At 47.2% G+C, this 121,896-nt stretch overlaps 2 protein-coding genes across 2 annotated transcripts; both read right to left on the bottom strand.

Moving 5' to 3' along the window:
* Positions 1-334: 334 nt before the first annotated feature.
* Positions 335-74,946, bottom strand: LOC126540255 (endothelin-converting enzyme 1-like). Its single transcript, XM_055076279.1, has 10 exons — positions 74,911-74,946; positions 70,407-70,616; positions 69,122-69,334; positions 67,335-67,655; positions 48,107-48,285; positions 32,439-32,635; positions 28,074-28,384; positions 23,846-24,085; positions 8,980-9,270; positions 335-1,351 (listed from the first exon to the last, which is right to left on the bottom strand). The coding sequence occupies exons 1-10, from the start codon at positions 74,944-74,946 to the stop codon at positions 1,238-1,240; spliced, it is 2,112 nt and encodes a 703-aa protein (XP_054932254.1). The 3' UTR covers positions 335-1,237.
* A 24,676-nt stretch (positions 74,947-99,622) lies between these two features.
* On the bottom strand, positions 99,623-110,013 carry LOC129387374 (uncharacterized). Its single transcript, XM_055076299.2, has 2 exons — positions 108,401-110,013; positions 99,623-101,820 (listed from the first exon to the last, which is right to left on the bottom strand). Exons 1-2 carry the CDS (start codon positions 109,907-109,909, stop codon positions 101,431-101,433), a joined length of 1,899 nt encoding a protein of 632 aa, XP_054932274.1. The 5' UTR covers positions 109,910-110,013; the 3' UTR covers positions 99,623-101,430.
* Between the last annotated feature and the right edge of the window lie 11,883 nt (positions 110,014-121,896).

Here is a 121,896-nt window from a genome sequence, read left to right as displayed (position 1 = left end):
TTCACCTCTGGGCAGTCAAAACTAGTAAAAACATAACAATAGTTTCTCCTGCGTCCGCTCGGCTTTCTACAAGTGATGTGATCACCTAATGCACCGCAAGCGTTTATGCCCAGGATGAGAAAATACGGAGAGCAGGCTGACAAAGAAGATGATGGTAAAAAAAACATGACGTTTTGATCTTTCGGCGAACAGCCGCCATTTCTTACTTTTGCAATGTTTGTTTCCAGAAATGATGTGGTTCCCACTGGTGTATAGAAAATACATCGGTGCCGGCAATTATCTTGTTAGTCTTTATTATTCATATATAGTTTTTGGCTAGGCAACCATAATTTGTAAGAGTGGTTTTTATTATTCATCAATATCAACAACAAAATAAGTAATAGTAATTGTACCATAACTGTCATCTTGCTTTTCTTAGGCCCCTCTTTTTTGGATCCTAGTAGAACACGCTCATACAAGAGAGAATGTGCGATCATGTGGACATGTTTCAAAGCATCCGAATCGAATAACAAGAAACGCGTTTCTCTTCTTGCTAACTGGTTTAATTATGTAGAGAAAATAAGTTCCCGAAGGCGCCACAGAACACGGAGAGCTTACATATACAGTGCGACATTACTTTTTGGGACATTCCTAAGCCTTTAGAAAAACACAGTCTTATTCTAGCAGAAATACGTATCTGAAGGCTTCACTTATGTCTTGTACTCATCGAGAAAATACGAAGCACATAGAAAGCAACAAGTAGCGTTAACGACAGTCACAGGATGAAGAATCTTTGTAAACTTTCTTTTTCATTTCAATCATGATTCTGACTAATTCTACACCATGCCCAAATGGCCACACGAGTCACTTGCAAGCAAAAGCAATCTTCTGCTGCACAGCTTGAAACTGCAAGAGGTCCAGGTGGTTAAAGTAATTCCGTTTCTAATTTACCTGAGTAAAAAATGATTAAAAATTGCGATAATACATTTCGGTAAGAAGGAGCTACAGCGTCCTCGCAATTGCTGGTGTACTTGAGCAAATCCTATGCCGACGCGCATTGTCAATAAGCATAAGATAAGCTTATACAAATAACACAAAGATGACGCTATAATTAACCCATAAAAACAAACAAAGCAAGCACAATAGGTCCACAATAACCGCATGGAATATGTATCAAGACAAGTGTTCTTGCAGAGGAAATGAAGTGAGCCGAATTAAAGAAGAGACAAGGTGCTCTCCGAAAACCACAGACGCCTCTTCACCATATGTTGCACTTGTAACGTGGATTCATTGGCGCACCGAGCGGGCACTTGAAGACGAACGAGAAGTCGACCAGGTTGCGCAGAGGAACGTTGCACCGATCCCTGGCAGCCTGCGAGGGAACACTTCATCACTTATCCGTTCACCCAGTAGGAGCTGTATGTTGGTCTGTCGATGCCATTTTTTCCTACGAGAACCACCGACATAGCACCTGCCGTGGTTGCTTAGTGGCTATGGTGTTGGGTTGCTCAGCACGAGGTCGCGGGATCGAATCCTGGCTACGGCGGCCGCATATAAATGGGGTGAGGAGAATGCGAAAACACCCGTGTAATTAGATTTAGGTACATTTTCAAGAACCCCAGGTGGCCCTAACTATTCCGGAGACGCTCACTACGCCGTGCCTCAGAATCAGATCGTGGTTTCGGCACGTAAAACCGCGTAAATATTTTTTTTAATTAACCGAAATAGTAGGATAGTAATAGTAATATAGAAATCTGTCGCCACCGAGCGATTGTACCAAAAAATGACCGACGGCGGAAAGTTATAAAACGCATCGAAAACGCTATGATCACCGTCAAGTTTATGAAGGAATTCCCTGTACACACAGTAAATCAATAGCCTTGAAAATAATATTTTATAAATTTGTGTGGGTGGTAATCAAACCCAGGCCTCTGGGGCGCGAGACGAGCACACTTCCCCGACGCCATGAAGGCTCCACGGTACTGGCTGATTAAAGATGTTCTTAATGCGCGCGTCATTGCACAAGTCACGTCGCGTTCATACTCTTGGCGCGTTTTGACTCGGCCATACCGTGGCGCATTTAGGACGCAAGTGATGGCTTGCATGGACAAGGCACGCGTGGAAAAAAAGAAATATTTCTCTAAAGCGACTCGAATGCTTTCGCATTGCTTGTAACATTTCATCTAATCAAAGATTTGACCGTCATAATCGACTTCAACAGGAGATACGAGTCTGAAATAAACGAACATAACCGGTGCCCATATACAGGGCACCCTACGCTTGCCCAACCTCATCATTAGTCTTAGTGCTGCAGCATTTAAACATGATCTGTTACCCTCAGGCAGCCCTTCGTGAAAACACTGACTTCAAGGGTTGGCTCATTTATTTTTTTATATGGAAAAGGTGCATTATCCTGTGACGGATACGCACACAAAGAAAGAAGCTCACAATTTTTGATGAACGAGCGAATAACTCTAATGTTCCAATTAGAAAGGCACGTACATGAAAGCGGGAAATTCTTTTTTAAAGCTAGATATAGTTCATCCCCTGAAATCAATACGGTGGTTGCCTCATATCACTATCCTCTGGACGGTTGTGTTCTGGTACTCTATACTGTCGTAGTAAAAGGCGGCCTGCTTAATGGGAGGAAATAGCTGGTAGATATAATGACAATGCAGTCCTAGAAACTGAAAAAAAAAATGCCCCATTACTCGCATCTCTTCGGTATTACTTTTAAACGTAGAGGTCTTTCTGAATGACTTAATCGCGTGCGTTCGCGTATTTATGCACAATTTCTGGGGAATTTTCTACACAAAAAACCCAGTGCCTTCACAATTTCCTGACTGTTTTTCTTTCACTGAAGAGCGTATGTACTTCACGGTTTCACCAATATTAAGATGGCACTAAAGTGAAATAAAGAATTCGTTTAGGACGGCATTGCTTTAGCGCAACATTTCCATTTTCTTGGGGGAAAGAGTGAAGTCATGACCAGAATCGCTTGGTTTTCACCACCACAATAGTTTCTCTTCGACTATCATTAATCTACGACTCGATAAAACCTTCCTTCTTTCTCCCAAAATCGAATACGCTTTGTCCCTTTGGGACACTAACCACGACAGCCTTGTACTGTCATTCTTATGAACAAAAACCTCTCCGCGCGCTGCATGATGTTTATTTGCTGCCACCCAAGGCATTGTCATTCTCTTGAAAAAAAAAAAAACGGTAAACCTGTTAGATGGTTTCTTGCCACGTCGTATCAATATCCTGTGCCCCTTTCCTTGTCTCCGTTACAGCGACGTCAAGGCCCGTGTGTCCGAGCGCACAGGTAACTGTTTCATTGTTTATAGCACTGACTTTGTCTTGCTCGCTCGGGCTGCTGGACGTAACTTCTCCACATGAGCTCTCAACGGGGGCACCAGCTGCCACGCGAGACGGAACGCGAAGGAAGTCGCAGCACGCAGTATTTAGTCGCAAGCGCCGGCCAGAAAACCGCGGTCAAGAGAGTTGGTCCAGCTGATTGCAGCACAAGCGGAGGTCGTGTTCGGTGGATTGCTTGCACATTTCCGAGAGACGAGTGCACGTGACCACAGCATTAATGGGAAAAACAGCCACACTTAAAAACAAATTGCGTCGGCCTTGGCACAACCATCGTTTGAGTGACCATTACCATTTGCTTGGCCGTCCTGCCAACGCTCGTATACTGGCATGCAGTCAGCTGTGCACCAGACATGCTTGAATCTATCTAAAGTTCACTTTGTGGGGCGGAAGAGGTCATATCTGCTGTTTGCATCGGGCATGATCTTCTCCTACGCAATACTTAAGTAACAGAACTGAGTTCGCATCTGTCAATTGCTAATTCATATTTATCAATGGTTCTTCAACAAGGAGCGAGAAATTGCACGTCATACTGAATTACAAGAAATTACAAGAACCAGAGTCTAGATTTTTTTTTTAATGAGAAAGAAAATACGAAATTGTGGTTTAGGAAAACGCATGTCGGAACGTGTGTTGCACATAACAAATCAGATAGGCACATGCCGTTGCAGGAATATGCACGGGCGTCATTCGCACGGTCCGCGCGTAGCCCCGACATCTAAAGTGATCTACGTATGCGTAGGCGCCGATATTAGAAAAGAACTGTGCAGTAAACTTGAGTAGCTGCCCAACGAGGCCCTGAGAGTCATTACAGGACTACCGAAGCACGAAGAAGCAGATCTTCTCGAACGCTACGCCAACCTACCGGCCATGTAGAGGAGCGTATCGAGTCTAGCGGAGCCAATAAAGCGATTAGCCTACTACCTAACAAACCAGACCGCCACACCATTATTGCTATGCTGAACGTCACCCACAAATACATTATACTCTCTGTCTGTCTCTCTCTCTCTCTCTCTATATATATATATATATATATATATATATATATATATATATTTCAACTAATGGTTTTACGTGCCAAAACCACTTTCTGATTATGAGGCAGGCCGTAGTTGGGGGCTCCGGAAATTTCGACCACCTGGGATTCTTTAACGTGCACCTAAATCTAAGTACACGGGTGTTTTCGCATTTCGCCTCTATCGAAATGCGGCCGCCGGGGCAGGGATTTGATCCCGCGACCTTGTGCTCAGCAGCCTAACACCATAGCCACTGAGCAACTACGGCGGGTGCACCATCCTCAGTTGCATGATGCTCATCGAAGAGGCAGGACATGTGCCGATTGAGTTCCCGAGCAATACCTTACAATGTGTTGAATGCGGTTAAAATCATGGATACGGGAACTCAAAGGGCTGCAAAATAATGCTGACGTATGTCTCTTGCATATACAGCTAAATCGTCAATGAATTTTTATTCGAATGTTATCCTCTATCCAGGATCTCGAACCCTAAAACTAGTCACGCTGCCTTCCTATGGGCACATGCATTCTAAGATCATTATCTTTTCAGGGCTCCCTATCTGCTTCATTAACTGTAGAGCTGAAACTAATTCCATGATGTATTACATTGCGCTAGAGGACGCAGACACTAAAATTGGTCTCCGTCTTGTCCACTACATAGTTCAACATGCATACATATACAAGAAAGGTAATAATACTTCACAGCATGAATTTTATTATACATCATAGACCATCCCACCAATAAAAAGTTTAAGGGAGTCCTGGACACGAAGGCTACATCGGCAACGACACATGGTGGCAGTTGAGTTTACTCCGATAACGGTCAATCTTCTGTCTAGGCATATTGCACCCATATGGCAGGAACGTGTAGAGTATTTCAAGCTGGTGCTAAGAGAACAGAAGGCTAACAGTAGAAAAATAGGCACACACCTGTAAACGAGCCCCTCCACCCCCCCCCCCCCCAAACACTTTTTCCGAACGGCCTCAGCAGAGGCAGCGGAGTGCTGATTTGCAAGCGAGCCGGAGCCACACTCACCTAAGACATGGCAATCGAACAGGCGTTTATAAAACAAAGAAAGAGCCGATCAATGCGGATGACGCTCCGTCAAAGAGTCGTCTGCTCGAGATGAGTAGGTGGCACACAAGACGTGGGCACATTTCCTGGCTTTGCGCAACAGCATACACGATCAGGTGAAAGCCCAATTGCACATTTTTTGGTCCCATGAAAATTTGGACCGGAAATTTGGACCACATGGCGTTCTTCAACGTGCAGCTAAATCTAAGTACACGCGTGTTTTCGCATTTCACCCCCATCGAAATGCGGCCGCCGTGGCCGCAACTAGCAAAGTAAAGGTGTCTAGATAACAAGATGGCGGTAGAACAGGGCTGCGTCTTATTGGTTGTACCGTACATTAACGCACGGTCACGGCTACAGCGAGAAGACGTGACCAGTGTTCACCGTAGTTGTAGCAAATGGCGCCGCCGTTCCGTCGCAGTATACAGGGCCTCTAGTCGCAGTGGAACCGACATATCTTTAGCGAATGGACCGCAGATGAAACCCAGTTCACATTTTTATATTGGACGGAACTTGCAAGTAATGCATAAAACGTAGCAACACGCTAAATCTCACACAAAATAATTCCTCTGTACGAAATTTAAATGGAAATCTGCACACCGCTCTGCAGAAAGAATCATATACACTTCGACTCTCTATTTACAAATCTCTGCAGAATATGTTTATTGCCAGGCAAGATATGTGGTGATTCGTATGGTGGAGGAAGCTTCGTGAAAGGGAAAGAATTGCCGTCCGCATAAGGCGTTGCTGAAAGCTACTGAAAGAAAAAAGAAAATCCATTAGGTGTCACATTGTTCGGCTAATTTTGTACTCTTTCTTTTTCATTATATGTAGTGGCTGTGCCATTGGAGCATGTTCAAATGCGAACGTAACTGCAGGCAACCAAATGTAGGAAATGGCTGTGGCGCTTTAGCGGCTATGGCACTGCGCTGCCGAGCGCAAGGTTGCGGGATCGAATTCCGGATTTCTGTGAGGGAGAAATGCGAGAACGCCCGTCTACCGTGCAGTTGGCGTGTCTTAAGGAATCCAGGGAGGTAAAAATTAATCCGGAGCACCCTGCTACAGCGGGCCTCACAATCAGATCGCGGTTTTAGAACACAAAACACCAATATTTTTTTTTAGTTACGACTGGTTTTCAACTATTGCTCACAATAGTTACTTGACTGTAATCAAGTGACCACGAATCTTTTAACAAATTTCTGCTTCGCGTCTCCTCCTTTTATCCAGCTCTTATTATTTCGCTGTCGCGTGGGACGGCATTGCCAGCATTCAAGATATGCGTCCGGGGTATTTTTGACAATTTTACCTGGATAAACTTACTTTCTCTCCACATCAGCAGGCCGACTACAAATGAACACTGGTTGTCGTCCAGCACCATCGAACATTACCTTTGTCTTCTGCGTATTCTTAAACCTGCACCTTGCAGGTTCAAGTTCGTTATAATTGTTGCCGCTTATCTGCAACTTGGTAAAGGGTAATCTGCTAACAGCGGATTGCTAATGCATCGTCGGATCTGCTGTCACACCCTGGACCATATTTATTGTTTAGGTTCACGAAATCTACGCTCTTCGCGATTGTTCGTCCAATCACGGGGCAATTATTAGGTTGACGACGCCTATTGTAGTAGTGGATAACAGTGCTTCTTGCAGTCGCTATTTGATGGTCTAATGGTACCGAAGCCCCACAAAAATGAATTGCGCAAAGGGACAGTTCGTTTAATTGTGCTTTTTCTTGACTTATTCTGTTTGCCTTGCGCTATCGTTTATAGACTGTCCATAGACTTTTATGCTGCGGAGCTGCCGGTGAAATGTTTCGCAGTTGAGGTGCTCAGAATAATTAGCCAATAGAGACTTTTAGAGTGTCCGCTGTTCCGGTAAACGGGGATGGTATGGGCGCATTATCGGATGGCTGGGACGTAAAGGTGAGCGGCGCAGCCGCCTGGTGGCGTAGAGCTTAACCAGACAAACACAGAGCTAGAATTGGAGTAACCTACTGTATTCTACTTCGCTGCTGGTGCAAATTTTCGCAGCGGCGTAATTGTGAACACCATTACCTGCTGTCTAAAGTTTACACCAGCACCAAAGCAGAGTATAGTAATTGGCCCTGTGTTTATGTGGTTGAGCTTTGCACCACCAGCTGGCGCCACAAATCTTGCCGCTCACGTTTACGACCCCGCTCATCCGCCAAACCACCCGCGCTTGTCGGAATACCGGACGCACTAAAATTCTCTATTATCAGAGTTTAGCGCTGGGCCTGTCCATAGCGAGATATAGTTGGTACCCTTGTTTTATTTTGGGAGTCCCACCTAATCGAGTTTTGCTTAGAGAGATACTACTTTTCTCGTAAAAAGGAAACAGAAATTGCTCTAGATATCTTTTTATATTTTTATAACGCTTTATTAAATCTAATTTAACCAATTTCGTTACAGGCGATGAAATAGTGAGCCCGTCTTGGCTTTTGTGGATCACTTGACCCTCATTTGGAGTGCAGGCGAAACAATATTGCGTCGTTTTCTGACGTGCCATTTCCCCTAGGAATTCCAGGTGAAGTCGCGATTACACAAAGCTATTTCTGCACCTGTCCTTGATGCCATAAGTACAGAAATCATGTGGTTCTGATTATTGGCATTTCCGTAAATAAAGCGCCCTATTTAACATTAGTTACTGCAACGTCTGCTTGACAACCGTGGTACATGAATCTGTGTATGGGAAAAAACGGCCGTGGCTTAGCTTGGTTAAGCCTGGTGATTGCGAAGCAATAGTGTGTCGCCGAGCTGCATACTGGGCACGCCGCTTAGAAAGTCGTTCTTCTCTTCTTCTTCCGTCTCCGTAGCTCGCTGATGCTTCCTCTTTGCATTCTGCCGAGCTGCCTTGTTCGGGAGTTAGGCCGCCTTCATGAGTGGAACGCGATAGCGTTATCGCACCCCGTTTGCACCGCCTACTCAAACGCGCTACGCCAGCCAAACGTCGCGATCGGCAAAGATAGCCGGGCCCGGACGCGCCATGAAGGCGGACGCGATCATGGGGCGAGTGGTGCGCCACGTGTCGGGGCAGCTCCGTACATTGCGAGGAGGGTGTCTTCTGTGTTTGCCCCAAGATGGCTCTGCGTGTGCGCAGAGCGCACAAGAAATGTAGTGGAACGGTACTTCCCTACGCGTGAAACTGCGACTTCTGTAAATTACGTGATCATAATCACCGATATATACCGCAGTATAACTTTCTACGGCACGTTTGGCAACACCGCATTCACTAGAGGCGATTTTGTCCCGTTTTGAAGTAGCGAACTCGTGGCTGAGTGGTAGCGTCTCCGTTTCACACTCCGGAGACCCTGGTTCGATTCCCACCAGCCCAGCTTACAAGATGTTCTTTATTTATGAAACGACGTTGCTTATGTGACGTCACTCTAGGTCACGTGGTGTGACGTCACGCAGCGAGGTCACGCTAAACGTCAATGTTGCCTACCAGCGCCTCGCCACGGAACGGGCTGAAGTGCGACCTAAAGTAGTATTGCTTCGCAATAAAAGGTAATGCCGCACCTGGTCCTTGGGATCATTGACGCAGTGGGCGTGACAGAATGCGATGAAGAACGTTTGCTGCGGGTCGAATTCCCGCAGACTGTTCAGCTGCCGCTCCTTGGTCTGCGAGGGCCGGAACGCTCGGTACAGCGAGCGTATGGGCGCCGTGTCGCCGAACTGCCGTCTCCGCATAGGCGCCAACCAGCTAGTGCCATACGTCGAGTTCAGGCAGCTGTGCACATGCGCGTACAGCTTCCGAGACTGATTGGACCACTTTTCCAGTGCCCCTTCCGGCCCGTATGGGTCGAAGATCTGCGAATTGCAGTGATGACCATAATTAGATCACCTTTATTAGGAAAGTAAAGAAAAATCCGAGGACCCCAAAGCACTTCTAATGACTTGTGAATCCGAAATTGCTACTGTCCAATTGAACGCCGCTAAGTGGTCTTTCGAGTTGTGCGCTGCGTTATCCTTAATGCTCCTTCCGCCCGCCGTGTATTGGGAGAGTTGATGATGGCAGGATTTCGTTGCCTGCCGCTTCGCTCGTTATGCTGCGTTCTTCGGCCCCCTACCTATGGTGTACTGACATGGACGGCAACGTTTCACTACTTACGAAGTTGCGGCCGTCGACGATGTAGATGCTTCACACTCCCTAGCGGTAAGAGCGCTCGTACGAGAGCGCCATAGCGGTACGAACGGTAAGTAGCAGCACGGGCGCGCGTCGCGGGCTAGTGACGCTGGCGTCGTAGCCAATGGGAAGTTCTCGATCGTTCTTTCGCTGTTATAGACGCCGCTGGAATTATCGTTCGATTGGCAATTTGACGCTTTTCCATCATTAACAACAACAAAAAAAAAAACAAAAAAACACACACACCGGTGGACAACTGTGGATTCAAAGTATCGGGACAGGAACAGCTGCAGTTTCCACGTACAGTAATCTATTTTTCACTAGAACTTCTGGCGATCCTTGAACGACTATGTTATCATGCATGAACCTTGAAAATTCGTCGCAATTATGCACCTATTATTAGCATTAGGTGACTGGTTTTGAATGCGGATAGCGCTTCCTGCGCATTTCTAAGACTTGTGATGACACGCTAAGCGATCAATACAAAGAATGCACTACACGAGGAGCAGTTTGTAAGCTCTACAATGACAATCACCTAATGAAAATTCAAATGGAATATTTTTTCGACCATTTTGGAAGAAATATTTGTTTTACGGCTTGTTAAAAGAGGTTTCAAAATTATGGTGTGGGATTGTTGCTAAACAATAAGAATCAGTGATGGCTTCTCCAAAATGAATTCTGTAATGATTCAAAGAGTAGGAGTGAAAACTGTGCACGGTCTGAATTTAGAGCGAAGCTGTCTATGGCTATCCTCCGGGAAAATCATGGCAGAGAACAGAAAGCGCCTTTCGGCAAAGCCAACTTTCTCTCCGATGCTCTGTAGCTCTCAATGTAATGTAGCCATCTCGGAAAAAAAATCATGCTGAAATTAGCCACTAAAACGAATCTAGCATTATGCGGTTTAATTTACTTTTCGCAATTAGCTCACACCCAAGTTGTAAATGTTACAGAATTGCAGTCTGCTGCCAAATACATTGCCATCTACGAAGGAAGTATTGTTACAGAAAACGGCTCTTGTTTTATCGAGACTATCCCGAAAGAGAGAGAGAGAGAAACAACTTCATTTAGTCGCCTGCAGAACGACACCATAAATTAATGGCGCCGTGACGCGGGCCCTGACGTCTTCTCAGCGGGTGGTCTCTACTCAACTCCAGCGCGTGTTACTCCCGCGGTCGGTCGCCCTGAGGGGCAACGTTTCGTCGGTTTCGCTCGGCCTTGTTCTTTCGCGAGCCGCCGTGACCTGCTGGACGGCCCAGGTTTGGCTTTCCTGGTCGTAGCATTCCGCCGCAGCCGCGAGTCGCGGCGGAATCGCTGTACTTGTTGAAGCTTCGTCGTGGAACTTGGTGCAATTGCATAGGATGTGCGTGAGGGTGGCCCTCTCCCGCTGGCACACGCGGCACACATCACTCACGTATAATTTCGGGTATAGATGAGTCAATAACACTGGGGTAGGTAAAGAACCAGTTTGCAATTGTCTGAACAGCACCGCCTCCGCTCGGCTCAGCCCAGGGTGCGGGGGTGGGAAAGTCCTTCGAGCCAGGCGGTGGAACTGCGTAAGTTCGTTGAACGTCGTCATGCGGTCTTTGGCACTACACCACGTTGGACGGCCGGTTGCAGCGGCGCGGTTGGTTAGCGCTTGCGCCACTGCGTGTGCGGTCTGTTTGTGGTTATCGTGCTTTTCCGACGCATCCGAAAGAATTCTTGTAAATTAGCCGTGAAGACGACTCTAACACTACGCCGAGTTTCATTTACTTTTCATAATTACGTAGCTCAAGTGAACTTGTAAATATTTCGGAATTCCCGTCTGCTGTCAATAGATGGGCTTCTACGGGAGGGAAACTAAGAGCCGCATGTTTGTCCGCTTGTATAAAACGATAGTGCTTCCATGCTTCAGTTAGGTAATTAACTAGGACGTATGCTTATTGGCTAATCACAAACAAACGTGTTTTCCATCGTGCACTTCTTCGCAGTGCACCCTCGTTCAGCGCATATCGTCGCTAACGTCGAGGGTCGGTTAAATGGCCGCCTGGGTGTAAACGGCGCCCCGTCACAGCTGCGTCGACAACACCTGCGTCTTTAGGGCGTCGTCGTAAATGCCCTTCGGCGGTATGCCTGTGTATGTATGACGAAGTGTGTGAAGTAGTGCGCGCTTGATGTTTCTTTGTATTTCGCATAAATGATATATACATAACTGCATGTATAGTTACACACCAACAAAACTCTATACGAACATAATTTATACCACCATAGCAGCTTCGCTCGTCCACCTACTTCACAGGGTGGATGGCTCCTGAATTTTTTGTGATGTCTCAATTTAACAGCGGCTTGGTTAGATTTTGCCGTTAAATATTCAGTTAGGTCACCCAAGCTCCCCTTTGGCAAGTTAGTGGCCGAGTTAGTTTTGCGTATGGTTTTGTAGAGCTGTGGCTGCACTTAATTTTGCATATATAATAATCGGGTAAATATGTGTGATAATTACTACATCGACTTACGATAATCCACTTTCTTGCACCTGTATACGCAGTTTAAGAAATATTTCCTTGCTGAAGGAATTACTTCCTTGCATAATACTGCGGGCTGCAGTATTGTATAGTGCTTAAAGAGGTACTCAAACGTGATGAACCCAGTCGAAGCCCTTCTGTTTGGTCGTTTGTCCTTTCTATCAACCTTTTTTGAAAGCATTGATCCAGTGCGCTTTGTAAACGACATCGATTCTTTTTTCAAGGTGTGTTTCAATACTGGCATAAAAACTGACATATCAGAGTACATTCAGTCCCTCCACAGGATGAGAATCGACGCTACTGGAATGTGAGATGTGAGAGCCAATGCTATTCTTACTCAGGTTAGATGCAGAATCGAGGCCAAGATAATGTAACAACGCTCTTCTAATGCGGTTCCTTTTCGCGCTTGAGTATTTGTACGAGTAGCCTCCGCCCGCGTTATCACCGAGGCCGGTAGGCTCGCATTGGTTGATTAGCAAAAAAAAAAAAAAAAAACAATTGGAGGAAGCGAAAGGAATCGTTACGTTGTTTCACCGAGCAAGGGAAGAACTAAGAGGGGCTTCGCGGGATAAAATTGACGGCAGAACAAGCAGGCGCAACGCGTGACAATAGCCGTGCTGAGCGCAGGCTCTTGCGAAATCACAAGGGGTGCGACAGCGTCGTGCGGCTGCCGCATGACGCACGTTCTTGCGCAGGCGATAAATGTATCGAGAAGTTGCAGTGAACGACCGAATTTAAGCGAGCGTATCGGATGAAAATGTGCACACAGCGCTTGCCCCTATGAAAATGGTCATTGCCTTTATGTTTCCTTTATGTTTCCTTCTTGTGCCCTATGTGACCTTAATTATTACTTGTCCTTTGTGTTACCTCCGGGACGCCAACTTTGTGTGTACCACATGTTTACTCATCCTAACGTATACATCGAGGAAGTGACCTTTATTATGCCTCTAGGATGTGTCCTTTATGTTTACGGCAGGATGTTAACTGGGTGTGCTATGTGTTACCTGCGTGTACACTTGAGTGCACATGTAGGTGACATAGAGTGCACATAACAACTGTCTGTACATATAATACAGGCAGATATATCTGTACTGTGTGACAGCCATTGATACACTCTGCAGAGTCATTGTAAGTACTAAATCTTGACTTATCCTTTCCTTTGCCCCAAGAAAACAACCCTTATTATAATTATTGTAGGATGTGCCCTTTGTGGTTACGGTGGGATGTTACCTAGGTGTGCACTTCAGTGCACACGTAGGTAACATAGAGCATTAATCTATATATGGTGCATGCACTCTTTATATGTTACCTACCGTCTGGCACGACCTCATAGTCCAGAGCGCCAATACGTCGGATGACCTTGTAGGGTCCGAAATAGCGTCGGAGTAGTTTCTCACTGAGTCCTCGTCGGCGTATCGGGGTCCAGACCCAAACACGATCGCCAGGCTGGTACTCGACGAAGCGTCGTCGGAGGTTGTAGTGTTGGCTGTCGGTCCTCTGCTGGCTCTTGATTCGCAGGCGGGCGAGCTGTCGGGCTTCTTCGGCGCGCTGGAGATAGCTAGCGACGTCAACATTCCCTTCGTCAGCTACGTGCGGCAGCATGGCGTCAAGCGTCGTCGTCGGGTTTTTGCCGTAAACCAGCTTAAACGGCGTGATCTGTGTTGTTTCTTGCACCGCCGTGTTGTACGCAAAGGTTAAGTACGGCAGGACCGCGTCCCACGTCTTGTGTTCGATGTCGACGTACATTGCTAGCATGTCGGCGAGGGCTTGTTCAGGCGCTCCGTGAGACCATTCGTCTGCGGATGGTATGCAGTTGTCCTCCTGTGGCTTGTCTGGCTGTACTGCAGAATGGATTGGGTGAGCTCTGCTGTAAAAGCCGTTCCTCTGTCGGTGATGAGGACTTCTGGGGCACCATGTCGCAGCAGGATGTTCTCGACGAAAAATTTCGCCACTTCGGCTGCGCTGCCTTTTGGTAGAGCTTTAGTTTCAGCAAAACGGGTGAGATAGTCAGTCGCCACGACGATCCACTTATTCCCGGATGTTGACATCGGAAACGGCCCCAACAAATCCATCCCAACCTGCTGGAATGGTCGGCGAGGAGGTTCGATCGGCTGTAGTAATCCTGCTGGCCTTGTCGGTGGTGTCTTGCGTCGTTGACAGTCTCGGCATGTCTTGACGTAACGGGCGACGTCGGCGGTCAGACGCGGCCAATAATACCTTTCCTGTATTCTCGACAGCGTCCGGGAGAATCCGAGGTGCCCAGCGGTTGGATCATCGTGTAGGGCGTGCAGTATTTCTGGACGCAGCGCTGACGGTACAACAAGAAGGTAGCTGGCGCGGACTGGTGAGAAGTTCTTCTTCACGATCAGCTTGTTTTGTAGCGTGAACGAAGTCAACCCGCGCTTAAATGCCCTAGGGACAACGTCGGTGTTCCTTTCCAAATACTCGACGAGACCTTTTAGCTCCGGGTCGGCTCGTTGCTGTTTAGTGAAGTCTTCCGCGCTTATTATCCCAAGGAAGGCGGCGTTGTCCTCGTCGTCTTGCGGCGGGGGATCAATGGGGGCGCGCGATAAACAGTCGGCGTCGGAGTGTTTTCTTCCGGACTTGTACATTACCGTGACGTCATATTCTTGTAGTCTGCGGCTCCACCGCGCCAGCCGTCCTGAAGGGTCCTTTAAGTTAGCTAGCCAACACAATGCGTGATGGTCACTGACGACTTTGAATGGCCAGCCATAGAGGTAAGGACGGAATTTAGCTGTTGCCCAAATGACGGCGAGGCATTCCTTTTCAGTCGTAGAATAGTTGCTTTCCGCTTTTGACAGCGACCGGCTAGCATACGATATCATCCTTTCAAGTCCTTCTTTCCTCTGGACTAGGACGGCACCGAGGCCTAGGCTACTTGCGTCAGTGTGGATTTCGGTATCGGCGTCCTCGTCGAAGTGTGCAAGTACCGGCGGCGACTGCATGCGTCGTTTGAGTTCATGAAATGCCTTGGCCTGCGGCGTTTCCCACTTGAACGCGACATCACATTTGGTTAGATGTATTAGCGGCTCCGCGATGCGTGAAAAGTCCTTGACAAAGCGCCTATAGCAGGCACACATGCCAAGGAATCTGCGCACTGCCTTCTTGTCGGTTGGCTGCGGGAACTTTGCGATGGCAGCTGTCTTCTGTGGGTCGGGGCGTACTCCTGATTTGCTGATCACGTGGCCTAGGAACAAAAGCTCATCGTAAGCGAAACGGCACTTTTCCGGCTTCAGAGTGAGCCCTGATGACTTGATGGCTTCTAACACTGTCGCAAGCCGCCTAAGGTGATCGTCGAAATTTCCGGCGAAGACAACGACGTCATCCAGGTAAACAAGGCACGTCTACCACTTAAGTCCGGCTAACACCGTGTCCATGACGCGCTGAAACGTTGCAGGCGCCGAGCACAGTCCGAATGACATGACCTTGAACTCGTAGAGGCCGTCTGGCGTGATGAAGGCAGTCTTTTCGAAATCTCTCTCGTCGACTTCTATTTGCTAGTAGCCAGACTTGAGGTCCATCGACGAGAAGTATTTAGCGTTGCAGAGCCGATCCAATGCGTCGTATATCCGTGGAAGGGGGTACACACCCTTCTTCGTGATCTTGTTCAGTCGACGATAATCGACGCAGAAGCGTAGGGTTCCATCCTTTTTCTTTACCAGGACTACAGGAGAGGCCCACGGGCTTTTCGACGGCTGGATGATGTCGTCGCGCAGCATTTCGTCGACTTGTTGCCTAATAATTTCACGTTCTCGCGTCGAAACTCGGTAAGGGCTCTGGCGGAGTGGTCGAGCGCTCTCTTCGGTTATTATGCGATGCTTTGCAACTGGTGTTTGTCGAATCCTCGATGACGTTGAAAAGCAGTCTTTGTATCGTCGTAGAAGACTTCTGATCTGTTGCTGCTTACTCATAGGAAGACTTGGATTCACGTCGATGTCTGGTTCGGGGACAATGCTCATCGGGGTAGATGCGGCTGAATCCGAGAGGACAAAGGCATTGCTGGTTTCCACAATTTCCTCGATATATGCGATTGTCGTGCCCTTGTTGATGTGCTTGAATTCTTGGCTGAAGTTGGTTAGCATAACTTCCACTTGCCCTCCGTGTAGTCGAGCGATCCCTCTTGCGACGCAAATTTCACGGTCGAGCAGTAGATGTTGGTCGCCCTCGATGACGCCTTCTACGTCAGCGGGTGTTTCGGCGCTGACGGAAATAATAATGCTGGAGCGCGGCGGGATGCTCACTTGATCTTCGAGCACACTCAAGGCGTGGTGACTACGACAGCTCTCCGGCGGTATCGCTTGATCTTGCGACAGCGTTATCGATTTCGACTTCAGGTCGATGACTGCGCCATGTTGATTCAGGAAGTCCATGCCGAGAATGACGTCTCGTGAACATTGTTGGAGGATAACGAAGGTGGCAGGGTAAGTCCGGTCATGAACGGTAATTCTTGCCGTGCAGATCCCAATCGGCGTAATCAGGTGTCCTCCACCGAGTTTGAGGGCCTTCCCATGCAGTCCTAACTTTCCTCAACTGGGCGGCGATGGGTCCACTCATGACGGAGTAATCGGCTCCTGTGTCTACTAAGGCGGTGACTGCGTGGCCGTCGAGAAGCACGTCGAGGTCGGTGGTTCTCTTGCGTTACAGTTAGGTCTTGGCGTCGGATCACGGCTGCGTCGTGTTGAACTGAAGTTGGAACGTCGCGTCGTCAAGTCGTCTTTCATCGGTGTAGTCTTGGCTTCCTGATTTCGTCGGGACGGCGGCGTGTCGTTATGTCATCGAGGTAGTTTCGTCGGTGTCTTCGTCGGCGGCGGAGGATCTTCGTCAGTTCGACGAACAGCAACCGCACCTCCATCGGTTGCTGCTTTTAGTTTTCCGGATATGGGCTCGCTGACCGGCCCCGGGCTGGGCCAGTGTATGGTCGGCGCTGCGGCGACAGGTAGCGGCCTGGTGATGGCGAACGCGACGGTCGTCGAGAGCTCCACTGAGTAGCGGCTAGGTAGTCGGCGATATCGCGAGGTCTTTCGCCATTCTGTGGTCGCGGCGCGTTAACGGCGAACCCTCGGAGTCCCATCTCCCGGTATGGGCACCGGCGGTAGATGTGCCCCGCTTCTCCGCAGTGGTAGCAGAGCGGGCGGTGGTCAAGAGCGCGCCAAATGTCCGTCTTCCTCGCGTAGGTGCGCTGGGCGACGGCTGGTCGTGCTTGCGCTGGCGGCGGTGGCGGACGACGGAACTGCGGCGTGAGAGGGCCCTGGCGCGGTCGCGGAGGGGGACCATGACGGCGTGCGACGGCGGAGTAGGTCATCGCTTGCGGCTCAGGCTGGGGCGATACAGGGGCTACTCCAAGTTGTTGTTGGAGCTCCTCACGCACGGCGTCGGCAATCGAAGCCACTTGAGGCTGTGATGGTGGGAACAGCTTTTGTAGCTCCTCCCGCACGACCGCTCGGATAGTCTCGCGCAGGTCGTCGGTGGCCAGTGATTGAACTCCGGCGTAGTTTGTCGAGTTTGTGCGGCGATCGAATTGCCGGTTTCGCATCTCGAGTGTCTTCTCGATGCTGGTGGCCTCGCGAAGAAACTCGTCGACGGTGTTCGGGGGCTTCGTACCATTCCGGCAAAAAGTTCCTCCTTCACACCACGCATCAGCAGGCGGACTTTCTTCTCCTCGGGCATTTCAGGGTCGGCGTGGTGGAAGAGACGACTCATTTCTTCCGTGTAGATCGCGGTCGTCTCATTAGGTAGCTGCACCCGGGTTTCTAATAGCGCTTGGGCTCGTTCTCGGCGTACGACGCTTGCGAATGTCTGCAGGAAGCCGCTTCGGAAAAGTTCCCAGGTCGGTTCTCGAACCACGTCCTGGCCGCGTCTTCCAAAGCGAAGAAGACATATCGCAGTTTGTCGTCGCTGTTCCAGTTGTTAAAGGTAGCGACAATCTCGTACGTCTCAAGGCAGCTTTCCGGGTCCTCGAAAGTTGAACCGCGGAACGTCGGAGGCTCCCTGGGCTGCTGCAGCACGACGGGTGACGCTGGGGCTGCCATTGGGGTGGACTTGTTGGCCATCTTCCTAGTCGTCTCAGGCAAAAGTCCGTGCTCCGGGGGCAGTCCTTGCAGCCTGCGGCTACCTCGCTGGTTCTTGGCGACGTTGGTGTCTTCCGCGTGAGGGCTTGGGTCACGGCTTTGTGGGGGCGTCCGGTACATGAACGCAAAGGACCTCCACCAGATGTCACGTGGTCGTGACGTCAAAGAACACAGTAGCAAAACTGTGAAAGGCAAAAACTAGCTTTTATTGGGCGAACCTGTGCCCACAAAAGAGGCTACACTTAAAGCACAACGAGAGCGGCGAACGCAGTCAGCGATCGTCGTAAATCTGATCAGCGGGTCAAGCGTGTCGGCTTTTATAGAACAGTCGTCGAATGTTCCAGACTAATCGTTTGGACTCGCGTGCCTTCTACAAAGTTCCAAACCATTCGCGTTACGCGATGAAATCAGATAACACAAGGTTCGGCGATAACAGACAGCCGGGTAGAAGCATCGATAACTTTCCAGAAACGTCGGATACATGCAGGCGCGTCCCTCGCTGTGCGATTACAGTTGTTAAGCGGCGAAACGTGGTCGCCCGATAAAGATAAGTACATGTGTCAATATACTGGCAAACGGATTACTTGAAGATTCGGGGTGTCCCTGGATCACTCCGGTCATCCTTCTGAAGAAGAACTATGTCAGGTGGAGATTCTGTGTTGCTAATCACTCATTAAATTCTGTTATCAAAAATACTGCTATCCAATGCTGCGATTTGATGATGACTAGACTATCTTCATTCAGCTTCCTACTTCTGTTTACTTGAGATCCGGCTATTGACCAGTATCTGCGCATGCATTCTTTATACCTGATGACTACGAATTGAACGTGATGCCATTCTGATTATACACTGCGCCCTGAATATTCGAATCATTCGTTCGTACTATCTTGCGAGGTGTGAAATCGGAGATTTATATGTGCTCCTTAACGATGTCGTAATCCATTGACGTATATTTCATGAACACAGCACACGTCTGGATTTGTGCTCAATTGAATAAAGAACGCTGGTTTAGTGATACATTCCATAAAGTGTCCTTTTGGCGAGCACGGCACTTTGTTGGGCATCTTATCCGTAAGCCTGGCATTAGACCTTATCCACAGAAGATGGCGGCCGTTGAATAATTCGAACGGCGTCAGTCTTTAAAAAGAGCTTCGCCGCTTCTCGGGCTCTGCTCGTGATTTCGGTGGTTCATTCGCGGGCTTGCGGATGCTTACGTGCATATTACACAAAAATATCTCGTTACAGTTGATCCCCGAGTGTGTTGCCGCCATTCGTGAGGTGAATTTTCTCGTAATTACGCCGCTAATATTTGGGCACTTCGATACCTCGTCTCCGACGGAGATTCACTCAGGCGCTTGGAACGTCGGCGTCGATGCCTTTCTGCAACACTTCTAGAACAATGAACACGTCGTGGCTAACGCAAGATGTTCCTTACAAAGCCGCGATATATACATATATAGGGGCTTGACCATAGATTAGGGGCTTGACCTTGCTGTTATTTTGTGGCCCAGTTTAGGCGACTACAGCAAAGCGCAGGACGAGCTCACACCTGCTGTATCGACAAATAACCGGAAATGAGGCATGTGGGTTCCGCGAAGAGGGGACGCGGGCAACACTCAAGCGTGAAGATGAAAGTTGGGGGGTGCATGAGGTCACCGCCACCGCTAATGCCCATGCACTTCCCAAATGTCCCGTCGACCGTCTCGGTCACGGAAATTAGGCGACGTGACGCTGCCCAGCCGGCTTGATGTTTGACATCCACGTGCGCCTTCTAAGAATGCCCGTGCAGACGGTGGTAGCTTTAAACCACTTAGCCGGCTACGGCCGATGGATGCTTTTGTGTGCGATTGCCATCGGGCCCCAATTATGGTGTTTGGATTTCAAGCGAACCGGCACACAGCTGCACGGGAGACAGATTTCTCAGTACTGGCAGGGTAGCCCGCTGTCCGGCGGATATGCAGTCAATAATCCGTGATTTCACGGAAACATTCTCGGCAGCTTGCATGGCGGCCGCTTGCAGGTGAAAAGAGGGAAGACATCAGGGGCCGATACTCGCAGCCCAACGTATGGGAGAGGGAGAGAGACAGAGATTCTTGCTTGCGGAAGGAAAAAATTGAGGTTAAGTGCAGCGCAGTAACTGTCTCTGAGGTGGCACGTGTCTGAGAAATCCTATCCCCTGGCGTGTTCTAAAGAGTGCCACTGTTTGCACCAATGCCGTGTGCGGCACGAAGGTGGTTGTGCTATTGGTTACAATGATGTGAACTCGCATGTGTGATTGGCTGGTTTGCGAATCCTTTGTACGACTGAGGGCTTCAAATGTCATGTTTGGTTGTGTGAAGGGGGAGGGGAGCTTCGGACTTGGAGTCGGACAGACGCTTCGGCGTTTGAATAAAACGTCTCTTCGTCGGACAACGGATCTTCCTTCGCGCTGCCACCGTGCACTCGAATCATCGAGGGGCGCCGACTTCGGACCTTCAACACCTTCCCTCCTGGTCTAGCATTGAAGCTACAAGAGGACAAAGTTAAAGGAAATTAAGTTATATATATATATATATATATATATATATGCTCAGACCAAACAGGAATGCCGTGAAGTGGTTTCGCCAATGGTCGCCCGTTCACCATCGTCACAAATAACCGTTCTCTGGGCTGGTGGGTCGCCTTCGTGACCCATATGGTGACCTTCCGCGATGGGTCGTTCCTCTACTAGACTATACATTTACTGCTTCCTGCAAGAGTGGCTGCCAACACTTGCTGACATACGTAGATTGCCTTTCTAGAACACCGGCCACTACGCACGACGGGTTGTGAAGCTGCCAACTTTGACCTCATAGCTTCCCTGCTGCCCGACTTTACTGGTGGTTTGAGTTCTGCCACGGAGCACCGCAAATACCCAAGTTTGAAAGATCTTTTAAAGATAACGCAGCAGCCTACAGCTGAAGGTCATTTTTGGGTCCGAAATGGTTTCCTTTAAAAGAGAAACCTTCCCAAAACGAGCACCCACTTTCTTGTCTTGGTTCTCAAGCCTATTCAAACATCTATTCGGCGTAGTAGCATATTTATTGAAATACAGATTAATATTTTTTTTCAGGAAGGTTACGAAAAATGTGGTATTGACCTGTATTCGTAGTCAAGGAATGTCGACCTACGTTCGTGAAAAAAGAACAAGCAAGAGTACTAAACAAATAGGATTCCCACGTCGCGTCCACCATAAAGCCAGTCTGTACAATATCCAGACTGGCTTTAAAAAGTTATACTTATCCAACGCGCACGACGGTACCGAGGACGTCATAATTTGGGGTGCAAAGGACACCTGCGAAGTATCTTACGAGAACGACTTCTCTGGCCCGTTCGACAGAGACGCAGTTTGTGGCAGTGACGATCTAGATTTAGGCCGAACTTACGGTAAGTAAAGTGTACCAAGCTCAAAGGTTCTCGTGGCCTTATATATATATATATATATATATATATATATATATATACATATATATAGTTTGTCGGTGTGTTCGATATATAGGGGTCGACTTATAGACTTGTTCCACTTGAGTGCACGTGGTACGCACTACAACGCTGCTTCATTTTGCCTGATAACCACGCAAACACTTCATCACACCAAAGAACGATACTACTGGCTTCAAATACGCAAAGTGACTCATTTATGTGACCAATTGTATTCAGCGCCAGAGGCACGAGCGAGCCACCTGAGCTCCAGTCGGTCACCCACAGCGAGTGAAGCCTTCCATTACCCCTCTTGGAGAAGTTGGCGTAGACATCGTAGAGCAATTCTCACGTTCTTCAGAAGACAACCGATAGATAATCGTGCGCGCTGACTACCTGACCCGTTCGTGCGAGACGGCAGCACTGACGCCCACCGCCACCCCCCTGGTTTCTCACTTTATGCCCTAGACCGTGCTCGCCATTTCATAGCCAATGCTGCAGAAAAACTACTCAGTTTGTATGCCTCAAACTTGACGCGCTGAGCAGCTTATCACGCTGAAACCAAAGGTTTGACGAAAACTGATCAACATGCTGTTCATGCACATCGCTTCGTATCACACAAGCTTCGCTGAGGTATTGCCGTTCTTAACCTGTGCTTCCAACACCGCGAAACAAAGAACCACTGGCTACAGCTCTATCCGCCTCTCGTGCTCACCGGCCCCATTATACGCTGGACAATCAGATTTTTTTACCATTCATGACGACTGTTCTCTATCGCGGAAACAGTGTCGAGCAGAAGAGGCCCGCCGGCTTGTTTGCGTACGCTAGTCTCACGAGACGACTACAAAGCAAGCTATCACATTCAACACAGAGACGTTAGTCATGTGCCCGGTGACTCTGTGCTATTGTGGGCTCCAGTACGCAAACATGGTTTGTTGCAAAAGTTGCAAGAAACTATACCGGACCGTTTCTTGTCCTTGATGGTCCGAATGAGGTGAACTACAGAATTGTATCACTTCAAGTGGCCGATGCTCATCGAAGACGAAGTGTCGCATGTTGCTCGGTTGAAGCCCTTTACCAGAAGGCAACCAGAATGACTCGCTCGAGGTGCTTTGTCTGAGAGAGCAGAGATGTTAAAGCTCGTCGATCTCGATGAAAATAGAGGAAGCGCTTGGAAAGAAGGAAAACCATGTAGTTTTTGCGCTGGCCGTGGTATTGTTCTTTAATTTTAACTGCCTCACCAAAACGCCTGCAAAGCTCTTTAAAGCACGCAGCAGTGTCATTACACTACATACTATACTTTCCTAGAACAGAAATCTGGTTTTACCTTTACCTGCTATTGGGAATGGGTTTTCATGTGTTGTTCTTTACCGCAGCTTCTTCAGAATACAGTACCATGTCCTGAATACACAGTTACGCATTTTCCCTACCTTGAATATAGAACACTTACGATTACAAGACCAAGGCAAATGTTACGTGTTCTTGCAGTTTATTACAAATTACAGAAGTTACTGACTAACGCTGATTGCTTATGCCCACTTATGCTCACATTTACGGTTCGCTGCATCTGGTTACAAAAATCTCAGTGTGAAAGAAGGGCAGAGCAATTATTGTGTACAAACCGCAGAGCAACTGGGGTCCGCTGCACACCATCAGAAGGCTATGTAATGTGTTCTACACACATGCTTATTTGTTCCTTATTTGAAGGCACAAAGTAACCAAAGCTTCCACGTAGCTGAAGGTTTGTGTACGCTAATGGTACGTTCGGCATGTGCCTATGGTGCTCCCACTCGGATTGTGGACCCCACTCTAGATTGGTGCCTGACAGAGCGCGCCCGAGGTTAACTTTCAGCCGCGCTCAAGACCAGTCGCACTCCAGAAGCGAAGTCCGTCAGCTCCTCTTCTGTTTTATAGAAATGTGGCTCATAAACATAGTGTGCACCTGCCGCCTCGCCAAGCGCAGCCTGCCAGGTGGCCCCTTCATGGCCTTGTCAGGGTAGCGCTCCAACGCTGACGATGATGGCGCCTCAGAGCGCTTCCACCTGGAGCGCGGCGCTCTAAAGAAACGACAGACTCCTTTCGGAGCGCTGGATTTCTATGAAGCGATTGTAAAGAAGGCTGTCAGAATACTCTAGAGTGCTCGAAAGCTACTGTATGAACGTACCAGAAATGCATGCGCGCGTTAGGAAACTGCACTATAGGCATAAATATTGCTTGCGCCTTTTCGCACCTGCATTAATCCTCGGGCGATGAGTGCTCCCAGGCCGGCGTAGTTGACGGCCCTAGGCGCCGAGTGGTGGAAGTACGGCATAAACAGGTCATGCACGGATATGAGCAGCGTGTCCGTGTCGGCGCTGAAGCGTACACCGTGCCATAGCGGGTCCATGGAATATACGTCCGCGTAGCCATCGGGGAGAATCAGGTGCGGCCGCATGGCTTCCAGAGTTTTCCTCCACGAGGTGAGGAAGTCCTGCGTGCACGTAAATTTGCATTAACGCACTGCATTTGCATTTGCACTGCATTGCATTTGCACGTAACACCATTATAGTGATATCGAAAATGCGTAGCCAAAAAGACGAACCTCAACGATAGCTAGACGCAAAAGGAGAACAGCCCAATCAGTGTCACGCATTGGACGCCTGTGATACATGAAACATTCTTGCTCATTAGTAAGTTATAAAAAATGTTTTGTCATTTCTTATCAAACCTAACATTTTGAAACTTCCATGGCGTATTTGTTGTTTCGACATATATAAACATACTTAAGTTACGGGGTTTTACGTGCCAAGACAACGATGTCGTTATAAGTCACGCCGAAGTGGAGGACTCCTGAAATTTTGTCCACCTGGGGTTCTTTAAAGGGGCCCTGACCGCTTTTTGTCGAAGTGGGGAAATACATCTAAAGTGAAGTAAGCTATTTGAGAACACACTTTGCCGCAATAAAGTACTTCAATGAGTTCAGCAGAAACGGAGTTATGGGCAACCAAACACGGCCTCAGCTGTGCTCTCCTTCCTGCTCCAATGCCTTCCACTGCGAAGGCTACGGCGGAGACGTCACCGTGGCGCGCAGTTCAAATTTCTGATTTGGTGCCTATGTCGCGCTAAACGTAAGCCAAACGCGGCTCTCCTCAGAGAGCCGCAGTGCGCTTAGCCACTGGACTCGTGGCGGCACCTCCCGGCGGCCGCGGTGTAGCCGAGCGCAGCGACAAATAGTAGCCGCGTATTGGAGTGTGCTTTATGACGAAATAAAGCACACAGAAAAGAGCGAGGAGCATGGGGTTTTTGAAACGAGAGCGTTTGAGAAAAACGTGACTTCGCGTTCCGCTTGCGAGCTCCACGGGCTGCGTACGACAGCAGAATTTGGCTGAGATGTTCACAACAGCGCATGCTATCCGCGGACTGTGTTATTTCACCAAGCCTGAGGGGTCGTTCAGGGCCCCTTTAAGGTGCACCTAAATTTACGCAGACGGGTGTTCTCGTCCCCATCGAAATGCGACCGCCATGGCCAGCATTCGATTCCGCGACTTCTTGCTTAGCAGCCTAAAAGCATAGCCACTAAGCTACCACAGCGGGGCGCGATATGTAAGTGATTGGTTAGACCTCTGCTTTCCTAATTTATTTCAGTTGCTCTATTTTCTGAACGTGTTGCTGTTGTATTTGTTTTATTTTGCTTTTTTATATCTACTCGACAGGCCATGCCCGCACAAGGTTGTTCTTTTCTATGTAATTTTCCTACCAGTGAAACAAACAATAAATTAATTATACAACAGAGACATCACTGATTTTATTGTAGAAATTTTCTAGATACTGTTTACAACCGCAGGAGATGACAACAGACCACACTTCGAAAACATGCCTGCCGCCGAGGCTTTCTCTGTTGGTGTATATATATGGCGGAACGAAAGCGAAGCGGACCAACCATATTTTAGCAAAAGTAAATCCCAAAGCCCCAAAGCCACGATGTACATCCGCATTGTAATTGTTCTTTCGCCATTTCTTTCTAGTCGACATGCAAATTTTTAGAAGCGAGAACGCTTCTTTCGCAGTCCTGTCCCACTGTGGTCAATCTATCTGGCGTCGACACGATGACCACGTTAATGTACTAGCGAAATGAACCCCCCGCGCCTACTGCAATGTAGGCGTCTACCTATCCTCAGCCTCGCGCCAATAGTTGTGAAGGGACGCGGAGTACGTGCTATAAAAATGACGAAGTTTTTCCCGAATGCGAAGCATCGATCGTGATGGCAAATTAGTGAACAGCTATATGACCTAAGAACAGCAGTTTTACCGGCCATATAAACACGACAGACATAAGCGCACAAACTAAATTAGCAAGCATAGTGTCATGAGCGCGCAAGCAAACATGAACACATCTCCTTCCATGTCCGCGGCAACTTGCGGCCAAAACGCTGGGGTGAGGAAGCGGGAGAGCACCAGCGAGCCAGTTGACTTTCACGCTGCCCCTCGTATCAATGCGAACTAAGCCGCAAAAACACAGCACACGGCGGACTGTGTTTCCGTCGCCGGTGGCTTTCAAAATACAGAGGCCCGGGCGAGCGCGCGCGGCCAACCTGGCCTCTCGAAGTAGAACTCGAACCCCCTCTCTAAACCACCCCCCTGCCTCTCCTCCCCCCGGGGGAGTAGGGGCTGGCGCGGCGGAAGACGGCGCTGTTCCTCGCCGCTTTCCTCCCTGGCGTACGCGAGTTTGAGCCTCGATCGCCGCCTCACCCTTGCAGGCTTTCACTCACGCATACAACATACGGGGCACGGGGACGATTTTATTGCGTTTGGACTCTACATGGAAACTCACGGCGACGCCCAAAGAAGAAATGAGCCTGGAATGTCCATATAATTGCTATCGCAATAATAGAGCTCGACAGCACTGTCACCGTCGTGGTCTCACTCGATCGAAGCGCATGAACGCCTTCCACTTAGAAGGCTACAAGTTCTCCAACGACGCAGAATTCGTTTGGCTCCGAACGCGAAGCCAAATGGTGGCACCATCATGCTCCGGTCAACTGACTTTAACGTGAGTTGAATGAAATATTTTGAATTTAAAATTACGTTCTGGTGGCCTAAGTGCTGAGACCACACTGTCACTGTAAGGCACGCCATAGCGGAGGATTACGGAAAAACTTCTATCACTTCGGATTCTTAACGATCACCCACAGCATTGTACACACGTGTTCTCGCATCGAATTCCGGCCGCCGCGTCATAGATTTGATCCCGCGCCCTCGCGCTTAGCAGCGCAAGATTAAAGCATGTTTGTGAATGTTCTCCAATAACTTAGACATTTATTGCAGATGAGGGATTCTGTCGGAGTCTTATAGCCATCAGAACGCAACGGTCGCCTGCGGGTAGCCGAGCGGGATAGCACCTGACATTTTGTAAAAGGGATCAGCGATGCTTTGGTGTGGCTTAACAATCCAGCAGATCTACATTGTGGCTCATCTACGGCAGTGCAGCAAGGCCGTAGTGGAAATTGAGGAGAGAGTTATGCCATTCAATTATACGGGGAAACGGGAAGAGAGGTGCAGCTAATGTTTCAACTCATCCACGCGCATATTGGACTGCTCATGCGGTTTTTAAAAGTGAATAGCTTTCATTCGTTCTTCCGGCCATTTTTGTAGTTGGTTTGTCTGTGGTGGTCGATGATCGCACTCGGTAAAGAAAACGCTCGTTCCTTCGTTCGTCCGCTCTCTCGCTCGCTCGATCCCTATGTTGCTGGGTTTGTCTTTCTATCGTCCTTTCGTTTGTTCATTCGTTCGTTCGGGAGATGTATTCGCTTACATTAAGCATTGTCGTTGATGGCTTGCATGCATATTTCTTTTTTCTGGGAACGGCGTTAGTTCAATTCGATCGTCCGAAAACGTGACGAACCATGCAGTCCACTTTAGCCTTTGGTGTTAGCAAATTTTATTACACATATCTTAAGCCAGATTTCAACAGAGCTACTGGCACATCTGTACCTGTAGAACAAAGGACATGAGAAGGGGGCAGTCAACACCACAACTCATAGCCATAATAAAATTATTTTGCAGGGGAGCAAGTTGTCTTATAACTAAAAGTGCAAAGCAAGAAACATTGAGCAGTAAATGTGGCATATTGTGCCTATGGATATTAGAATGCTGCATAGATGATACGCAAATGGAAGTAAAACAGTAGCTGAGAAGAAATATGGGAAAGAGCGTAACTGAAAAAAAATGATGACTAAATGAGTGAGCGAAGTGGTGCTTTGCGCGAGCTGTGACACCGCTGTATATTGTGCATTGAAGCTGAGTGGTGAAGGCTGTCGATGCTCGACCAGTATATTTTATACCTAGGACGCATAAGTGCTGCAGCACGCATGCATGAACACTCGAACTCGAAGGATTGTCGCAATACTTTGCGAGGGATGTGTTACAACGAAATGGTAATTCAACACTCGCGGGAGCGATGCCTTACTGCGCACACGTACAGACGTAACGGCGGGGACGTCGGCGTAGAGCATTGTAAGAATCCTCTCGGTTTCCGCCTCCCGGGCCATTCCCATCACCACCTTGATCTTGGTTAGCTGGTTGAGGGCCACTTCTTTGCTCCCGGCGTCCATCCACTCGCTGTCGCTGATGCTATGCTGGATCGCCGTGGAAACGCTATACAACAGCGAGTCGGCCATGTCGCGTGTCTGCAGTGCGATCCGATTGTGGATCTCCGGCCAGAAGGGCACGACGCCCATCACATCTATAAGCACCTCCATGCAGCGCCCCGTTTGCAAAGTCAGCAGCGTGCCTGTGATAAATAAACACGAAACTGATTTTTTGAGTATCCAGAGGACAGGTTGTATACGGTCCCAACGGACCAGCATAGAAAGCATAGTCATTTTAGTAGTAACTTATTCCTTTAAGATAAAGTAAAATACGTAGTAACGTGCGCTCTTAGAGACAGAGTAATTACAAATCCAGAGAACGTATGTGTTAAAATACCGTGCGCAAAAATTGAATGGGCGCTTCGTAGCTTGTTGTCTGGGACACAGCGGGTGTGGAGCCCGCATCCGCATCAGAGACGCACGCGTGCTCAAGTCCGGCAGTGCCAGCGATAATGGCAATATATGTTCAGAAATTGTGAATAATGGTCATGCCTCTAACTTATCGCACTTGGAGTTTCAAAAAAATAAATAAAATGCTTAGTTGAATTCAGAGATGTAGCGCTCCGCAGTCAGAAAACTGATTTTCAACTGATACAGCAAGTATTCCTATAATCACAGGTTCTGCTACATGCCAACACACCTTAATATTAGCATATATTTTCGGAAAAACATTCGAGCAGTAACATGCTAGTGCTAACACTCTTAGATCTAATATTACACAAACTTATACACCTAACGCACCCATCCAAGAACTTGTGCGGCAGGATGGCTAGTGTAGTAGAGCCTAATTGACGTAAGCGGAAGATGCGGGTTATGTTCCATCGTGCGGCGTTAAGTTCTCGCTCACTTTAATTTCCCTTTGCGCAATATTTCCTTGTTTCCAATAAATATAGCACGTAACTTGCCCGACGCCATATCTGTCTTCACTCTCTTTTAGGTTATGTGCTCGTGCCTAACGAAAAATCGAGCCGCTCAGATTTCTTTATTCTTCCTGCAAAGGTCTTATGCTATTCGTAAGTGTTAATGCTTTGCATGAAATAGGGACCTTGAAGAACGCCACTTCTTTGCTTTCTAGACCTACGAAAAGTCTCGGCAGTGGGAAATATTAACTATACGCCATTACAATAGAAAATAGATGCGCTTTCCAATATTTACGCTCTCCGTCTCGGGTCGTGTCGTCTCCATGGTGATTCAAGCGCATTGAAAGGAGTGCCAAGGTACGGCACAACGTATAGCGACTCACTTATGTGCAGCATTGCGCATTTTAATTGCGGCTTATAATGCAAACTCATTTGAGAGATTTAGCTGGCTCCTAAACTTACACTTTAAATAAGGGAAAATGAGACATCCAACAAATCGCAGCAATTGCTACAAAGGAAACCCAACTTGCTCCTCGAAAGAAAAGCTTCCCTGTTGAAAAAATTCGCCCTGGTCCGGGACTCCAACCCGGGACCACCGCCTTTCCGGGGCAGCTGCTCTAACATCGGAGCTAACCAGGCGGCTAGCACATAGGAAGGCGAAGTCGAGGCATCTCGAAGCAATTCGAAAGGTATTTTATTACTACTCTCTACCTTGCGGGTTTCCACAGGAATATTAGGTCGAACGACAGCACCTTGTTGAATCGTGGTGCGTCAGAGACGCAGACACGCATCTTACTGACGCCATCTTTCGACGTCAAATAAAGCTCATCCAAAGACTGTTGTAAATAACCTGTTCTACATATCTCCTGCTGAAAGGTGTCAGTAAAAACTAGCATTAGCTTTCGCTGATCTTTTTTGCTTCTGGAAAAATAATCGCGTAATTTTTTTTCAGTTGTGGTCGAGCAAAGCGTCACAAGAACTTGATACCACCCGTCACTCTAACGTGCGGCACAAGAGGTGTTTGTAGCCACAATAACAACATCCGTCAATGAGCTCGCGTTTCGGCCTGTCCTGGAAACACCACAATTCTACGACAGCTTCGCATATGTGAGCGTAAGTCATGCTCTGACTGGAACCCGCTTAAGAGGAAGCTTTAGCTCGGGTGCTCCTATCTAAATACATGTAAAAGGAGAATTCGTTTTTCTCAGCAACCACTGCACCAAATTTGACGAGGTTTGTTGCTTTTAAAAGAAAACCTTAAAATCTAGTGACTGTTGGTTTCTAATTTTCGATTTACGTCTTTAATTTTTTATAAAAAATTGGCGAAAATCGCGAATTTTCAAAAAAAGGAACTATCAAGTTTACAACTCTGCAACTCAGAAACGAAAAATGATAATACAATTCCGTTAATTGCATATAATAGTACATCTAAAGCGGACAAAATTGATATGCTATACATGAATCTAAAAAAATTTAGTAATGCGGATATACAGCTTTTGCAGAACCTTTGTAAACAACGTAACAAATTCACGTAAGATATAATATGACATATCAAATTTGTCCGCTTTTAATGGTCTAATGGGTGCCGTTTACAGAACTGCGATATGTGTTTTTGAAGCAGAGTTATGAATTTGTAAACTTCGTTCTTCTATTTTTTTTTTTTTTTTTTGAAGTTCCGAATATTTGAAAATTCTTTGAACAAAATCCAACACCTAAATCGAAATTCCGCTTCCAACAGTCACTAGAAGTTAACTTTCTCTCTCAAGTGCAACAAATTTCATTAAGGGGTTGTCTCAGAAAAACGTTTTTGCGTTTTACATGTATTTGAATAGGCCGCGTCGGAGTTGGGCCCGAGAGGAAGCTTTAGCTCTGGCCCAACTCCGACGCGGCCTATTCAAATACATGTAAAAACGCAAAAACGTTTTTCTGAGATAACCCCTGGACCGATTTTAATGAAATTTGTTGCATTTGAGAGAGAAAGTTCAATTCTAGTGACTGTTGGAAGCGGAATTTTGATTTAGGGCTTGAATTTTGTCAAAAGGATTTTCAAAAATTCAGACGTTTGAAAAAATAGAAGCACGAAGTTTACAAGCTAATAGCTCTGCATCAAGAACAGATATCGCGATTCTGTAAACGGCATCCATTAGACCATTCAAAGCGGACGAATTTGATATGTCAGTTTACATCTTACGTGAATTTGTTACGTGGTTTACGAAGGTTCTGCAAAAGTTCTGGTTACACATTACTCCATTTTTTGAGGTTCATGTGTAACATATCAATTTTGTCCGCTTTAGATGTGCTATCAGGTACAATTCACAGAATTGCGATATCTTGTTTTCTTGCTGAGTTACGGAGTTGTAAACTTGATAGTTTCGTTTTCTGAAAATTTGCAATTTTGCCAAATTTTTATAAAAATTGGACAACCTAAATCGAAAATTCGAAACCAACAGTCACTAGATTTTAAGCTTTTCTTTTAAATGCAGCAAACCCCGTCAAATTGGGTGCAGTGGTTGCCGAGAAAAACGAATTCCCTTTTTACATGTATTTAGATAGGAGCACCCGAGCTAAAGCTTCCTCTTAAGTCCTGAAGGGGTGATGAGTTATGTGATTTGCCTCATGTATCCAAGTCTCGTGTTTCATAGTGAACTTTTTGTTATTTTTTTTTTTTCATTCTCGTCTGGACCCTACAATGGACCCCGTGTGGTCAAAATCACGTCGCGGCGCCATTTTAGGGAAGACATAGGGCTGTAGGCCTGATTTCGAAAATTGCTGCCAACGAGGTAAATAAAAGATGGAGCCGATGTGCGTCCTATGTGATGCATGCAGAGACTGAGTAGCTGTCCAGCGGCCTCAGGCCCTCTGCCGCACCCGTGGAACAACTTAGCGGCTGATGAGATGCATCTGGTCTATCAACCACCGATGCGTGGAGAGAATGCGTCTATGGATGGCTTACTAATGTATGTGCATTGTTCGCATGCTATATGTTATGCTTCTATAATGGAGCCAGTACGGTCGGCCCTGCACTCACGATTACACAATATGAACTGCAAGGTGACCAAGTCCACCGATTCATTCACTGCGACCATTGGCTCTGCAACCCCACGTGGTAACTCGTGAAATATTTTAAATTCCTAAGCGCACTCATTTCGAGGAATTACTATTTCTCTTCCTGCTAGCCAACACGGTCGCATGTAGGGAACATTATACGCATTCTCTTTTATGCCGGCACGCGTCTGAGCTGTGTTCTTTGCTGGTGAGGGCTAATTAGCCCCACCAGTTCGAGTACCTGTGTTAGTATGGTCAGTGTTAGTATGGCCCCATGACGCAAATCGCTCACCGGTATCGTTCTCAAATGCAGGCACCAGAAGCTCCCGGAAGGAGGGGCTGACGGAGGGCGCAAGCTTCTGTAGGACGTACCAGCCAATCAGCAGGTTGGACTCGACCCACGTGAAGTTAGACAGTAACAAGGCGGTGCTTTCCAGTGCGACCGGATCCATGACGTACACTATTGTTTCTGGTGTGACTTTGAAGGACCTGCACGACATATGCGTGACGATATATCATAGACATCGGGTTGCCATTATTTGAAGGACGCCTAACATTGAAAAGAGAAATATGCAATAACATTGGAAATAATCAGCTCTTCTATTATTTTATCGGCTTTCCAGTCAGCCGTTGAAGGGTTGCCGATTATATTGTCACGTGGTAGTGACGTTGAAGAACACAGTAGCAATACTGTGAAAGACAAAACTAACTTTTATTGAGTGAGCATGCGCCCACAAAATAGGCTACACTTATAGCACAATGATAGCGGCGAACACGGTAGACGATCGTCGAAAATCTGATCAGCGGGTCAAGCGCGTCGGCTTTTATACAGCAGTCGTCGAATGTTCCAGACTAATCGTTGGGACCCGCGTGCCTTCCACAGAGTTCTACACCATTCGCGTCACGCGATGAAATCAGATAACACAAGGTTCGGCGACAACAGACAGCGGATAGAAGCATCGATAACTTTCCAGAAACTTCGGATACATGCAGGCGTGTCCCGTGCTGTGTGATAACATTTGTTAGGCGGCGAAACGTGGTCGCCCGATAAAGATAAGTACACGTGTCAATACCGTTGGCATATCTGATAATCTGAAATATGCGCTGTTTTCGCGACATACCGACAATAACGTCAGAAATTCTGGATGTGTTACAGAAGATTGTCTGACGGGCTTGTTGGCTCGTGATCCGGCAAAGAACTCGTGGGGCCGCAAAATTCATATGAGGATGGATTGCTAGCGAAGTTGTTTAGGCTACATAAATGGGCTGAATACATAGGTTGCATACATTAGGTAATCGTAAATTTTTATTTTTATATAGCAGCACACTACGCCCACACAAGCGTCGGCGTGGTCACTGCGCATACATGTTTTCCGTACGGCAACACATGGATGGATGGATGGATGGATGGATGGATGGATGGATGGATGGATGGATGGATGGATGGATGGATGGATGGATGGATGGATGGATGGATGGATGGATGGACGGATGGATGGACGGACGGACGGATGGATGGATGGATGGACGGACGGACGGATGGACGGACGGACGGACGGATGGATGGATGGATGCTATGAGCATCCCCTTTTGAACGGGACAGTGGGTTGCGCCACCATGCTATTATTATGCTGCCTGATATCCTATCTATCTAGAAAAAAAGAGAATAATTCCTACCACCATGCTTTCTGAACCCCTATTGGGAACTTTGTTTTTTATGTCTCCATTGTATGTCGTTTCCCTACTTCCGCCAATCTTCCAATCCTCTCCTATCAATCTCTATTGCGAACGTGTTTGCTTTCCCTCTGTTCTCGCTGAACCCAAGAGCTTCAAAGAGGCCAGCGGTGCCTAAGTCGACCGCTGGGCAGATATGTTCATATTCAAATAAAACATGCTCCATCGTTTCCCTAGCTTTACCGCAGCAAGCACATGCTTCTTCTTCCTTGTTGTATCTCGTTTTATAAGTATGTTCTAAGGCGACCTGATCTTGCTACTAAAAGTATGGAGCGTTCTTTCGTGATCTCGTTTTTTCCTCTTAAGTAGTTACGCATAGCAGGTTTCTTTTCAAGTGCCTCCACACATCAGATTGTCTCAGCCTCCGACTTCTTGCTTGACGTTCTTTGTTTTCATGTTTTCCTCGCCTGTGAATCAACCTTCTTCCTCTACAAATACCTGAACCTTTCCATCCCATTTACTTACTTCGTTATAATGTGAATTGTTCTTCATAATCAATTTTACTCTCACCTCCCTCACTTGAAAACTTCTCCAATCCATATCACCCTGCACAGCTTAATTATTTGTCTTCCCGTGAGCGTCCAATGTGAGGCGTCCCATTCACCTGTGGTTGTCATCGAGTCCCGACGGTACCCCTGATTTCAAGCAAGCAATTACATTTGCAAATGCAAGTCCTGGGACTATTGCAGCTTTCCACATATTCCGAAGCACCTCGTACCTATTGTATCCCCATAGCGCCCGCTGTTTCATTTCGGCCGCATTTCTCTTCCCTTTTGCTGTAATTGTTTTTACCTGTGTTTCCATGTATCTCTTTCCATGTATCTGTCTTCCGCCCGTGTCGTTCTTGTGTTCTCTTCCCCTGACCCCGTCTTTATTTGCGGTCAATATGATATGCAGCAAACACTAACTAGGCCAAACTGAAGTTCTTATATTGCCTTCGTTCATCTATATACCGACGTATCTATCTATATTGTTTTACCCGAGGTATTTCCTCGCCCTGTAGTGAGACTCTCTGTTCACTGTTTTCAAGACAATGTGTGCATTGTCTTAAATCAATCAATCAATCAATCAATAAAGAAAGAAAGAACGAAAGAAAGAATACCATAACACTTCATTCTTTAACGCTAAATTTCACACCTAACTTATCGCCGGCCTTTCCACAGATATTAGCCAAGCATTGCATATCACTTTGCTTCTTAGCTAGCAACCCAATGTCGTCCGCATAAGACAAAGCTGGAAGCTGCTGCTTTACTACTGTACCCGCCTATTTGTATCAAAGATTAAACACGATATTTCTTCTTTCTAGCGCCCTTGCCATCCTCACCATGCACATCATAAACAGCAGTGGGGATAAAGGGCACCCCTGTTTCAGTCTCGTGTTGATATCAACTAGCTCCTGATTCCTTATCTCTTCCCATTCAACGCAAACTGTATTTTCTAGGTAAATCTCTTTCAAAATTTGTATACAGTTCTTGCCTATGGCTTCCCCTTCCAGAATATTGTTACGTAGGAAGACACCGACGAAAAGCTATATACAACTATATCTACAAGGCAATACGCCTCACCTGGCCAAGAGGCAACCGCCCGCGCTAGCCTCTAATTGTCGTCGTCGTCTTCACCCTGATCACCTCTTTTTCATCGCAAATACTGTTCCATAACGCTATTCCCGGCGGCAAAAGCGCCGTCCTGGAGCGACTAAACGCCGGACTCGGAAGCAGTGCAGTAGGCCTTGAGCCTACTGACATGCACAACATCACTAGATGCCAGAGTAGAGGACGAGGTTGAACGCACAGGAGGAATTTCGTATGTCACAGGCGTCACCTGGCGCAGCATGCGGTAGGGCCCTGTATATCACGAAAGGCGCTTCTCTGAAAGTCCGACGTGACGAGAGCGCGACCGGCGTCGCCCTCTCGCGAGAGCGCGGGACGAGGGCGATGGCGTCGCGCGCATAGTCGCTTTTTGAGATCGCAGCAGGAGGAAGTGCCTTGTCAAGGGGCAAGGTCGGTTCGCGACCGTACACTTGATAAAAAGGAAAAAATCCGGCGGTGTCGTGCCGGAAAGAATTATACGCCAGTGTGACATAAGGAAGGGCAATGTCCCAGTCGTGGTGGTCCTTCGAAACGTACTTGGACAGCATATCGTTAAGAGTACGGTTTAACCGCTCTGTCAGGCCATTGGTTTGAGGATGGTATGAGGTAGTCAGATTTTGTTGAATGGAGAAGAAACGCACAATGTCGGCGATAACTTTCGAGAGGAAGTTACGACCACGGTCAGTAAGCAGCTGCCGCGGGGCGCCATGAAGTAAGATAATGTCACGCAAGAGAATGTCCGCGACATCAGTGGCGCAACTGGTAGGGAGAGCCCGCGTGATAACGTATCGGGTGGCGTAATCAGTTGCGACGGCTGCCCATTTGCACCCAGAGGATGACGTGGGAAAGGGATTGAGGAGGTCTAATCCAACATGAAAGAACTGTTCCACAGGGACGGTGATCGGCTGGAGATGACCGGCAGGTAGCACCTGAGGTGTTTTCTGACGCTGGCAAGAATTACAGGCAGCAACATAGCGTCGGACGGAGCGGGCGAGACCGGGCCAATAGAAGCGGTGGTGGACGCGGTCGTACGTGCGGGTTACCCAAGATGTCCTGCAGTGGGTGTGTCATGCATCTCAAAGAGCACAGTCTGTCGCAGATGTTTTGGCACGACAAGAAGATCAGAGCCGTCAGGGAGGAAGTGCCTTCGGTACAGAATGCCACCCTGGAGGACATATCGGCGAACGGATGCGTCGGTGAGGTGTAGAGCGCAGGCGCTCGATGAGTACTCGCAGCTATAGGTCTCGGTACTGCTCATCGGCGATGTTAGCGAAGGCAGACACAGAGAAAATGCGTTGGCGGTACTGCTGTCGGCGTCGTCAGGCTCGTCTACCGGGTAGCGAGACAGGCAGTCAGCGTCCTTATTTAGTCGGCCAGATTTGTAGGTGACAGTATATGAATATTTTTGGAGGCGTAAGGCCCAGCGACCAAGTCTTCCTGTACGATCTTTCAGTGAGCATGACCAGCGAAGCGCGTGATGGTCTGTGACAACGGAAAAGGGTCGGCCATATAAGTATGGGCGGAACTTCACAACCGCCCACTCACGCTCAGTGATGGAATAGCTGCGCTCCGCGGGCGAGACGAGCCTGATGGCGTAAGCGATGACACGGTCGTGGCCACGCTGGCGTAGTGCCAGTACTGCGCCAATTCCGTGACCGCTGGCATCAGTACGGACTTCGGCAGTCGCAGAAGGATCGAAATGGACCAGAACGGGAGGCGTTGTGAGAACGTCTATTAGAAGCGAGAATGCAGACGCCTCGTTATCGCCCCACTGGAAAGGGGCGTATTTTTTTAAAAGCTCTGTTAGTGATCGTGCTATGGCCGCGAAATTTTTCACGGAACGGTGGAAGTACGAGCAAAGGCCAACGAAGCAGCGCACATCCTTGACACACTTTAGAACAGGGAAGTGCGTAACAGCATGGACCTTGCCTGGGTCCGGTTGCACTCCGTTCGCGTCAACGAGGTGTCCCAGGATGGTAATCTGGCGACGGCCGAATTGGCACTTCGATGCGTTGAGTTGCAGATCGGCTCGCCGAAAGACGTCCAGGACTGCTGAGAGGCGCTCGAGGTGCGTAGCGAACGCTGGGGAGAATACTATAACGTCGTCCAAGTAGCACAGGCGCGTGGCCCCTTTGACACCGTGAAGAAGGCAGTCCATCACGCGTTCAAAAGTGGCAGGAGCGTTACATAGACCGAACGACATAACCTTGAATTGATAAAGACCGTCAGGTGTTACAGAGGCTGCATTCTCGCGGTCGAGATCGTCCACGGCAATCTGCCAGTAGCCAGAGCGAAGGTCAGTAGAGGAGAAATAGCGAGCGCCGTGGAGGCAGTCAAGGGCGTCATCAATCCGAGGTAGGGGATACACGTCCCTTTTTGTAACCCTGATAAGCTGCCGATAATCCACGCAAAAGCGCCATGATCCATCCTTCTTTTTACCAGTACAACAGGTGATGCCCATGGACTGCATGACGGTTCAATAATGTTCTTGGCAAGCATTTTGCGAACTTCGGCGTGAATAAATGACGCTCAGCCGGTGGTACTCGATAGGCGCGGCGATGAATAGGAGGGGCATAATAGGTATAAATGCGATGTTTAATAGCTGTAGTTTGGGCCAAAGGACGATCGTTAAAGTAAAAAATATCGTGGTAGGAAAACAACACGGTAGAGCTCACGAGCGTGCTCTGACGGCATGTCGGGCGCAATCATTTTCTGTAAGTCGGCGATGGAACAAGTTGCCGACTCCGATGGTAGAGGAGGACCGGCTGATTTGTCGTCTACTGCAATAGATGCTACAGAGTTATCTCGAATGAGCAAAGCTAGGCCAGAGACATCCCGCGTGGCAGCACTTGTGTCAAGCCAAAATTGACCACTGGCAGGCAGACGCAATTCGCCGTAATAGATAAAACTGTATGAGGCACTGTGATCCCGAGTGAAAGGAGGACATCTTGCATAAGAGCCGCGATGTAGTGACCGTCGGGGACTGGTGGGGATGACACGAAGTCAACGTAAGTCAGCGCCGAAGGTAGCAACCGAACAAAGTCGACGGAACTGAGGCGACTGGGGTGTGGTTCAGCGTGATCCAGAACAGAAAGGTCAAGGCGGAGAGTACTGGCGGAACAATCGATGAGAGCAGAATGTGCGGACAGGAAGTCTAAGCCGAGGATGATGTCGTGGGGACAGTGGGCGATGATTGTGAATAGCACGATAATGGAGCGATCGGCGAAGGAGGCACGGGCGGCACACATACCAATTACAGGGGCTGTTCCACCATCGGCGACACGTACAGCAGGCGTCGTGGCGGGCGTGATTATTTTCCTCATCCCGTTACGAAGGTCAGCGCTAATTACCGACAAATGCGGCCCAGTGTCTACAGATAGAGAAACACCGTCGAGTTGCACGTCAAGAAGGTTCAGATGAGTGGGCAACGTCAGTAGAGGATTTGGCGGCGTACGGAGCAATGCAGTGTCACCTCGAGGCGCTGCATCGTCTAGTTTTCCGGCTGGGAGCGGCGTCCGAAAGGAGTCGGCAAATAGGAGCGACGGGGCTGGGGGGAGCGAGATTGTAATAATAATTATGGGGTTTTACGTGCCAAAACCACTTTCTGATTGTGAGGCACGCCGTAAAGGGAGACTCCGGAAATTTCGACAACCTGGGGTTCTTTAACGTGCACCTTAATCGAAGTACACGGGTGTTTTCGCATTTCGCCCCTATCGAAATGCGGCCGCCGTGGCCGGGATTCGGTCCCGCGACCTCGTGCTCAGTAGCCCAACACCATAGCCACTGAGCAACCACGGCGGGTGGCAAGATTGTCGTCGTTGGGGCGAAGGCGAACGAGAATAGGGGCGGTTCGGCGCAGGGGAATCTGTGGCGGCATAATCGAGCGGGCACGATAGGGACGAGAAGGGTCACGGGGGGGGCGAGAGTAGGCAGCATAAGTAGACCAGTTCGGGGAACTCCAGCGACTGCGACAGTGCCGAGAAATGTGCCCAATTCGATGGCAGTGAAAGCAAATGGGCTCGTCGTCTGCAGTGCGCCATTCAGGCGGGTTGCGGAAATGTGGTGGATAAGAAGATGCAGGGCGGGGCGGAATCGAGGAAGCCGGGTGGGTATCAGGGCGATGGGCCAAGCAGATGGTGTGAAGACCCTTTTTGCGAACTCCTGGGGGACAACTGCCTGGATCAGGGAAACCGTGACTGCAGGTGCATTGAAGGGGCTGGAGTCAAAGGCAGCCGGATAGGCGGCCTCGATCTCACGCCGGACGATTCTGGTAACATCGCCATTGTTGTTGGGACGAGGAGCGTCGGCACAGAAAGATGTCGCTGGGGTGGTGGGCAGACGGGCAAACTGCTGGTCGATACGTCGGATTTTAGCGAGTTTCAGGCGGCGGCACTTCTTTATAACTGCATCCACCGTCGCCACGTTGTTAAAAACGAGCAAGTTGAAGGCGTCATCGGCAATGCCTTTGAGGATGTGGGAGACCTTGTCGGACTCAGTCATGTGTGCGTCAACTTCGCGGCACAGAGTCAAAATGTCCTGAATGTACGTGACGTAGGGCTTTGTGAATGTCTGCACACGGCCGGAAAGCGCCTTCTGCGCGGCAAGTTGGTGACCGTAGGGGTTGCCGAACAAGTCTCGGAGCTTTTGCTTAAGCGAATCCCATCTGGTGAGCTCATCTTCGTGCGTCCAAAACCAAACTTGAGGTGTGCCACCGAGGTAAAAGACTACGTTGGCGAGCATGATAGTAGGGTCCCACCGGTTGTTGCGGCTGACGTGTTCGTACAGGCTGATCCAGTCCTCGACGTCTTCCCTATCTTTTCCCGAGAATACGCCAGGATCACGGGGAGCAGGGACAGTGATGTAGGCCGTCGAAGTGGCAGTAGGTGTCGGAGCAGTTGGAGTCGAGTTGTCGTCGCCGGGAGCCATGAAGGAAGGCTCGACGTATCGTCCACTGCGAAGCTCGATGACGAGGTACAGGGAATGCCCACCTCCACCAGATGTGTTACGTAGGAAGACGCCGACGAAAAGCTATATACAAATATATTTACAATGCAATACGCCGCACTTGGCCAAAAGGCAACAGCCCGCGCTAGCCTCTAATCGTCGTCGTCGTCTTCACCCTCCTCGCCTCTTTGTCATCGCAAATACTGTTCCGTAGCAATATCACACACTATGTGTCGGTTTACGTTGTTATACGCTTGGTTGATGTCTAAAAAACCACATATAGTGGTCTCCTTTCTGCTCTCGGTATTTCAATAAGCTGAGTAAGGACAAACAAGTTACCCAGACCTCTACCTATTCCGAATTCATGCTGAAGTTCTCTCAATATGCCAGTATTCTCTGTCCACGCTGAAAGTTTTAATTTCATCGCCTGCATTGCTAACCTGCATAGAACAGCACACTACGCCAACACAACCACCGCCGCAGTCACCGCACCATTCACGCATCGGCTGCAACTGCTGTTGCAGCCTCGCCAGCACCTCTGACCACGTGACGTTATAACCACAGAAGCCCACGTCACGTGCGCAGGCGCTGTCGCCAAACTATTTCACATTGTCCCCTATCTGTTTCAACTTCTGCAGAGGCGTCGCCACACTCTTTCACCTTCTCCCTCACAGGCCTCCATAGCTGCAGCACCATGGCCACACTTTTCTCCCTCCCTCCTACACGTCTCTGTTCCTGTCCACGGGCTGTGTTCACGATACGAACGTAACTTGCCCATGGTACCTCACCCCTCCCACTGGGGACGCATGCGGGCCACGCATACGGGGGTTAGAATTAAACAGCTTCGCTGTGAAAGTGGATGCATCGCTACCGAACGGGAAGAAAAAAGACAGAGCACACAGAAACGTTAGGCCCTTGTGTCCTCAAGTACTTGCGCGCTACGCGTCGGTGCCTCTAACCACTTTTCCTCTGACTTGCGTCAATCGAAACTACATGAACGAAAAGGTTAACCAGAAGAAAGGAAGTTAACCGAGGTGTCCGATTTTATTAAGCATATCATAAGAAGCCCACATACATTGACACGAAGGACAACATAGGGTAAATTCCTTATAGTTAATATATGAATCAAAGTAATCATACAATAATTGAAATCAAAGTGGATGAAAAAACTATTTGCCACAGGTGGGGAACGATCCCACGTCTTCGCATTAGGCGAATATCTGTTGTAGAGCCTCGCACGCGTAATACGAAGACGTGGGATCGTTCCCCACCTTCGGCAAATTGTTTTTTCATCCAATTTCATTTCCAGGCCGTCGAGCCCCACTTCGCCCCATTTTCAACGTGCCGCGCGATACAGAGAATACGCGCCAGTCAATATCTCGCGAAAGGAGTACACGTATAGGGCTGCGCTGAAACATCGCATTAGGTAGTACTGTAATTGTGGATGAATTTCTTTTTCGATTAACAATTAACCAGTCATCATTTTAGCCTTTATTCGACTAATCGCTTTTGATGCACTGCTTTTAATTGATTATTTGATCAATACAAATTTTTGCCAGGCAGTTTTAAGAAGGTTGAAACAGCTATCTCTTTGGACGGGCAAATTGCGCGGGACACGAGTACTAAGAAAGATCGACAACAGATGCGTTGACTAAACCTTAAAGGGTAGTCATCGCATGTGTTGTCGATCATTGTTTGTGCTTGTCCTACGCGCTGTTTTCTCTTCGAAATGGAACGCCAACTAGCCCAACGTCGATCCCTTATGCAGTTATCTACTTTTGTAAGACCATATTTTATTGTTTGAGAGGTGGAAACAAGTTTGGAAGACAAGAGCATAAATGCTTGATGAAGAAAAATCTTAAGCTTGTTAAAGACTGAATATAGTCGGCACTAGTGGCTTTTGAAAGGATAAAAAATATACTAGTACAGTAAGTGTAGCCGCATAAGTGGAAGAAGATGAAATGTGAGCAGATCGAGGGAACGAGCAAAAGAGGTCGGAAGTTTTTCCCTGTAATAGGCCTGCCTTGAAGCCTGTTAAATATTCCCCACCAACAAAACCCCGTTTCTTTCTAACGTAGCAGTTTTCGTGGAGGTGCGGGGCAATTGAAGTAACAATGGACCCGGAACCATTCATTCTTCGCTAGAGTCTTCGCCTCGCCTGAATATTACCTTCGCCTGCCGACATGTCCTGCGATGGAGACGCGTAGAGTCCGATGCCTGCCGCTCCGGGATCAATGTCTGTTGGCACAGGGCGCTGTTACCGAGAACCTCGGGTTTTCGCCGGGAAAGCAGTTGAAGATGTGGATGACTGGCTGAGACATTGCCAACGAGTAAGCAAGTACAACGACTGGGACACTATCGGCCAGCTAACCAACGTTGTCTTCGCACTCATTGATACTGCGCTGATGTCGTTAGAAAATCTTAATCTCATGGGTCCCTTTACCCGCTCATCGAAAGCAAATCGTTGGATCATCGTAGCTGCCGACCGTCTGACCCGGCACTGCGAGACGGCTGCTTTACCATGGTCACTCAAGCTGCTACACTCGATCATTCTCCGCCACTGACCCGGCACTGCGAGACGGCTGCTTTACCATGGCCACCCAAGCTGCTACACTCGATCATTCTCCGCCACGGCGCTCATCAAGTCATCATCAGCGACTGCGGCCGCCAGTTTACTGCACATGTCGTAAAAGAGCTTCTTCGATTGTGCGCTTCCAGCGTTTGCCACTCGTCACCGTATTAGCCGCAAACGAATGAGCTCACTGAGCGTACCAACTGCACACTGGTGGACATGTTGTGCATGTACGTCACATCGGATCACAATGACAACTTTTTGCTCTTGATTCAATACACCATAAACATTACAAAGTGCGGAACTACTGGCTACAGATCGTTTTTCCTCCGCTACAGTCGTCCGCCGCGTCACACACTGGACAGCATATTTTTTTCTCCACCCACGAGGATCTTTCAGTCTCCGAGGCTATGTGTCTCGCTGAAGAATCTCGACGCTTTGCCTTCATGAGTTCTCTGTCTTCACAACAGCGGTAAGCACGAAACGACCGGCACCATCGAGATGTCCCCTATTCTCCAGGAAATCTAGTCTTGCTATGGTATCCGTTCAGCAAACATGACCTGTGTCCGCGAAACATCTCGCCAACTATTCTGGCCTGTGCGTTGTTATTGACCAGCTCCGTAAAGTAAACTATCAACTGGAGCGTCTCATAGCAAATGGACGACGCTCTGCCAAGACTTAGGTCTTACACGTCGCTCGTCTGAAGGCCTTTACTCCGAGATCTTTACAGACTCGACCGGCGGGCTTTGTCCAGGAGGGGATAATTATTACGCTAAACGTAGTCGCATGAGTGGAAGAACAAGTGTGAACGGAGAGAACGAGAAAGAGAAGAAGCGCGTTTTTCCCCGTCTGAAGCTCGCCTTGAAGCACGTTAACCCAGCTTCTTTCGTGAGGTAACGCTTCGTTATAAAATGGCACTTAGTGTAGAATGAAATAAGATACGTGGCACTAGGGAATCCCTGTACAGCAAACTTAAACAAGAAATAAGAAAAAATGGCAAAAGTGAAACGTGTGGTCCAACTTAAATCTGCGAGAAATTGTAATATGCAGCGGGGAGAAGAAAATTACTGGTTTAGCAATCTAAGGCACAAGCTTTTTTTTCTACAGCGCGAAGAAATACTAATTGGGTGTGATGTTTGGGTGAAACTGATACCCCCATTGAATGGCCGCACAACCAGCAGGCGAGAATAAATGCTCGGACGCTATACAATTCCTGGAATCGACATGAACTCCATCGCTGTGTCAAATACATGCATGCTCCAAATCGGCGGCCATGCTGTACAATGACTTTAGTGGACTTCGAGTGGACCGATGATCAGCGTCTCGGCTGCTATAGTATGCTGGAAGTGCGAGGGAACTTAAAGCACCCGGCTTCTGATGGCGCGGTTAGGGAAGAGAGGACGAGCGCTCGTCGCGGCATCACTCGCGACTCGGAAAAAAAGTGGACAGTCGCACTACCACAGCCGTACACCCACCGCTCGTGCACCACCATTCCAGTACGATTTCAAAATTCTCGCACTCCTGTCAAACTCTCGAAAACGATTAATCGAACAGGTCTAATCGAATATGTCGATTAAATTAAAGGTCGACATCGATAAAGAATAATAGTTTTGCGAAATACAGTTAATCAATTAATCACTGATCGATATTAGCAATCATAATACGACGTGTGAGTGAAGACCTATTGGCCTCGAGCTCCACCACTGGAAAAGCTGGCGCCACCGTCGGCGTGACGTGCTAGGAGGGATCACGTGGACTTAGCGGTCGCGTCGGCTGCTTCGGGAGCGCCGAAGCGAGCTGAAAACGAGTTTAAATTCCCTGGTACGCTGCGGTTCTCATTTAGTGGCGAAATTTTCCCGCTTCAAGTGTCTCCTTTACAACACTTGAAAGCACTACAATAGGTAGTGGCTGCCTTTGAAGGCGCGCAACATGGTAGGCTACTGTTCGGTGCCGCAGGGCCGGACGCGCGTAACGGAGGCCGGTGTCAGCCTTAGTCACACGTAGCCGCAAGACAAGAAGCTGCGTGAAGCTTGGCTCGCGAAACATAAAACCGGCAAACAGCCATCGGCTACAACTCGGGTATGCAGCAAGCACAGACGCGAGGAAGATTTCTGCTACGGCGCCACGTCTGCGATGTTCTGAAAATGCGAACTAGACGCTCGCCCGAGTCCGCTGTCCGACTAATGTCATGATGGTTTGGTCTATGAACTTGTCGATGCTATAGATACTGGCAAGTTCAGTGGAGTGGAAAGGCAGCGGTAAGAAGCACATTTAAAAAGAAAGCATGACATATGGTCATGTTTGTGTTATGAATTAATGCTCTGGATTGCAAAAAAGTAGCAGCGGGAGATTGCACGCCGAAAACACCCATAAACATACAGTGCGACGCAACTCGAGAAATAATATTGAAAGGTCAAAGAATTTAGAAGAAAAAAAAAAAAGAGTGAATCGTCGCGACGGCACATCACAGTCCCCGTAGGCGTCGAAGCCTCTACAATGGAATTATTTTTGAACAGCTCTGATAGCGCCCACGCAACAATGGTTGCTTGTATACTGTCAAATGCTCATATTCTGCAGCCTAAAGCTCATGGCACGGTGCGAAAACGCGCGCACGCAGAAATCGAAACAGTGCGCGGACGAGCATGCAGACGCGCAGTCGGTCGCTGCGAATCTGCGCGATCGCTGCATTGAGGCTTCGTTCTATTACGCTCCATTTAGTTATACAAACACTATAAGAACATATTTCACATAGTTTGCTCTCAGCGTTTACCTACTTTTCACGCAAGAAGCCGGTTCGGGAGACTCCTTCGCGGCGACCGCGCGCAGTGGCGTTCACTGTACGTATTCGGTAAAGAGATAGCGTCTGTAAACGATTGCGTGCTTTCAGTTTGCCCAAGATTATTATTTAGACAGTAAAATACTTCTCTCGTTTCGAAAGTACTTACAGAAATGTCCGGGAAAGCTCGCGTGTGGCGTTTTCAGTGAGCGCTGACAGCAAAACCTATCAGGAGCGCGCCACGTGATCCCTCGATCCCTCATACTACGCCAGCGAGGCGCTTCCGATAGATGGCGACTCCGTAACTCCTCGCCGCCAATAGCCGTCTGGGTGGTGGGCAAAGACCGCTAGTCTACCGGCAAGAAAGCTTAAAGCGACGATAAAGAGAAAAGAATTGCTGACCTGAGGTAGTAAAGTACCCTGCCAAATCAACAAACAAAAACGCCACTCTGTTCCGCAAGAAGAGGCCCGATAAACCAGAGAAGACGCATTTTAAGAGAAAGACTGGTGGTGACGCCACATCGTAATTCCGGCACCAGCTAGCCGCGGCGTCATAGCATTGACGGCATTGGCTCGTTCCAAGCTACATTTTTATCACTAAAGGTGGTCTACACTGACATATAAGCGGGTCATAGACGTACCTCATGGCGTCCTCGACCCACCGCACCTGCGTGCATCTTGTGCTCCGTTTCATTTAATCACCGTCGCCCCAGTGCGCACCACTGGGACTTGCCGAGGATACCTTTAGCAGTGTCTAGAAGGTTAACTGGGGCACAGCCTCTCAACAGAAAAAAAAGGTATCGTCAAATCCGTGAAGTTACAATGCCGTACAAGTGGTGAGGTTTCCGGACCAAATTTAACATAAATGCTACTTTCGCCTTCACTTTTTATTTCATTATTTAAGCTATTACCACAAAATTTACTAATATAGAGCTCCAAAAATATATTTTATCAGTACTAAACTTATGTTGTGTCCTTTTATGTGTGACTGAATTTTCGGAAATCTCAGTTGTGCGTTACGCAACCCAAAATGGTCAAAATTATTCCAGAATTCTCCACCACAGTGTGCCTCAAGGTTTTATCGTGATTTTGCGCGGAAAACGCAAAAGATACTTTAGTGTCTCTCTAAATATTACCTCATCAATGTGAAGAATCCGCTGGATCGCACAATCTCCTGGCATTGTATGTAATATTTCGTGCGTGATTGTGAATCGGTGTGTATTGGTGAGAGTGGTAATTGCTGCAGGCGTCTCAAGCAGCCCAAGAATGATGCCACCAAGGGCTCCATGCTGACGAACACCATCGCAGTGCAAGCTCGGAAGACGTTAGGGGATAAAGTAGGACAACGCGCACATCGGAGCCACAGAGATGACGTCGGCAAGTGCGCTTAACCTTGAATTTTTCGTCATTCTAGCCACCACCAAACTAACAGGCTAAACCACGTGTGCTTCCGAAGCTTAAGTTGTGCGTCAAAACAGCTTAACGACTTCGGCGCAACTAGCTTGCCATTATGAACAGCAGAACAGCACGTATCTCGAAACATCACTTTATTCGACTATGGTTCGTGGCTTGTTTCCGTCCTTATAACATAAGTGCGAGAAACTTTGACCCCTTTGCTACGGGTCGTTCCTGTTCCGATACTTAATGAGACATTACTTCTGCTGTTTACTGCTTACATGATTTCATATTGATTTTTTTAGAGTTTTATTATTCATCATATCAGGGTATATTAATGTAATGTGTGCGACACCAAGTGTATTGATATGCCTTGCTATACTTGTAAGATAGTCTGCCGATGTTCCCCCGTCGCTTCCCAAATACTCACTAGGCATCCGTGTACTTATGTTGGCAATTTGTTAGTGTTTGGGTGAGTACTTTAGCTTAGAGCCTGAGCTTTCGTGCCAGCTCAAAACCGAGAGATTCATTTTCAAGAAGTATTGTGGTGCTTACAGCGACAGTCGTCCGCTGCTAGAGAAAATATTATTTCTTAACTTCCAAAAGCACTGACACGTCGGCGAGCTGGAATGAATGCACCCCTGTAAATTTCTTTATATTGTCCGAGGGCCAGGCTCCTGAAGACCCATAGCTGAAAATAATGCTAGCAAAATATATTTGTGAGAAACTAGAGGCTATGCGTTGCATTCCGACAAGGAAATAGCAGTGTGTTTCAGTACGCGATGCCAACACTTCCAAAAAAAAAAAAAACAATTCTGTGGTTTGAAGTGGCAAATCCTTGATAGGATTATGAGAAATGCCGTAGTTGGGGTGTCAAGAATAACTGACAATCTGTGGCTCTGTAACCTAAATCTAACACTTGCGAAAATTCGTGTAGTAGCCACGCTTACCATTGCGTGTTAATCGCGTTCACCCATCGGTCCACGCTGAGACCGGGCATGTATCGGCGCTGGAGATCCTGTAGCTCATACTTGTCCAGGATACCATCACGGTACGTGTGCCATGCTCCCTTGTGCTCCATCAGAAACTGCTCGCAACGTGTCAGTGCGTCAACCACAATGTTCAGTGCCTGCAGTGAAATATTTATGGCAACAATGATAACTTCGCTGACCAGAGGACGCATAAACAAAATATGGGAATATTGTTGTTTCTGTTGTGGAGATTTGATGTACGACCTGCCGGCTAAGACTTTGCGAAGCTACAGTCAAAAGTTTAATTCCCAAGTATGTCAAGAGCGTATCTGTTTATAAGGGCACGAAACAGGAAAAAAATCTCAGCCATCTAAACGGTTACATGCAATTAGGGGTGACTAAGGAAACAATGCGAATATTAGGCACTGGGCTCTGCAACATTGGATAACGGTCAATTCATGAGAACGCGATTATCTGTTTCGGTAAAATCTAACCTGCCTTAATATCGCAGTGTCAAGTGATGCATGTAGGTAGGAATTGAGGTGATAACTACGAAGTTAATAACTACGAACTCTACCTAGGGCATACTTTTGCCGACAATGTAAAAAGGAAGAATGCGAGTCCGCTGTACCAGCGTGCACACTGCACGCTGGTACAGCGATATTAAGGCAGGTTAGATTTTCACTGACATTGGCGCTTCAGAGGGCAAGACACCATGAAACCTCGCCAACTCCCTGCGCCCCCCCCCTCACCACTTCCTTCCTGTTACACGGAGTCACCGTCCGCTTTGGATCAATCCACGGTCAAGTTTGTAAGAAAGAGAATTGGCTATGCGCACTAATTCCGTCTTACAAAGCCAAAACCATGTGGTAAAGAAGTTGACGCAGCAACAATGGTGACGTAATGTTACAAATACCACGGGTGCATTTCGACGCAAGCTGTAGGAATCAAACCAGATAACTCTGATGGTGCCATAAAAGGGCAAAGAAAACAACACAGGAGGTATACCTTATCACGTGGATCTCTTGGAATACGTATATATGTGATTAATTGAACAACCTCTTTTACGTAAGCCTGATCAACACATGCGACGTTTCCCTTCCCATATACTTAGCCGTGAATGATTCTGCACCAGACTAAACGGACAGATGTTTTGGTCTTGTTTAGGCAGCGTGATACGCAACGTATGGGTACCCAAGAACGTTAGTTCACGCAATAACGATATTTTTCTTGTTGTTATTCGTGGTACTTACCTTCTTGTCTGCCGGCTAAAAAAAAAATTATGGGGTTTTACGTGCCAAATGTCTGCCGGCTTCAACTACGCTTGACACTGTATTGTTTTTCGCGTCATCATTTGACGTTCTTGTTGGCAAGGGCAAAATAAATGCAATGGCAATTGCTGCTGGTGGTCATTTGGATACATAAGAATGACACATTACGGGCCTTGAATTGCATTTGTACAGTTATATTGGAAACCATGAAACTGTGGAACACTGGTTGCACGCACCTAAATGTTATGATTGAGAGAAGGGGCATAGGAAGGGACTTATTAAATCTGTTCACTGTTCACCTTTCCATGTCCCAGGCATTAAATTTATCGGCAAGCCTGACGTGAGGACGAACCTTAATATTCTACTTAGCGTTTCTAGTAATTCTTTTGATTAATGCGAGGGTGTACGTCTGTATCATTGCAGAATATACGAAAAAATATATTGTTACGCTAAAGCCACTGCAAGAACGGAAGAAAAGGAGGACAGATTGCGTTTATCTTTGCAGCGGCTCGGTGTCGGCATGGCAACCACTTCTCCCCTTTACATCAATGCATCATTCAGTTCCACGACGGTTGCTCACGCACATCAACTGCAGTTTCTCAAGAGTGAGACGGGCGTGCCAGTTATCATCCCGCTGAGAATTCCAGTGCGTCCCGTGAGCTTGCAATGCTTTCACTGAGGTAATCGCGGCCACGTCGCCCGATTTTCTTCTCATTGCCGTCACACGACACCACCGTCCCGTGAGCCATCGCGTACATTTTATCGGCCTGGCAATCGGCACGGTGACGGGAAACGCTGGCCTTCTGACTCCGATAGAAGGACGAACTACCAGGTAAATTACCGTAGCGACCCACAGCTTCTGTGCGGAGCTTGACGCCGCCGCCTTCACGCAAGCGCAGGTTTCCATCTCCGCGACGGCGTCTCACGTTACCGCCGCCGGGAAACAAGGCGGCGCGTCCAACAGACGTGAGATCGCCAGTCATCTTGTGTCATAACAAAATTCGTGTTTTAGTGGAGAGTGTTGCTATGCTTGTCTTAGTGGACGCAGGAGCGAATGTATCCGTCATCAGCCTAGATTTCGAAATCCAACTAGGCCGTAGAATGATGGTTCGCTGTGATAACGCTAATACATTTCCTGGTGTGAGCATAAGGTTGCTCCGACCAATTGGAGTGTGCACTGCGAACGTTTATTTCTCCGATAAAGCGTATCAAGCCGAATTTGTAGTGGTTACTCAATGCACTCACAGCGTGAGGCTTGACCTCAATTTCCTACTTCAGTGCGGCGCCACTATTGACTTCGCTGCCGGCGAGCTTTACCTCTCTCCTCTTGCCGACATTTTTGCATACACTCGCCATCACGGAAGAATCCCTCTTACCGGCACGTTCCTTATCCAGGGGTCGAGTTGCTGCTTGAAGTGCTGGCGCCCCGATACATGTATTGCTATTTTTAGCCTGGGCTTTCGATCGTTGAGAAGAAAAGTGTGCTCGGACCTCGATGCATCCTCTCTGAGGCCTGCGGGACAACTAGACTGTTGGTGTCAAATTTATCCTCCCGGCCTGTGTGCTGCCCAGCGGTATGCAACTTGTTTCTTTTGAAGTGGATACTAGGCTCAACATAGGCGCTTTAACTGATGACACGTCGCACGAAGCCCGAGCGCACGGGTCTGGCCCCGTCGTCCCCGAAGGCTCGTTGGCGGTTACAAAAACTATCAACAAGTCGCTGTCTTCAGAAAGCGTCAAGCCCTAGTAAGCGTGCTTAATAAACATGCTTCATTGTTTGATTTCGCCCAGAGCGCATACAAAGTTCGGGTTCAAACTACGCGGGCTCTCCACAGGATCGAGACCGGTTGCACGCATCTCACCACGTCGGAGCGCAAGATTATCGCTGAATAAGTCGACGACATGCGAGCCAGTGGCGTCATCCAAGATTACAATAGCCTTGGGTTGCGCAGGTCATCCTCGTGAAAACGGAAGACGGGTCCTGGAGGTTCTGCGTCGACTACCGGCGTCTCAATTCTGTCACGAAAAAGGATGTGTATGCACTTCCCCATATCGATGACGTTATCGACTGTCTTCATGCAGCATCCTACTTTTCACCTCTGGACCTCTGATCGGATTACAGGCCAATACCCATGCATTCAGCCGACAAAGAGAAAGCCGCTTTTGTGAGCCGAGACCCTTTTGTTTGGCCCAGTGACCCAAAATTCAATGTCTTGCTGTTTGGTTGGAGGAGCGCGCTTACGACATTTGAACGTTAATGGACAGGGTACTGCGCTCCCTTAACTCTGAAATTTGTTTGCGTTAACTTGACGACGTACTTTTGCAGAGCACTTTTGCAGAGCACAACCATCGACGTGACGTTGTTTTGACGTGCCTTGAACAAGCCGTCCTTGCCTTCAACTCAAAGTCACCAACGAGAGGTGCTAGTACTTGGACATCTGGTGGACAGGCACGGTGTGCGACCAGACCGACCAAAGGTCGCTACATTTAGAGGCTTTAAACAACCGCAGTCGCAAAGCGAGCTCAGATGTTTCTTGAGTCTTGGTTCGTACTTCCGAGGGTTTCTGCCCAACTTTGCCGATAAGTCATGCCCTCTGACTTGATTGCTCCGCAAGGATTAGCCTTTCACCTCGACCACGGATTGCGATTCCTCGACTCGTTAACTGAAGTTTCTGCTGTCTTCTAGAGCCATACTTCGTAATTTTGTGATCTCAGCCACAACATAATTGCACACCGACGGGAGTGGAATCGGCCTCGGCGCCGTACTCGTCCAACGTTTTCGTGACGCCGAGTTTGACATTGCCTACGCCAACCGTTCATTGAGCAAGCCCGAACAGAATTACACTGTGACTAAGCAAGAGTGGCTCGCTGTCATTCTTGCAGTCCATAAGGTCCGCCCATATCTCTATGGCCACCGCTTTACGATATTTACTGATCACAATTCACTATGTTGGTTGGTTGGTGTCCGCGACCCGTCTGGCCACCATGCTCGATGGACGCTACCTTTGCAGGTATTTGACTTTGTATTCCGTCACAAAACGTTGCCACCATTATGCAGACGCAGAACTGTCTTTCGAGGTTTTCAGTTTTAAATTAACACAGCCTATCGTAGCAATGTTATGAAACTTTGAGCACACGAATTACGCGCCGAGAAAGACATAATGGTAATTGCATCGTTATGAGAATCTAAACCAGCGAATCTAGGGTACCGACTGGTAAGTTATGTCAAAAAGTGTAGTTCGCGTGTGTTGATGTGTTGTCATATTTTCCATCTGTGTAAATCATAGCATTTCTGAGTTTCTCAGATCATTGTTATCTTTAGCACAATTTCCCGCACGAGAGACAGTATCAACAAACATGAGCTCTACTGGCTTCGTGTAGCGCACAACGAAATTAAAGAGGGGGGACGAACACCCTGGATGAGCACTAGCTCCCAAGTGATTTTCCTGGTCACATGTGTAAACATATATGTAGAAACTCAAATGAAAAACAAGAAAAGCAAGAAGTACATACATGGACGTACACGCGAAGGAAGACGGATCATAGACTGTTAACCTATAGATCATTGGTAAGAACGAAACTCGAATACGCATCTGCCATCTGGGATCCGCATCAAGCATATCTCGCGAATGCCCTCGCGGCAGTTGAAAATCACGCCACTAGGTATATTTATTCCGCATACTCTTACAACGTCAGCATATCACTTTAAAAAAGGAATCTTCCTTATCGCCGCATTGCCACCCTTTCTCTCTTCCACAGGTTCTACTATTCGACGCTTAATCGACTGCCACACATTGTTCCTCCAACGCGCCGGTCACGACGCATTGGCCATCCCCAGCAAGTAGCACAACAACATTCACGCACAAATACATTTTCAGCCTCATTTTTCTACAGAGCATCTAAAGACTGGAATCGGCCTTCCTCATCAAATCGCTGCCATCACCTGCTCTTCACAATTTGTTCAAGGTGTAACAACTTTTTATCTACAGAATTGAATGCATTATAACACTTGTTTCTATATGTTGTATTCCCTCCCCTTATGTAATATCCCTACTATGGGGCCTTTAAGGAAATCAAAATGAAATGAAATGAAAAAAATTACAAATTTTCTCAATAGCAAAATACAATCATGACGTAGAAGACAATCATACTTTGTCAAGCATGCTCATTCAATTGTTATTTGGCTTAATCTCCAGATACCGGAATTCCATGTTAAGCCTCTTTCGCATGGAATAATATTGCACTGCATGTTTGGTACGTACAAAATTTGCACGTGCAGAGCTAACATTCATGTTTCACGTGCACCGATCTTGGTTGACAACGGTTTTCGTTTTTACGAAATCCTTGTCGAATGCTGAGTTATTTTCTGCATAGGCTTATTCAGTTGACTTCGAAGAATACAACGAGAAACATACTAGAAACATCTAGAGGCATAGTAAATCTGCGTTGTTATTGCTTTACGGACCAGGCCACACTAACGATACCGCGACAAAGTTCAGCACTCTGAACAATAAAAAAGTGATCTCTTCAAGGGGTCGCAAAACGTCTGCTGCACCAGCGACCTCGCACGTCCAAGAGAGTGGGAAAACTGCGCCTTACGAAACAGGCTTTAGACATCAATAAGCACAGGACTATTACAAGTTCTTCTGTTTCATGTGGCTTTCCTAGGCCTACACGACCTCTAGAGTGCCCTGACCACAGTGGCGGTACAAAACTGCGCAGTTTTGCATTTCTCGTTCGCAGCAAAATCTGCCAAAGTGCAATATCAACCAAGTGTCCTCTGAGGTCTTTCCATCCAGTTTCATTTTTTCATAGCCATTCACTGAGGCAGCGCCTTGCTTGACTTGTAGAACTACTTCCGCGAGGTAATCAAACGGTTTTCAAAGCTTGCCTGCTGGTTGCTGTCTCTTAATTGGGGGAGATTTAATGTTGTAAACGCCCTCAGCATATTATTAGAACCTGATAATTTATATTAACCTTTGGTATACAGTGATTTCACTAATAAAAGATACGCTTCAGACAATCGCTAATATTGGGCGTTTCATTTGGAGAAATATAGAACTGGGCTGTGTTCGTTAGGCGGTGTTGAGAAAGGTTGTTCTTGCGTTACAGATGTAATTCAGTATGGAAAATTATGGGTAAGCCTTTGTTTAAATAAAAGGGTAAACATATCATGCAAATGTTACATGTTTTAAATTCGACAGAACACGGTTCAATTGCTTTTTCAGGCAAACAGCACTTCGTAGCTTGTTCTGTTACAATGCCTGAAGCAGTAAACTGAAGTTACTCAAATATCGTCTTATTGGCAAATTTATCGATCAAGTTGTCACCGGCGTTCAGGCTGCCCCAAGAAGGCATTTTACAAAAGCGACCCTCGCCAGCTATTGGTATTGCAAAACGAAAACTCACGTCTTTTAAATATGATATGCGTTACTATTAAATGCATGTTGCGAACTTTAGTTGTGCGAATGAAAGAGCACGCTGCTGCAGGATGGGCAGTTCGCCTTTAGCTCATCTCAGATCATTTTATTTGCTACTATCTGCGGTATTACTGAACTTAAATATCTTCTGCTGAACGGTGTCCTTACAGGGCTTCAGTATTTCAGTGTATACGAGAAACCTTAAAGGCGGACCTGCTAACGTAGCGTTTAATTGCAGTGATAAATAGCTTTCAGTAACAGCAAAATTACCACTGCTGGCGTTAGAGGAAGCCATCAATCAATCAATCAATCAATCAATCAATCAATCAATCAATCAATCAATCAATCAAATATTTACTTCAGTTAGCAGTACAGTGTGCAGTAGAAGGCTAAGAGAAAAAAAGCAGTCTATACAACCGCTTGACAAAATTTTCGAACTTATTTAAGATTGACAATTGCGACAGGAGAAAAAAAGCGCGAAAACGTTCAGCCACACTAAGTAGAATATATGTAGCTCAATGAAGTACCTCGGACATTGTGAATACAATAGTTACATAGATCTTTATACATTCATATATGGAACTTAAAATGAAATTACACCATGTAGTTAAAACTCGCAAGTTAAATACATAGTACGAAAAATCTTTGGAGTGATGTGAAACAGCGTAAAAATATAACAAAATAAGAAAGTGAAATGCTCTACAATATAAGGTAAACAAGAGCTAAGACACGAACGAGTCTCGAATACCAGAAAAGAGCTTATAGCATAAATTATCATAGAATTCAGTGTTTAAACATTTAGGCAATATATACATCAACATTGTGAAACCATACTTTATTGTACATCGAGGTAATGTATAAGTATGTAGTTGTCTAGTTTCATGTGGCGTAATATGCGGGGTGAGTTTAACTTTGAGTTTAAGGAAGGGATCATTTCTTGCTATCGTTTTCATCAAAACAGGCAAACCTGCATTCAAACAATTTATTTACACCAACAATTTGATATTTTAGGCGTAGTGGAAGTATTGCGGCATCATATGAGGTATTAGCATTTATCCGGATATTTTTTTTCTGAAGAACCAATTATTTTCGAACATTCGAAATAGTGGTGTTACACCACACCAGAAAGCAGTAATTTAGGTATCAGTAAAAGAAAGCGTAGTATAAATTTAGCTTACTCTTGGCGGGTAAACTATGTCTGTTGCGTTAAAAAATCCGATAAATGTGTAAAAAGGGACGCAAGTTTTATTTATGCGAGTGTCTCATGTCATAGTACTAGTAAAGACTACGCCAAGAGAAGTAAATTTATAAACAATCAATATTACTCTCATTTAAGACCAGATGAGGTGGATTAGATATGTACTTGTGCTTCGGGTTAAAAATCATCGCCTCCGTTTCACCTTCGTTAATATTTAGTGAACTGTACCATAACCATTTCGCCAATAATGGAAGAACCCGATTGGCAATCTTAGTTATCTTCAAAATGTTATCGGACGAAAAAAAGAACAGAGATCTACCATCTGCATACATAATCAATTTTGCCTCTTTAGTGATATTAATAAAGTGATTTACATATAAAGAGCAGAGGTCGTAATCAACTTCCTTGCGGGACACCATTTTTATTTGCAGGAATTCAGACGCATAGTTTCCAATTGGCACATACTGGAAAGGGCAGTTTAAGTATGATTTAAACACATTAAGGGCATGGCCCCGTACACCACAGTGTTCTAGTTTTGCGAAAAGAAAATCGTAGTTGGACCTGTCGAATGCCTTGCTGAAGCATATAAATATGCCTAATGTGAGTAGTTTCGATTCAAGGTTATTTAGTATATGTTCTTTTTGATCAAGTAGTGGGTGTTACGTTGATGTATCCGGAGTAAAACCATACTGATGGTCAGTAATTACAGAGTGCTCGACAGAAATGCCATGCATACGACAGCGAATTATTTGTTGCAGTCCCTTTGAGAAATACGGAAGGATCGATATAGGCCTATAGTTACTATAAATATTCCTGTCGCTTTCTTGTAAATGGCTGCAAATCTTGCTAGCTGCATATCTGCGGAAAGCTGTCCTGTGATCAGTACAGTGTGAAATATATGTGTTAGGCATGGGGCGAGAAATGATAATACATATATTACCGGCCTGCTTTGGACATTAAATGCGTCTAAGCAAGAGCTACCGCGTAAAGCATTAAAGGTAGAGTATACCTCATTGCAGCAGCTTCTGCCAACTTTGGCAAAACATTCATTGAAGGCAGCGGCTAACTTTGAGCCACATAGTTTTTGTACGCCTATGGGTAAGCTTGTGAGTCTCTCGGTTTGGCTATCCCTGTTTAATAGTAGGTTAGAGTATCTCCATTTATCATTTCGTTTGCGTAAGAGGGCCACGTCAAACAAGTTATGCTAGTAGGCATTTTTAGCATAACGAATTTCGCTGTTAATGTTGTTACGTAGGGATTTTAATTGTGTCCGAGTTTCAGGGCTTTTAGTGTTTATATATGTTTCAAATAGTTTGTGTTTATAAGACGTGTAAGTCGGGCTGTCATCCATGCCTTGCATGCTTTTTTGCGCGGTGAAATGTCCATGATCGGAAAGCAGTCGTTGTAGATCGGCAGGAAAATATGAGGCAAGAACTGCAAATACATCGACGTTCTCAAGACCTCAATCTTCGCCGCAATATGTTATTGCCGTTTTTGTAGAGGGAGTACCTCCAGTGGCACTAGTCGATACAGGACCAGCCGTTTCCATCATTCACGAGAACCTTTGTCCCAAGCTACGTTAAGTGATTACAGTTCCCTCTGGCCTGGTGCTCGCCACTGCCAGCACGCAGCGAATTCACCCTTCAGCTGCATGCACGGCCCGTGTCGTCGTCGAAGTTCTGTACATAATCGAGTGTTTCGTGCTACCATCGTGCTCTCACGACCTCATCCTTGGTTTGGATTTCCTGTCACCTCATCACGCTGTCATTGACTTTCCGCGTGCAGAAGTGTCGCTTTTACCACAATGTGAATCACTGCTGACCAGCGCTCATCACTTTGCCGACAAACTCACTCTTGATGCCGACACAACCATACCCCCTGAGTCGTCGATGGCTGTTGTTCTGTCGTCTGGTGCCGCATCTGACGCCACTGTAGTGTTCACGCCGTCCGAAGTGTTTGCTCAGCGCAAGGGCCATTGTTCTTCCGTTTGCGGTGCTCACTATAACCTCTGGGTCAACTGTGATGCTGTTCAACTACTACCAGTAGCCGATCAGCCTACTGCGTGGAGAAACCGTAGGATACTTCCAGGCAGTCGACTACGTTGACAGTCTCGATGTTTCTACCGACTACCGCCGTTACGTTGGCGCCATCGCTTCGGTCTCAGACTCATCACGTTAAGTGGGTTTTGACAACGCCATCGACCCTGCTCTTTCCTCATCTCATCGCCACCAACTTCTCACTCTCCTTCACAAGTATCATTCTTCGTTCGACTGTCATCAGACGCCATTGGGCCGTGCCACCGGTGTTTCTCACACCATCGACACCGGTTCCCACTTCCCCTTGCGACAGCGGCCGTATCGTGTCTGCGCCGAAGAGCGCCGAATCATCACAGAGCAAGTGGTTGACATGCTCAAACGTAGAGTCATCCGTTCCTCTCAAAGTCCTTGGTCTTCTGTCGTATTGGGAAGAAAGAAAGATGGCTCGATTCGCTTTTGTGTCGACTATAGATGTCTAAACAAGATAACGAGAAAATACCTTTATCCACTGCCTCGGATCCATGACGCTCTCGACTGTTTACAAGGCGCAGAATATTTCAGTTCCTTGGATCTACGCTCCGGGTACTGGCAAGTTCGAATGGCCGAATCTGACCGTTCGAAAACCGCATTCGTTACACCCGATGGCCTCTACGAGTTTAACGTAATGCCCTTCGGGTTGAGCAACGCGCCTGATACTTTTGAGCGTATGATCAACACCATCCTTCGCGGCTACAAATGGAAGACCTGTTTATGTTACCTCGATGACATCCTCGTCTTCTCGACCGATTTTCCGACACACCTCGCTCGCCTGCATGACATTCTGACCTGTCTCGCACCTGGCGGCCTACAGCTTAACCTCAAAAAGTGCCGTTTTGCTGCAAGCAAGATAACCATCTTGGGTCACGTTATCTCAAAAGACGGCGTCTTCCCCGACCCAGACAAGCTCCGTGCCGTTGCAGACTTCCCAACGCGCACGCCTACCAAAACCCTCAGAAGTTATATTGCTTATGTTCCTATTTTCGTCGCTTCATGCGCAATTTCGCATCCGTCAATGCGCCCTTGACAAGTTCACTTTCCGCCAGTAACGGCACAGCAGCGTGGTCACCTGAATGTGATGCAACATTTCAGCAGTTGCCCCACTTGTTGACTTCACCACCAATTCTTCGCCACTACGACTCTGATGCTCCCACGGAAGTTCATACTGATGCCAGCGGAGTTGGCCTTGGCGCGGTCTTAGCGCAACAGAAAGCTGGCTATGATGAATACGTCGTCGCTTATGCGAGTCGTACTCTAAAGAAAGCAGAATTAAATTACTCCGTCATAGAAAAGGAGTGCCTAGCGATCATCTGCGCACTAAGCAAGTTTCGCCCATGCCTTTACGGCCGTTCTTTTGCCGTAGTTACTGATCACCATGCCCCTTGTTGGCTTTCTTCCTTGAAAGGTCCGTCGGGATGCTTGGGACGTTGGGCGCTTCGCTTGCAAGAGTACCACATCCGCGTCATTTACCGCTCCGGTCGCAAGTACTCCGTGCTGATGCGCTCTCTCGCTATCCACTGATGCCTGATTTGGTGTCTTTGTCAGCTTCCTCGTGCATCCTGTCAGCGTTAACCATCACTGACATGCACACAGAGCAGCGCAAGGGCCCAACACTTGTAATGTTACTTGACTACCTTGCCGCTCCGTCTGATGTCCCTCGACACGAGCACTTTTCCGTGCGGGACAACATTCTATATCGCCGCAACTACATGCCCGACGGTCGGAAATGGCTTCTTGCTATACCCCGTCATATGCGCTCTGACATCTGCACGTCTTTTCACGCTGATCCTCTAAGCGCTCATGCCGGCATCCTCAAAACACACACGAGGTTGCGTCAGCGCTATTACTGACGAGGAATGTACAACTTTGTGCAAAAGTACGTTCAGTCTAGTACTACATTCCAACAAGGCAAGACACCTACCCAGGGTTTCACAGGACAGGTGCAGCCGTTATCATCCCCATCTTGTCCGTTCGACCGCGTCGCCATCGACCTCTACGGCCGGCTTTCATGCAGCGGGTGTGGAAATCGGTGGATTATTGTCGGCGCAGATCACCTTACTCGCTACGCTGAGACTGCAGCTCTGCCAGCAACGACCGACCGTGACGTTCGTTTTTTCATCCTTCGCAATTTTGTTCTTCGCGATGGTGCTCTCCGAGAACTACTGAGTGATAGCAGCCGTGTCTTCCTGTCGGAGGGCATCCAAGCTCTCCTTGCTGTGTGCAGGATAATTCACCGCATATCGACCGCGTACCATCCTGAAACCAAGGCTCTCACCGAGCTATTCAATCGCACACTTGGCGACATGTTGTGGATGTATATTTCATCCGACCACTTCAACTGGCACACCATACTCCTGTTTGTTACGTTCGCATAGAACACCGCGACGCAAGCGACCACCGGCTTTTCCCCCTTTTTCCTAGTGTATGGCCGTGATGCACATTGGACACCATACTGCCACACCAACCTGACGCTACAGAGTATACTCCGCGTCCCGAAGTCGTCAAATATGCTGAAGATTGCCGTCAGCTGGCACATGCCCTGACTATTGAGACTCAAGAATGTCAAAAGACAAGACATGACCGTACTCATCAACCACGGCACGACTTTGCGCCTGGTTCGCTTGTGTGGCTTTGGATACCAGCTCACATTCATGGCGTTTCTTCTAAACTTCACCGGTCAACTACATCGTCGAGCCGCTGGCAGTGTCACCAGACCTGCGTCGTCGTGGGCGAGAGACAGTACATGTCAACCGCCTGAAACCGTATTACTATCCGCTCATCTTTTCGGCGTTCAGAGTCGCCAGGATGGCTACGCTTCGCTCCCGGGGTATTGTAAAGAACTAGATGCGCCCCTGTGTATGTGCCGACTGAAGAGGAAGGCGAAGAACCGTGCCGTGATCGCGAGCGAGCCCCGTGCTACGGACAGCCCTTACACTGCCTTGAGATACCAAGCGTTAGTTCCACAACGTTGTGAACGACAATAAACCTCGTCGCAGAAAAAAATTCTTCGTATCCGTTTTCAGGCGTACATTGTTCGTAAACTGGACTCCAATCTACAGATGCAATGCCAACCGTAAATGTTTCAAGACGTCTATTGGAAATTATCTGGCGCCTTGATTTCACAAAAACATCAGGAAATTGTTTTTTTTTTTTGCCTTGTAAAAATACAGGTAGGTGCCAGCTTATATCCACGGCTATACAACCAGACTGGGAAGTTGTAGCATGATTTGTTACCATTAAATCCAGAGTTCAACTTCAGGCTGTTACGCGCATTGGGTGATTTATGACATTATTAAAACTAGCCCTTTGAATTGTGACAAAGTCAAAGTGTTGTGACGAAGTCAAATTCGAGATCACCATTTACAAATATGCTCTGTGTAAGCCATCAAAAATGCAAATCGAGTGCAGGTGCGCGACTATCACTTCCAGAGCCGGTGAAGAAGACGGCTCCCATGCACGAAGCGCGAGAATGGAATACGCTGGCGCGCTCGACCTGAGCGGACGCAGTATCAGCCGCGCCATATATCCAGCGGCACCATGGCTGGCCGGCCTATACTGTGCCTACGGCGGCTACCTCTTCGCGCCGCCTCTTGCAAATTGGTGACAACGAACGACCGAGCCCAGCCATGCCAGCGTCACCCAAGGCAATGCCGTTTCGACAAAGGCGAGAGTGAAGTGGTATCACGTGGTCCGGCAGAAATCCCGCGGTTGTAGAATGTCCCGGAAATTTTACATCGACATGCAGGAGATCTGGTTGGTCCAGCTGGACTGCCACTTCGATATTAACAATGTTCCAGGCTCCAGCTGCGTTTCAGGCTGTGTCTGCCAAGCCCTGGCCGCGACTTCTATAAAGACATGCGGACAGCCGTCCTTGTTGTCTACGTCACCTCGAGTGCTCCAAGAGGCCCTCCGTCACAACAGCTCTTGTCATTTGAACAGGCGCATCGTTCCGCATCTTGTCCCACATCGCCTGTGTGCGCCGTAACGATCTTCAGCACGCGTCGACCGCAGCATCATACCTCTACTCCGTCCGTGAGCCTCCTCCCCATCTCAAAGGCAGCAGCGCGACAACTCTTTCCAGGGAACTGTTTGGACAAAATGCCAGCGCTCTCAGGTTTTGTACGGCCCACCGGTCTGGTTTCTTGCACGTTCCCGGAAGCTGTCCGCTTTCCATTCCGGGGCGTCTCAATCGTCATTGATTCAACGACCCTCCTGCGAGCTTCACTAGGCGAAAACTTCACACTTGCAGGCACGCTGACGACACAAGCACAACATTCGCGATACCTTCTGCAACCACCGCAAGTCTGATGTTATCAGTATTCGAGATTTCGCCACATGCAGCAGCAGGCGATCTTTCCGATGTTCTGTGCTCGCACATTCCGAGGATGCGTGGCCTACCAAAATTTTTGAGGAGCAGCTGTGTCATCTGGTTTCTGCAGCTCGAGAATGACTTCTCCAAGAAGCGAGCTCCCACACAGACTTATTTCATTTGGAAAGATTGGTTGCGCTTTGTAGACGATCGTTGTGTAGACGATCGTCTACAAAGCGCAACCAATCTTTCCAAAAGAATGAACCAACTTGCCCAACAACGCATTCTGCTAGACTTATTTCGTTGCTCCGACTTCTACCAGGCCCGGGCATCTACGAGAAGCAACACCAGTTCGCGATTTCGCACTACGGCATCAGTTTTGCTCCGCCTTCCTCACAAACTGCACTGACAGTACTGCCTGGTACATCTCTCTCAGATTGCGTGAACCAGACTCTACAAACGACGACAGCATCTCCTTTCCGCACCACTCTGACGAAAGCTCAAGCAAATTATGCGCCAAACTAGCGGCGCCTGGTCTGACCACGCCATCTGAAGATCAAGGTCTTGCTGGTAGTCACAATACGCCGCTCTGCACAAGCGTACCCACACCTGAAATGGCTACCGCACTGGACGCACAGACGACAACAACGTAAGACGACGTCCTCAACGTACAAGACACTAGACAGTTTTAGAATAGCGTTTGTCGCCTTACGTACGTTAAACGTATTGGGCGACGTTACGGTGCGTGTCCTTTGAATTCGTTTAGTTTACCTTACGGAAACACAAACGTAAAGAAAACGTTGTAAACCAGGACGCCGTCTGGTGCCTCGTGCCAAACGTATCCAAGCCCAGACGGTCCATTAGCGACCATCCCGCTATTACTATGTGCGCTCGCCTCGTAAGGTGTATGGGCGCCAGAATCGCCGATGTCAGAAAATGGTCGTGCTATGCGCTCATAACTAACCATTCAGGCGAGTTCAGAGAAAGCGAGCGCTCATTAAAATAGTCACTGGCGATCAACGCGAGTTAGAGCGTATCCATCACGAGAATTTACGCTGAAGCGGGAGCCATGGATGCCGCCATGTTCGACAACGCTATTTCTTAGTGTCCGTAAACATTACGGGCGTTAAACTCGCTTAATAACGTACGTTATCATAACGCGCGTAAACCGCCGAAACCGAATAACTTTCCGAGCATGTGCAGTGAGGACGACGTTATTTATTTATGTACGTGTTGTTTTTACGTTCGGTTGTAAACGCTAAACTAAAACTGTCTAATGTGCCCTGTATCCAGACACTCTCCGCCAGCACAACCAGAGCGGTATACCTGCCCTTCGCTGCAACGCGGACTTTACCTGGCTTCTTAACGGACGCCACGAATTGCCACTCATGCATATAGGCTTGCAGTCTCTCTTCTTTCTATGCGCGTGGCTTTTGCGCATATATCAATTCCACTCCGCATTAGTAAGGGGGCCTTATAGGGGCGCGACTGGCGCCTCAATATTCGGTGAAAAAGACGGTTCACGTGCGTGTAGCGCGAGAATGGAATCCGCTGGCGCGCTCGATCGGAGCGGCTGCGGCACCATAGCAGACCGGCCTAAATAAACCACGTCTACGGCAGCCGCCTCTTCGCGCCGCCTCCCAGGCGACTGGTCAAATAAACCCACACGTGCTACCTGAAGTCAGTACAAGTTATTTACCCTGTGTTGTCCTTGGTGTCTTTCTTTGTTGGTTTCTTATAACACGATTTTAGAAAATTGGGCTCTTTGGTTAACCCCCTTTCTTCTGGTTCATTACATAGCGAGGGTCTCGAATCCGGCAACATTGATGCCTTCAGGTAGTACGTGTGGGTTTAGTGACCAGTTGTCTTCACCCAAAAAGATCACGTACTCGTGACGCCTGCGGCAGAAAGGATGTTCTACATCCGCCACCAAGGTTTGTGAGTGGTGGCACTCACTAACCCTCCCAAGGCTAGTTCTATAGCAACACATAAATACCCGAGAAAGTAGATGGGAAGACGGCGCCGTGGCAGCTCAATTGGTAGAGCATCGCACGCGTAAAGCGAAGACGTGGGATTGCTCCCCACCTGCGGGAAGTTGTTTTTTCATCCACTTTCAATTCCATTAGTTTATAATTTATGTTTTAAAGTAGTAAATACAAGTTATTTCCCCGGTGTTGTCCTTGGTGTCTTTGTTTGTTGGCTTCTTATGATTATATATATATATATATATATATATATATATATACGAGGCGTGTTGTGAACGCACCCACACCACAGATACGCATCGCCTATATATCGCCTACTTTCTCTTCCCCCTTTTCTTCCGTGTCTAACTTCGAGAGGGTGTCTGCATCTCTATTTATTTTCCGAACAGAACATTTCCTGTGGCTCAGCAGTGGCACCAGTTGGTATACCTATAATACACCAGCCTTGAGATTCACTTCATCGAGGAGGTCAAAGACGCAATTTTGCCCATGGCCGAACTAGTCACACGTATGTCAAATGAAAAAACATATGTCGCTTCATGTGCGTGCACTATAAGGCACATTGGTGATGCTATTTATTACTGGCCACAGACCTCTACTAAAACTCCTTGACAAATAGCAACTGCACGTGTGGGCCTTACAGAAAATCCTAATAAAAATATGCAGTTTAATTTCCCAAAGGAATAATTGGTCTATCCGGAAGGCTGACCGCAAACAATTTGTGGGCAATTGAGTTTTGTTATCGAGCACCATAATCTATGTAGAGGGAACGGTTTGCGTTTTGTTGCAATGTAAATGTGACTGACACGACCTGGGATAGAAGCTTCGACCTCATGCTTAGCCGCAGGAGGCCATAGCTATTGAGCTACCGCGGTCGGTACATACATATGTAACGTCCAACATGTGCGCTAAAGTGATACTGTTCAGGTGTGTATATCAGTGCTACAAGGAAAGAAAGACTTAGGAATGAGGGAGAAGTAAGAAACATACCGGGTGCTGAACTCAAAGTGCTTTTTCTGAAGACCAGTGTCAAAAAAATAATAAATGCGCATGGGTGCGATGGTCACGTCGAAGATTCACAACCACGCGTGCGACAGCTGCATATGATTCCCACAAGGACAAACAGAATTATTGAGACTGCAATTCCTGCCTATCCTTACTTGATATGAAATACCTCCAACAACTCCCGTACCTATGTGTCAACACCCCTGCCAAGTATCTTGATCTTACAAAGCTGTGACTCACATTTGCAGCTAATACAATGCGCAGGTAAGTGCGCATTGCCTTTTATCTTTAATTATGGTTCGTGCTCAGTCACTGACACAGTGTCCAGTTTGTGCGACTGAGTTTTTCCGACATGATATTGGCATTTTATGTAGGTTTGTCGCGCATTTGACATCAGGTCTGGCATGCTTCTCCTGGCATACGAGCTTCTTTTCAAAGCGACTGATGTGCGGATACAGTCAAGCGAGTTTTCGTGGTGCCGAGAAGACTACAGGCAAATCAGATATATTTGCGACATTTTTAAAGGTTATGGGTAAGCTTGTAAGCTTACGGCGCTGCAGCAGAGTAGCGTCGTTATTGGACAGAGGTGCTCATTTCCCACTTCAGGCTCTCCATCTTTTGGAGGAGGGTTTTAGAGAGTTGTCCGAGACGGCAATTTTTTGGAGTAATTAGGTGGAGTTCTTTCACATATTGCTATCAATTTTAGACGTTACCGTTGTACGCTTGTGCATTTGTTGTAATTTTTTGCATCGCTCTCAGAATATAACATTTTAAGTTTACTGCCCTGTTCTTTGTACTCCCTCCTTCCTTTGTCTTCCTTTCTTTGTATTGGTAATACCTATGTCGTAGTGAACAACCAACTCCCCCAGCAAGAAGTGTAAATGATATTATTCAATTTGGAAAGTAATATGTACATACGCGGGGCGATCATCAAAAGGGCAGTCAGGTGCCGAAGCGCCAAACTTAGAAACCTGACCAATAAACACAATTCTAGAACTTGACCTGCATGGTTAGGAGTAATTTGATACGGTGCTTTTCTATTGAGGAAACAGGTTGTGATGTGTTTTACCTATGGTTAACTCCCAAGAGCACAGTATGTATGGAACCGACACGGCGTTCATAAGTGCACATTGTCCGATAATTCGCCGTTATAGAAAATACACCGTGAGGTAAGAACAAAGGACACGTCGACTTTTAACGAAGATTTTATTGCGACTCCTCAGTATATATATATATATATATACATATATATATATATATATATATATATATATATATATATATATATATATATATATATATATATATATATATATATATATATATATGTTATATATATATAACACCCTGCCCGTGTGTAGACAGCACGTGGTAGTTTTCCTTCCTCTACGTCCGTTCTTTCGATTCGCAGTTTAAGAAGGGTGTATATATATGCTCAGGATTCGCAATAAAACACTTGAAAGTCAGCGCTGGTCCTGTCTCGACCCGTCCTTTGTTGTTACCGCGCTATTTCGTACAACGATGAATCGCCAACGTCCAAGCTTATTCCGTTCTGGTAATTTAACTGTTCCCAAGCGCTGATTGTCAAGGTATGGCTGGAGCCTTACCGATCCGTTGCGCAAACTTGCTCGAAGCGACCAGCTCTTGCTCTTCAGCCAAACTTACTGGTACTCTTATTTCCGTTGTTAGTCTTCGATGTATTCACCGCAAGAGACCAGACGATTGAAAGGTATTAGTTTCTAGAAGTTAAATAGGAATAGGCCGATGGGAATCACTTATCATAGGTTTTAAACGTCCTCAGAGCACTCCATATGCTAAAGAAATGTATTGAACACTACACCTGTCTTTGCCTAAATAATAGATAGTACTTAGCCATCTGCAGTGGCAATGGAGATAACAGTAGGAGCCACGCGTAAGGCCAATAACTCTGTGCAGTTCTTAACTCACCGTCTCGTTTCTGTCATCGGAAAGAGCCTCGTAGAAGGAGCGGACATAGTCCGCGTACCCTCCCCGCTTGTGGAGGCGCCGAAACACCGGTTGCCACCAGTCCATGGTGACAGTGTCGAAGACGGGGCTGCGCTTCTGCGACAGCTGCACGTAATCATCGGCGCGCACGTCGAGCAACGTGGGCATCTGCCACTGGATGCCCAGCTCTACCAAGTGCAGCACGGGGTCGATGTCACCCTTGGCGTGCGGCCAGCGGACGTGCATCTCGGGCAGCAACTCGTAGCGAAGCTTCGCTATCTGGTCATCGCCTTGAAGGCAACCCTGCAGAGGGCGCCATGGCAAGCACAATCTCCTTATGTCAAATCGTTGACGCATTCGGGAGTCCGCATTCTGCATACCGGCCTATGCCGGTCTCACATAAGAGGGAATATGCGCTCTTTCCTTATTTCGCAATTTCTCCTTTCAGGTAAATAACGCCTTATTGGGGGCGTTCTCGATAGGGCCTGCATCAAAAATCCTTAACCGCATGGTCCAATTACCACATACCAATAAGACAGATTTCGTACAGCAACCATATGTTGGTAAGCAGGAATACTCAATGAATACAGTTCCAGCCGCTCGCCGCCAAGGTCTAGCCAGAGGTAGGTTGAATCACTAAGCACACGTCCAAGCGAAAGTTGTAGGCAACTTGGGTAGCTAAGAATTGGGATGCGGAGAACACTTAGGAATACCAAACGCTAGGAGCACCGTTATGAAACTGTATGGCAGGATATATTTATTCATTTACTTAGTTATCTATTCAGAATTCCTTACTGGCCCGTCTCGATATTGAGGGAGCAGAAATTCGCGCGTATGTGAATGCAGTAAAACAGGGTAACAGCATTGGTTAATTAATAAACACTGCTTGAGCAAGAGCGCAGGTCAATAAAATCTTCATATACTGCAATATGCGGCGCAGAAATATTATGGGTATGTTTCACATTCATTTACAGACGGCTTTGCAAGTATATACCACCTACTTTGACGGCACGCGTTTATGTTTTACGAAGCCCCACAATTTTCACAGGTCCACATTCTTAGACCCACCACCAACAATGAACCAGTAATTATCTTATTATCTTTCCACGGTAAAAGTTTATTTCACGTCCATAAAGAATCCAAAATTTTTATTCCTTTTGTCAACCTACGCTGCACCGTGTGGTAACTAAACTTGCTTTACGTTGTCGTTCATGCTGGACCAGTTAAAATACACGAAGCAGCTGGAAGCCCGATTAGCCACTGTCATTCCCAAGATAGGCATGATGATCGGTATTTATATTTCCGCTTGCAGAGAACAGATAGTCCTGAATGCAAGGGCAAAAGCGTAGCACGTTAAATATTCACAAGCCTGTCCGGTTGGCAAGAGCGAGCCAAGCGCGCTATCACACTCTAATATAGTTTCTAGTTTTGTTGGTATATATTTTAAAAGGGGTTGTCCCTCTTGTAACTCTGCAACGGGGGCTAGTTGGGGAAACGATTTACCGCTTGTCACCTTACCCATCTTCATGTCGCTCCTGACAGTTTCCGTGTTACGCCTTTACGCAGTGCGTCTAATCTTGATCCTTCTGTGATGGCTACGACGATGTACAAGTTCAATGAAATTATCGGTTTCCGTCCTAGCCTAACTCCTGGTGATAACTATGGTGCCTCAGTGTCCCTTAGAGGAAAGGTTCTGCGTCGGTCATGCGAATGCAGGCTGCGTACGTTTTACGTTTATTAGGTAGCGAATAATATGGCATGATTCTTACCATATACAAGTTGCTAGCCTTGGCGATGGCAGTCTGATTTTCGACGTCCAGCATGGGTTGTAGCATGAGTAGCCTGCCGGCTTCTTCGATGAGTACCCCCGTGATGCGGGACGCCTCGGATGCATGTCCCGGGTTGGCCTTTGGCCAGTTCCCGCAAGTGAACTCGTAGAAGTCGCGGCACGGATTCGCCGACAGGTTGAGTGATGACGACACCTAAGAGGGTGGTATCAACAGCGATGACATGAGTCTAGATAAAAAACAAACGCTTGGAGTGTTGCGGGGCGAAAAGCCGGGAATACATTCACAGAACCGGTGCCTTTAAAGGCGAGTGTGACTGTACAATAGAAATAAAGGGGACGCCAATTAAAATAAGCAAAAAACCACACCACTTGGCGAGTACATTTAAAGCGTTCTGCATCTAGTCCGGATGCAGAAGTCAAGACAGGCATTCAGCGCAGAATAGACGGATACCCCGCCAACGTAGAAATATTAAAAATAGGTGCTGTTTTGCAACTAATACTTATCTGTAAACATGCCCACACTGTCCAGGGATATTCATATAAATCAATGTAGTACCTACCAAACATAATACGCATATGAGATGCCGAAGATGTCATGAAGTGTAACGTCATGAAGATAACCGTTCGGGTTTTACATACTGCAACGACGGTGTGCTTGTTCGCAAGTTAAGAAATTGTAGTTACAATCACAGACACCGATATCAAACGTAAATGGCACAAATCTGTGTACTTAGTAAATCAGCTTAGACGATGTTTCTTTACCATACACAAGTATTTTCTAGCACGCGTAAATGGAATTATGATCACGATACCCTTAGCTAATGGCTACACTAGGCCCGTTTTACATTTCCTCTATGAAAATTAAAGCGAGGTGGTCTTGCGCAAGCCACAGAAGCGGATGTTCAAATACACCTAGAAATGCGTGATCTATTATTTTACCAAACATTAGTATTACACTGGGCGATATTACTCTGTACACCACCAAGGGTCGTAGTTGTAGATCGCCCCTGTCAAACAAAAAACAAAAAAGCTAGCGAAGTTTATAACATAAAGGGTGTACACAATAGGCGGAAAAATATTTCGCGTATTACCAGAAGCTTTAGGATTCCACCTGCGTTGTCGAGTTTTAGGCGAACGAGGCGGCAGCTCGAGACAACGCCATAGCTTTATAAGCTAGTACTTTATTGGTATTGGCTGGCTTATCCGCGCTTGTTTCTTTTCTTTCTCTTTTTTGTATTTTGCGCATCTGTAACCGTAGTGCACACCTGCTCGGCGAAAACTTTGCATTCCTCGGTGATGCACAGGGAGAGGGTATCCATGCCTCGTTCGCTCTGGTACACGACGAGCAGCACGGCAGCCACCAGCACGGTCAGCAAGACCCCCACGGAGGCCACGTAAGCGAGCAGCTCGCGATGATGCGGCACACGCTCGGGCTTCGTGGTCAGCGTTTGGCGCAGCGACGTCTCCGTGCTGAGCTGGAAGCGATGGTACGCGTCGAGAGTACTCGTGAGACCTCAAGGAAAATACGGTCGCGAACACGCAGCGAATCGCACTGTCCTTCGTGTAAGAGTGACATATCTTAGTAAGTAGAGGGCCTGAAGCCGAAAAGCCTTTTATTTGGAAATACTTTGCCTTGTCGGCGACGTATATTTCTTTTATTGTCAATGACCTTGATTAACGAGGCGGGCTTAAAAAAGCTTGCTGTCGTGAAATAAGACTGCCCTGCCGGAGCGGAAACGTAATATATCTTAATATATTTTACATTGGTCAACACCACACGTATTGTTGAAAATGACAAAACAAGGATTGCAAGCTGAAAATATTTAGTGAAAGTGAAAGAGAACACATGTTCTTGCGAAGAGAAAACGTCGAAAATGAATTTGCAAGGTCAAGCCGCATTTATACCTTGGTCAAAATCTTACTATTCGTTTCCTTTCTTTTTCGAGTGCCAGAGAAGGAAGCGACTTCTGCGAATAAAGTTAATGATCTATGTGATTTCAGGGTTAGTGAGCAATGATAACGATAATTTATAGTTGTTATTGGTGCAAGGAACAGATATGGCCATGTGTGATTAGTGGCGTCAATTATAACACCAGGAAAAGTGTGTCGGTGACGCGTCGTGTTGCCTATCACAAGCGGGTATACTTGGTATTTCCTTGAGACAGTCAGGTCCCAGTTATCGTGTTGCAGTATATTAGCAATAACTCTAACCTCTGCATCCGTACACCTGCGAGCCCTTACCCTACGTTCCCTTGGTGTTCTGCAATTTTAATCGTTTACATACGTGCGTTAGAATCAAGGTTGCTTGAAATATTCCTTTGGTTCGATGTGCCAAGGCTGATCTTTAGACAATGTTTAATCCCAAGCGGGAACTCAAGTGCCGAGTTTGGGAGGACTGCAGTCTTCATCACTATTAAACAAAAGGCGTGATCGGTTCTCCCATGACTTATGACAGCGTGCATGCAAGAATGCCCTACAAGGGGGTAAAACCTTTATTTAGCTGACTCTGCTCAGTAGCCGAATATTTGAGTTTCCTTGATGACATCATCATGCTTCAACCAGTACTTGTGGAATGTGCTGAAGAACTCCAGCCAACATTCAGCCGTTTTATTGTTGACACCCATCGCAAACACCTGTCTAATGCTGCTTACCACGCGTTGTTACAAGTGTCTGTGGCAGAATAAGTACTTCGATCGTCGGCAAGAACAGTGCGTAAGCCGCAAGTTTGGCGTAAGCTCGAGTCAAATTTATTTAACGTCCCCGAATGGTCGTGCATAGGCTTTCTTGTGGAAAACATTACAATAAACAAACAGGGCGCTGTCTCAATGACAGGTTACGGGACCATAAGGACGTTAAGAAACGTCGTGCAATTCCAACGCAGATTTTGGAATATACGTGAGGCGACGCTTTCTTTAAGAGCAAAACCAAATGCGTTAAATATGGTCATTTCATTCCTGCATTTCTTTTTGCGTGTGCATAAAAATAATCAGTGCATGCGCATGCAATTTACCGTGCCCGTTCTGCGCAATCTGACACAAGCGCCGATCATCGCCTGTCGGTGTTGGCACAGTAGACGTTTACGTGCCATTATAGTATATTGGTTAAAGCGCACCAGGCCACTGTGCTGGGGCACCGAAGATCAGTCCCGCTACCGGGCACGCAGCGCAATTTTGTTTTAATGAGCAATTTGCAGATACACCAGTCGATCCAGCAGCAATAGTCAGGAATGTCTGCGAACGTTTGCAAAGAAATCGTGGCTATAGTAAAATTTAACTTGGAAGTTGTTTGGCGTTGCATTTCAAGATTTGTTTTGTGCCCGTAACTTCAATAGGCCTCGTGATACCGAGTGTGGTTTTAATCTGTCACAGCCTCCTAAAATTTTCAATGCCTGCACAGTCACTATGAAATGCATGGCAGACATTGTTCCACTTCGGCGGCACCACATTCCCAGTCATTTGACGATCTTGTTGTTGCTGGAGCTCGGGCCCCTTTAGCCTGGAGCTGCTGTCATTCCCTGCCTGATTGGCCAGAGCCTTGGCTTCTGTATTACGTGAGATCACGTGCCAGGAAAGATGTCTGAGGGAATACCCTAACCATTGCATGCATTCTATTAAGGCTCGAATTGCCGAAATGCCTCGACCTCTGACAAGCTGTACACAACCGGAAAGTGGCTTCCCATGATGATTATATACTGCTGAAAGAGGAATTCCACCATTTACATTGACATTGGCGAGCCTATATTTTATTGCCGAATAGCTGTTCATAACTCAGCACACTATTTCTGTCTTTACAGAACATTAACACTTAGTAGGATCGCGTTAGCGCTCAAGTTACCACCTGGATGTTCGATAATGTGTCAGATAAATTGCTATTTCTCGTCTTTACAAGCCTCGCGTAATACGCGCAATAGGGTCCGCGCGTAATACTAATTCAACAGTTCATGAAGCGTAACAAAATATTGCGTAGCTAGCTACCAGATAGCCTCCGAAATAGCAAGCGCGACGCGTTGTTCCTGACTGACGAGCTAAGAGACATATGCATGCTTGTTCATCGTTCACGCATCTTAAGCAACTCGTTCGCCTTTGTGAAGGTGAAAACTTAAAATAGAGTTAGAGAATATCTTTTTATCGCTGATGCGTCGTTCGCCTAATGTTCTAGTGGATCTCCAATACAAGGTATGACTGGGCGATACAGACCTACACAGCGGGAAGATGCGGTCACGCTGTAGTCGGAAGCGATTTTCGCATGGCAGGCATCCCACTTCCGAGCCGGCGCGCTAACTTGAGCAGCCGCTGGGTTTCGTCAATGCGTGTGCGGTTCTAAGTGTGCGGTGCTTATTCGACGGTTTTACAACAAAGGCAACGCAGTGTGCCAGCGAGCTGCGTTGCCCCAGAAGACGGAAGCTGCTCAAGTTCTCACAGATTTCTTGCTGATCAAAACCATCGCAAGCAATGAAACCCCGCGGTAAAAGGCGAAACTTAGATTCTGAGAGAAGCTCATCGCGTATGCGCCCAACATTTAGTAAGGGTTAAACTTCTGTGTTAGTTTGCGTGACGTTGAATTAGCCAACAAAGCGGCTTAAGATCGTCAGTGGCGCGTCATTACAATTTCGTAGCGCGCTGTGAGAGAGCTAGATTAGGGTTAGCCTTGAATGTAGGTTGAGCGAGTAGATGCATCTGAAAGCACGTCACATTAGCATTTCAGATAGCTTAGCACACGTACGCATACGCAGGCAGCATGGTCACATGTGCGTCAATTGCAGCGCGAATGTTATAAACGCGCTTAAGCGAGTAAATAAATTTCCGCGCTTACAATTAATTGTGCGGAGTTCATTCACGCAAGCGCTAATGAGAGCACAAATTCGGTGATGCTTTACACCTAAGAGCAGGAGACACGTTATGGTCCGGCGTCCGACTAGTTCCGCTCTAACAACCACCCAAACAATTTCCGAAAAAGTTCTGGAAAAATGCCGCCTCGAATCGGACGCCGTCCGAACGACTAATTTCTCGGATATTGTTATAGTATGACCGCGGCCAGCAGCGCAGATTGTGCTGGCCTACGCACCCTACGTCACCGTAGGGCCGCTACCTCGCCGGTACCATCACACAGCAGAAGCGATCGCTTTTATCGCCGCTCACGGTGACATGACAATCGGTTACAGGTTGTTTTTTACGCAAAATGGTACATAATGGAACAATATTACGTGGAACGTGCGCGCCTAGCCTTTCCGTAAAGCAGCGCCCAGTACTGAACCACTGGCGTGATCGCGTGCAGCTATCCGACGGCATTTCGTTTCGCAGACGGAACGCAAACGCCGGCCATCACAGCGAGACGCTCGGCTGGCTTTCAAGTAGTATGTTTTGTGTGCTACTCGAACCCGACGACCTCGAGGAAAACAATTTATGCCTAGGTTAATCGTGCTGCCAAAAAATAAGCCTACTACGACTAGCTGCGGAACAATCGAAAGTGTCGTCAGCCGTGATCGCGGTAGTCAGCGAGCGTCTGTGCAGTCAGCGTCAACGTCTGTACATTAAAAAACCTCAAAGGGCCAAATCAATGCGGAGTCCCCAACTAGCGCGCTACATATTCAAATAGAAGTTCGGGTTAAATAGTTCTGTCAGTTAAAAATTAGCTTTTGATAGTTCAGGAAGATAGTTCAGGAAGCCACGCACCGAGTTGCGCGGCTTACCCGATATACGATTGCTGAATTCAATTGCAAAGCGCACGGCGTCAAAAAAGCATGGCGCAGGGAGGGCAGAGTATGCTCACCCGTCCGAAGACGTCCACAGAAGGTACTGGCAACATTTTGGAATACTTTTTTTCTACAAAAGCACGGCGGACGAACCAACGCCTATCGGGCTTTCTTCTTCTGCTTCTTCTCTGGAACGCGGCCCGCGCGCGAAGGAGCGATCTTTTTTTTTTTTTCTTTTGGGTTGCCCGAGCGATTCGCCACAAAGCAGCAATATAAGAAATGCCACACCTGGGTTGCAAATAAATCTTTTCTAGGTATATTTTATTGACAGTCATGCACGTAACTTCCGCTGTGACAATTTACTGGTCGTACGAGTGCTAAATACCGGGTGTTTCAGAGAACACTTTAATTTTTTTTTTAAGTTGCCTGTCACTCACCGCAAAAGCATGGGAGAGGTAACAACAGACTAGCGCAACTTGAGCGCGAAAAAGAGATGATGAAGAACACAATAGCTCGACTGATGATAGAAATTGCCGAGATTAAGAAGGGCAGTGAACCCGTCATGGCTAACAACCAGCCAGCCACTACCCAGCCAATGGAAGTCCCCATGGTTGAGAAGAGCGATACGGATAAGCAACCGGCCGCTCCCCAGCCAATGGAAGTCCCCATGGTTGAGAAGATCGATACAGAGAGGCCCGCTAAAAAGAGGGCAATCGCTGACGAGCAAGAATGAGCACCAGGCAGGGCCGAATCGGAGATTCGCGAGTTGCTGTCCGCTCTCAGTGACAGCATTAGGCAGATAAATGAAAAGTTCTCGCTCTTCCACAGCAACATGGCTTCCATGGAGGAGCGCACTAATCAGCGGATCAGCAAAATTGAATCCTTCTCAGAAAACCTTGTAGCACCTGTGCTGGTACCTAAAGCTCCTACACACCCAGCAACAGCATCGACTAGTAACAGCTCGGGGGAGATCGGCCCTCCAAAGGTTAGCACAGCATCTCAAGAGCAATACGATGGCCACTCAAACTAGCTCATTCAGAATGTGGCAATGGAATTGCAGGGGTTTCATTCCCAAGAGGGCTCCCCTGGAACAATATATTCGCTCACACGCAGAGAAGCCAAATGTTATCATTTTACAAGAAACATTAACATCTAACGTCACGCTGTCTGGCTACAGGCCCGTAGCAAAGCATGAAGAAGGACGGGGGCTCGCCGTACTGTTTTTGTTTGACTCGCATATGCTTATGCTATAAATTTGATCAACAGTCAGAAGGCTTACGTGAGCCTATTTTACCTCAATGCAGATTACTTATATTCTTTTGTCGCCATGGCTTTATATCCCATGTAAGCTGCAGCGTAACGCATAGCTTTACGCGTCTCTATTATTTATTGACAAAATGTGTGCTGAAAATATTGGCAATTTTTTGTTCTCTTACTCTGAAGCGGCCAACCAGCAAACTTGGATACTCTTTCAGTGACGGTTAGATGACCATTCCTCATCACGCTTGCTTTGTACATGTAAAAATTTTTTATTTTGGAGATGTAGTTGCAGACAAAATACATTTATGAGAATTGCGGCTTAATTTCACCTGAAGCCAAAGAGTCGCTTGGCGTGTTTCCGCGCTTAAATTATGGGGTTTAACGTGCCAAAAGCACTTTCTGATTATGAGGCGCGCCGTAGTGGAGGACTCTGGAAATTTCGACCACCTGGGGTTCTTTAACGTCCATCTAAATCTAAGTACACCGGCGTTTTCGAATTTCGCCCCCATCGAAATGGGGCCGCCGCGGCCGGTATTCGATCCCGCGACCTCGTGCTCAGCAGCCCAACACCGTAGCCACTGAGCAACGACAGGGGGTGTTTCCGCCTTTCTCGCTTAGTATTGGGAAAAAATGCAAGTTCTCAAGCTAAGTGCCTAAAGCGAGGGTTCAACGCTCTGGAAGCAGGTTTTCTAGGCAATATGTCCAGGGGGTCTAGGAAGAGGTTTTCGGAGAACGTTATCAGTGCTGGACGCATATCATGGCAATAGACCACCAATTATTTTTCTGTTTATTTTTAGATATGTCATAGATTGCTTCCGAACCAGCAATTACGTCATGAAGCCTCTATTTAGGGCGAATAAAACAAATAAAGACAAACGAGCCCTTTTATTGGGGCCAGTGGAACATGCACGCAGCTTTCAGTGGGACTTCAGACGTCAAGCAGAATAAATCTGAGGCCAACAAAACCTGATGTGTTTCCATCTCGGTTCTTAACGACAGTTCAAAGCGCGCGTTTAACCATTGGTTCAAAGAGAAGCCACGGCCACATGACAATCAGAGCTCCATAAAATTTTGACGTTACATATTTTATTTGGAATGGAGGTGCTCCATTTGTTGAGAACACACGAGAGCCATTCGATGCGCGAGTGTTCGGGAGCGCGTGCGGTTTCCTGACGTGATCATGCACTCTAAAAACAGTTACACCCTTTGTGGTGTACAATTGCAGGACAGCAGTAATCGTCATATGTCTTGGTTTCGTTTCGTATCTTGAAAACACTGGCGCTCCTTACTTTCCTGTCTAGCATGCCCGGTCATGCTGCTAACGCGCGTGACTTGGAAGTACCGGGCTCGCGGCGTTAAAGCAGGGAAATGCGGGCAAGACAGATTGAAGATTATTGTTGTGCGGCAAATGTACACCCCAAAGGGTGCAAGTGCTTTTGGAGTGCGGCACCTTCTGCAGGAATGTTCCGAAATACGAGGACGCGAGTCACACAGGAGTCACGAACACGTAATGAGTGCACACTTATCAATTATTCCTCCAATACGGTTAGCTGGTTAGTTTCGCAGTAATGGCTTGAGTAATAAAGAGAATTGAAGGTCGATGTAATTATTATTCGTGCGAAAGCAAGCGTCAACTGGCTCATCGAGCGAAAAAGCCGGCGTCCGTTAGCTGTAGCAGAGAAACAGCGGGCAAATTCCCACTGGCTTCGACGCCTCATCACGAGCGCGCGTCGACGCTGCATAGAGGTGGAAAGGGGGCACGTGCTGCCCCACTAGCACATCATTTGTTGCGTGACGGGAGAGGGCATTACCGTGACGCCACAGGACCCTCGCTCTCGCTCTCGGAAGCCTGTGTTATCCGTGCGATCCGTGAGCGAATTTTTCCTGGTGCACTTTCTTTCACCGGCATTTGTGAAGGAATAATGTTCAACATCCATGTTGCCGTTTTTTGGTGAACGTTTTGTCTACATTAAGACATGTGATAGAACTAAAGGTCTTGCTCTCCAATAGCTTACTTACACTCAATACACGAAACGGCGAAATTTTCGAGGAGTCCAGCAGGAGCACCAGGTCCTGCTGCGTTCTCACTATGATGACTGCAGGTATAAGGAATGTAATCACTAGACATCCGGCAGCAAGCGAAATCACTTTCATGGCAACAATGTGCACCTACAAATTATACAATAAAAAAACATTCTAAGCAAATGACCCCACCACCTTTACTATCACTAAACGTGGCCAGCGCATCCACAGCAGTATACGCAGCGTGAAAACCGCAATTTTCTATTTTTTTTCTAGCCGCAGAAAAAAGAGACAAGGTTAATGGGGCAGTTATACACCTACAGCGCAAATCGAAATCACTCAAGCAAAGTTTCAGTGCAGCTGGTAATTAAGTGCTATTTGCGTAAATTCTGCGATCCGCATTGTCTTGTCCAACACGTAAGCCCGTGGTAGGTTTGTGCTTATGCGTGCCACAGGTTACAGCTTTATAGTTCATGGAATCGTGACGTTTGTGCATTACGCCGGTCACAAGCTGTGGCTCAATGCGAACATTTGCTCAAGTTAATTCGCACAATATACGTATGAGACGTCGAAGCGTTGGTTTCTTGACGGCAAATGTCGAGCGAAGAATGGTGAAAGAGGTTATAGGGCACAGAAAAGAGGACATATGTCTTAATGCATACAATTCTTCTATGCACCTTGCCCCACGTAATAATAATTTCGAAGGGTTAGCCAAACCCGCCGTGGTTGCTCAGTGGCCATGGTGTTGGGCTGCTGAGCACGAGGTCGCGGGATCGAATCCCGGCCATGGCGGCCGCATTTCGATGGGGGCGAAAAGCGAAAACACCCGTGTACTTAGATTTAGGTGCACGTTAAAGAACCCCAGGTGGTCAAAATTTCCGGAGTCCTCCACTACAGCGTGCCTCATAATCAGAAAGTGGTTTTGGCACGTAAAACCCCATAATTTTTTTTAAGGGTTAGCCAAGAATAGGCACATACTCGTAAAGTGACACATACCTAATAATCTAAGATTCAGGCAGCCCAAATATAATGAACTCCAGACATTCAAATTAGCAATTAAATATTGTATGCTGGGCAGGTGATGTAATGTGCAGATTAGGTAACGGTTGGACCATTACGGTGACAAAATGGGTACCGAGAGAAGGGAAGCGCAGCAGAGGACGATAGAAGACTAAGTGGTGCGACGAAATCAGGAAATTTGCGGGTGCTAATTGGAATCGACTGGCACAGGACAGGGGTAATTGTAGATCGCGGAGAGAGGCCTTCGTCCTGCAGTGGACATAAAATAGGCTGATGATGATGATGCTGACTGTATGCTGTTTCCTGAGGAGGTTTGTGTGGCTTGTAAATAACTATTCAATGCAGCATGTGTACCGTTGTCATGTCACCATGTAAGGTTCCCTACGAACAAAGATGGACACTTATTGGCACCCCTTTGTTAAACGAAATAAACGAAACCCTACAGCCGCGAGAAAGGACTTAAAGAAGCCGGGAGAGGGATGATTTATTGGAAACTGAATATGGAACATTGCTTTCGCACAGGCCTGACCCACGACGTTCGTTCTTTATTTCTATTCTTTTTTTTCCGGTGTGCAAAACATTTTTTCTGGTTTTTGCAAATATATTTATGGAATTCGAAAAATATGCTAACCCTCTCAGACTATCTATATGCAAGTACACAAGAAATACTTACGTTAATTGTAGAGATTTGTGGAACCTTATCTTTGCAATTGTTTGGCCAGAGGCGTTCGATAATTTTTTTTGTTCATTTTAGTTCAATTAATTAGAAAATCATTCATTTAGTATATCCCGTTGCGTCATCCTGTTTTTTTTTGTTTATTTGATATCATGGCGAGGCTGCCTTATGTTCAGAGTAATAATTTACGAAAACTGTGAGACAGTCATATCTTCTTCATTCATAATTCTGTAGAACACAAGCCACCTACCTGCCCCATGCTCCGGCAACAAGATGGCCACCAAATATAAAGATTTCTTAATATATTTTTGTAATTAGGCGTTCAGGTCACTGCTTGTGGGGCTTTTCTAAGATTAAGAAATAGGACGGGGCGGTTTTGGCCTAAAACGAGCAAAAACGATAAGGGTATGTCGAAAATGTGTCCGGCGCTTCGGTTTCAACTGAAAGGGGTAAGAAAAAAAAGATTACAGTAGAGCCAAAATAGTGATCTACGCGCCGTGACGGGCCACGTCGGCTTCAACGAAAATAATCTGGTCGACTGGAGGTCATGTGTCTGCCAGCCGCGTAAGCCACCGCCACGTTCTTCTTATTTGCCTCCGTTCTGCCCGCGGCTGCGACAAAAGCGAGAAGCAGGTAGGCAGGATAATCAAAGGCATCATTTAATAATTTGTGCTCGCCTGAGCATAGATGTGCCTATTATTTGTACCAATTTCATCTCCTTGTTTTATGGGATAAGAAAGGCAGCAAAGAAAAGAAAAATGGTACCGCAGTGGTTAGCATGGCCAGCCACCAAATGCGCATAACTACTGTATCATGGGTTTGAATCCCAATGCTCTTGATCGAAAACGAAGGTGAAACTTAAGAATGAAGGGCAGGCCTGCTGGACGAGCAAGGCACACCAAGTTTATAACACTTAACAGCTGCTACAGTAAAGCGCAGCAATGGCTTCTATGATTGACGGGCATGGTGGACCAACTTGTTTGTTACTGATAACACACACTTAGGTGCAGAAAAAAAGACGTTCAGGGGTATTTAGCATTGTTGCAGTTACCAAAATAATATCGATTTATAAATGCGCTTGTAACCGCCATCTGGCGTATATCTATTCTTTTTCGGTGTGTATAAAGGTTCTTTCTAGAAAATAGTAGTATCGACGTTTCAACACCAGTGCCACACAAACAAAAATTGTTACAATTGTGATGCGGCGAACTGCCAACGGCAGATACAAAAGGGCAATTTGCAAAATTCGGAGTCTTCAGATGTTTCAATGTAGTTTACCTCACTTTTTGTCCCAGTTTCTGCGCTGACGGAAAGAAAGGACACTAATAAATGTAAGATCACCAGTGTTAGCCAAAGGAGAGGGACTCTGAAGATGTGAGACAGCCACGTGAAATTTTGTAGATTTGGAGTATGTGATATTTACGGAACACATTTGATTGAACTTATTATGTCTGTAGCTACCGCACTGCTATCATTGCCTTGCCCGGTCGCCAATGATAGGATTTTAAATTCTATTTTACCGCACAAACACACACACACACACACACACACACACACACACACACACATATATATATATATATATATATATATGTATGTATATATATATATATATAGATATATATATATATATATATATATATATATATATATATATATATATATATATATATATATATATATATATATATATATATATATATATATATGTATATTAATGAAGCGGACGCGCCTCACGTTTCCGATAGCAGCTCGGAGACGACGACCCATGCTGTGATTTGCAAGAGAGCTCAGGGTGTTCGTTGCTACTAGGCTGCTGTTGATCTGGTGCTTCTCAGCTTTAATTAAACACCATTACACTTGGTGGGGATTGCTGGAATCCCTCAAGTCACCCTGGAGCTCCGCAATCGTACGTTGCCCACCAACACCATGATTGATGCGACCTCCGCACCGACTGTACCCATGGCTGCCCCTGTCACTTGCGCCGGCATTCTCCGTCAGCGCGACCCGGCCATCTTTTGAGGGACCGGAGAACATGACGTGGAAGACTGGCTGTCTTCCTATGAACGTCTAAGCACTCACAACAAGTGGGATGACCAGTCTAAACGGAATAACGTCATCTTTTTACCTTGCTGACGTCGCAAATCTTTGGTTTATGATTCACGAATCTGACATTTCGGGTTGGTCCACATTAAAGACACATTTCTCCGAAGTGTTTGACCGCCTCGTTATCCGCAAGCTAAGCGCCGAACAGCGTCTACGCCAGCGAGTACAGCAACCGGACGAGCGTTTCCACAGCTATATCGAGGACGTCTTGGATCTTTCCAGCCGTGTTAATCCAACGATGGCGAAGGACGTGAACATCGACCATATTGTAAAGGGTATTGAAAACGACGCGTTTCAAATGCTGCTGGCCAAGAGCCCAACCAGCGTCGCCATACTCTTAAACCTGTGTCAGAGTTTCGACGAATGGCGCGGCAAACGTAACATTGCCCCGTCAAAACGTCCCACAGGCTGGCTCGGTGTAGGTCATTGCACTTGCCGCTGGCCATACCGATCCTTCTGCTCTCGTCCTTGAGCTCGCTCAAGGATTTCATTCGCGAGGAAGTGGCCCGCCAGCTGTCGCTTCTCCCTCCCACCCAGGAGCCTGCCTCAACACTGTCTCCGACCGTGCAACGCCATCTGTGCCCAAATATCTGACGCACTTGCCCCCGTTCGCTCGCCAGCTCCTGTGACGGCCCCGCTCTCCTATGTTGACTACCCGCCGCTATTCGCATCTCTCACGGCCCCCACCGCACTATTGTGCCTACTTCCCATCGCGGGACACAACTCCGCCGCTCAACTATGCTGTCGCTGTCGCACGGCCACCCCCACCGGCATATTCAGTCCCGCTACCAAGGCACCGGGTTCCCACTGGTCCCGTTCCGCGACAGCCACCCCAGCTTCTTCGTCGAGCCGACACGTGGCGCACGCCAGACAACAGGCCTATTTGCTTCGCCTGTGGTATTGCTGGTCCCGTTGCGCGCTTTTGTCGTTGTAACATGTCCTCGAGCTGTGACGCCTTCGACCATTTTCCCATGCGCCACAACCTGCCGCCGAGATACGCTACCACGATGCTGCTGACTCACCGCTAAGACCCTTCGATCACGACCGCCGTTCACACAGTCGCCGATCTCCTTCTCCAGGTTGATGGTTGTTGTCACCTATGCGTCGTCGGCCACCTACTGCCGAGGGAAACTGACTACTGCAGTTCCGGAGGCAAGAGCTACAAGCTCATCGAACTTTCTAAGGCCTCAATTTTAACAACAGAATGTCATTTACGTCCATGTGGAGGGAGCATCCGCACAGGCGCTTATCGATACCGGGGCCGCCATTTGCGTCATCCATGAAAATCTTTGTCGCAAGCTGAAAAATTCACGACCTCCCCATCTGGCATGGCACTCTGCACTGCTAGCGCGGAGCGAATTCATCCTACAGCTGTATGCACAGCCCCCGTAGTCATCCAAGACGTTTTGTACATTATCGACTTTTTTGTGTAGCCATCCTGTTCTCGTGATCTCATCGTCTGGTGGGACTTCCTGTCACGTCATAGTGCCATAATCGATTGTTCTCGTGCGCAAGTGGCCTTTTCGCCGCTATGTGACTCGCCATCGGTCGGCGCCGACCTCAGTGTTCGCAAAGTCTTGGTTGATGATGATACTGGTATACCTCAGCTGACGTCAGTGCTTGTGACCTTGTCGTGTACTGCCGTGCCAGACTCAACTGTGGCGTTTAGGCTATCTGACATGCTTGCTCCCCCCAAGGACTTATTTCTGCGGTCCGCTGTTCTGATTGTTAGGTTTGAATCCGCTTTGATTCCGCGCCGATTTGAATCCGCGCCGGTATCCAGTGACCCTACATCGCGGTGAGACCATAGGATTCGTGCAAGCTCTCACGTGTATTGAAGACCTTGACGTTGACGTTGGCACCACTCATTTACATCTGAACGCCGTAACTTCCGTCTCATCAACACAGCATTCGGCAGTTTTCGACAACGCCATCGCCGCAGACCTTTCGCCGTCTCATCACACCCAACTTCTTACTATACTGAACGAGTTCGTTTCTTCGTTCGACTGAAACGAACCATCCTTGGGTAGCACGACAAGTGTATCTCATGCTATCAACACAGGTTCCCATGCCCCCTTTGCGACAGTGTGCGTATCGCGTTTTCGCAGAAGAGCGCCGAGTGATCACGGAGCAAGTGGACGACATGCTGCAGCGGGGCGTCATTCAGCCTTCTCAAAGCACTTGCTCGTCACCTGTCGTTCTAATGCGCAAAAAAGATGGCACCATTCGGTTTTTTATCGATTATCGCCGCCAAAACAGCATTACAAGAAAAGACGTCTACCCACTGTCTCGGATCGACGATGCTCTTGACTGTCTGCAAGGTGCCGATTACTTCTCGTCTAGATCTCCGCTCTGGCTATTGACAGGTTGCCGTGGCTGAGGCTAACCGCCCAAAGACAGCTCTCATCGCTACCGATGGCCTGCACGAGTTTAACGTAACGCCTTTCGGGTTCTGCAATACTCCCGCTACCTTCGAGCGCATGATTGATACCATACTTCGCGGACATAAGCGGAAGACTTGTTTATGTTACCTGGATGACATAGTTGTTTTCTCACAGGATTTCCCGACACATCTCACCCGTCTACATGGCATCCTGACCTGTTTCAGCTGGCCTACAGCGGAACCTCAAGAAGTGGCGTTTCGATTCCCGAAAATTAACTGTCTTTGGTCACGTCTCGAAAGACGGCATCCTTCCTGGTCCCGACAAGCTTCAGGCAGTCGCCGAGTTTCCGAAGCCTACATCTATCAAGACACTGTGCAGCTTCATAGGCCTGTGCTCTTATTTTCAAAGCTTCGTGCGGTACTTCGACTTTATTATCGCACCCATGACAAAGCTACTTACCGCAAGCAAAGGCATTTCCGGGTGGTCATCAGCATGCGATGAAGCCTTTGACAAGTTACGCGAGTTGCTGACATGACCGCCGATACTTCGCCATTATAATCCAACTGCGCCGACAGAGGTTGACACCCACTCCAGTGCTGCCGGCCTTGGGGTGGTCTTGGCCGTACAGAAAACTACGGATGAACAATACGTCGTGGCTTATGTTAGCCGTACCCTTAAACAAAGCTGAACTTAATTACACCGTTAGAGAGAAGGAATGCTTAGCCATCATTTGGGTATTGGGCATGTTTGGTCCTTATCTATACGGCCGTCCTTTCAGAATCATCACTGACCAGCACGCCCTTTGTTGGCTCTCCTCCTTGAAAGACCCATCGGGCCGCCTCGGCCGTTGGGCGCTTCGCCTGCAGGAATGACATTCGTGTCGTATAGCACTCTTGTTGAAAGCATTCTGACGCTGACGTGCTCTCCCGCTCGCCGATGACGCCTGATGTGGCTTCTTTTTCCTTTCCTTCTCCGACCTCAGACCTGTCATTACTGACCACTATTGACATGCCCTCCGAGAAACACAAGGACCCGTCGCTAGCCCTGTTGCTCGACCAACTTGCCGCTCCAACAGCTCACTTTTCCGTGCGAGATAACACCCTCTGCCGCAGCAACTATATGCCTGACAGTCGGAAATGGCTTCTGGCTATACCTCGTCATGTGCGCTGCGATATGTCCACTTACATCCATGCTGACCTCAAAGTGCCCACGCTGGCATCCTAAAAACCTTCACAAGGCTGAGTCAACAATATTACTCACGTGGAATGCATCGGTTTGCGCAGCAGTACGTTCGATCATACAGCGCCTGCCAACAAAGCAAAACTCCCTCACTCCGTCCTACTGGCCCACTCCAGCCGCTACCGTTCCCTGCTCGACCATTCGACCGCGTAGGCACCTATTTCTATGGCCCGCTCCCATACAGCGGATGTGGAAACCGCTGGATTATTGTTGGCGTCTACCACCTGACGTGCTAGGCCGGGACCGTGGCTGTCCCTGCCTATACCGCGCGCGATGTTGCGATGTTCAGTTTTCGCAACTTCGTCCTTCGCCACGGTGCTCCTCGACAACTACTCAGCGATAGGGGCCGTGTCTTCTTGTCAGAAGCAATACAATCCCTACTTTGCGACCGCGTATCACACCCAAACGAACGGTCTGACGAGGCGCTTCAACCGAACACTGGGCGACATGTTGAAGATGTACGTCTCGTCCGACCACACCAATTGGGACACTGTACTCCCGTTCGTTACTTTCGCTTATCGTTACCGCGACACAAGCGACCACTGGTGTTTCGCCTTTTTTTCTCTTGTATTGGCGTGAGCCTTCGTGTCCTCTGGATACTCTGGTCCTGCTCTACCGACCTGACGCTTTCGAGTGCTCAACTATTTCAGAAGTCGCCCGATACGCTGAAGATTGCCGCCAGCTGGCTCGTTCGTTGACCAGCGAAGATCAGGGGCGTCAGAAGACAAGACGCGGCAGTCATCAGGCCGCGCCTACCTTCCCTGCTGGTTCGCTTGTTTGGCTATGGATACCACCTCACATGCCCGGCCTTTCTTCTCAATTACTTGCGCGGTACCACGGTCCGTACAGGATCATCGACGCCTCCTCCCCTGTGAACTATATCGTCGAGCCCGTCACACCATCGCCGGACGTTCGTTGTCGAGGTCGCGAGACAGTGCATGTTAGCCGGCTTAAGCCTTATTTCGACCCCCTCATTTTCCCTGCTCCCTGAGGCGCCAGGATTGCTCTGTTTTACACCCGCGGCTAATGTAATGAAGCGGACGCGCATCGTGTTTACGATAGCAGCTCGGAGACGACGACGACGACCCGTGCTGTTCGTTGCTGCTAGGCTGCTGTTGATCTGGTGCTTCTCAGGCTTAATGGAACAGCATTACTATATTATATATATATATATATATATATATATATATATATATATATATATATATATATATAGTAGGCAAAAAGGGATTCTTCAGGCTACCTTTCAAACGTAAAGAACTTGAGTGGTGCTACAAGGTAAACAGAACAAGTATTTAATTTCGACAGTTTCGATCGGTGGACCGATCTTCATCAGGGTTTACAAAAAAATGGCAGTTCGGCCCTGGTAGTGAAGACACCAGACCGGGTGCCCGGTCGTTCTTACATACATCAAACCGAGAGGAACAGTTGTGACAGTGATTGATTTTCGGCGCCTTGGCAGATTTACAGCGGCCTTTGGCAGCTATGCAGGGCAAGAGGAAGGCGGAGTCACATGTATGTAGAGCAAGGAGGTCAGTGAGGAAAAAAAAGGAAAAAGAAAGAAAAAGGAAAGAAAAAGAAAAAAAAAGAGAAAAAAAGGAAAAAAAAAAAAAAAAAAAGCACACAGGAGGAGGGAGACGTGAGTCGGAGAGTGAGGGGGGCGGGAAGTAGCGGCAGCTAGGTTCCCGTGCACCCGAGGCAAGGAGGGAGAAAACGGTCGCTCCGCAACACCAGTGCGTGGGCTGCCGTTGTAGCGGGAGAGAGGGCAAGTTGAATCGGGTGGCGGGGGGCACAATAGAGAAGGGGCCCAGAAGGAAGACAGAAGAGCGGCAACTTGTGGAAAGAAACACAGTGTCACAGTACACATATACAAGGCACGGCCCGCTCCGGCAACTCTGTGGTCCAGCTACGGTGCGAAAAAAATATATATAGTTCCAAAAAAGTATATATGCATGGGATTCGCAAAGCAAGTGCGCCCATGGGCTTAGATTTAGGGAGCCGAGTTAAATAGCCTCCTTGTGGCCCAATTTTTGAACGTTTAACAAACAAGTGCCATCAAGTCAGCACGTGCGTATTTCAAGAAGGGCAATAGGTCACTCAGAATGACCACTTCAGTGGCAGGGTCCAGGAAAATGAATTTATTGGTTTTACGCTCGCGCCCTTGAGGCGCATGCGGAGGGGTGAGCAAGCAGTAAATAGACAGCGTCTCAATTTTTAAGTACAGAACATGTATTCGCGTTTCCCATGCACTTTCACGGCATATCCCGGAGGCACGTCAGCCGCCCCGGACTCTCATTAATTCCTTTAGTGTACGTTCCAAATTTATGGATGAAAAAAGATTCTCTCTGCTCGCGTGCACGGGTGTGTTGGAAACCAGATTGCAAGAGCACAACGCTCACGCGTTCAAAGGAGTGATCTGGCAGCCGAACGTGCCTGGAGAAGGGTAAATTGGGGAGACTTTTCACATGCGCGCGGTGATTGTTAAACCGCAGGCGAAAAGGGGTCTCTGTTTGGCCGATATATTCCTGCCTACACACCTCGCATCGAATTTTGTACACGACGTTACTGGAATCACAGTCAAGATTTTCGGTAATTTTATATACGAAGGGCGAGTTCGATGCTTCAGCCGTGTCCGCTGTTGTCATGTGACGGCATACCTTGCAACGAGGTTTCCCACACGGTCGACAGCCCTTGGGCGTGTTTGACTTCTGTGTCCTCGCCCTGACTAACAAATCCCTTAAATTTTTGTTTCTTCTATACACAACCCGAGGCGGCTGCTTGAAGATAGTAGTGAGTCGGATGCTCTGTTTCATGATATTAAAATGGCGGGTGAGAATGGCATTGACCCGCGGAGCACCGGTGGTGTATGTGAGGACCAAGTTTGGATCTGATTGTGTATTGCTATTGCTAACCTTTTCTCCCATTATCTGTGCTCGATCTAAGCTGCGGGCGCGTTCAATGGCATCGTCTACTATTTTTGGAGGATATTTTTGGCGTATGAGAGCAGATTTCAGTTCCTCCGCGTGTCGCTCAAATTGCGCAGATTCGGAACAGACTCTTCTGTATCTGTGGGCCTGGGAGTAGGGAATGCCTGTTTTGCAGTGATGGGGGTGGCTACTATAAAAATGCAGATATTGCTGACGATCTGTCGGCTTTTTGTATAGGGACGTGGAAACGCGACCGCCACTCAGTGACAGAGTGACGTCGAGGAAGTGAATACTATCTTGCGAGAAGTTGTGCGTAAAACAGATTGACGGGTGCAGAGAATTGAAATTGGAAATGAAGTTCAAGAGACTTTGTTCATTGCCGGCCCACACAAAGAAAATGTCATCCAGGAATCGCTTATAAAATATTGGTTTTACGGCCGAGTTTGCGAGGAAGGGTATTTCTAAAGATGCCATAAAGATATTTGCATAATTTGGCGCCATCTTCGTTCCCATGGCGGTTCCACTGATTTGCAAATAATGCTTGTCCTCGAACTCAAAGTGATTATATTTCAGTACTAGATTTAAAAGAGTCTCAACTGTATCTTTATCTAATTGCCTAGGTTGGCTGGAGCCAGCGTAAGCTGAAACTGCGGAAGCTATGCCCTCGGCGTGAGGTATGTTGGTGTACAAAGATGCGACATCCATAGTGACCAAGTAACCCCCCGCCGGTACCGTCAGGTTTGATACCTCCAGAAGAAAATGATTTGTGTCTTTAATGTACGAGGGGAATGAAGTTGGGATGTCCTTAATGAGACTGTCAATAAAGCTGGATATTTTCTCAGTGACTGTTCCATTACTGGAAACGATAGGCCGACCGGGATTGTTTATTTTGTGAATTTTGGGTAGTAGGTAGAAACGGCCGGGGCCAGAGTTTCTTGGTATCAATGCTTTGAACGTCTTATCGGTTATCTGCCCTGCCTTGTGCAGAGTGGTTAGGGCGTCCTTTATTTCGCTTTCAAATTTGTCGGTAGGATTGCTTGGGAGTTCTCTGTAAAATTTAGAGTTTCCCAGTTGACGGAAACCTTCGGCTATGTAAACACTCCGGTCAAGTACCACCACTGCACCACCCTTGTCCGCTGGCTTAATGACAATTGTCTGATCATCACGTAGAGTTCGCAGTGCCTGCTCTTCCTCTTTTGAGAGGTTACTGCGGATGGGGCGATGCCTCTCGTACTCTTTTATAATGTCTTTTTGAACCGCACAAATATACATGTCCAAGTATTTGTCGCGTGCCTCGCCAGGTGTCCATGATTTTTCGGAGAGTTCAGGTAGCTGATCAAGACGCCCTTCTGTAGTTTTTCGATCATAAAAGTACTCCCGTAGTCGCAAATTTCTCGCGAAGTCATCCAAATCTTGAAACAATTGAAACTCGTTCATCCTTCCTGACGCCGGACAAAAAGTTAGACCTTTCGAAAGGAGATTTAGTTGTGCACTCGACAATGGGCTACTCGACAAGTTTATGACATTTGAGGCATTGCCCACTGTCTCGTGCTTTTTTCCACTGATTACTTCAGAACAATCGCCCGCCTCGGATTCAAGGTTTTGGCTTTGAGAATCAGCTCTGATGGCCGTTGGGATATTGTCACGCTCCCGTTTCTTTCTTTGTTGTTCTTGAATATTGCCATTTTTCCTTCCCTCGTACTTTACCAGTTCCAGCGCTTCCAATTCAGTGAGCTTTGACTGACACAACAGAAGCTGCTCCTCGTTTTTAAGTTGCGATGATTTACGCACGCTACGCACAACTTCTCGCAAGATAGTATTCACTTCCTCGACGTCACTCTGTCACTGAGTGGCGGTCGCGTTTCCACGTCCCTATACAAAAAGCCGACAGATCGTCAGCAATATCTGCATTTTTATAGTAGCCACCCCCATCACTGCAAAACAGGCATTCCCTACTCCCAGGCCCACAGATACAGAAGAGTCTGTTCCGAATCTGCGCAATTTGAGCGACACGCGGAGGAACTGAAATCTGCTCTCATACGCCAAAAATATCCTCCAAAAATAGTAGACGATGCCATTGAACGCGCCCGCAGCTTAGATCGAGCACAGATAATGGGAGAAAAGGTTAGCAATAGCAATACACAATCAGATCCAAACTTGGTCCTCACATACACCACCGGTGCTCCGCGGGTCAATGCCATTCTCACCCGCCATTTTAATATCATGAAACAGAGCATCCGACTCACTACTATCTTCAAGCAGCCGCCTCGGGTTGTGTATAGAAGAAACAAAAATTTAAGGGATTTGTTAGTCAGGGCGAGGACACAGAAGTCAAACACGCCCAAGGGCTGTCGACCGTGTGGGAAACCTCGTTGCAAGGTATGCCGTCACATGACAACAGCGGACACGGCTGAAGCATCGAACTCGCCCTTCGTATATAAAATTACCGAAAATCTTGACTGTGATTCCAGTAACGTCGTGTACAAAATTCGATGCGAGGTGTGTAGGCAGGAATATATCGGCCAAACAGAGACCCCTTTTCGCCTGCGGTTTAACAATCACCGCGCGCATGTGAAAAGTCTCCCCAATTTACCCTTCTCCAGGCACGTTCGGCTGCCAGATCACTCCTTTGAACGCGTGAGCGTTGTGCTCTTGCAATCTGGTTTCCAACACACCCGTGCACGCGAGCAGAGAGAATCTTTTTTCATCCATAAATTTGGAACGTACACTAAAGGAATTAATGAGAGTCCGGGGCGGCTGACGTGCCTCCGGGATATGCCGTGAAAGTGCATGGGAAACGCGAATACATGTTCTGTACTTAAAAATTGAGACGCTGTCTATTTACTGCTTGCTCACCCCTCCGCATGCGCCTCAAGGGCGCGAGCGTAAAACCAATAAATTCATTTTCCTGGACCCTGCCACTGAAGTGGTCATTCTGAGTGACCTATTGCCCTTCTTGAAATACGCACGTGCTGACTTGATGGCACTTGTTTGTTAAACGTTCAAAAATTGGGCCACAAGGAGGCTATTTAACTCGGCTCCCTAAATCTAAGCCCATGGGCGCACTTGCTTTGCGAATCCCATGCATATATACTTTTTTGGAACTATATATATTTTTTTCGCACCGTAGCTGGACCACAGAGTTGCCGGAGCGGGCCGTGCCTTGTATATGTGTACTGTGACACTGTGTTTCTTTCCACAAGTTGCCGCTCTTCTGTCTTCCTTCTGGGCCCCTTCTCTATTGTGCCCCCCGCCACCCGATTCAACTTGCCCTCTCTCCCGCTACAACGGCAGCCCACGCACTGGTGTTGCGGAGCGACCGTTTTCTCCCTCCTTGCCTCGGGTGCACGGGAACCTAGCTGCCGCTACTTCCCGCCCCCCTCACTCTCCGACTCACGTCTCCCTCCTCCTGTGTGCTTTTTTTTTTTTTTTTTTTTCCTTTTTTTCTCTTTTTTTTTCTTTTTCTTTCCTTTTTCTTTCTTTTTCCTTTTTTTTCCTCACTGACCTCCTTGCTCTACATACATGTGACTCCGCCTTCCTCTTGCCCTGCATAGCTGCCAAAGGCCGCTGTAAATCTGCCAAGGCGCCGAAAATCAATCACTGTCACAACTGTTCCTCTCGGTTTGATGTATGTAAGAACGACCGGGCACCCGGTCTGGTGTCTTCACTACCAGGGCCGAACTGCCATTTTTTTGTAAACCCTGATGAAGATCGGTCCACCGATCGAAACTGTCGAAATTAAATACTTGTTCTGTTTACCTTGTAGCACCACTCAAGTTCTTTATATATATATATATATATATATATATATATACACATGCCTGATAAGTTTACTGAGTATGCGTTGCATATTATCTTGCTTTGTTGTTGACAAACATGCCATGTGCATTCGAACCAGGGACTTTGGGAAAAACTACGCAACAGTAAAACATCCAGCAATTTTTAATTATGCTGGAAGAAGACTCAATGGGGAAGGAAGGGCACAAAAATAAATACAAGAGGCGTTACTAAATCCTACATGTATAGTGCCTGTCTGAATGTGTGCCTGAATATGCGATATTTATTTATTTGTTAGAACTATCGTTGAGTGTAGCTACCGAAGATTGAGAGGTGCAAGGGAGGGGATAGACAAGGAAGTCATGTACTGTGTTGTTTGGAACATTGGGTCAAGCACGTGTAGCAAGGCTCCACGCTCGAAGCATGGACTACGTAGGTTCTTGTAGCAACGAGGACAAAAAGCGCAACACGCAAGCACGAGTGGTTCAGATGATATGTTGTTCATTTGCATGTAGCTGTTCGATAAAGAGTTTTGGTGCTTCTACGAAGCGGATAAGCGGAGCATGTGCGACCTCACGCGTGTAATTAGTCAGGGCAGCACCGTGACGAGCATATCCCCTGGTCGCATCTAAACTAGATTGTATACCTTGGGGGAGACGTAGTACGTTCCTGCATACGAAAAAAAAAATGTCACCGCCCCTTTTAGTCCGTAAACATGATTGAACATCGAAGCTGCGTTAGCTACAGCACCTGTTAACCCATGCAAGACAAACCTCCCAAGCAGTCTATATTGTAAATCTTTTGTTTCATCATTCTCTCACCTCATTTTCGCTTTGGCGTATATCGCGTGGTGAGCATGGTTTAGGGGGGCTTTTTTCTTGTGGTTCTCCCAGAGCTTTTGTTTTTGCTTGTGAGGTTTCTATTTGTGTTTTCGCGTAGGATTTTTTTATGCTCCGCCTCTTTTTTGCGGACCCAGGTTTTAGAGCGAAGTTTGGCGGTAGACAGTTTCTTCCTCAGGAGTAGCTACTACTCGTGCTCTTCCCATATTTCTAGCTAGGGTGGAGTGTGCGCAACCCCAGGGGTGAATCTTGCCGTGGGTGTCATTGGCTGTTTTAAGCAGACGCTCTTTAGACGCTAGCGCCAAGGTGCCCTTCAGTTACGGCTCTAGCAGGAGGGCGATATTTAGGTAAAATGGAGGCGAACAGGATTGTTTACGTTGTCATGGCAACAGGAACAACAGAAGCACGGCGTCTCCTCACCCTAGCGCTTTGTTTTTTTCTTTTTGTTTTTAGTATGACGACCCGCTCCGCTCCCTTTCCACCCTTCCCCATGCACTGCGCAGCTTTATTTTTTTTTTTTTGCGTTTACGCGCGGCGCGTATTTCTTTTATCGCGCGCGCAATACGCCAGACATTGGCATTGTGAACTGGCGAGCCGTGCGCCGTGGGTTCTTTGTCTTGGCAAGCACGCAGTTTTGTCTATACTTTCAATATGCCAACATATGCCAGAACATAGACATATTCCACTTCCAACAGAGCAGATCTTTGGTCTCGTTTTATTGACTTCCGTTTTCGAAAACAAAGATTTTCGCATAACTTGGTAAAATACGCGTTCAGAAAATGAACTGAAGAATGCATGACATGTACATACATGACTACTAAAAAAGACAAAGTTCACAGAGAGTGATGTAACAAAAGAAATAAACTGAAGAAAACTCGAATGGTGTTTGATGTACACATACAGAAACAAGATTTTTATATAATGCCCTATGCACCAAAGTGTAGAACAGCTTCTGATAAGCACACTGAGAGCTGATATGCTCACTGAGATATTGCACAAAGCTTGACATGTATGACAGTCATGACAACTAGAGGAAACGAAAATTCACAGGTAATGGCAAAAACAATGACATGCAAGACAGCTAAAAAATAGACTAGAATGTTCAAGATTGTTTCATTGAGAGCCATCAAAAAACAAGAACTTATATGCCTGCACAAAAGTATATGAAGTGTGTGACATGTTTATTACTGCTCAACAATATGAAAAAGACATGGCAGAACAAAAATAACTGTATACTAAAAACGGAAACACACATTATCGCATTACTTTGCACTTGGCCACAACTTGATTAACGGTGGCAAGTGGGATAACGTAGTCATCTTTTGCAGCAGCACATTGAAAGCATTCGCAGAAAGGTGTATTCCTCAATGAAAGACCAGATGGAATAAGCCAACAACACGACTTTTCTTTCACCACGAATGCGATAGCAGTAAAATTACCTCACTTAAGAAGAGTGAACTGTTGGGCTATTTGGTTATCCGACATAATAAACGAGTTTTGCGCGAGAACCAGAAACCCAAGAAAGCGCCCGTGTTGTCTTCTTTCTTGCGTGTAGTTTTGGCGCAGAACTCGTTTATTATGAATGAATGAATGAATGAATGAATGAATGAATGAATGAATGCTTTATTTATACAAGACATTGTCTGAGATGTAGGGGCTAAAGGCAGATGCAACTGCCCGACAAAGGCCCCCGTACCCCTACATTGCTCAGGGGGTGGAACATCATGAAAATACAGTGCAACAAAGAAACGAGAAAAAGTACAAAATGTATGCAGCAAGCAATCAAGTAAACAAAGAAGTAAGATTCTTACACTTTATACGTAATATATCATCAGTAATGCGCGAGAACATGAAAATATTTAAACAAGCAAATAATACTGATCAGTGTTACAAAGCATTAAATAGCAAATAGGAGAAAAAACGTAAGAAAAACAACTAAAATAAAAAGAAAAGTTATCGAGACCGCAAGGACACTTAAGTACCATTAGGAACTTAGCAAAAGATAATTCCTAACATTTTTCTTTAGACTGTGAGCAGATCTGCATTCCTCAATCATAGTAGCGATTTTTGGATTATTATTGAGGAAATGAGGTACTAGGTAGGGCGAAAGTGTGGGTACCATATTTGGTTCTAAACATAGGTGTTCTTACTCTGTTTTGCCTAAAATGATATTGTGAGTTGTCGGATGACAAAAATGTGGACAGGGTATTTGGGTCATGCAGAATTTCTTTATGTGTATACATAGCAAGCCGTAGTTGGAATAGATGGTCTATTGTGAGTGTGTTTAGCTTAGAAAAGTACGGTGGAGTGTTGTCACTACGTTGAAGGTTTTTTTATGCAACGCACAGCGCTTTTTGTAGGATTATTAACCTATCTACATTTGTCTTAGTAGTTGTACCCCAGATTAGTAGACAATAGTGTATATGGGAATGAACAATGGCACAGTATAGCTGTAGTTATCACCATTTTGGCACCAAGGTTGTGGTATTATACAATACAGAAATTGACCTGCACATATTTGCATGTACCTTGTTTACATGTGGTTTCCAGCTCAAGTTTTTTTTCAAAGAGGACACCTAGAAACTTATAACTAGAAACCCGTTCGACAGCACAATTTTTATATCCAATACAGGTACTATATTTATCGGGCTTATAACGGCTTTTGAAAATATTATACTTTGTCTTTTTTACATGTAGTTGAAGTTGATTAAAATGCAACCAGTTCGATAGATTACTTAACCATCTATTAGTTGCATTTTCAAGTTCAAATAAATGTTTACCTGTAAAAAAAATACTTGTGTTGTGTGCATAGAGAACTATGTCAGGAGTTCAAGTATGTTCACAAGATCATTTAAATAACAGTCCAAGCATAGACCGTTTCGGTACGCCCTATTTCATCGGCTGTAATTGGGAACGGTACCATTTAGGCTAGTAAGTTGCACCATGTCGGATAGATAACTACGTATCAGGTTTAATATTAAACCTCTCACACCGCAGTGTGGGAGTTTGTGAAACAAAATGGGATGCTTAATAGAATCGAACGCCTTTTTAAAGTCTAGAAATGTTACAAGAATGTATTGCTTATTATCAATATTATTAACTAATTTTTGTTTAATATCTAAGAGCGCCGTTTCGGTTTATTTCTTTTCACGGAAGCCAAATTGCTGCTTGGAAAGCATTTGGTGGTTGCCAATAAACTTCATTAATCGTGATTTTAATGTATATTCTAACACTTTAGAAAATAAAGGTAGCACAGATATAGGCCGATAGTTATAGATATTCAAGTCATTATGAGAGCCACCTTTGTGAATGACTACTACTCTGGCTATCTTCACGCCTTCAGGACAGGTACTACGTCATACATACTGAGCACTCCTTTGTGTAATAAACACCAACTTCAAAAATCTGCATATAGGACACTTACAATGCTCATGCTTTCAAGAAAAACAAGCGTACCATGCTTACACATGAAGGTTGTTCGCGCGGTTTTCCCATCGGCAATTACTGAGATAATACATAAACATGTACAGTAATGTTTCAGCTGTTAGTACGTTTGTAGAACGCTGACACATAGAAAGAGCACTGATAGGGGAATGGAAAGCTTGGAGAGTTACTGAAGTTGCAGAATAAGACTTGGCACAGAAAAACGCAAGTCATTGACCAGGGGACAATGAGGAGCTACATCTGTTTGTCAGCTTTCTCTACTGGTAAGAGAGAAGTGTACCACAATCAAGGCGCAATGACGTCCGTAGGCGAATGGAGCCCGCAAATGCACAGGGTCGTGTTCGTGTACATGCGCCTTCTGATGTCCTTGGCTGTGAGCGCTCACCTGTTGTCTTTAGGCACCCTGAATAACCTTGCAGGGCTTGTTTTTGAGGTAGTCGTGCACCACTGCATGACGCATGAGCGGTGAGAGCCGTGACCCGGTTGAGACATCGCGGAGCACAAGCACACAGTTATTGAGGACACCGAAACTGACCACGCCGGTCCAGGCACAGCAGCACACGCTCCCCGTTAAGGCCGATCCACACGACAGACCAAGTCCGCGGGCCGCTCGGTCACGTGATGCGACGTCACGGCCCGCCGCAGTCCGGTCCGGCGCAGAGCACATCCACACGGTGGACCGCCATAGCAGACGGCAGAGCAGACCAACCAGCTACACTCTCTGCCAGAGTGTTATCATTGTTATCATTCCGGCTCGAGCCCCACACAGCCGGGAACTGCTCAACGAGAGATGCAAAATAAAAAACCTCCTCGTCACTCCAAAAGGACACGGTGTTTAAAAAATATATCTGCTGCACGCACGTGTAGGCGGAACGGCGGACATGAAACGATTGCCTTGACTGGCTTTTGCTGAGCTGAAAACTAGATTGGATTTGGCTGAAGACACTCTGTTGCCGGACAACATTCGTTGGCTACGCCAACATCGCTGCGGTTTGCATGCGGTCCGCCGCCAAAACTGAAGCTCGAAAAGCCTCGGTGATTTGTTGGACCGCGAGGGCCGCGGTCTTGCGCGGGCCAACGACGGTACGCACGAACTGGTGACGTCCTATCACGTGATGCGCGGACCGCGGTCCAAAAGAGCAATTTGGTCCGTCGTGTGGATCGGCCTTTAACAGCGGACAACGAAATATGAAACTTCATGTAGCGGGCTAAGCTGGCGCCGGGCCGGCGGGCGCGCGCAGACAGTCGAAGGTGACGGAGTCGCCGATTCAGGAGTTCGTGCATGGGGAGCGGACTTACTTTCCCGCTCTCCTGATGGATGGCACCGGTTCCCGAGGCCGGTGCGAAAACACTAATTAAAAGATCCGTATATTAGGCACAAGGACCACCACTGGAGATGCGGGCGCTGCAATCGTTTTGAGTAGCGGTTGGATTGGTTTGACGATTGACGTGGCGTGCGGCACTCCTTTCTGGCGCTAGAAGTGCCGACAGCCACGCACTCCCCGTATCGCGTTTCAATCGCTGGACACTGTTCCTTGGCCGCAAACCGCCAACGTATCCTTTTCTTTTGTGGCAGGGTGGAATAAATTGTCGATAACTTCGATGCCCATCTGGCTCGATCGCCCAAAATGCACCGTGTGACAACCATACATGAGACGCGTATAAGACGCGTATATAAGCGGTCACTCCATCCCCTTTCCCCTAATCGAGCTCTTGTTTTCTTATACCGCTAGGTCACGTGACCCCTTTTTTGCGAAGTACGACAATGACGGCACAGGGTCCGCAGAAACAGCTTCACTGTAAAAATTTGATTACCCAGCGGTGTCGAAGCGTGAGGAGTTACATGTGAATGCGACCAACCACAAGGCTGCGTTCCTATCCTGATGATGAGGGGAATTGTGCAACGACAGCGTGTCGGCTACCATGTGATCAAAACTTACGTTAGGGTCGTTGAAAGTGTGTTGCACCTAGCACGGTCTAGTAGTGTCAGCGATGACATCGGATAAAAATTGTTGAGCTTGGTACGCGCTCAGTGTTCGTACTTTAGAGACAATTGGAAACGGCTAGGGACGCTGGCATAGCAGTTCGCAGCTAGCAAAGTGCCAGAGTTGAGCGACGTCCTGTTTTGAGAATAAAAATCACCGCCTAAGCACTCCGTACGGACGCTGAACCAGCGAAGCTGAAACGTGCGGCCCCAGTGTTTATCACTAGGTTAATCGCAACGGTTCATTAAACGACCAGTTGGTAGGCTGCGGGATCCTCGGTATCCAATTGCTGATTGCGCCCCGCTGAACGAGCCTGTTCTTGTGCCCAGAGCCGGTATATTGTAGCCATGCCTTTTCCGATTCTATGCCTTTTCAGGCTTTTCGCGCTTGGCCACTGGTCAGAGCGACGGTCTGCCCACATTATCAACGCGATCAGGCGGCCGAGTGTGGTGGATGATAAGAATAGCATAGAATAAGACATAAGGCATCGCTACAAAATAGCGGCCCAGGCTGCAGCATCGACAAGGCGTAGACGAGCTCGCTCCCGGTTCTGCTGGCGGACTTGCTGATCAAAAGCTGCCTGCTCGCCAGGAGTACGTATGACGCGTGGCCTACCTATTTCAGAGCCGGAGAGACAATGCTGCGTGCGCGCTCGGCTGCGACGCACTAGCAACGACGTCACTGCTGACGCAGCCAATCGCATGCCTCTATCTTTTTTCGCGCATGCACATGGGGTTGCGCCGGAGGAGTTTTTGGCGTGCAGGCGAAAGACGGAGGTACGACGGACGAAGCGGCTAGTCATATACAGCTCCGCTGTAAAACATGAGCAGAAAAAAACCGTACTCTCTACTCATTGTCTATTGGACAGCGCTTGCTGCTCTTGTAACGACGCGAATACCACGACACGACCGGCGAAAGAAACCCAAAGCCATAATAATGTTATCGACCGCAGTATGTTGCACAGAAATTACATATAATTTACAGGTTAAATCGTGATAATCGAGTGTAACTATGTCTTCGGAAGACGTTTTTGACCTGGCAAAGACGAGACTGGGCGAGACTATTGGTTCTTCTCTTCTTGGTCTTTATTGAAGTAGCTGTGACTCCCGGTGCCGTGCGACTATTTTATTGACACCATTACAACTCCACCAGTGATTGAGCGTGTCTGGGCTTTCTTAATGCAACCACTAATTTAGAAAGTGTACTGGCAAAAAAAAATATAACAAGCACACGAAGAAAGGGAGTGAGTGCGTCTGAGACGCAGTGATGGCTGCTGCTGATAATAGCAAATGAGGAAACATAGGGTAATGGTTTCACCTCCGCCAGTCCTACAACATCATCCCATGACACAATCACTGAAATAATGGAGATGTGGCATTAATGTTGCACATGACAGCACAGGTGCCAATTTATACTTTCTCCAGTATTGCTAGCCTGTTCGTCTGCAAATGTAGTTCACAAATGCGGCCGAAGCAATTACAAAAGGGATGTTTGTGGCCTCAGAATTAATGCCCGTGTCGCTTACGCTTTGTTGAACGGTGTTTGTTAGCAGGGTGCCTATTACGTGCCCAAGCGCTATGGGATGGATAGTTACAGCAGTCTCGATACTCCAAGAAAAGTGTGCTGAGGTAAAAGAGACGAACTGTCAAAACTTAAGCAGGGTGTGAGACCAGGCTAGTTGGTATTACATGCTGAAGTGACTAGCGCAAGAGTGGACACGGGACATTAACAAGGCGACAAGGACGAGCGCTTGTCCTTGTCGCCTTTTTAGTTTTCCGTGTCCACTCTTGTGCTAGTCACTTCAGCGCGTCAAAATTTGTCAGCCAGCAGCTTTGATTACAAACAGACGACAGAGAGCCATGGCGAGCAACGCAGAGAAAAGCCCAGCATGCTACCCGCAACACCTAAACATGGTACTGCGACGCACCTCAATACCACCTCGTCGTCGTGTGCATTGTGCAGAAAGGCTATCGCGTTTCTCGCAGCATGCCATTACCTGGCCTGCCACATTTAGATCATGACAGAGCGAGAACAGCAATGACGAGGCTGCGTTGATGTGAAATGCTCCACGGACGTTTCTTCCAAATACCACTTTAGAAATCGATCACAAGTTATGCTGGACCATGTTGCACTCCTAATGTGTCAAATTATGTGAAGGTGCTCCCTAGTTACAGGAAAATTGGACGTTGACAGGGCAACGAAGAACTTAAAGGGCGCTCAATATGAAATCAATGGAAACGTATCTATAGACACTTGAAAAATTCTTCGAGCAAAGGTAAAGCTTGTAATAATTGGCCACTACATAAAATATTTCACGAAACTTAAGGCATTTGCAGGGCCTGTCGTAATCGATATGGACAGCAGTTTCTCCTCAAGATTAAAGGCGAGCGGTGACCTGTGTGCAACTTACGATTACAGATAACCATGCGCCAACTACACCCGGATATAAGCATGAAATGTGCCGATTGTTTTAAGGTAATCGGGTTTTCTGTTTGCCTGATTAAATTAGCGTAGACAAAATTCTGGGAGCAGTTTTATACCTTGTCTGCTCAACATTTATTCATTGTTGTGACCTCGAAAAACATGTGCATACCATTGCGATTCCTCTGTTAGCACAACGATGGCATTGTTACGTTTATTGTAGAATCAGCGCATAAGCGCTATCATCACGAAAATTTAATAACATGTGGTAAGCATACGCGAACACACGCTTGTTACTGATGACTGGACAGGATTCTGCACGCACAATACTCAATAACCACCTTAATTTTCAATCAAAGCAATTCAGATCACGTTGCCAGCATACAAACTACAGTACTAGGACATGGTAGAAACTTCAAACGCACCGCCAATGGTGGCGTCACCGATGCCAGCCACTTGCTTACATTTAGTTGTAGGGTTTTCATTAGGCAGGAAATTCAAAACCGTCGGGGTCCACAGTTTCGGGGCCTTGTGACAGCCACAAGGTTGGCGCAGCCGCACAGAACCACGTCATCGGAGGAAAGCACGGGCTCAAGGTGAAGGGCACCGTCCCTGTCACCGTCTAGTTCTACGGAATACCTGGCGGTCAGCGTGATTGCACCTTGGTATTCCTCTGGATGACAGATGTGCACGTGAATATATTCAGCGGTCGGATATTTGATGCACAGGCGGTCCAGCAGGTCCTGCGCGTTGCTAAATGTCATTTCTTTTAGTGTGACGCACAGCCGCCGTAAATTGGGAGCTGGAACGGCCCTGGTATCCAGGAAAGACAGGTCCAGAGTTGCGATGGTGCTCCCAAATTTCAGACTTCGGACCTCCAGCATAACCTAAAAAATGAAAATACAGGCCATATATACAGTCAGACGCCTTTATAACGACGCGCTTCGGTCTTCTGAATTCCGATGCTATACAGGTCGCCTCGTTGCAAAGATAGCACACAGTACCACTCACATTAGCATGCTGAGCGTACGTTCAGCAAGAAAAAAGCATTCAGCATTATCAGCATGACAAAGTAATTGAGAAATCGACGCGGAGTAATCAACCTCTATATATGCTTTACATAGTTCATGAACAAGTATGTGATTCAGTAAAGGTACGAACTGTCATGGAGGCATTGGATAATCAAGAAGCACAGGAGGCATACTTGAATATATTGGCAAATATGTACAAAGATGCCACAGCTACCTCGGTTCTCTGCAAAAAAAAAAAAGCTGAAAATTGCCTATCAGGAAAGGGGTCCCGGCAAAGGCGCACAAACTCCAATGTTATTCATTGCATGCTCAGAAAGATTTAAGCTATTAGACTGGGAAGGATTACGTGTGAGGATCAACAGGTAATATCTCAACAGCTTTCAGTCCAGGAAGAATAAAATGCGTGACGCAAGCTAAAATGGAAGGTAAAGGTACACAGACTGGCGCAAACCTTCTGTTATTGTCCTGTGCAGCAACACTGGGGAGGAGTTGCAACAAGTTATTGAGGATCTTAATCGAGAATCTGTTAGAGCAGGGTTAAAGATTAATGTGCAGAAGACAAAGATAATGTTCAACAGCCTTGCATGAGAACAAGGAGTGATGATCTCCAGTTAGCCTTACCTTTGCAGGAGTTCGTTTATCCAGGTAAATTACTCCCACGGGATCCTTGTCAGGAAAAGGAAATTTACAGAAGAATAAAAATGGTTTGGAGTGCACACGGCAGGCATTACCAACTCCTGACTGGAAGATTAGTATTTTCGTTGTTGAAATGAAAACTGCACAATCATTGCATTTTACTGATGCTAACATGTGGGACAGAAACTTGGACGTTAGCAAAGCAGCTGGTGAACAAGTTATGGACCCGGCAAAGAGCGGTGGAACTAAAAATGTTATGCGTAACGTTAAGAGACACGAAGCGAGCGGTGCGAATCAGAGAACAAACGGCAACAGTCGATATTCTATTTATTTATTTATTTGCTCACACGGCCGAAGGATTACAGAGGGGAGTGGGTATACAATAAAGCATAGTCTACAATAATATAGCCAGGCATAGTAAGGCATGGTAACTCCGAATTATTCAATCTTAGCTCAAGCAGATTTAAATTGGATGTTATCATAGATGGAAGCAATGTCGTAAGGAAAGATTCCAATCTTGTTCTGCCTCCGTATTCGTGTAGCACTGAATTATACCTCTGGTCATGTTTCCTTGTGCACAGCGCGTAAAATCGTGCTCGAACGAGACAACAGCTCGCGCGCGGCGCGGTCAGCGGAAATGCGTAATGCAGGAAAAAAAAAAAAAACGAAGGCGGGGCTGCAACGTATGCGTCACGCGATCCTCGAGGTTTCGTATGGGAGAACGCAGGGAAGGCATTTCGCTTGCAAAGGCTAGACGGGGCGAGTGGAGAGAGCGTCTAGCTTGGCAGTGGAGCCCGCCTGCTGAAATAATGGCTTCGCGGCACTGAAATATTTATTGCTCGGCTTTTAATGAGCCGATATGAAACATTCTTGCGGCAAAACGCTCCCTGGAGGACAGTTAACTACCAGGGTACAACCAAAGTTTGCTATGGGGCCTGGTGAGGGGCCCTTTAAAGCGATGGTCCACAAGGTCCTCTATATACAGGATGTTTCAGAGAGCACTTTCAAAATTTGTTGAAGGTTACCTGTGGCACGTAACTCAATTCTACTTTATGAGCCAGTCTACTCGAAGCGGCGGACACTACTTGCACAAAACTTTTAAATGCAAAATCGTCTTATTAACGAGAATTCACGTATCCACTTTTTAGCTAATTATCTTATGACCCATAGCGTAATTTGCAAATTCTGGCAGTAGACTTCGCGAGGCGGATGCACTTGGAATGAATTCCCAGGACAACGTCAGTTTTGAAATATAAATTACCGAACCTTGCGGAGAAAGGCATTGGCGTTCCAGTTACTTGTGTGCTTCAGTGCATGCAACGGCTTTTTTGTAAAAATTAACTTTAATGCCAATGCATTTCTCCGCAATGTTTGTGAATTTATAGCTCGAAACTGGTGTCACATTCAAAATTCGTTCCAAGTCGATCTGCCTTACGAACTCTACGGCCAGAATTTGTAAATTGCAATATGGGCCATAATGTAATTACTTTAAAGCTTAATTAGTTAATTTTTATTAATTGTTCGATTTTGCATCTCAGTTTTGTTGTGCAAGTATTGTCCGCCGCTTTGAGTAGACCAGCTTATGAACTAGAATCCTGATATTTGCCACGGGCAACTTTTAAATATTTTTGAAAGTGTTCGCTGAAACATCCTGTGTAATGTAGCTGAAGAATGAATTTGTCACAGAATGTGGGGCGATGGTAAAGCCTATGAAAAAAGTTCAAGCGAACTTTTTTGGAGGGATGCTAATCACGGAACAGAGAACCGATTTCATGGAAGTTATACTGGCAGTGCGGTTATAACAGGATTAGATGAAGCGAGTAGAACCATTTTGTACCATTTTTAGTTAAGTAACCAAATTGTTAGTGTTTGGATCCCAGGCTCAAATGGCGTATTCTAATTTAGGGCGTATGAGAGTTTTGTATAACAAGAGCTTTAAAGACGAAGGAGCTGCTGAAAAGTTACGGCATAAGTAACCTCATGATATTAGCGTTTTTAATTATCTTGTAAACATTCAAAGATCAACTTAGTTTAGATGTGATATGACCACCTAAATATTTATAGGAGATAGACCATGGCAGTTACAGAATGGGGGCTAAGGGAATGGAGTGTAGTCGAGGGCGGCAGAAAATTTGGTGTGATAATGAAATTAGAAAATTAGCACGCGCAAGTTAAAATCAGCTAGCGCAACGCAGGGGTAATTGGAGGTCGCTGGGAGAGGCCATCGTCCTGCAGCGGAGATAAAAATTGCCTGATGATAATGGTTACTCCAAGGTTCACAGCGCAATACGCGGTAAAACGCGGAAGCGACGAAAAGCGAAGTTGCGCATCGTCAAATCTCCTTATCGCCAGCCTCGCTGTCCCAATTCTTGATTAGTTCACTGCGGCCTTTGTCGACATTTTTGCGTCTTTTCAAGCCAGAGGAAGCTTTGATGACATCGTCGGGTCACGGCTTGCGATCATATCATAAATTCGTTGTCAACTGCTACTTGCCCCACTGCCGTCGCACCTGTTGATGTGGTCCAAGCAGCTTGCGAATTCAGCAGTTCCTGGAGCTTAGAAGCATCACTAACGCTCACTAACATCGGACGAATTGTGAACTCTGGGGTTTGCGGTAGGCGCAAAATGCAGCTCTGAGGTTTGCGGAGGACACTGACAAAATATTTATTACAGCTCCAATAAAATATTTAGTTGCATTTATGCATTCCCTAACCGATGCGTTTCTGTAATACATGGCCTGTCAGCCCTGTGAACATATGATTAGCATTGACGCCTGAATCAGAAGCCTGCTTTGCCAAGAAGATGCTTGCGCTGTGCGCGTTCTTGATTAGCCCTGAATCAAAGCTGCAAACAACGGCAAATTCTTGTGCAACGCAGCGGACGTGGAGCACATGCATGCGTGGCGGTTGTTCGTCGCCACATTGAATTTGAGTAGCACCGCCAGTATTGGCATGGTCAATTTAATTCGATCGCGAAGATCCGGGCGAAAAGTGGTCCAGAACCAAGTGCCCCCGACATAAGCAAGACCGCTTATGGTAGTAGCGATTGAAGTGCAACTAGGTGAAAAGGAAACAAGTATTTTCAAAGGAAACGCCTCTTTTGATTGCAAACAAAACAACTTGATTTCCATTCAACGAAAACCAGTTTCATTATTTTTGTATGTACGTAGCGAGGAAAGAACTCACAAGTCTTGCACTTTATCACCAACTTTAGATACCCATTTCCCAGCTGCCTTAAAAAAGAGGCAGGAGGCGGGGGGAGCGTTCCCACTGCCATCCATTTCAACTTAACGCAGCTATTTGCGTAGAAAGGCTCGTTAATATAACTTTCGTATCTCTCCAATGTTGTTTTCTTTGCTTGTCGACGTTTCTCTGATGGAATGCTGATGACGTCTTTGCGAAATGCGCTTCGTCATGGGTCAACGTGTTCAGTCAAAACCACTACCGGATAGTTGTTTACTTAGCTGCCTTCGTGTAGCTTCTGTGGCCAATGGGCTAGGCGTCAGACTGAGAGACCCGCACTTGACACCAAAAGCTTTCTTCGGAGCGCAAATGAGCGATGTTGCCTAGGTGTAAATGCGATGCCCGTACGCCGGACGTTTCGCTGCCTCTGTTTCCGCGCTAAAAGCTCGAAACACCCGTCGAATCCAGTTGCGGCACATCTGAGAATACTGCTCTAATGGGTGGCCACGAAAAATAAATTGGCGCCTTTGACAACAAAAATGATGACACTCATTTTTTTAACGGATATGGAGTGGTTTTATTTTTCTTCCACCGGAAGTGCCCCCTCGTTGCACAGATGGCGTAAGCCCTATGAACGGGCGATGAACGGCAACGTTTTAAACGTACGGGCTTCTTGGAGGTTTCACTGCCAGTTAAGTTTACCTTGCTAAGCGTCTCAGAAGCGTGCGCGAGCAAGAGGTTGGCCATTCCGATTCAGGTATGCTAGGTGGCGATTTAGTAATTTTAAACTTGCTAACTGTTACTGAAGTGTAATGATATGCGCGATTCACGCATATGCTTTGCTTGACCAAAAAATTACGTGAGCAATGTTTATAGGCCGGTCATATGTCTAGGGAAATATTTACCTCCTAAACATAGGGGGTACCCTGGCGATTCACGAACGGGCTCCCGTTGGCTATATTGGCGTGTCCGCTCAGTGCTCTCGCCCCGTACGGCCTGTCAGTCGTGTCGAATAAAAAGCGATGAATACAGTTAGAGTCAAGGCCTGAGCGCGTCGCCACACATTAAAACAACAAGCTTTGACACCGTGCCCATCATAGTATGCCTGCACATGCGCAGTGGTGCCAGAAGGCACGACCGCTTGTCGCCTGCTACAACTCTTGGTTTTGCCAAGTATGCTACATTCAAGCAGATCGCTGTCGCGGCGAAGCCATCCTTGTGTTTATTCCGAGCATCTGAGTCTGCGTCTGTCATAGCTTATGCAACAATAAAACATGGATTAAGACTAGCACCATGATTGCCGTATCAGATGATTCCATACCACGCACTTCGAGAGAAGTGCACACACAGAATAAATGAACCAGCAAAATGGCATACATGTGCGAACAGAAGTGACCAATGCCCTGTAGATGTAGCCAAACTGCATCCCGGCGCCCTCTAGCAGCCTCGATGGACAAAATTTGGTCACGCATGCGCACAGAGTAGTGCTGACAACAAAAAAGTTCACACCTCCCAATCGGTTTCTTTGTGAATGGGAGCGTCATTGCCTAGCGCTATGCCTACCTTTCCCTGCGAGGGAAAGGTAGGCATAGATTGATAGATTGCCATAGATTGATATGCCTACCTTTCCCTGCGAGGGAAAGGTAGGCATAGCGTGAAGGCGCTATTTACCATAGCTGTTTCTGGAGTTGGCAAGCGTTATAGACAACACGCGACGCCCCCACTACACAGACGAATGCAGCTATATGTTATTAGCGCCGTCACGCTCGCAACTTTATAGCCGCAGGAGGGGCAAACGACGCTCCGATGCACACGTAAAAAAGCCAGACTCAGATGGGTGAACTGGCTGTCAGTGCGCCTGCGTGACACACGTTGACGACAACAAATTGGAAACACCAAAGTAAGCGTTCGGTTAAACTTGCTGTTGTAGAAGTTCAAGCCATGTCGTCATTTACAGGCTGTTTAAGCCTCGATCTGCTGAAACCTGATTAGCTCCTAAATGCCAAAATGAGTTTCCACTTGAAAGTTACAACTTATGGACATTCATTTTTAGCGTAAAGGTTACATCTGTCCATAAGCAACCGACTGTTTACTGAATATATAGTTTATTTTAAATTGGTTGCAAAAATATCCGCAAGTGAAATCTGTCCATCGTATGAAAAGTGCACTTATGTGCTTTTCCTAACGGGAACCGTTAAAGGGTTAAGGTGGCTCTCAGGGTAGGCTAAGATTGGAAGAAAAACTGGAACGTTCAAACAGTTTATAGGCATTTGCAGTAAGCGCTTCACATTACTACAGACTTGTGCAATTAGTCAGATCTGCGTTATGTCCAGCAAGCAGCTTTTACCAGAAGAGCCAATATTCAGAAACCGTAATTGTAAACCCCTGTGGTCAGGCAGTTGACAACGTCAACAAACCAATCGATAATTGCCAAAATTTATATACACCTAAGGTACGATGCTATCACTGAACTACATAATTATCTGCGTCATAAGAAAATAACGGTTGATTTATCCTCCTCTGCCTAAACACACACGCATACGAAACTTAACATAGGTTTTCCTCCCTTTCGGTCTTTAACGATACGCGACCTAGCAAGGAGTAAAATCGGGCCTTACCTCTTTCATTGCGGTCCTGCTTTCTTCCACCTCGTAGGCGCTGGAGTGCAAGTTCTGCAGCCTCAGTTCTCGCACGACGCATCGCTTCAGGAATACCAGAGATCTTACGTGCGACAGATTACAGAGAGTGAGACGTAGCAAGGGACAGAGCTTCCACAGCGGTTGCAAAATTTCTGCGGTACACGTGACTGCAACCGCACAGACAGCGCAAATCGTGAACTGTTTAACGGGCGGAGCGCGCACGTCTAGTTCTTCGAGTCTGAAGCGGGCCCTGGCAAGAGGCTCAAGCCGCCCGTTCCAACAAAGCGCACAGGAAGGCAGGGCGAGCGCCTTCAGATTGTCCAGACCGGCATCGGCGAGGATGGAACAGCAGTCCACGTTAGACTCGCAATGGAAGGAGGCCAGATTAAGCTCCGCCAGAAAGGGGAATCCCCTAATAAATGCGAGAAGAGGGTCCGCATTGGCCGGGTGTTGATGGCGTGAACGTACCTGCCCCAACAATGAAGGGGATTCGAGCACGAGTGCATGAACGTGACAGTAAGGTCTTTGGCAGGCCGCTGACTTCAGTGTTGCAAGAGGATCGCCGCGTACGATGACGGAAATCTGGGATAACAGCTCCGACAACCGCAATGGTTTCACTCCGTCCAGGATCAGGCAGTTACCAGCTAGCGACGGGTTCAGACGCACAATTACGCTAGAAGACACCGTACGACATGCGTCGAACACGCCGAAAAGAGGTGAAACTTGGCTGTCTGCATGCGGTCGGTTCCACAGCGCCCTGAGATTCGCTTCGCGGACTGGCACGGCGCTGTCGTTTGTGTAGGTGAACATTGTGAACTTCCCGCAGGTTCCAGTGTGGTAGCTCAAGAGCACATCGTGCGCTGCCGTGGTGTTTCGCTTGCGGAGCAACCGCTCGTGAAAGTGCAACTTGCGGAGACAGGAGCGGCGCTTGAGCATGACGCACAACATACGAGTATTACGTCCGCACGAAGTTTCTTCTACGTACATCGAACGCAGCGTGTCCGGCAGAATTGCGTGGGCATCGCCTACGACTGGCCCCTGTAGAAAGCGACGTACGTCTTCGCCGACGTGCTTATTTCCCAGTAGAGACCACTCGAGGGATTTCAGGGAGCGTAGCCGGGTCCTTAGCAGCCGGATTAACGTAGTCGGCAGCAGGCGAGTGTTGACACAGCGCAGGGTGGTTAATCTGGCGCATAATTCGATGCATGCCTCGAGCGTTTTTGAAGAGGCTGACGAACAGCCACTGACGTCGAGTTGGGATATTACGTCTGCCCGGTGCTTGTCGATGTACTCGCGAAAGAAGCTTGATGAGTAGTGTGGAAGGAAACGCACGATGTGCACGGCGTAGGCAATGCGCGCTAGACGTGCGAGCTCAGGAGAAGTTCTTTCAACTGCCAACAATTCGTCCGGGTTCAAGTACCGGAAGATGTGAATAATAGTCTCCGTGGGAAGGGTAAGCAAACCGCAGCTTTCCATGCCATCGTTCATGATCAGTGTTCAGGCAAGTAGGACGGCAAATTTCTTGCACAACTGCAGCGGCTGGGCCCTCCGAAGCAACTGTCCCTACGCGTTGCGGTTACACGTAACCCTTAGTGGGGTGTACGGAATGCCAACGAATGAATTCTTCATAGTCACCGTTTTACCACGCATATTCAGTCCTTAGAGTCACGGATTTTGATCACGTTCATCTTTTTGTAGGCGCGGTGCATTTTCCAGTGATAAAAAAGGGCTCGTTAAACGCGCTGTTCTGCTATCGTAATGTTGCGACGCTGTTATCTGCCACAGACGCTGAGTAAAAATGGGGTGACTCTCGCCGCCTATCCTGATAAGACACTATTCGCAGCTACGGTCGTCTTTCTGCAGTGTCCCAGTTGAAACCGCTGACGGTACATATACCATGAGGGGGCGCACCATGGCGCCGGTGCTCCGATATAGTACCGGCGCGCATCTCTCTAAGGTGCGCCATTGTACCCATTGTCCTGACAGGTTAACTTCAGCAGAGAGAGAGAAAGAGAGAGAAAGAACTTGATTTGCCACTGCAGGGTAGGAATTTAGGGCAGGTAGGCCTAGTGTGGCTCCTAGCTGGGAGCGAGGTCTTCGGCCTACGAGACGAGTGCGAGTTGCGTTTTCTTGTCTGCTCTTGTCAGTAGCTGCTTCCAACCCTCCTCGGAGGGAGCTGGCAGTAATGTTTGTGGGGAAGGGTTACCCTCGCATCCCCGGAGAATGTGTGCCTCAGTGGCGAACACTCCATGGTCCACTTAGAACGGACGGGGTCATAATCCGCGCCAGTGATTAAATAAAGCCTAGAATGACTGTGAATGAAATCGGTCTGCAGTCTGTGAAGCATAGTGGCTTGCGCTCGGTCGAGGTCGGGGTGGGGAGGCGGGTACACGCGTATTGTCTCCTTGTAGAAGTTGGTAATGTCAGCGTAGGATTTGGGGCCTCTGCGAGAGCACCCGGGTTCGAGGGACCGGCCTCCAGGTTAGTTAGGCCTCGGGCTAAACGGTCGACCCCTTCGTTCCCAGAGTTCTCCACGTGAGCAGGCACCCACACTAAACTTACAGTTCTGTCGAGAGCGCAACCGCGGAGAATTTGTGCAGCGGGGAGACAGAGTGAGATTTTTTTTAGAAATTTTGGATGGCTTGTTTAGAGTCGCTGATAACCGTGCGTGTGCAAGGATCCGCGATGGCTAGCGCGATCGCGACCTCTTCGGCAGCGATGGAGGCGTGTGTGCGCACTGTAGCGGCGCTGATGAGAATGGTGGTTGGCGTCGCTACGTAGGCTACGTACGTGTTACAGTCGCATTTCGCCGCGTCCACGTACATGGCATGTTTGTCGGCAGAGTAGGTGTCGTCTAAGGCTTGTGCCTTCAGTTGGCGGTGCCTATCGTGGCGGCCGGGTAGCATATTCTTGACAGTGGGTTTTATGACCAGCCGAATGCAGACTCCAGTGGGGAGCAGTGGGGTGGATGTCTCCTGTAGGGTTCATGTTAAGACGGTTAAGAATGTAACGACCGTGTTCGGTGCGAGAAAGATGGTGTATTTGTGCAGTATTGTGTGCCTCTATCAGCTCTTTGATGGTGTTGTATACTCCAAGCTGGAGGAGACGCTGTGGGTTGGCGGACTGGGGCAGTCCCATTGCCGCCTTGTACGCCGAGCGAATGATGCTATTTACCGCCTCTTCGTCTTTGCGGCGGAGGTGGTAATAAGGGTATGTGTAAACAATTCTACTAATGAGGTAGGCTTGTGTGAGGCGGCAGAGGTCGGTCTCCCGCATTCCCCTGCGGCGAGTGGCAATGCGGCGGATTAGGCCGTTGATTTGGTGGGCTGCGATTCGGAGGCGTTGGATGGCTTCCGAGTTCTGCGTGTTGTTCTGCACCAGCATGCCTAATGCGCATATGGTCTGTACGGCGGCTATGGGGTGGGTGGAAATGTGGATCGTGATCGGCTCTTGAGGGTCGGGGATGGGTTTCATCTACGTAGGAGAAAACTACGCTAGGCTTTCCGCAGTTCACAGCGATATGTCCTAGTTTGTGGCACTTATAGCAGCAGATCGGTCTAAAAGATTCGAATTTTCTTTTCTGCTCTTTTTGTACAGTTTCGCCGTTAGGTTTCTCCTTGCTCTTTTCTGCGGGCTTTTCCTCCACGTCTACAGGCTCCGGTCGTCTAATCTGCGAACCCTTTTTGAACGGAAATGGTTACCGCGGTACATTTCGACCGTCCCAATTTCCGTCCTCAGCGTTCAACTTTCTACGCGTTTTCTACTTTCTACCCCACTTTCTACCCCACTTTCTACTCTTCGGCTGATTCAGCCGCACTTTCCACAGTGTTTACATTCCCTCTGTCTTGCACCCACAGCTTCACAGATGGTGGGATGCTTTTTTTAAAACTGCTCTAGACACATGCATTCAATCATCCTGTCTCTGCTGTCGTACGCTTCCGCGCTTTTCAGCCACTCGACTAGGTTGGCCTTTAGGCCGTATGCAAAATCCGGATACCCCTCGCTATTTTTCTTGCCTGTGCTTCTAAACCTTTGCCGAAAAGCATCGGCTGAAAGGCGGTATTTCTTCAGAAGACTGGCCTTGATCTTCGCATAATCATATGCACCTTCAGCACTGAATCTGGCGATTACCTCTGCAGCCTCACACGGCAACATAGACAGCAACCGCTGTGGCCATGTACTCGGACCGAAGTTCATCTCGCAAGTCCTTTCAAAATTGGTTAGGAACAAGCCTATGTCGGTCCCGACCTCAAATGGCTTTAATAGCCTGTCCATGCGGTATGATTCTGCCTCACTTGATTGTCCCAGAGCCCCTTCATTTCCTTGGGACAACTCCAAACGTTTGCTTTAAAGTTCAAGTTGCATTTTTCTTAGCTCGCGATCTTTATCGCGTTTCTCTCTCTCTCTGTCCCGTGTCTCTCTTTTTTTTTTAGAAGTTCCAACCGCATTTCAATTTCTTCCTCACTGGCCTGTTCGGAAATTAGCTCCAATAATTCCGCTTTTAGCATTTCTTTGCGTTCATCTACGCCCAGTTCCTCACCAACAATCAACAACTCGTCTCTCAGCAGTGTCCTTAACTCCATGATTGCTGCTTTACTGCCTTGGTCCTGCTCGCTAAATTTGCCTAGGAAAACACAACCTAGCTAACAATCAACAATCTAGCTCCCCTACTGTTCTAAAGAGAACCACCACAAGATGAAGCCTAGAGAGTCAAAGCAAGAACCAAGCACTCACCGCAGACACAGCACCATGTCGCAAAGTCCATCCCACCGATGTGAGCCAGTTGTCAGGATTGGGGGCTCAATCTCACCGTTTTATAACCAGTTGTCAAGATTGGAGTCGGGCATGAATTTGAAGGTAGCTGGCCCGTGCCGTCGTCCAACTTATCCATGCTGAGGACGTTGTTGAAGGGAAGGACTGCTTCTCGTCGAGAACGAGGAATATGGGTTTATTTACAGTATCTACATAAGGACGTTGCAGTTCATCAGCCTAGCATGACTGCGAAAGAAAGTGCACTGAGCCGCCGCACAACAGTGGTTTATAAACACTCGGTCCTCCCTCGATCCCAAGGTGAGGGAAACGTTCGACCAGTCATCGTAAACAAGTCGCATCTCTGTGCGAGGGATTACACACACACACACACACACACACACACACACACACACACACACACACACACACTTCTTAGCGCGAGGTTCACGGTCCTCAACCGACGTCAGACGGCCTTCGTAGAACTCTGGGCTTACTTCAGGAAAGGTGCCTTTTATTCCCCGAGCTGACCTCCGCAGCCCCCCGCCAGTTGCCCATTGTCTTGCGTCTTGAACGGCGCGTGCGAAGGGTCCTCGAACTACGTTCCCTCGGGGACCCCCCTGCTCGGGGCAGACCGGGTAGGCGGTGTCATGTTCCGGCACAAAGCCTGCTTCGTCGAACTCATCTCGGCTCCTGCGACGAGTCGAGGACGCGCGTATTGTCCTCCGGACACAGTCGACTTAGTGACGCCGTGGCTAGAGGATTGCGGTGGCCTTCCAGGAAAGTTTGACGCCACAGTCGCAACTGGCTGGCAAAAATTGCACCTCAGCAGGCCGTTCTTAACACTGGGCTGTTGCACAATGACCAGTACACTCTCGAGGGACGCCGAAGAAAACGCATGTGCCCACTGGAACGGCCGTTTTAGCACCGCATAAACATTGCGCGAAAGAACCAGGTTGTCTGTCTGCCTTTTGGGTTACTTTGCTACTGGAAGTGTTAGGTTAACGAGCAAACGGCTACGCGGCCTGAGAGACAGATTATGGCGGCGAGGAGGAGGAGCAGCGTCGAGCAGTCTTTGTCGGGGATTACAATGTGCGAAAAGTAGAAACGGTGATAAGAGAAAGGATAAATGCAGGCGAACGATCTAGATTTCCGTGCTTCCAGGGAAACCGGCGAAGGAAGTGATTGTCCAAGCAACACGTCGGGTACCACAAATTGCAAAATTCCGTCCTGCTCGAGGATACTTCGTCTTGATTGCCTATAAGAGGAAGGAATACGCTTAGATGTTATCACTTTGACAGATTTAATCCCGACTAACGCGGCATCAATACGACGGACGTTGAAAGAGTGTATCTTATTCTACTTACTACCCAAGCAACCAACAGACATCCGTGGACGTCTGCTGCAAGAGTGAAGGTCCATTCATCTAAATCTTCGTCGCGGACCTGCATAGGACGTACAAAAAATGTCCATATACCCTTCGCATGTCCAGAAAACAACCGATCAGGATGTCCGGGGGACATTCTGTTTTGAACGTCCCTTGTCTGTACATAAATGGGCATGCCTAGGACAATTGGTAGGACATGAATTAATGTCCTAATATAAAAAAAATATCGTAGGAAATTCTAACGGTTTGTAATTCAATTTTATGTTTCTGCACTCGATTGAATACATATTCTTAGTTGTGTTTTGAAGCAAAACAAGCAGTTGACATATTCTTGCGCGACAGTAATGCAGATTTAAATATTTGGGCAAACCTACTGTATCATGACGCATAACAGATCCTAAAGGCTATGCTTCCAGTGTTTGCATGAACAAATATAGAAACAACAAATATATCATAAAACACCATGAAGTGGTAGACAATCTTTAGGGCTTTGCTATTGCTGTAATATTGCTATGTATATTCAGCAGTCGCGATCTACGGAGCCGGAAACACGTCATAGACGTTTCGTTTTTGGACACCACTTATTCCAAAAACAAGTAGTCATATCAGTGCCTAATGTTATATATGACAAATATGTTTCCACAAAAATATTTATATTTGCGTCAAAGTGTCAAAAAGCGTTGGCAACGCATGCTTTTCGACGGCAGTGTCCTGCAACGATCCAATCCAAGTAATAGCCATAGTTTTAATGGCGGCGAAGCGATAGTGCAGTGGAAGTTCTTTGCCATCTTCAGAGCCTGTCCGAACTCACGTGCTTAGTAATGGAGGTATGGCTGCTACATCTATCCCTGCGAGGAGATAAATGTACTGCGCCAAATTTGATGCAAGGACCTAATAAGGGACACGTGCAAGGGCTAGGCGCTTGTCTATATAGTGCTTGTCCGTGTCTATTACTACCTCCTTATGCTGAACTTGGCGCGGAACATTTATTTCCTCGTATTATGAACCAACGTGCCCCCCAACAATAAGTTTAGTGCATATATCTCTGTTTGAGCTATAGGAGCAACAGAAGAGGTTTTGTTCGCAGGTGGCAACAAGCCTTAATGTGAGGGGAAAACCGTAGACGCTGAAGAAAGCGTCACTGCAAATGCCACATTTGCGGACTTCAGATCTCGTGCTGGCAGCTAGAAGTCAACGGCCGTAAAAATGGGAAATCGAGAATTGTTAACGCGTGTGTACGCCACACACATGCGTTAGCAGTTGTGTGCCTTGCGATGTTTGTCGTTGTATAGAGGCAACATCAGAAATTAATGCCAATGATTGTAGCATGACACGAACCCCGACCTAGGGCTGTGCAGCGATATGCTGTAGCCAATCACTAGCGCAGCGGGCATTAAAGTCCCTTATAACGCTAAGTTGTATGCATTTATGTTTAAGAAGGCAAAAATCACTCGCTTATCTGAGGTCGCTGAGTACAAGTAGTGGATATACTATTTTAGAAATTCATGTGCATTGGAAATTTCAGCATCTAAATACGAACATGTGTAATGGTTGTCTCGATATATCGTTCTTCTATCCAGGGCTAAAGGTTCGCAGTTTCGAGTGTCACGCAAGCTTCTTTGTGAAAAAGAAAATGCTCCTTCTACGCGTAATAATAGTTTTAATTATTAAAGAAAATTATTCGCACTAGTTAAAATAGCAGTGCGTTCTGTTTTAAATATTTCCATCTAAGTGACTTTGCCCCAGGTGCTTCATATTTTATGTCTTTCATATCTTTGGAAATGCGTTCTTTTTCTGACATGCGTTAATTGTGTCTGAATGATAGCTTACATTATTCTGTGTAGACTGTTCTGCATGTCTGTATTACATAATCTTGTTTAATCAGCTCAGTATGAGACAAAGGACGGGGAAGCTGAGTTAAAACACTGTTTGTCTTCGTCCCACATTTTTACCTCCTTTGTCTAGCGCGTCCTCACACCTTACTGTATTAAGTAAGCCATGATGCTTAAGCTTCCACTACACATTGTGCTGTCTGTTTGTGGTTTCCGCCAAACGTTTATTCTTGCCCATGAGTTATTTTTTTTTTATTCTAAAGGGTGTGCCTACAATGAATCTGCATAAGGTTTGACAGTACGGAAAAGTAAAAGAAATATGAGAATCATATGAGACCTCCTTTAGTAGTATTGGCTTTCCCACGTTTGTTAGGCTCTGTTTGACATGCTGAAAGGAGTTTCTACTGTTATTTTTCTTTTTGTCTTCGCGCTGTTGGAACTTCAGCCTTGATATCTAGATCTGCTGATTTTCTTTTTATCAGGATATATATCTGTTGCTATGAATAGTATGCCTGTGTGTTCTGTGGACTTTTTCACATAAGGTGGCCGTAAAATATTCGTTTTATTTGAAGCTGGTGTGGTTCAAGTTTTTTTTTTTTTTATATGCAGTAGAGCGGCGACAGTGAAGTGCATTGAAGCACCTGACTAGTTCTTATAACATTGGTTGGGTGCTTGAATGCATTCCATTATCGTTGCTTCAAGGTGCGGAGACACACACACACACACACACACACACACACACACACACACACACACACACACACACACACACACACACACACACACACACACACACACACACACACACACACACACACACACACACACACACACACACACACACACACACACACACAAATATATATATATATATATATATATATATATATATATATATATATATATGCCCTTCAAAGCTAGAGTTTCCCGCACCCGCCGCGGTTGCTCAGTGGCTATGGTGTTGGGCTGCTGAGCACGAGGTCGCGGGATCGAATCCCGGCCACGGCGGCCGCATTTCGATGGGGGCGAAATGCGAAAACACCCGTGTACTTAGATTTAGGTGCACGTTAAAGAACCCCAGGTGGTCGAAATTTCCGGAGTCCTCCACTACGGCGTGCCTCATAATCAGAAAGTGGTTTTGGCACGTAAAACCCCATATATTATTATTAGAGTTTCCCGGGTTTTAAAAAAAAATGAAAGGAGGAGCATACACAAGCCATTTTTCTACCTCTGTTATGCGGCAAGGCGGTCGCAAACTGTGAGGATAATTGTCGTCGTAATGTCAGTATCAATTAAATTCGATAATTAACTTTTTTTACTGCAGTCAGCAGGTATGTTTCTATTGAAAACTCAGAACCGGTGCGATCTGGTGAATATTCAATTTTGTGCAACATTAGTAACGGGCCTGTGTCCTGAGATATGCACGTTTGAAATTTCAGCCCAAGCCGACTAATTACGCAAGCGAAGCTCCTCCCTAGTGTGACGCAATTGTTCGGCATGGTGCTCCGTCTGACAAGAATGTGGGGTGATAGCCGACGGTGATTACTTTTCGTTCTCGGCCAGCCTTTCCGTTCTCGGCCAGCGAAACCGAAGAATGATTGTGCGGGCGACGTGCTTCTTTGACGACCCTGCTTCTTTGAGCAATTGCTGGTAGAATGGGTGACAAGATATCGTGCCCCTTAAGACTTCTTATGCACTCAGGTGCAACGATACTGCTCTGTCTTTATATAATAATGGAAGCTTTGTTTGCCGAATGCTTGAAAATAATGCCATCTTACAAAATGAAGCGACGGCGTCAGCTTTACGACAGAATTTACGACCCTTCATTGTCAGCGCTTAGAAAACGGGGGCTAATGGCCCGTATTCTCTATGTCAGCTTTTTCAAATTAGAATGCATCTAGCAGTCCTCATGACTGAGCATGAAATTGTGCCAACGTAGTGAAATTCATATTTATTTAGTTACACACAGCTCCGGTTCCAGCATTACTTCGGAAGAAGTCGGAATAAAACAACAACAACTACAACAAAGAAACAAGTACAGTGTAAATCCATGGCCTACACCAAACAAAACATACAAACATTTTAGAAGTTTGCTTCGAATATAGCATTCCTTACGCAATTTATTATCGAGCAATATGATATCTTACTGAACTTAGAATTATGACAATCGCCAAGAAACCAACGATTTATGAATATTAGAAACGCTTGCTTTGCGCCGCAACACACCGTATGAACCGCTCACGCGTCGAGTCGACAACCCTACGCAGCATTTCCGGGCCAATGCTTCTACATGCGGTAACTATTCTCATCTTCATGTCGTTGACATCAGTGGGCTCAACAACGCAAACGCGATCTTTCACGTAGCCCCACAAAAAGAAGTCCAGTGGAGAGAGATCAGGGGATATCGGCGGTCAAAGCATATCTCCTTCGCGTCCAATCCACTGCCGTGGAAAATTGCAGTTTAGCCAGTTCTTTCCAGTGGAGGAGAAATGTGGTGGGGCCCCGTCATGCGGGAACCAAACTTGCCCCATTTCGTTGAGAGGTACACTCGATGCAAATTTATCGGCGAGACGAGCAAGAATTTCGTGCGCATAATTCTTTCTATCGAGGTTCCCTTTGAAGAAGTGAGGACCAATGATTCTGTCCCCAAGTATGCCACATCATATATTTAGACCGCAGCGAATTTGGTTGTTGTGTTGCTACAGCCAGTTAAGATTTCCTTGCGACTAGTAGTGAGCATTGTGAATGTTCGCTCTGCCATTCCTGCAAAATCGAGCCTCATCAGTCAAGATCACTCTTTCTGCGAAATTCTTATCTTGGTAAATTTTTATTATGAACCGATTACAAAAGCATGCCCATTTTTCAAAGTCTGCGTCACTCATGTAGTGATGAAGACTCACATGGTATGGATGAACTTCGCGCTTTTTAGAGCATTGTGCAATGTTCCCACGCTTTTCCCGCAGTGTTTAGACCATCTAGCAAGACCTCTCGCAAATCTCTTTGATGACATTTGGCATTGCAAGTACGTAGGCAAGCACTTCAATTCGAAAGTCCTCAGCAATGATGCTTTTCTTGGGCTGTCCTTTTTGGTGAACAGGGCCAGAGTTGCGAAAACGTCTGGAAATGCTAACAAATGTTGCTTTGGTTGGGACTCGCCGATCCGGATGGCGAGACGCGTACAGACTCATTGCTAATGAGGCACTGCCGTTCATCTCCGCCCTCGATAGCACTACAATAATTTTTTCTGCCGTAGACTCCTCGACCCAAACGAAGCAGCCATATTTCAACGCAGAAGGTGCCAACGCAGCCCTTGCTTCTTCCAACGGCCCAGCTTAGTAGAGGCAATCAGTCGCAAAGGCAAACGCACATAATAGAAGCTCAGGGGTTCACTTGATCCGCTTGCAAGGCGATGCCTGATCGGTTCGGCGCTTTCGGAAAACTGCGAAGAATAAAAAAGCGTCAGGCATACACCAATGAAGTGCACTACTCACGCCAGTTCACAGTCATACTTCTATATCACAGCAGTTTTTCAGGCGTAGGTAATGTAGGGCCCTGATATCACACACTTTCGACAGGTACAGCGTCCCTGGAACACCAGTGGCAACTAAGGTGCTACCCGGCTGCTGTCACCTTTGTTTCATGCTTAGCGCTTGCGTAAATTTGAGCCTCCGAGATGCAAAAAAAATAAAGAAAACCAAAACCACTATCGTAATCCTGCACTTGATTGCTTCTACAGTACGTGTAGCGTCGCACCGCGCTTTGTCCCTAACTCTGCAAGTCATTGCTTCAAAAAAGAGCTCGGCGAAGCCGCCACGCAAAGACATCCTTCAGTTTCGCTGGCCACGAACAAAAACGGCGGGGAAGAACGAAAAGTTACCACGATCGCCTATCACCCCACCTTCTTGTCAGACGGAGCATCATAAGCAACAGCTGCGTCACAATAGGGAGAGGCCTCATAGCGGGTGCCGCCGTGTCGCATGCTGGCTTGGGCTGAAATTTCAGACGTGCATATCTAGGGACACAGGCGCGTTAGTAAATTGTGGAAATTGGAATAGTCACCAAATGGCACCACCTCTGAGTTTTCATTAAAAGCATACATGTTAACTACAGTAAATAAGAAGTTAATTATCGAATTATTCAATGCTGCCATTACGACGACAATTATCCGCATAGCTTGCGACCGCCTGGCCGCATAACCTTGGTAGACAAATGGGTTCAGTGTACTCCTCTTCGCATATTTTTCAAAACCCGGGAAGTCTAACTTATATATATATATATATATATATATATATATATATATATATATATATATATATATATATATATATATATATATTGTTACGGTGAAGGGAAGGAAGAAGTTGGATTGGACGAGAGGAAGACGAAGTCTGGCAGTTGGCTGAACGGTGAGCAACAAGAAAATTTGAAGTTTCATTTACGCGTCTGCGTTGCCGAATACCACGGCTTAATTTCTATTCCCATAGGTCTGGTTTGGCACCTTCTCCTAAATGTTTTTACTGGAATGAACCCGAAACTATGGATCATTTTTTTATTGAGTGTCGTAGGTTCAAAGTGCATAGAAAACGACTTCTAGAAGGTCCCTTCCGCCAACTTGGATTAGCCATCACGCTACCTATCATTCTGTCTCTGGGGGCGTCGGCACTAGGACACTGTAATAGGAACGTATGTGATGCCATATATATATAATGGAAACAAGGAGACTTCCATGCTAATTTTACTGTTTTATTTTCCAAAACAAGAAACAAAAAAAAAATATTAACTTCTAATTTTAAGAAACTATAGCATGAAAATTATTATTAACGATTAGAATTAATTTAATATCACCTTTTCAGTAAAAAAAAAAAAGATCCTACTTAGGCATTTATTCTTTTTGAACCCACTGCCGCCCGATTCATGGCCAATCCCCCGTAGTGGGTTGTGCTATATCTACAGGCTCCAAACCAAACCAAACCAAAGCCATTAACCTCAGTTGTAAATACACGTTATTTTACACTCGTGGGCCTGCTTTCTTCCTGCAACATTTTGGTGGAAGGTGCGGGGTACAATCACGGAACTTCGCAGCGGACGTCATCTACCTGCCGCCACAATGGCAAATCAACCGACACAAGCGACAATGCCTCAGCAGCCCGTGCCAGCGGTCATCCTCACTCACCCGCGGGACCCAGGGACATTTTGTGGCACGGACAACGCCAATGTCGGGGACTGGCTTGCGATGTACGAGCGAGTGTGCGACAACAACAGGTGGGATCCAACAATGATGCTTGCAAACGTGATATTTTATCTAAGAGGAATTGCGAAGCAATGGTACGACACACACGAAGCTGACCTAACGAGCTGGGATGTCTGCAAAGAAAAAATGCGACACCTGTTTGGCAGACCTGTCGGTCGTCAGCTGGCAGCGAAAAAAGAACTTGCGTGCCGCGCTCAGACGTCCACAGAATCCTATGTCATGTACATACAGGATGTGCTGGCCCTCTGTCGCAAGG

Source organism: Dermacentor andersoni, chromosome 2 (genome assembly GCF_023375885.2).
Source record: "Dermacentor andersoni chromosome 2, qqDerAnde1_hic_scaffold, whole genome shotgun sequence".
In the NCBI taxonomy this organism is placed as follows: Eukaryota; Metazoa; Arthropoda; class Arachnida; order Ixodida; family Ixodidae; genus Dermacentor; species Dermacentor andersoni.
The sequence above is the reverse complement of the archived record's forward strand: the minus strand, read 5'-3'. Positions and strand labels throughout refer to the sequence as shown.

Coding starts and splice junctions, on each gene's coding strand:
- LOC126540255 (XM_055076279.1), bottom strand. CDS start 74,946: ATGTTGCCAGTACCTTCTGTGGACGTCTTCGGACGG. Junction 28,385..32,438: donor TGCATTTGAGAACGATACCG/GTGAGCGATTTG, acceptor TATTTATCACAG/GCACGCTGCTGACTTTGCAA. Junction 24,086..28,073: donor ACGTCCCCGCCGTTACGTCT/GTACGTGTGCGC, acceptor ACGTGCACGCAG/GACTTCCTCACCTCGTGGAG.
- LOC129387374 (XM_055076299.2), bottom strand. CDS start 109,909: ATGAACGATGGCATGGAAAGCTGCGGTTTGCTTACCCTTCCCACGGAG. Junction 101,821..108,400: donor GCAGGACCGCAATGAAAGAG/GTAAGGCCCGAT, acceptor TTCATTTTTTAG/GTTATGCTGGAGGTCCGAAG.